This window comes from Oncorhynchus mykiss, chromosome 11, assembly GCF_013265735.2.
Source record: "Oncorhynchus mykiss isolate Arlee chromosome 11, USDA_OmykA_1.1, whole genome shotgun sequence".
NCBI lineage: Eukaryota > Metazoa > Chordata > Actinopteri > Salmoniformes > Salmonidae > Oncorhynchus > Oncorhynchus mykiss.
This window is the reverse complement of record NC_048575.1, coordinates 68,909,075-69,053,253: the sequence shown is the minus strand read 5'-3', so window position 1 is coordinate 69,053,253 and position 144,179 is coordinate 68,909,075. Positions and strand designations below refer to the sequence as shown.

General features: G+C 43.3%; 2 long non-coding RNA genes across 2 annotated transcripts; one reads left to right on the top strand and one right to left on the bottom strand.

The window, feature by feature from the left end:
* The first annotated feature begins 61,512 nt into the window (after window positions 1-61,512).
* Window positions 61,513-119,301, top strand: LOC110536294. Its single transcript, XR_002475398.2, has 5 exons — window positions 61,513-61,671; window positions 64,671-64,754; window positions 97,802-97,916; window positions 118,491-118,577; window positions 118,981-119,301. It is a non-coding gene; the product is annotated as an uncharacterized LOC110536294 (long non-coding RNA).
* A 9,643-nt stretch (window positions 119,302-128,944) lies between these two features.
* Window positions 128,945-132,388, bottom strand: LOC118937380. Its single transcript, XR_005034727.1, has 2 exons — window positions 131,253-132,388; window positions 128,945-130,367 (listed from the first exon to the last, which is right to left on the bottom strand). It is a non-coding gene; the product is annotated as an uncharacterized LOC118937380 (long non-coding RNA).
* Window positions 132,389-144,179: the final 11,791 nt, after the last annotated feature.

Here is a 144,179-nt window from a genome sequence, read left to right as displayed (position 1 = left end):
AGGGTTGAACAGTGATGAACAGGAGTAAACAGTGGAGAACAGTGGAGAACAGTGGTGAACAGAAGTAAACAGTGGAGAACAGTGGAGAACAGTGGTGAACAGTGATGAACAGGAGTAAACAGTGGAGAACAGTGATGAACAGAAGTAAACAGTGGAGAACAGTGGTGAACAGGGTTGAACAGTGATGAACAGAAGTAAACAGTGGAGAACAGTGTTGAACAGTGATGAACAGGAGTAAACAGTGGAGAACAGTGGTGAACAGGGTTGAACAGTGATGAACAGAAGTAAACAGTGGAGAACAGTGGTGAACAGGTTTGAACAGTGATGAACAGAAGTAAACAGTGGAGAACAGTGGTGAACAGTGATGAACAGGAGTAAACAGTGGAGAACAGTGGTGAACAGGGTTGAACAGTGATGAACAGAAGTAAACAGTGGAGAACAGTGGTGAACAGGGTTGAACAGTGATGAACAGGAGTAAACAGTGGAGAACAGTGGTGACCAGTGATGAACAGAAGTAAACAGTGGTGAACAGGGTTGAACAGAAGTAAACAGTGGAGAACAGTGATGAACAGAAGTAAACAGTGGTGAACAGGGTTGAACAGTGATGAACAGAAGTAAACAGTGGAGAACAGTGATGAACAGAAGTAAACAGTGGAGAACAGTGGTGAACAGGGTTGAACAGTGATGAACAGAAGTAAACAGTGGAGAACAGTGGTGAACAGGGTTGAACAGTGATGAACAGTGATGAACAGAAGAGAACAGTGGTGAACAGGGTTGAACAGTGATGAACAGGAGTAAACAGTGGTGAACAGTGATGAACAGAAGTAAACAGTGGAGAACAGTGGTGAACAGGGTTGAACAGTGATGAACAGGAGTAAACAGTGGAGAACAGTGGTGAACAGTGATGAACAGAAGTAAACAGTGGAGAACAGTGGTGAACAGGGTTGAACAGTGATGAACAGAAGTTAACAGTGGAGAACAGTGGTGAACAGTGATGAACAGAAGTAAACAGTGGAGAACAGTGGTGAACAGGGTTGAACAGTGATGAACAGAAGTAAACAGTGGAGAACAGTGGAGAACAGTGGTGAACAGTGATGAACAGTGATGAACAGAAGAGAACAGTGGTGAACAGGGTTGAACAGTGATGAACAGGAGTAAACAGTGGTGAACAGTGATGAACAGAAGTAAACAGTGGAGAACTGTGGTGAACAGTGATGAACAGAAGTGAACAGTGGTGAACAGGGTTGAACCATGATGAACATAAGTAAACAGTGGATAACAGTGATGAATAGAAGTGAACAGTGGAGAACATTGATGAACAGAAGTAAACAGTGGAGAACAGTGATGAACAGAAGTAAACAGTGGATAACAGTGGTGAACAGGGTTGAACAGTGATGAACAGAAGTAAACAGTGGAGAACAGTGGTGAACAGTGATGAACAGAAGTAAACAGTGGTGAACAGTGGTGAACAGGGTTGAACAGAAGTAAACAGTGGAGAACAGTGATGAACAGAAGTAAACAGTGGTGAACAGGGTTGAACAGTGATGAACAGAAGTAAACAGTGGAGAACAGTGATGAACAGAAGTAAACAGTGGAGAACAGTGGTGAACAGGGTTGAACAGTGATGAACAGAAGTAAACAGTGGAGAACAGTGGTGAACAGGGTTGAACAGTGATGAACAGGAGTAAACAGTGATGAACAGTGATGAACAGAATTAAACAGTCGAGAACAGGGTTGAACAGTGATGAACAGAAGTAAACAGTGGAGAAAAGTGGTGAACAGGGTTGAACAGTGATGAACAGAAGTAAACAGTGGAGAACAGTGGTGAACAGGGTTGAACAGTGATGAACAGAAGTAAACAGTGGAGAACAGTGGTGAACAGGGTTGAACAGTGATGAACAGAAGTAAACAGTGGAGAACAGTGGTGAACAGGGTTGAACAGTGATGAACAGGAGTAAACAGTGATGAACAGAATTAAACAGTGGAGAACAGGATTGAACAGTGATGAACAGAAGTAAACAGTGGAGAACAGTGTTGAACAGTGATGAACAGAAGTAAACAGTGGAGAACAGTGTTGAACAGTGATGAACAGAAGTAAACAGTGGAGAACAGTGATGAACAGGAGTAAACAGTGGAGAACAGTGGTGAACAGGGTTGAACAGTGATGAACAGAAGTAAACAGTGGAGAACAGTGGTGAACAGGGTTGAACAGTGATGAACAGAAGTAAACAGTGGAGAACAGTGGTGAACAGGGTTGAACAGTGATGAACAGGAGTAAACAGTGGAGAACAGTGGTGAACAGGGTTGAACAGTGATGAACAGGAGTAAACAGTGGAGAACAGTGGTGAACAGTGATGAACAGAAGTAAACAGTGGAGAACAGTGGTGAACAGGGTTGAACAGTGATGAACAGAAGTTAACAGTGGAGAAAAGTGGTGAACAGTGATGAACAGAAGTAAACAGTGGAGAACAGTGGTGAACAGGGTTGAACAGTGATGAACAGAAGTAAACAGTGGAGAACAGTGGAGAACAGTGGTGAACAGTGATGAACAGTGATGAACAGAAGAGAACAGTGGTGAACAGGGTTGAGCAGTGATGAACAGGAGTAAACAGTGGTGAACAGTGATGAACAGAAGTAAACAGTGGATAACAGTGGTGAACAGGGTTGAACAGTGATGAACAGAAGTAAACAGTGGAGAACAGTGGTGAACAGTGATGAACAGAAGTAAACAGTGGTGAACAGTGGTGAACAGGGTTGAACAGAAGTAAACAGTGGAGAACAGTGATGAACAGAAGTAAACAGTGGTGAACAGGGTTGAACAGTGATGAACAGAAGTAAACAGTGGAGAACAGTGATGAACAGAAGTAAACAGTGGAGAACAGTGGTGAACAGGGTTGAACAGTGATGAACAGAAGTAAACAGTGGAGAACAGTGGTGAACAGGGTTGAACAGTGATGAACAGGAGTAAACAGTGATGAACAGTGATGAACAGAATTAAACAGTCGAGAACAGGGTTGAACAGTGATGAACAGAAGTAAACAGTGGAGAACAGTGGTGAACAGGGTTGAACAGTGATGAACAGAAGTAAACAGTGGAGAACAGTGGTGAACAGGGTTGAACAGTGATGAACAGAAGTAAACAGTGGAGAACAGTGGTGAACAGGGTTGAACAGTGATGAACAGAAGTAAACAGTGGAGAACAGTGGTGAACAGGGTTGAACAGTGATGAACAGGAGTAAACAGTGATGAACAGAATTAAACAGTGGAGAACAGGGTTGAACAGTGATGAACAGAAGTAAACAGTGGAGAACAGTGTTGAACAGTGATGAACAGAAGTAAACAGTGGAGAACAGTGGTGAACAGGGTTGAACAGTGATGAACAGAAGTTAACAGTGGAGAACAGTGGTGAACAGTGATGAACAGAAGTAAACAGTGGAGAACAGTGGTGAACAGGGTTGAACAGTGATGAACAGAAGTAAACAGTGGAGAACAGTGGAGAACAGTGGTGAACAGTGATGAACAGTGATGAACAGAAGAGAACAGTGGTGAACAGGGTTGAACAGTGATGAACAGGAGTAAACAGTGGTGAACAGTGATGAACAGAAGTAAACAGTGGAGAACTGTGGTGAACAGTGATGAACAGAAGTGAACAGTGGTGAACAGGGTTGAACAGTGATGAACAGAAGTAAACAGTGGAGAACAGTGGTGAACAGTGTTGAACAGTGATGAACAGAAGTAAACAGTGGAGTACAGTGGTGAACAGTGATGAACAGGAGTAAACAGTGGAGAACAGTGATGAACAGAAGTAAACAGTGGAGAACAGTGGTGAACAGGGTTGAACAGTGATGAACAGAAGTAAACAGTGGAGAACAGTGTTGAACAGTGATGAACAGGAGTAAACAGTGGAGAACAGTGGTGAACAGGGTTGAACAGTGATGAACAGAAGTAAACAGTGGAGAACAGTGGTGAACAGGTTTGAACAGTGATGAACAGAAGTAAACAGTGGAGAACAGTGGTGAACAGTGATGAACAGGAGTAAACAGTGGAGAACAGTGGTGAACAGGGTTGAACAGTGATGAACATAAGTAAACAGTGGAGAACAGTGGTGAACAGGGTTGAACAGTGATGAACAGGAGTAAACAGTGGAGAACAGTGGTGAACAGGGTTGAACAGTGATGAACAGGAGTAAACAGTGGAGAACATTGGTGAATAGTGGAGAACAGTGGTGACCAGTGATGAACAGAAGTAAACAGTGGAGAACAGTGGTGAACAGGAGTAAACAGTGGAGAACAGTGGTGAACAGGGTTGAACAGTGATGAACAGAAGTAAACAGTGGAGAACAGTGGTGAACAGGGTTGAACAGTGATGAACAGAAGTAAACAGTGGAGAACAGTGGTGAACAGGGTTGAACAGTGATGAACAGGAGTAAACAGTGATGAACAGAATTAAACAGTGGAGAACAGGGTTGAACAGTGATGAACAGAAGTAAACAGTGGAGAACAGTGTTGAACAGTGATGAACAGAAGTAAACAGTGGAGAACAGTGTTGAACAGTGATGAACAGAAGTAAACAGTGGAGAACAGTGATGAACAGGAGTAAACAGTGGAGAACAGTGGTGAACAGGGTTGAACAGTGATGAACAGAAGTAAACAGTGGAGAACAGTGGTGAACAGGGTTGAACAGTGATGAACAGAAGTAAACAGTGGAGAACAGTGGTGAACAGGGTTGAACAGTGATGAACAGGAGTAAACAGTGGAGAACAGTGGTGAACAGGGTTGAACAGTGATGAACAGGAGTAAACAGTGGAGAACAGTGGTGAACAGTGATGAACAGAAGTAAACAGTGGAGAACAGTGGTGAACAGGGTTGAACAGTGATGAACAGAAGTTAACAGTGGTGAACAGTGATGAACAGAAGTAAACAGTGGAGAACAGTGGTGAACAGGGTTGAACAGTGATGAACAGAAGTAAACAGTGGAGAACAGTGGAGAACAGTGGTGAACAGTGATGAACAGTGATGAACAGAAGAGAACAGTGGTGAACAGGGTTGAACAGTGATGAACAGGAGTAAACAGTGGTGAACAGAAGTAAACAGTGGAGAACAGTGGTGAACAGTGTTGAACAGTGATGAACAGAAGTAAACAGTGGAGTACAGTGGTGAACAGTGATGAACAGGAGTAAACAGTGGAGAACAGTGATGAACAGAAGTAAACAGTGGAGAACAGTGGTGAACAGGGTTGAACAGTGATGAACAGAAGTAAACAGTGGAGAACAGTGTTGAACAGTGATGAACAGGAGTAAACAGTGGAGAACAGTGGTGAACAGGGTTGAACAGTGATGAACAGAAGTAAACAGTGGAGAACAGTGGTGAACAGGTTTGAACAGTGATGAACAGAAGTAAACAGTGGAGAACAGTGGTGAACAGTGATGAACAGGAGTAAACAGTGGAGAACAGTGGTGAACAGGGTTGAACAGTGATGAACATAAGTAAACAGTGGAGAACAGTGGTGAACAGGGTTGAACAGTGATGAACAGGAGTAAACAGTGGAGAACAGTGGTGAACAGGGTTGAACAGTGATGAACAGGAGTAAACAGTGGAGAACATTGGTGAATAGTGGAGAACAGTGGTGACCAGTGATGAACAGAAGTAAACAGTGGAGAACAGTGGTGAACAGGAGTAAACAGTGGAGAACAGTGGTGAACAGTGATGAACAGTGGAGAACAGTGGTGACCAGTGATGAACAGAAGTAAACAGTGGTGAACAGTGGTGAACAGGGTTGAACAGAAGTAAACAGTGGAGAACAGTGATGAACAGAAGTAAACAGTGGTGAACAGGGTTGAACAGTGATGAACAGAAGTAAACAGTGGAGAACAGTGATGAACAGAAGTAAACAGCGGAGAACAGTGGTGAACAGGGTTGAACAGTGATGAACAGAAGTAAACAGTGGAGAACAGTGGTGAACAGGGTTGAACAGTGATGAACAGGAGTAAACAGTGATGAACAGTGATGAACAGAATTAAACAGTGGAGAACAGGGTTGAACAGTGATGAACAGAAGTAAACAGTGGAGAACAGTGGTGAACAGGGTTGAACAGTGATGAACAGAAGTAAACAGTGGAGAACAGTGGTGAACAGGGTTGAACAGTGATGAACAGAAGTAAACAGTGGAGAACAGTGGTGAACAGGGTTGAACAGTGATGAACAGAAGTAAACAGTGGAGAACAGTGGTGAACAGGGTTGAACAGTGATGAACAGGAGTAAACAGTGATGAACAGAATTAAACAGTGGAGAACAGGGTTGAACAGTGATGAACAGAAGTAAACAGTGGAGAACAGTGTTGAACAGTGATGAACAGAAGTAAACAGTGGAGAACAGTGTTGAACAGTGATGAACAGAAGTAAACAGTGGAGAACAGTGATGAACAGGAGTAAACAGTGGAGAACAGTGGTGAACAGGGTTGAACAGTGATGAACAGAAGTAAACAGTGGAGAACAGTGGTGAACAGGGTTGAACAGTGATGAACAGAAGTAAACAGTGGAGAACAGTGGTGAACAGGGTTGAACAGTGATGAACAGGAGTAAACAGTGGAGAACAGTGGTGAACAGGGTTGAACAGTGATGAACAGGAGTAAACAGTGGAGAACAGTGGTGAACAGTGATGAACAGAAGTAAACAGTGGAGAACAGTGGTGAACAGGGTTGAACAGTGATGAACAGAAGTTAACAGTGGAGAACAGTGGTGAACAGTGATGAACAGAAGTAAACAGTGGAGAACAGTGGTGAACAGGGTTGAACAGTGATGAACAGAAGTAAACAGTGGAGAACAGTGGAGAACAGTGGTGAACAGTGATGAACAGAAGAGAACAGTGGTGAACAGGGTTGAACAGTGATGAACAGGAGTAAACAGTGGTGAACAGTGATGAACAGAAGTAAACAGTGGAGAACTGTGGTGAACAGTGATGAACAGAAGTGAACAGTGGTGAACAGGGTTGAACAGTGATGAACAGAAGTAAACAGTGGAGAACAGTGGTGAACAGTGATGAACAGAAGTAAACAGTGGAGAACAGTGGTGAACAGTGATGAACAGGAGTAAACAGTGGAGAACAGTGATGAACAGAAGTAAACAGTGGAGAACAGTGGTGAACAGGGTTGAACAGTGATGAACAGAAGTAAACAGTGGAGAACAGTGTTAAACAGTGATGAACAGGAGTAAACAGTGGAGAACAGTGGTGAACAGGGTTGAAAAGTGATGAACAGAAGTAAACAGTGGAGAACAGTGGTGAACAGGTTTGAACAGTGATGAACAGAAGTAAACAGTGGAGAACAGTGGTGAACAGTGATGAACAGGAGTAAACAGTGGAGAACAGTGGTGAACAGGGTTGAACAGTGATGAACATAAGTAAACAGTGGAGAACAGTGGTGAACAGGGTTGAACAGTGATGAACAGGAGTAAACAGTGGAGAACAGTGGTGAACAGGGTTGAACAGTGATGAACAGGAGTAAACAGTGGAGAACATTGGTGAATAGTGGAGAACAGTGGTGACCAGTGATGAACAGAAGTAAACAGTGGAGAACAGTGGTGAACAGGAGTAAACAGTGGAGAACAGTGGTGAACAGTGATGAACAGTGGAGAACAGTGGTGACCAGTGATGAACAGAAGTAAACAGTGGTGAACAGTGGTGAACAGGGTTGAACAGAAGTAAACAGTGGAGAACAGTGATGAACAGAAGTAAACAGTGGTGAACAGGGTTGAACAGTGATGAACAGAAGTAAACAGTGGAGAACAGTGATGAACAGAAGTAAACAGTGGAGAACAGTGGTGAACAGGGTTGAACAGTGATGAACAGAAGTAAACAGTGGAGAACAGTGGTGAACAGGGTTGAACAGTGATGAACAGGAGTAAACAGTGATGAACAGTGATGAACAGAATTAAACAGTGGAGAACAGGGTTGAACAGTGATGAACAGAAGTAAACAGTGGAGAACAGTGGTGAACAGGGTTGAACAGTGATGAACAGAAGTAAACAGTGGAGAACAGTGGTGAACAGGGTTGAACAGTGATGAACAGAAGTAAACAGTGGAGAACAGTGGTGAACAGGGTTGAACAGTGATGAACAGAAGTAAACAGTGGAGAACAGTGGTGAACAGGGTTGAACAGTGATGAACAGGAGTAAACAGTGATGAACAGAATTAAACAGTGGAGAACAGGGTTGAACAGTGATGAACAGAAGTAAACAGTGGAGAACAGTGTTGAACAGTGATGAACAGAAGTAAACAGTGGAGAACAGTGTTGAACAGTGATGAACAGGAGTAAACAGTGGAGAACAGTGGTGAACAGGGTTGAACAGTGATGAACAGAAGTAAACAGTGGAGAACAGTGGTGAACAGGGTTGAACAGTGATGAACAGAAGTAAACAGTGGAGAACAGTGGTGAACAGGGTTGAACAGTGATGAACAGGAGTAAACAGTGGAGAACAGTGGTGAACAGGGTTGAACAGTGATGAACAGGAGTAAACAGTGGAGAACAGTGGTGAACAGTGATGAACAGAAGTAAACAGTGGAGAACAGTGGTGAACAGGGTTGAACAGTGATGAACAGAAGTTAACAGTGGTGAACAGTGATGAACAGAAGTAAACAGTGGAGAACAGTGGTGAACAGGGTTGAACAGTGATGAACAGAAGTAAACAGTGGAGAACAGTGGAGAACAGTGGTGAACAGTGATGAACAGTGATGAACAGAAGAGAACAGTGGTGAACAGGGTTGAACAGTGATGAACAGGAGTAAACAGTGGTGAACAGAAGTAAACAGTGGAGAACAGTGGTGAACAGTGTTGAACAGTGATGAACAGAAGTAAACAGTGGAGTACAGTGGTGAACAGTGATGAACAGGAGTAAACAGTGGAGAACAGTGATGAACAGAAGTAAACAGTGGAGAACAGTGGTGAACAGGGTTGAACAGTGATGAACAGAAGTAAACAGTGGAGAACAGTGTTGAACAGTGATGAACAGGAGTAAACAGTGGAGAACAGTGGTGAACAGGGTTGAACAGTGATGAACAGAAGTAAACAGTGGAGAACAGTGGTGAACAGGTTTGAACAGTGATGAACAGAAGTAAACAGTGGAGAACAGTGGTGAACAGTGATGAACAGGAGTAAACAGTGGAGAACAGTGGTGAACAGGGTTGAACAGTGATGAACATAAGTAAACAGTGGAGAACAGTGGTGAACAGGGTTGAACAGTGATGAACAGGAGTAAACAGTGGAGAACAGTGGTGAACAGGGTTGAACAGTGATGAACAGGAGTAAACAGTGGAGAACATTGGTGAATAGTGGAGAACAGTGGTGACCAGTGATGAACAGAAGTAAACAGTGGAGAACAGTGGTGAACAGGAGTAAACAGTGGAGAACAGTGGTGAACAGTGATGAACAGTGGAGAACAGTGGTGACCAGTGATGAACAGAAGTAAACAGTGGTGAACAGTGGTGAACAGGGTTGAACAGAAGTAAACAGTGGAGAACAGTGATGAACAGAAGTAAACAGTGGAGAACAGTGATGAACAGAAGTAAACAGTGGTGAACAGGGTTGAACAGTGATGAACAGAAGTAAACAGTGGAGAACAGTGATGAACAGAAGTAAACAGTGGAGAACAGTGGTGAACAGGGTTGAACAGTGATGAACAGAAGTAAACAGTGGAGAACAGTGGTGAACAGGGTTGAACAGTGATGAACAGGAGTAAACAGTGATGAACAGTGATGAACAGAATTAAACAGTGGAGAACAGGGTTGAACAGTGATGAACAGAAGTAAACAGTGGAGAACAGTGGTGAACAGGGTTGAACAGTGATGAACAGAAGTAAACAGTGGAGAACAGTGGTGAACAGGGTTGAACAGTGATGAACAGAAGTAAACAGTGGAGAACAGTGGTGAACAGGGTTGAACAGTGATGAACAGAAGTAAACAGTGGAGAACAGTGGTGAACAGGGTTGAACAGTGATGAACAGGAGTAAACAGTGATGAACAGAATTAAACAGTGGAGAACAGGGTTGAACAGTGATGAACAGAAGTAAACAGTGGAGAACAGTGTTGAACAGTGATGAACAGAAGTAAACAGTGGAGAACAGTGTTGAACAGTGATGAACAGAAGTAAACAGTGGAGAACAGTGATGAACAGGAGTAAACAGTGGAGAACAGTGGTGAACAGGGTTGAACAGTGATGAACAGAAGTAAACAGTGGAGAACAGTGGTGAACAGGGTTGAACAGTGATGAACAGAAGTAAACAGTGGAGAACAGTGGTGAACAGGGTTGAACAGTGATGAACAGGAGTAAACAGTGGAGAACAGTGGTGAACAGGGTTGAACAGTGATGAACAGGAGTAAACAGTGGAGAACAGTGGTGAACAGTGATGAACAGAAGTAAACAGTGGAGAACAGTGGTGAACAGGGTTGAACAGTGATGAACAGAAGTTAACAGTGGAGAACAGTGGTGAACAGTGATGAACAGAAGTAAACAGTGGAGAACAGTGGTGAACAGGGTTGAACAGTGATGAACAGAAGTAAACAGTGGAGAACAGTGGAGAACAGTGGTGAACAGTGATGAACAGAAGAGAACAGTGGTGAACAGGGTTGAACAGTGATGAACAGGAGTAAACAGTGGTGAACAGTGATGAACAGAAGTAAACAGTGGAGAACTGTGGTGAACAGTGATGAACAGAAGTGAACAGTGGTGAACAGGGTTGAACAGTGATGAACAGAAGTAAACAGTGGAGAACAGTGGTGAACAGTGATGAACAGAAGTAAACAGTGGAGAACAGTGGTGAACAGTGATGAACAGGAGTAAACAGTGGAGAACAGTGATGAACAGAAGTAAACAGTGGAGAACAGTGGTGAACAGGGTTGAACAGTGATGAACAGAAGTAAACAGTGGAGAACAGTGTTGAACAGTGATGAACAGGAGTAAACAGTGGAGAACAGTGGTGAACAGGGTTGAACAGTGATGAACAGAAGTAAACAGTGGAGAACAGTGGTGAACAGGTTTGAACAGTGATGAACAGAAGTAAACAGTGGAGAACAGTGGTGAACAGTGATGAACAGGAGTAAACAGTGGAGAACAGTGGTGAACAGGGTTGAACAGTGATGAACATAAGTAAACAGTGGAGAACAGTGGTGAACAGGGTTGAACAGTGATGAACAGGAGTAAACAGTGGAGAACAGTGGTGAACAGGGTTGAACAGTGATGAACAGGAGTAAACAGTGGAGAACATTGGTGAATAGTGGAGAACAGTGGTGACCAGTGATGAACAGAAGTAAACAGTGGAGAACAGTGGTGAACAGGAGTAAACAGTGGAGAACAGTGGTGAACAGTGATGAACAGTGGAGAACAGTGGTGACCAGTGATGAACAGAAGTAAACAGTGGTGAACAGTGGTGAACAGGGTTGAACAGAAGTAAACAGTGGAGAACAGTGATGAACAGAAGTAAACAGTGGTGAACAGGGTTGAACAGTGATGAACAGAAGTAACCAGTGGAGAACAGTGATGAACAGAAGTAAACAGTGGAGAACAGTGGTGAACAGGGTTGAACAGTGATGAACAGAAGTAAACAGTGGAGAACAGTGGTGAACAGGGTTGAACAGTGATGAACAGGAGTAAACAGTGATGAACAGTGATGAACAGAATTAAACAGTGGAGAACAGGGTTGAACAGTGATGAACAGAAGTAAACAGTGGAGAACAGTGGTGAACAGGGTTGAACAGTGATGAACAGAAGTAAACAGTGGAGAACAGTGGTGAACAGGGTTGAACAGTGATGAACAGAAGTAAACAGTGGAGAACAGTGGTGAACAGGGTTGAACAGTGATGAACAGAAGTAAACAGTGGAGAACAGTGGTGAACAGGGTTGAACAGTGATGAACAGGAGTAAACAGTGATGAACAGAATTAAACAGTGGAGAACAGGGTTGAACAGTGATGAACAGAAGTAAACAGTGGAGAACAGTGTTGAACAGTGATGAACAGAAGTAAACAGTGGAGAACAGTGATGAACAGGAGTAAACAGTGGAGAACAGTGGTGAACAGGGTTGAACAGTGATGAACAGAAGTATACAGTGGAGAACAGTGGTGAACAGGGTTGAACAGTGATGAACAGAAGTAAACAGTGGAGAACAGTGGTGAACAGGGTTGAACAGTGATGAACAGGAGTAAACAGTGGAGAACAGTGGTGAACAGGGTTGAACAGTGATGGACAGGAGTAAACAGTGGAGAACAGTGGTGAACAGTGATGAACAGAAGTAAACAGTGGAGAACAGTGGTGAACAGGGTTGAACAGTGATGAACAGAAGTTAACAGTGGAGAACAGTGGTGAACAGTAATGAACAGAAGAAAACAGTGGAGAACAGTGGTGAACAGGGTTGAACAGTGATGAACAGAAGTAAACAGTGGAGAACAGTGGAGAACAGTGGTGAACAGTGATGAACAGTGATGAACAGAAGAGAACAGTGGTGAACAGGGTTGAACAGTGATGAACAGGAGTAAACAGTGGTGAACAGTGATGAACAGAAGTAAACAGTGGAGAACTGTGGTGAACAGTGATGAACAGAAGTGAACAGTGGTGAACAGGGTTGAACCATGATGAACATAAGTAAACAGTGGATAACAGTGATGAATAGAAGTGAACAGTGGAGAACATTGATGAACAGAAGTAAACAGTGGAGAACAGTGATGAACAGAAGTAAACAGTGGATAACAGTGGTGAACAGGGTTGAACAGTGATGAACAGAAGTAAACAGTGGAGAACAGTGGTGAACAGTGATGAACAGAAGTAAACAGTGGTGAACAGTGGTGAACAGGGTTGAACAGAAGTAAACAGTGGAGAACAGTGATGAACAGAAGTAAACAGTGGTGAACAGGGTTGAACAGTGATGAACAGAAGTAAACAGTGGAGAACAGTGATGAACAGAAGTAAACAGTGGAGAACAGTGGTGAACAGGGTTGAACAGTGATGAACAGAAGTAAACAGTGGAGAACAGTGGTGAACAGGGTTGAACAGTGATGAACAGGAGTAAACAGTGTTGAACAGTGATGAACAGAATTAAACAGTGGAGAACAGGGTTGAACAGTGATGAACAGAAGTAAACAGTGGAGAACAGTGGTGAACAGGGTTGAACAGTGATGAACAGAAGTAAACAGTGGAGAACAGTGGTGAACAGGGTTGAACAGTGATGAACAGAAGTAAACAGTGGAGAACAGTGGTGAACAGGGTTGAACAGTGATGAACAGAAGTAAACAGTGGAGAACAGTGGTGAACAGGGTTGAACAGTGATGAACAGGAGTAAACAGTGATGAACAGAATTAAACAGTGGAGAACAGGGTTGAACAGTGATGAACAGAAGTAAACAGTGGAGAACAGTGTTGAACAGTGATGAACAGAAGTAAACAGTGGAAAACAGTGTTGAACAGTGATGAACAGAAGTAAACAGTGGAGAACAGTGATGAACAGGAGTAAACAGTGGAGAACAGTGATGAACAGGGTTGAACAGTGATGAACAGAAGTAAACAGTGGAGAACAGTGGTGAACAGGGTTGAACAGTGATGAACAGAAGTAAACAGTGGAGAACAGTGGTGAACAGGGTTGAACAGTGATGAACAGGAGTAAACAGTGGTGAACAGTGATGAACAGAAGTAAACAGTGGAGAACTGTGGTGAACAGTGATGAACAGAAGTGAACAGTGGTGAACAGGGTTGAACCATGATGAACATAAGTAAACAGTGGATAACAGTGATGAATAGAAGTGAACAGTGGAGAACAGTGATGAACAGAAGTAAACAGTGGAGAACAGTGATGAACAGAAGTAAACAGTGGATAACAGTGGAGAAAAGGGTTGAACAGTGATGAACAGAAGTAAACAGTGGAGAACAGTGGTGAACAGTGATGAACAGTGATGAACAGTGATGAACAGGAGTAAACAGTGATGAACAGTGATGAACAGAATTAAACAGTGGAGAACAGGGTTGAACAGTGATGAACAGAAGTAAACAGTGGAGAACAGTGGTGAACAGGGTTGAACAGTGATGAACAGAAGTAAACAGTGGAGAACAGTGATGAACAGAAGTAAACAGTGGAGAACAGTGGTGAACAGGGTTGAACAGTGATGAACAGAAGTAAACAGTGGAGAACAGTGGTGAACAGGGTTGAACAGTGATGAACAGGAGTAAACAGTGATGAACAGTGATGAACAGAATTAAACAGTGGAGAACAGGGTTGAACAGTGATGAACAGAAGTAAACAGTGGAGAACAGTGGTGAACAGGGTTGAACAGTGATGAACAGAAGTAAACAGTGGAGAACAGTGGTGAACAGGGTTGAACAGTGATGAACAGAAGTAAACAGTGGAGAACAGTGGTGAACAGGGTTGAACAGTGATGAACAGAAGTAAACAGTGGAGAACAGTGGTGAACAGGGTTGAACAGTGATGAACAGGAGTAAACAGTGATGAACAGAATTAAACAGTGGAGAACAGGGTTGAACAGTGATGAACAGAAGTAAACAGTGGAGAACAGTGTTGAACAGTGATGAACAGAAGTAAACAGTGGAGAACAGTGTTGAACAGTGATGAACAGAAGTAAACAGTGGAGAACAGTGATGAACAGGAGTAAACAGTGGAGAACAGTGGTGAACAGGGTTGAACAGTGATGAACAGAAGTAAACAGTGGAGAACAGTGGTGAACAGGGTTGAACAGTGATGAACAGAAGTAAACAGTGGAGAACAGTGGTGAACAGGGGTAAACAGTGGAGAACAGTGGTGAACAGGGTTGAACAGTGATGGACAGGAGTAAACAGGGTTGAACAGTGGTGAACAGTGATGTACAGAAGTAAACAGTGGAGAACAGTGGTGAACAGGGTTGAACAGTGATGAACAGAAGTTAACAGTGGAGAACAGTGGTGAACAGTAATGAACAGAAGAAAACAGTGGAGAACAGTGGTGAACAGGGTTGAACAGTGATGAACAGAAGTAAACAGTGGAGAACAGTGGAGAACAGTGGTGAACAGTGATGAACAGTGATGAACAGAAGAGAACAGTGGTGAACAGGGTTGAACAGTGATGAACAGGAGTAAACAGTGGTGAACAGTGATGAACAGAAGTAAACAGTGGAGAACTGTGGTGAACAGTGATGAACAGAAGTGAACAGTGGTGAACAGGGTTGAACCATGATGAACATAAGTAAACAGTGGATAACAGTGATGAATAGAAGTGAACAGTGGAGAACATTGATGAACAGAAGTAAACAGTGGAGAACAGTGATGAACAGAAGTAAACAGTGGATAACAGTGGTGAACAGGGTTGAACAGTGATGAACAGAAGTAAACAGTGGAGAACAGTGGTGAACAGTGATGAACAGAAGTAAACAGTGGTGAACAGTGGTGAACAGGGTTGAACAGAAGTAAACAGTGGAGAACAGTGATGAACAGAAGTAAACAGTGGTGAACAGGGTTGAACAGTGATGAACAGAAGTAAACAGTGGAGAACAGTGATGAACAGAAGTAAACAGTGGAGAACAGTGGTGAACAGGGTTGAACAGTGATGAACAGAAGTAAACAGTGGAGAACAGTGGTGAACAGGGTTGAACAGTGATGAACAGGAGTAAACAGTGTTGAACAGTGATGAACAGAATTAAACAGTGGAGAACAGGGTTGAACAGTGATGAACAGAAGTAAACAGTGGAGAACAGTGGTGAACAGGGTTGAACAGTGATGAACAGAAGTAAACAGTGGAGAACAGTGGTGAACAGGGTTGAACAGTGATGAACAGAAGTAAACAGTGGAGAACAGTGGTGAACAGGGTTGAACAGTGATGAACAGAAGTAAACAGTGGAGAACAGTGGTGAACAGGGTTGAACAGTGATGAACAGGAGTAAACAGTGATGAACAGAATTAAACAGTGGAGAACAGGGTTGAACAGTGATGAACAGAAGTAAACAGTGGAGAACAGTGTTGAACAGTGATGAACAGAAGTAAACAGTGGAAAACAGTGTTGAACAGTGATGAACAGAAGTAAACAGTGGAGAACAGTGATGAACAGGAGTAAACAGTGGAGAACAGTGATGAACAGGGTTGAACAGTGATGAACAGAAGTAAACAGTGGAGAACAGTGGTGAACAGGGTTGAACAGTGATGAACAGAAGTAAACAGTGGAGAACAGTGGTGAACAGGGTTGAACAGTGATGAACAGGAGTAAACAGTGGTGAACAGTGATGAACAGAAGTAAACAGTGGAGAACTGTGGTGAACAGTGATGAACAGAAGTGAACAGTGGTGAACAGGGTTGAACCATGATGAACATAAGTAAACAGTGGATAACAGTGATGAATAGAAGTGAACAGTGGAGAACAGTGATGAACAGAAGTAAACAGTGGAGAACTGTGATGAACAGAAGTAAACAGTGGATAACAGTGGAGAAAAGGGTTGAACAGTGATGAACAGAAGTAAACAGTGGAGAACAGTGGTGAACAGTGATGAACAGTGATGAACAGTGATGAACAGGAGTAAACAGTGATGAACAGTGATGAACAGAATTAAACAGTGGAGAACAGGGTTGAACAGTGATGAACAGAAGTAAACAGTGGAGAACAGTGGTGAACAGGGTTGAACAGTGATGAACAGAAGTAAACAGTGGAGAACAGTGATGAACAGTGATGAACAGGAGTAAACAGTGATGAACAGAAGTAAACAGTGGAGAACAGGGTTGAACAGTGATGAACAGAAGTAAACAGTGGAGAACAGTGATGAACAGTGATGAACAGGAGTAAACAGTGATGAACAGAAGTAAACAGTGGAGAACAGTGATGAACAGAAGTTAACAGTGGTGAACAGGGTTGAACAGTGATGAACAGAAGTAAACAGTGGAGAACAGTGGTGAACAGGGTTGAACAGTGATGAACAGAAGTAAACAGTGGAGAACAGTGGTGAACAGGGTTGAACAGTGATGAACAGAAGTAAACAGTGGAGAACAGTGGTGAACAGGGTTGAACAGTGATGAACAGAAGTAAACAGTGGAGAACAGTGGTGAACAGGGTTGAACAGTGATGAACAGGAGTAAACAGTGATGAACAGAATTAAACAGTGGAGAACAGGGTTGAACAGTGATGAACAGAAGTAAACAGTGGAGAACAGTGTTGAACAGTGATGAACAGAAGTAAACAGTGGAGAACAGTGTTGAACAGTGATGAACAGAAGTAAACAGTGGAGAACAGTGATGAACAGGAGTAAACAGTGGAGAACAGTGGTGAACAGGGTTGAACAGTGATGAACAGAAGTAAACAGTGGAGAACAGTGGTGAACAGGGTTGAACAGTGATGAACAGAAGTAAACAGTGGAGAACAGTGGTGAACAGGGTTGAACAGTGATGAACAGGAGTAAACAGTGGAGAACAGTGGTGAACAGGGTTGAACAGTGATGAACAGGAGTAAACAGTGGAGAACAGTGGTGAACAGTGATGAACAGAAGTAAACAGTGGAGAACAGTGGTGAACAGGGTTGAACAGTGATGAACAGAAGTTAACAGTGGAGAACAGTGGTGAACAGTGATGAACAGAAGTAAACAGTGGAGAACAGTGGTGAACAGGGTTGAACAGTGATGAACAGAAGTAAACAGTGGAGAACAGTGGAGAACAGTGGTGAACAGTGATGAACAGTGATGAACAGAAGAGAACAGTGGTGAACAGGGTTGAACAGTGATGAACAGGAGTAAACAGTGGTGAACAGTGATGAACAGAAGTAAACAGTGGAGAACTGTGGTGAACAGTGATGAACAGAAGTGAACAGTGGTGAACAGGGTTGAACAGTGATGAACAGAAGTAAACAGTGGAGAACAGTGGTGAACAGTGTTGAACAGTGATGAACAGAAGTAAACAGTGGAGAACAGTGGTGAACAGTGATGAACAGGAGTAAACAGTGGAGAACAGTGATGAACAGAAGTAAACAGTGGAGAACAGTGGTGAACAGGGTTGAACAGTGATGAACAGAAGTAAACAGTGGAGAACAGTGTTGAACAGTGATGAACAGGAGTAAACAGTGGAGAACAGTGGTGAACAGGGTTGAACAGTGATGAACAGAAGTAAACAGTGGAGAACAGTGGTGAACAGGTTTGAACAGAAGTAAACAGTGGAGAACAGTGGTGAACAGTGATGAACAGGAGTAAACAGTGGAGAACAGTGGTGAACAGGGTTGAACAGTGATGAACATAAGTAAACAGTGGAGAACAGTGGTGAACAGGGTTGAACAGTGATGAACAGGAGTAAACAGTGGAGAACAGTGGTGAACAGGGTTGAACAGTGATGAACAGGAGTAAACAGTGGAGAACATTGGTGAATAGTGGAGAACAGTGGTGACCAGTGATGAACAGAAGTAAACAGTGGAGAACAGTGGTGAACAGGAGTAAACAGTGGAGAACAGTGGTGAACAGTGATGAACAGTGGAGAACAGTGATGAACAGAAGTAAACAGTGGTGAACAGTGGTGAACAGGGTTGAACAGAAGTAAACAGTGGAGAACAGTGATGAACAGAAGTAAACAGTGGTGAACAGGGTTGAACAGTGATGAACAGAAGTAAACAGTGGAGAACAGTGATGAACAGAAGTAAACAGTGGAGAACAGTGGTGAACAGGGTTGAACAGTGATGAACAGAAGTAAACAGTGGAGAACAGTGGTGAACAGGGTTGAACAGTGATGAACAGGAGTAAACAGTGATGAACAGTGATGAACAGAATTAAACAGTGGAGAACAGGGTTGAACAGTGATGAACAGAAGTAAACAGTGGAGAACAGTGGTGAACAGGGTTGAACAGTGATGAACAGAAGTAAACAGTGGAGAACAGTGGTGAACAGGGTTGAACAGTGATGAACAGAAGTAAACAGTGGAGAACAGTGGTGAACAGGGTTGAACAGTGATGAACAGAAGTAAACAGTGGAGAACAGTGGTGAACAGGGTTGAACAGTGATGAACAGGAGTAAACAGTGATGAACAGAATTAAACAGTGGAGAACAGGGTTGAACAGTGATGAACAGAAGTAAACAGTGGAGAACAGTGTTGAACAGTGATGAACAGAAGTAAACAGTGGAGAACAGTGTTGAACAGTGATGAACAGAAGTAAACAGTGGAGAACAGTGATGAACAGGAGTAAACAGTGGAGAACAGTGGTGAACAGGGTTGAACAGTGATGAACAGAAGTAAACAGTGGAGAACAGTGGTGAACAGGGTTGAACAGTGATGAACAGAAGTAAACAGTGGAGAACAGTGGTGAACAGGGTTGAACAGTGATGAACAGGAGTAAACAGTGGAGAACAGTGGTGAACAGGGTTGAACAGTGATGGACAGGAGTAAACAGTGGAGAACAGTGGTGAACAGTGATGAACAGAAGTAAACAGTGGAGAACAGTGGTGAACAGGGTTGAACAGTGATGAACAGAAGTTAACAGTGGAGAACAGTGGTGAACAGTAATGAACAGAAGAAAACAGTGGAGAACAGTGGTGAACAGGGTTGAACAGTGATGAACAGAAGTAAACAGTGGAGAACAGTGGAGAACAGTGGTGAACAGTGATGAACAGTGATGAACAGAAGAGAACAGTGGTGAACAGGGTTGAACAGTGATGAACAGGAGTAAACAGTGGTGAACAGTGATGAACAGAAGTAAACAGTGGAGAACTGTGGTGAACAGTGATGAACAGAAGTGAACAGTGGTGAACAGGGTTGAACCATGATGAACATAAGTAAACAGTGGATAACAGTGATGAATAGAAGTGAACAGTGGAGAACATTGATGAACAGAAGTAAACAGTGGAGAATAGTGATGAACAGAAGTAAACAGTGGATAACAGTGGTGAACAGGGTTGAACAGTGATGAACAGAAGTAAACAGTGGAGAACAGTGGTGAACAGTGATGAACAGAAGTAAACAGTGGTGAACAGTGGTGAACAGGGTTGAACAGAAGTAAACAGTGGAGAACAGTGATGAACAGAAGTAAACAGTGGTGAACAGGGTTGAACAGTGATGAACAGAAGTAAACAGTGGAGAACAGTGATGAACAGAAGTAAACAGTGGAGAACAGTGGTGAACAGGGTTGAACAGTGATGAACAGAAGTAAACAGTGGAGAACAGTGGTGAACAGGGTTGAACAGTGATGAACAGGAGTAAACAGTGTTGAACAGTGATGAACAGAATTAAACAGTGGAGAACAGGGTTGAACAGTGATGAACAGAAGTAAACAGTGGAGAACAGTGGTGAACAGGGTTGAACAGTGATGAACAGAAGTAAACAGTGGAGAACAGTGGTGAACAGGGTTGAACAGTGATGAACAGAAGTAAACAGTGGAGAACAGTGGTGAACAGGGTTGAACAGTGATGAACAGAAGTAAACAGTGGAGAACAGTGGTGAACAGGGTTGAACAGTGATGAACAGGAGTAAACAGTGATGAACAGAATTAAACAGTGGAGAACAGGGTTGAACAGTGATGAACAGAAGTAAACAGTGGAGAACAGTGTTGAACAGTGATGAACAGAAGTAAACAGTGGAAAACAGTGTTGAACAGTGATGAACAGAAGTAAACAGTGGAGAACAGTGATGAACAGGAGTAAACAGTGGAGAACAGTGATGAACAGGGTTGAACAGTGATGAACAGAAGTAAACAGTGGAGAACAGTGGTGAACAGGGTTGAACAGTGATGAACAGAAGTAAACAGTGGAGAACAGTGGTGAACAGGGTTGAACAGTGATGAACAGAAGTAAACAGTGGAGAACTGTGGTGAACAGTGATGAACAGAAGTGAACAGTGGTGAACAGGGTTGAACCATGATGAACATAAGTAAACAGTGGATAACAGTGATGAATAGAAGTGAACAGTGGAGAACAGTGATGAACAGAAGTAAACAGTGGAGAACAGTGATGAACAGAAGTAAACAGTGGATAACAGTGGTGAACAGGGTTGAACAGTGATGAACAGAAGTAAACAGTGGAGAACAGTGGTGAACAGTGATGAACAGTGATGAACAGTGATGAACAGGAGTAAACAGTGATGAACAGTGATGAACAGAATTAAACAGTGGAGAACAGGGTTGAACAGTGATGAACAGAAGTAAACAGTGGAGAACAGTGGTGAACAGGGTTGAACAGTGATGAACAGAAGTAAACAGTGGAGAACAGTGATGAACAGTGATGAACAGGAGTAAACAGTGATGAACAGAAGTAAACAGTGGAGAACAGGGTTGAACAGTGATGAACAGAAGTAAACAGTGGAGAACAGTGATGAACAGTGATGAACAGTGATGAACAGGAGTAAACAGTGATAAACAGAAGTAAACAGTGGAGAACAGTGTTGAACAGTGATGAACAGAAGTTAACAGTGGTGAACAGGGTTGAACAGTGATGAACAGAAGTAAACAGTGGAGAACAGTGGTGAACAGGGTTGAACAGTGATGAACAGAAGTAAACAGTGGAGAACAGTGTTGAACAGTGATGAACAGAAGTAAACACTGGTGAACAGTGATGAACAGGAGTAAACAGTGGAGAACAGTGGTGAACAGGGTTGAACAGTGATGAACAGAAGTAAACAGTGGAGAACAGTGTTGAACAGTGATGAACAGAAGTAAACACTGGTGAACAGTGATGAACAGGAGTAAACAGTGGAGAACAGTGTTGAACAGTGATGAACAGAAGTAAACAGTGGAGAACAGTGTTGAACAGAAGTAAACAGTGGAGAACAGTGGTGAACAGGGTTGAAAAGTGATGAACAGAAGTAAACAGTGGAGAACAGTGTTGAACAGTGATGAACTGAAGTAAACACTGGTGAACAGTGATGAACAGGAGTAAACAGTGGAGAACAGTGGTGAACAGGGTTGAACAGTGTTGAACAGAAGTAAACAGTGGAGAACAGTGTTGAACAGTGATGAACAGAAGTAAACAGTGGTGAACAGGTTTGAACAGTGATGAACAGAAGTAAACAGTGGAGAATAGGGTTGAACAATGATGAACAGTAGAGAACAGTGGAGAACAGTGATGAAGAGAAGTGAACAGTGGAGAACAGGATTGAACAGTGATGAACAGTGGAGAACAGTGGTGACCAGGAGTCAGCAGTGGAGAACAGTGGTGAACAGTGGAGAACAGTGGAGAACAGTGGTGAACAGTGGTGAACAGTGGAAGTGTATAGAGTCATAGAACGTCTGAATGGAATGCACACGGTCGGCTGCTGTTAATTGAGCAAGGAAAGAGAGTCCCATTAATTTGCTCTTCTGACCCCTCTCCCATTCTTCTGCTTTTCTCTGTGTGAAGAATAGGCTACCTCTCATGCACACACAGCCTCGGCCTCAGTCTCTCAGGGTAGGCTAGAAGGAGAGAATAAGAATGATCTGGAAGGGTTAGGAAAAGTCTGCAGCCATGACAGTGGGTGTGAAAAGAAACATGTATTCTGCAAATTTGACCAATTGTACTGCACATTTCAAAAGGAGTCAAATGATGTCTGTCAAAACTCTCGTGTGTGTGTGTGTGTGTGTGTATTGTACACACTCTACTGTACACTCTTATCAGAACATGTCTATATTCATGCAGGTGATATGTGGTGCAGATATTTTAGTTCTACCAGATGAAAATACCTTAAACAACCCTTTAGGAATAGACAGCTCTGTGTACACACTGCTCAGCAAACTGGATACAGCCTCATCAACACTCTCCACCAATTAGAACCTGCTATCTAATCTCTGAGCCAATCAGAGTTGAGGAAAGTGGAGAAGAACTAACACTGGTTTCTCTGCAACTGGAAACACTTATCTCCCTCACTAGCTTTAAGCACCAGCTGTCAGAGCAGCTCACATATTACTGCACCTGTACATAGCCCATCTATAATTTAGCCCAAACAACTACCACTTCCCCTACCTTATTTATTTATTTGCACCCTATTATTTTTATTTCTACTTTGCACATTCTTCCACTGCAAATCTACCATTCCACTTGCTATATTGTATTTACTTCGCCACCATGGCTTTTTTTTGCCTTTACCTCCCTTATCTCACCTCATTTGCTCACATTGTATATAGACTTATTTTTCTACTGTATTATTGAGTGTATGTTTGTTTTACTCCATGTGTAACTCTGTGTTGTCGAACTGCTTTGCTTTATCTTGGCCAGGTCGCAATTGTAAATGAGAACTTGTTCTCAACTAGCCTACCTGGTTAAATTGACATATTCTAAGTCAGAGCTGTCCAGAATAGTGATGCTGGACAGTCGAGCAGGTGCGGGCAGGGATCGGTTGAATAGCATGCATTTAGTTGTCCCTGCGTTTAAGAGCAGTTGGAGGCCACGGAAGGAGAGTTGTATGGCATTGAAGCTCGTCTGGAGGTTAGTTAACACAGTGTCCAAAGAGGGGCCAAAAGTATACAGAATGGTGCCGTCTGCATAGAGGTGTACCAGAGAATCAACAGCAGCAAGAGCAACATCATTGATGTATACAGAGAAGAGAGTCGGCCCGAGGATTAAACCCTGTGGCACCCCCACAGAGACTGCCAGAGGTCCGGACAACAGGCCCTCCGATTTGACACACTGAGCTCTATCAGAGAAGTAGTTGGTAAACCAGGCGAGGCAATCATTTGAGAAACCAAGGCTGTCGAGTCTGCCAATAAGAATGTGGTGAATGACAGAGTCGAAAGCCTTGGCCAGGTCGATGAATACAGCTGCACAGTAATGTCTCTTATCGATGGCGGTTATGATGTCGTTTAGGACCTTGAGCGTGGCTGAGGTGCACCCATGACCAGCTCTGAAACCAGATTGCATAGTGGAGAAGGTACGGTGGGATTCGAAATGGTCGGTAATCTGTTTCGAAGACCTTAGAAAGACAGGGTAGGATAGATATAAGTCTGTAGCAGTTTGAGTCTAGTGTGTCACCCCCTTTGAAGAGGTGGATGACCGCGGCAGACGATACGAAAGAGAGGTTGAACAGGCTAGTAATATGGGTTGCAACAATTTCGGCAGATCATTTTAGAAAGAGAGGGCCAGATTGTCTAGCCCGGCTGATTTGTAGAGGTCCAGATTTTTCAGAACATCAGCTATCTGGATTTAGGTAAAGGAGAAATGGTGGGTGCTTTGGCGGGTTCCTGTGGAGGGTGCCGGCCAGTTGACCGGGGTAGGGGTAGCCAGGTGGAAAGCATGGCCAGCCATAGAGAAATGCTTATTGAAATTCTCAATTATAGTGGATTTATCAGTGTTTCCTAGCCTCAGTGCAGTGGGCAGCTGGGAGGTGGTGCTCTTATTCTCCATGGACTTTACAGTGTCCCGGAACTTTTTTGAGTTATTATTACAGGATGCAAATTTCTGTTTGAAAAAGATAGCCTTTCGCTTTCCTAACTGCCTGTGTATATTTGTTCCTAACTTCCCTGAAAAGTTGCATATCACGGGGACTGTTGGATGCTAATGCAGAACGTCACAGGATGTTTTGTGCTGGTGTTTTTGTTATTCACCCAATGTTTGTGGGTCTGATGGACCTAAAACATTATTGAGTTTTTAAAACAAGTCAAAAAAATGTTTTCATTTAACTAGGCAAGCCAGTTAAGAACAAATTATTATTTACAATGACGGCCTACCCAGGTCAAACCCGGACAATTATATTTGGCTGATAAAATAACCCACATTAGGATAGTGATATTTTTTAAAGTTTCTCTGGCCTCAGGAGTTCACAGTGGCCGGCCAAAACAAACAGTAAATAACCTTGGTCATGAACTAGTGCTGCAGAACAGCTCCCATTCAGTATATTGTTCTGTAATCTGACCTATATATGTATTTACTGTTAGTCCTACCCATATAATAAACCAATGTAAAAGGTTCCCCTTGTACGACATTTAGGTAGCAAGTAGTTCATAAGTTATTACTGTGTACATTACCATAATTACCAAATGCCACATACATTGTAAATGTCCATGTAATCATCCGTATAAGCAAATGGTAAATAACAAGCATTACTGTGTGCATTCAGATAGAATTCATACAGGGTACACAAATGACATATTATGAACCATTCAGAAGCAGTGGCGTGTCCAGGCAGAAATGATGCTTTTTCATTCAACTCCAAACAAAGTGAACCTATTCTTCAATTCACATCTTTCCAATTCACATCTCTCCACTTTTCTGGAATGAATCTTTTCTTTATAAGTTACGCAATCTGGAAGATCTTCAGACTGAAATAGTAACACACACACACACACACACACACACACACACACACACACACACACACACATGCACAGCATATGTTTTACTATCCTTGTTGGAACCTCAAATGTATTTCCATCAAAATCCTATTTTCCCTAACCCCTTACCCTAACCCTATACTTAACCCCTAACCCTTATTCTAACCCCAACCCTAATTGTATCCCCAACCCTATACCTAACCCTAGGCCTAAAATAGACATTGTCCTCTTGGGGACCTGGGACAAAAGTAGTGCACTATGCAAGGAAAAGGGTGCCATTTGGGACGCGCACTCTAACTACCTCTAATTGCCTCTAACTGGCTCTAACTACCTCTAACTGGCTCTAACTACCTCTAACTACCGCTAACTGTCTCTAACAGCCTCTAACTGGCTCTAACAGCCTCTAACTGGCTCTAACAGCCTCTAACTTCCTCTAACTGCCTCTAACTGCCTCTAACTGCCTCTAACTGGCTCCAACTACCTCTAACTGGCTCTAACTACCTCTAGCTGCCTCGAGCTGCCTCCAACTGCCTCCAACTGCCTCTAACTGCCTCTAACTGCCTCTAACTGGCTCTAACTACCTCTAACTGGCTCTAACTACCTCTAGCTGCCTCGAGCTGCCTCCAACTGCCTCCAAATGACTGTAAAACCAAATGAAAAACATTTTACCTCAAATGTTTCCAACAACTTCATTGGATCTAAAGTTTTGTTTATTTACTAAGCTTTATTTTACTACTTCAGTTGACTGAGAACACATTCACAATTACAGTAATGAACCTGGGTTAGAGATATTTTTAGTTTCTGCAGTCAATAAAAGGTAGAGAATGTGAAACCTGAACATAGGCACTGCAGAGTGGTAGCGTTGTGATCCACATAGCATAGTTTGACCCCCCCCCCCCCCCCCCCCCCCCCCTCCCACACACACACACACACCACAGGATGTTGCTGGCACCTTAATTGGGGAGGACAGGCTCATGGTAATGGCTGGAGTGGAATGGTATCAAATACATGGATTCCATGTGTTTGATACCATTCCATTAGCTCAATTCCAGCCATTCCCCTCAGCAGCCTCCACTGACTCACACACATTTATAAACACATGCCCGCACACATACACACAAACACACACACAGTCGTTATGGCGCCACGTTGTTAGGGCTATGTCCTCCTCCTCTGTAATTATAGGTTGGGTTTGTCCCTACCAATCTTTGATCTCTCGCCAGGATAGTGGAGCTGTGTGTGTGTGTGTGTGTGTGTGTGTGTGTGTGTGTGTGTGTGTGTGTGTGTGTGTGTGCACATACTTCAAAAAGCATCTATCTGTCTGTCTATGCATGCATGCGTTAGTGATTTTCAAGCATTCTTTTTATATATAGTATACTTTATGTTGTTGCTTATGTCTACATTTAAATTTGTGTTTTCTTGTTTGCCCATGTATGTTAATGTATATTCATTCTAACTGTCTTCCCCTGTCTCATCCCCTAAGCCTCCACATGATAATCCTGTCCCAGAGTGTGCTGTTTGGAGAGAGAGAGAGAGAGAGAGAGAGAAAGAAGAGGAGAACTGGGCCTGTCTCTGTGTCCATCTAGTCTATGTCATGAGGTGTCCGACTTGTGGTTTGTTCTGGCTATCGGAGCCCGGGACTGGACTGAGGAGTGGTTTGGTCTGGCAATCGGGGTCCTGGACTGGACTGAGAAGTGGTTTGGTTAGGTCATCCGGGCCCTGGACTGAGGAGTGGTTTGGTTTGGTCATCGGGGCCCTGGACTGAGTAGTGGTTTGGTTTGGTCATCGGGGCCCTGGACTGAGGAGTGCTTTAGTTTGGTCATTGGGGCCCTGGACTGAGGAGTGGTTTGGTTTGGTCATCGGGGCCCTGGACTGAGGAGTGGATCAGTGAGGGCTTCGCCACCTTATTATTATGATTGTTGCTAAGGCAACCTGCAGATCGGTGAGGGATTCGCTACATACTTCGAGGACTAATCTGGGCCAGAACACAGCAGGTATACTGTACTATACAGACCAGATAGAGGAGAGATGAAATAAAGCAGGTTACTAGACAGCATCATCAGACAGTGTTTGATTACTGATGTCTTGGGACAAGGCTTTGAGAGTTTGAGGGTGACATTTTCTTCACACAAAAAAGCACAGCTCCGTAAAACTAATTTCAATCTGGAGCACAATTTAATTTTTTACTTTTCTTCAACGCTGTGCATTATAAAGGGAATCATATTTCACCTGAGTTTTGTAATCTGAATGGTGCAGGCGATGCACAAGATCGAACACAAGTTGAAGAATTATTTGGAATCGGCATAAGATAATGTGCCTTCCCAGTCATTTGAAATATGATGGTTATTTTACTCACAGCTCAGCGCCATTTGCTGGTACAAAATGTTTGCCTGAATGTTGAAGGCATCACCTGAATAGACAAGGGATCACCTGAATAGATAAGGTATCACCTGAATAGATAAGGCATCACCTGAATAGATAAGGCATCACCTGAATAGATAAGGGATCACCTGAATAGATAAGGGATCACCTGAATAGATAAGGGATCATTGTCACTAAACGTTTGGTGCCAACATGAAGTAAAACATTTGATCCCATCATAATGACAGAGGAAAGAAGGAGAAAGTTGATGTTTTTCATGTCTGTACAGATACAATCCTCCCACTCCTTTTCCTTTGCCATCTAGAATTACCCAGAAATGTTCTTCTTTTGTGTGTGCTCTTTAATCACGTCACTTTTATGACATGGTTTTGGCTCGAGAAAAACAGTTAAACTCAGAAATGGGTTGCATCCCAAAAAGCACCCTATTTCCTATATAGTGCACTACTTTTGACCTAGGGCCCTTAAAGGTAGTATAGGGAATAGGATGCCATTTGAAGTAGGTGAACTATAGGGAGGAACAGCAGGAAACTCAACCTGGGCTTACATCGCTCTCAACCCCTCCTCTCCCTCTCCTCTCTCTCTCATCCCCTGCTCTCTCTCTCCCTATCCCCTCGCTCTCATGCCCCTCCTCCCTGTCTCCCCTCTCTCATCCCCTGATCTCTCTCTCTCTCTCTCTCTCTCTCTCTCTCATCCTCTTCTTCTCTCTCTCTCTTTCTCTCTCTCTCTCATCCTCTTCCTCTCTCTCTCTCTCTCTCTCATCCCCTTCCCATCTCACTCGCTCTCTCTCATCCCCTGCTCTCAGTCCAACTACAATACTTAGTAGAGCAGCTGCAGATCTTCTCGTCCGTCTCTCATTGGTTAACACTAGAACCGCCATAGGCCACTGACGTTTGATTTTGTAAATAAAAAACGTATACCCAAAACATAGCTGTGTCCTTCCCTGACTTTTTTGTTTGTATTTTACACTGCTTGTTTTTCAGAATTTTGAAATAACTTTTTTCAAATCTATCCCTAATGTAATCCACCAAGACATTGTGCTATAGGATGACTTGGTATCCAGACAGGCGTTAATTTGTCTCTCTCTCCTCACTGAATGAATGACAAATGGATGAATGGGTGATAATTGTGCACCTTCACAATTGAATTAAAAATAAGCCTAACTGAATGATAAGGAGGGTGAAGAGGTTGATTTATTTAGAAAGACAAAAGTGTAATGATGAGTTGGTATTAGACCTATTAATCAGCAGCAAATCATCTGACAGCGCGCCTGGCGGGTTGATACTATTCTCTTTATGTTTTACTTTGTAAAAAGAAGCTGTTATGGGACTGTTTCCTTTACTAGAACTCCATTACTATAACCCACTGAAGGGTAAAACTGACCTGTCTCACGACGGTCTAATCAGCTCACATTCCCTAATATTCTAAGTTGAAACTAAACATGTTACATGTTGCAGTAGGTCTTTAGAAAAATGCTTCACTCTATCCAGCGATGCAAACGATGCCAGCCCACTGAATGAATGAACATGGATGGAATGGGCGATAATTTAAATCAGGTTTGTTGGTGGTTTGTCTGTAATCTGCCCATTCTCATTTGTCTGTCAGCACAATTGTAAATTCAATCCATGGGTCTGTAGTTGTGGTGTTTGTAGCAATGGTTATTGTCCATTATAAACTGGGTGGTTCGAGCCCTTGATTCTGATATACACACACACACACACACACACACACACACACACACACACACACACTAAGGGAAACTAAAAAAACATTTGAGTCATTAAAATGCAGCTGTGTTAGTCTTTCCACCACACCTGGTAAACACATCAGAGGGAAACAGACACACACACACACACACACACACACACACACACACAAACATCACACACACACAAAAATCTGATGCCTCTGGGATTTATCCAGGGTGGGGGTCAGAGTGTCACCATGGGGATTAAGTCATTCAACTCAGAGGCATGGCATGGGTTAAAAATGGGGGATTTAGAACATGTGGGGCCTTTTTGAGTAGTGTAACTTTCTGTTAACATTCTGTCATAAAGAAACAAACTCTTACAGTCTCACGTTAGATCTTAATCCATGTTTCTCAAACATCACATTTTGAATGTCAAATTTCGAAGTGTTTAAGGTGAATTTGAGTCATTACCCCCAAATTCTTAAAGTTAGGCATTAAGGGTTAAGGTTTAGGATAGGCTTAAAATAAAAATATAAAAAACAACTTTTTATTGCTGGAGATTTCAAAGTGTCACGACTTCTGCCGAAGTCGTTGCCTCTCCTTGTTCGGGCGGTGCTCGGCGTTCGACATCACCGGTCTTCTAGCCATCATTGATCCATTTTCATTTTCCATTGGTTTTGTCTTGTCTTCCCACACCTGTTTTCAATCCCATTCATTACCTGTTGTGTATTTAACCCTCTGTTTCCCCTCATGTCTTTGTCAGAGATTGTTTATTGTCAGTGTAGTGTTGTTTGTATAGGTGCGCGACGGGTCTTCGTACCCATATTTGTTTATATTAATTTTTTCTATTTAGTGTTATGGAGCATGTTACTTTGGACATTTATTAAAAGACTCCATTTTACACTCAGTTTGACTCTCCTGCGCCTGACTTCCCTGCCACCTATACACATATATCTGACAGAATCTCTGACCAATATATATGAAGTCAGCAGGAGAGGACACTACGCTCATGGAGGTGGAGGAACGCGTTCGGGAACAAGCAGAGGAGATTGACTGTTTAAGCTCCGTCATGGATCGCATTGTCCAGAATTTTGATCGCTGGGAGAGACAGGGAGTTTCTCCAGCGCCACCACAACCGGAATCTCCCTTGAACGTTTTTTCCCCTCCGGAACCGAAGATCCATTTATCCCTACCCACGGGATACAACGGAGATACTGCTGGCTGCCAGGGCTTCCTCCTTAAGCTGAACTTGTATCTGGCCACGGTCTCCCCAGTACCATCTGACCGTGAGAAGAGTTACGCCCTCGTCTCATGCCTCACCGGGAAAGCCCTGGAATGGGCCAGCGCTGTGTGTAGAAGGGAGGATGCTGCGTTGGACCATGATGAGGAGTTCACCCGCCAATTCCGGATAGTATTCGACCATCCACCCGAAGGCAAAGCAGCGGGTGAGCTCCTCTATCATCTGAGGCAGGAGACGAGGAGTGCACAGGATTTTGCTTTGGAGTTTAGGACCTTGGCTGCCGGCGCTGGATGGAGCGACAGGGCCCTGATCGACCATTACCGTTGTAGTCTACGCGAGGACGTCCGTCGGGAGCTGGCCTGTAGAGACACCACCCTGACCTTCGACCAGCTGGTGGACATGTCCATCAGGCTGGACAACATGCTGGCTACTCGTGGACGTCTAGATCGGGGTCTGGTTGTTCCATCCTCCCGCACCCTCTCTCCCGAACCTATGGAATTGGGAGGGATGGTGCGCAGGGAGACCGGAGGGGGTTCCCGCTTGAGCACCATTCATGGTCGCAGAGGGCTGGGAATAGAGAAGGCAGGCAGGGCATTCTGGCATCACCCCAGGTGAGTAGGCACCATTCTCATCCAGAGCCCTTTGTTGCACTAATGTTTGTCTCTGTCTCTTTTCCTGATTTTTTTCCCTGCATTCCCAGTATAAGGCGCTAGTAGATTCAGGTGCGGCTGGGAATTTCATTAATTAAAGTTTAGCTCATAGTTTAGGGATCCCTATTGTTCCTGTGGATATGCCTTTCCCTATTCATGCCTTAGATAGTCGACCATTAGGGTCAGGGTTTATCAGGGAGGTAACCGCACCTTTGTGTATGATAACGCAGGAGGGTCACAAGGAGAAGATTAGTCTTTTCCTTATTGATTCTCCTGCGTATTCTGTGGTGCTAGGCCTACCCTGGTTAGCTTGCCATAACCCCACTGTTTCTTGGCCACAGAGGGCTCTCACGGGGTGGTCGCGAGAGTGCTCAGGTAGGTGTTTAGGGGTTTCCGTTGGTGCTACTACGGTGGAAAGTCCAGACCAGGTCTCCACCGTGCGCATTCCCCCCGAATATGCCGATTTGGCTCTCGCCTTCTGTAAAAAGAAGGCGACTCAATTACCACCCCATCGACGGGGGGATTGTGCGATAGATCTCCTGGTAGACGCTGCATATCCCAAGAGTCACTTGTATCCCCTGTCGCAAGCGGAGACAGGCTATGGAGACATATGTCTCTGAATCCCTGCATCAGGGGTTCATTCAGCCATCCATTTCACCCGTCTCTTCGAGTTTCTTTTTTGTGAAAAAAAAGGATGGCGGTTTACGCCCGTGCATTGATTATCGAGGTCTTAATAAAATCACAGTGAAATATAGTTACCCGCTACCGCTGATCAATACGGTTATTGAGTTAATGCACGGGGCACGTTTTTTCACAAAATTGGATCTCAGGAGTGCGTACCATCTGGTGCGTATTAGGAAGGGTGATGAGTGGAAGACGACATTTAGCACCACCTCAGGTCATTATGAGTACCTTGTCATGCCATATGGGTTGATGAATGCTCCATCAGTTTTCCAATCATTTGTAGATGAGATCTTCAGGGACCTGCACGGGCAGGGTGTAGTGGTGTATATCAATGATATTCTGATATACTCCGCTACACGCGCCGAGCATGTGTCCCTGGTGCGCAGGGTGCTTGGTCGCCTGTTGGAGCATGTCAAGGCTGAGAAATGCTTGTTCTTCCAACAATCCATCTCCTTCCTAGGACATCGGATTTCCACTTCAGGAGTGGAGATGGAGAGCGACCGCATTACAGCCGTGCATAATTGGCCGACTCCAACCACGGTAAAGGAGGTGCAGCGTTTTTTGGGTTTTGCCAATTACTACCGGAGGTTTATCCGGGGTTTTGGTCAGGTGGCTGCTCCCATTACCTCACTGCTAAAGGGGGGCCCGGTGCGCTTGCAGTGGTCGGCTGAGGCGAACAGGGCTTTTGGGCACCTGAAGACTCTGTTTACCTCGGTGCCTGTGTTGGCTCATCCGGATCCCTCTTTGCCATTGATAGTGGAGGTGGACGCATCCGAAGCTGGGATAGGAGCAGTGCTCTCTCAGCGTTCGGGTACGCCACTGAAGCTTCGCCCCTGTGCTTTCTTCTCGAAGAAGCTCAGCCCGGCGGAGTGAAACTATGATGTGGGGAACCGAGAGCTGTTAGCTGTCGTAGAAGCCTTGAAGGTGTGGAGGCATTGGCTTGAGGGGGCTAAACACCCTTTTCTCATCTGGACTGACCACCGCAATCTGGAGTACATCCGGCAGGCGAAGAGACTGACTCCTCGCCAGGCAAGGTGGGCCATGTTTTTCACTCGTTTTGTGTTTACTCTTTCTTACAGACCAGGCTCCCAGAACGTTAAGGCAGACGCATTGTCTCGGCTGTATGACACAGAGGAGCGATCCATGGATCCCACTCCCAGCTTCGTGTCTGGTGGCGCCTGTAGTGTGGGAGCTGGACGCGGACATTGAGCGGGCATCACGTGCAGAGCCCTCTCCCCCTGAGTGTCCAGCTGGTCGACTGTACGTTCCGTCTGCTGTCCGCGACCGATTGATCTATTGGGCTCACACGTCACCCTCCTCTGGTCATCCTGGGATAGGTCGGACGATGCGCTGCCTTGATGGGAGGTACTGGTGGCCCACTTTAGCTAAGGACGTGAGGATTTATGTTTCTTCCTGCTCGGTGCGCGCCCAGTGCAAGGCTCCTAGACACCTTCCCAGAGGTAAGCTACAACCTCTACCCGTTCCTCAACGACCGTGGAGCACATGTTCAACTTAATAAAAAACATGTTTTCCCATCTCATCTTTCCCCTGGTGTGGCCACCAGCTGCATTAAGTACTGCCGTGCATCTCATGGACTGCAACAGATTTGCCAGTTCTTGCTGTGAGATGTTACCCCACTCTTCCACCAAGGCACCTGCAAGTTCCCGGACATTTCTGGAGGGAATGGCCCTAGCCCTCGCCCTCCAGTCCAACAGGTCCCAGACGTGCTCAAAGGAATTGAGAGCTGGGCTCTTCGCTGGCCATGGCAGAACACTGACATTCCTGTCTTGCAGAAAGTCACGCACAGAACGAGCAGTATGGCTGGTGGCATTGTCATGCTGTAGGGTCATGTCAGGATGAGCCTGCAGGAAGGGTACCACATGAGGGAGGAGGATGTCTTCTCTGTAACGCACAGCGTTGAGATTGCCTGCAATGACAACAAGCTCAGTCCGATAATACTGTGACACACCGCCGCAGACCATGACGGACCCTCCACCTCCAAATCGATCCCGCTCCAGAGTACAGGCCTCGGTGTCACGTGCATTCCTTTGACAATAAATGTGAATCCAACCATCACCCCTGGTGAGACAAAACCGGGACTCATTAGTGAAGAGCAATTTTTGCCAGTCCTGTCTGGTCCAGCGACGGAGGGTTTGTGCCCACAGGCGATGTTGTTGCCGGTGATGTCTGGTGAGGACATGCCTTACAACAGGCCTACAAGCCCTCAGTCCAGCCTCTCTCAGCCTATTGCGGACAGTCTGAGCACTGATGGAGGGATTGTGCTTTCCTGGTGTAAGTCGGGCAGTTGCTGTTGCCATCCTGTACCAGTCCCGCAGGTGTGATGTTCGGATGTACCGATCCTATGCAAGTGTTGTTACACATGGTCTGCCACTGCGAAGATGATCAGCTGTCCGTCCTGTCTCTGTAGCGCTGTCTTAGGCGTCTCACAGTACGGACATGGCAATTTATTGCCCTTGCAGTCATCATGCCTCCTTGCAGCATGCCTAAGGCATGTTCACGCAGATGAGCAGGGACCCTGGGTATCTTTATTTTGGTGTTTTTCAGAGTCAGTAGAAAGGCCTCTTTAGTGTCTTAAGTTTTCATAAATGTGATCTTAATTGCCTACCGTCTGTAAGCTGTTAGTGTCTTAACGACCGTTCCACAGGTGCATGTTCATTAATTTTTCATGGTTCATTGAACAAGCGTGGGAAACAGTGTTTAAACCGTTAAGACAGAGTTCTGAAAAAGGGATGTTTCTTTTTTTGCTGAGTTTATTTCAGTATCACCGACACATTAAAGAGCAACTGAAGGCAACACACAACTTCTCTGGTAGAAAATGGCTTATGTGTCATCAATATTAGTCAGAAACATTAATTCTAGTATTGACTACAAAGTCTAAATAGGATAATTTCGGTTATAAAGTAATTCTGTCACGACTTCCGCCAAAGTCGGCTCCTCTCCTTGTTCGGCGATCGACGTCACCGGCTTTCTAGCCATCGCCGCTCCATTTCTCATATATCCATTTGTCTTGTCTTGTTTTCATACACACCTGGTTTACATTTCCCCAATCAATCTACTTGTATTTAACCCTCTGTTTCCCATCATGTTTTGTGTGTAATTGTTTTCATGTCAAGTAATGTTCGTTAAGCGCTTTACTTTATTGTTCAGTTTTTTGAGCGCGTTTGTTTTGTTGTGCTCCCGGTTTGGAACTGTAATAAAGTGTGCTTTATTTAATCATACTGCTCTCCTGCAGCTGACTTCGCCTTCATACACACCCTGACAGTCTCGTCCAAATATTTTTTAAATGTCAATATCTTAATAGCTTAAAAACATCAAGCCAACTATAAATTGTAGATATTCATGTGCAAATATTGAAAGCATTTAATGAGACAACTGAAAAACGTGCAACATTAAAGTATTGTCCCATTGTGTAATTTATTGACAGTCCCTTACTAGCCCCAGAGAGGCTAGCCAAAGTCAAACCAACTTAGCCACGGTCGCACACCGGACAGCTAAAGCTAATTGCCCAAAGAAGTTGGCTGGATTGCAAGGTAGTCTAGGCTACTTTCAGACACAAAACTTGAAACAGTCTAACCAGGTAATCTAGAAGGTTGAGTGACTGTAACTGTGTACTGTTTGAGTAAAAGTACAAACACTTCCCACTTTCGAACACACACAAGAGACACCCACATCAAAGCAGGCCTCCAAGACCCAAATCCCTTTCTCAGTCACATTTCCTCATGAGGGAAATTGAATCCGAGGCTAAATCAGAAAGTTCAGACCCACCTTCAATGGTTTCAATGCCTGTCTGCATAATGAGATAACCAACAACAACTTATGTGAGATCGAGTTGACTTGAAGGTGAGGCTTACAGCATTTCTCTTAGAGGTAAAACAGTTTTCCATGTAAAATGGACTTTGAGTTTGCAGTAACACAGTAACACAGTAGCACCTATCTGAGAGAGAATGAGTTGTCCATGGTATTTCGTCACAGGAGGGTGCTTCAAATACGGACCAAATACACACTTGAAGAGATGGGAGACAGACAGTTATTTTTTTTTATTTTGACAGTTTTTGATTAGCTACTGTCACACTTGTCCTATTTGATTCAGTGATGTGTGTACTTTCTCCTTACCTTGAGGTAGTGGACTTGCATGAAGGTTTTCTCAGCGTTGAGGAAATGTTTGACCAGGGATGACCCAGACCTGGCCTTTACTCTCCATGTTGAACCAGCACGCCAGACCGTCAGTCAGACAAACAAACAGTCAGTCAGTCAGTCAGACAGACAGACAACCAGACCGTCAGTCAGACAGACAAACAGACAGTCAGTCAGTCAGACAGACAGACAAACAGTCAGTCACAGACAAACAGACAGTCAGTCAGTCAGTCAGACAGACAAACAAACAGACCGTCAGACAGACAAACAAACAGTCAGTCAGTCAGTCAGACAAACAGTCAGTCAGTCAGACAGACAAACAAACAAACAAACAAACAGACAGTCAGTCAGACAGACAAACAAACAAACAAACAAACAGTCAGTCAGACAGACAGACAGACAGACAACCAGACCGTCAGTCAGACAGACAAACAAACAAACAGACCGTCAGACAGACAAACAAACAAACAAACAAACAGACAGTCAGTCAGTCAGACAGACAACCAGACTGTCAGACAGACAAACAAACAAACAGACAGTCAGTCAGTCAGTCAGTCAGACAGACAACCAGACAGTCAGGCAGACACAGACAGACAATCAGTCAGACAGACAAACAAACAGTCAGTCAGTCAGTCAGACAGACAAACAAACAGACCGTCAGACAGACAAACAAACAGTCAGTCAGTCAGACAGACAGACAAACAAACAGATCGTCAGACAGACAAACAAACAAACAGTCAGTCAGTCAGTCAGTCAGACAAACAAACAAACAAACAGACAGTCAGTCAGACAGACAAACAAACAAACAAACAGACAGTCAGACAGACAAACAAACAAACAAACAAACAGACAGTCAGTCAGACAGACAACCAGACTGTCAGACAGACAAACAAACAAACAAACAGACAGTCAGTCAGACAGACAGACAGACAACCAGACAGTCAGGCAGACAGACAGACAGACAGTCAGGCGGACAGACAGACAGACAGTCAGACAGTCAGTCAGTCAGGCAGGGAACCACTACTTCAAGGTCTCAGAGCAAGTGACGTCACCGATTGAAACACTATTTAGCGCGCACCACCGCTAACTAGTTAGCTATTTCACATCCATTACACTCCTTTTCCAAAAGTTGAGAAAGTTAAAAGGAATAATCCAGCTACAGATGTTATCTCTTAATTTGAGCCAGTTTGCTACAGCAGGACAATAATCCTGCAGCAACAAGAAATGTGAATTATTATGTTGATAATAATAATTAGACATTTTGTAGGTGTTGATAAATTTTTCTTAATAGGAAATTGAGTCTGAAACTTCAAAGTGGAAATTACAAACTTCAGAAGCCTTTTTAAACCCCAAATACACTACACGTTTTAAATGTCCATTGCAGGAAAGATCCTACATCTGTAGAGTCCATTTAGTCAGCAGTGTAACCCCTCTTATTTGTCCTGTGCATTAAACAGGCTGCCATTGTGCTAAAGGTAGGCCACAAATCACATCCAGATTTCTAATGTCATTCTATAGTGTTTATACGAACTCACCATGCTACGCTTTGACTTTACTGCCTATGACTCACTGAGCCCAGCCTTCCCGAGAGAACACACACACACACACACACACACACATACAGATGAAACAAACACACACAGAGACTATACACACACAAAAACAATTAAAACAGTAAAGTAAAAGTGATTCCTATGCTCTGTCTGGCTGTTGATGCGATGATAGTTTCTGTGAAAGTGTATTGATGGTTTAGAAAAGATTAACTCAGGCTGCCATGGGCTTAGCCCTTGAAGGATTTGTCTATACACAGGCAAGACAGGCGCCTGGCTAGCTGATCAATACACTCCTCATGACTGGCCGTTTCTCTTAACTCCCTCTCACTGAGGAAATAGGAGGCAAGGCTACAGACATGGTGAAACACACATTCCACGTGACAACACATACCGGTAGTATATCTCTGCAAATTACAAAAAGGCGAAACACACATACACACACACACACAGCACTCATCATGACAACACTAGGTATCTGAGCAATCTATCTACTGATGATGTTACTCCTCTCAGTCATCCGGCCGATTATTTGTGATTATTTCTGGTTACGTACAGTAGGGCTGGTCGGCTACCTGATCTGACCTCCACCAGCAGCTAATAGAGCATAAACTGTAATAGGGGAAGCATGAAGGAGGAAGAAAGGAGAGGAGATGGAGGGGAAGGGGGTGGGGGGATCAAACTAGAGGAAGTGACACTAGTGTTTTGTCTGCTCAGTGTGGGCTACTGAGGAAAATATACTTCCTGGAGTTTACCGGAAACCTCTTCCTAGGGCACTCTGTATGTGTGTGTTCCTCTCTTTTGGGATTAACTATGTGGAGCTGGTTTCTGAGAAATCAATTTCAGATCCAGCAAATACATGACTCAGGTCTGTTCAGGACAATAACTTTCCTTTACACAATAACCTCTATGAATAACTTCAAGATTACAGTCATTACATTAAGGCAGAATTACATCAAACATAATGACATTGTGATTGCACTACCTGGAACTATGTCTTTGTAAAAGATAACTAAAAATAGCCAAGGTTGGTTTAACCATGAGAGATTTCTCAAAGTCAGAGATAGGGGAGAACTGGGATAGTAGTAACACTCTCAATATCTCCAATCTGGCACAAGATAGAATGCACATGCTCAGTTTAGTCCTCAACTGTAATGTGAAGAAGTAAGACCCTGTGATGGACTCTGCAGAGTAGCAAGCACCATGCTCTACCAACTGAGCTACAGAGAACCATCTCCTGCTTTGTAGTTAGATTCACCAAACTTATATCAGGTTTATAACCAGTGTGTGTAGATATATTTGTTGTACAGTACCAGTCAAAAGTTTGGACACACCTACACATTCCAGGCTTTTTCTTTATTTTTAAAAAGTTCTACATTGTAGAATAATAGTGAAGACATCAAAACTATGAAATAACACATATGGAATCATGTAGTAACCAAAAAAGTGTTAAACAAATCAAAACATAATTTATATTTGCGATTCTTCAAAGTAACCCCCCTATGCCCTGATGACAGCTTTGCACACTCATGGATCTTGTTAGTGTATGAAACGTGATGGACTGACTGGTTTAAGTGTGTATTACGTAAGATGTGTATGTGATCCTTTTAATGGAAGGTGAATGTTCATCCTGGATGGACAATAAAGTTGTTTTCTATACTATTCTATTAGCCTGGTAAACCAAAGTCCCATTAAGATAGTGTTTTAGAAAGTCATAACAACCCTTTAGGTTCAGATCTTATGAGTGTACCAGCAATGACATGACAGTAAACTGTAGATGACGACCCAGTGCAGTCTTCTTTCTCTTATGTCTTTTGATGTGATGTGAGACAGCTCTCTCCTGCTCCCCCTCTCCCTCTCCTTCTCTCTCCTTCTCTCTCCTTCTCTCCCTCTCTCTCTCTCTCTCTCTCCTTCTCTCTCCTTCTCTCTCTCTCTCAACAATATTTTTGGTTATGGAAAAATACATTTAACAGTGGTTTAGATTGTACTACACTAGATTCTCTACACTATGCATTGCTTGTTTTGTCAAGTAAACTGAAATTAGGCATTTTAGATATCAGGAAATGGCACAACGATTTCTGCATATTGCACCCTTAAATTCGCTGCTCTGATTTGCTTGTTTACAGCGGGTCATTTATAGGGAATTGTCGGAGGCGTTCTAGTATTGTTACATCAGCAACATTTGGAGAATTAAGGTGTTGTTGCATTGTTGGTTAAGGGCTTGTAAGTAAGCATTTCACTGTTCTATTTGGCACATGTGACAAATACAATTTCATTTCATTTGATAACATGGCGTCCGTTCTAAAACCTGCCCAACTCTTAATATGGCTCTGCTAGATTATTAACAGTTTAAACAGAGCTCTTATCTGACTGTGTGTGTGTGTGTGTGTGTGTGTGTGTGTGTGTGTGTGTGTGTGTGTGTGTGTGTGTGTGTGTGTGTGTGTGTGTGTGTGAGACTAGGAGGAAATCAGAAGCTATTACCAGAGTAGACAGCACTCTATGTAACACAAAGACGTGTAGCTCCCTGGACTATATCCTTACATCTACAGATTACACAGGTTACACTGTGGAAACCGGATGAGGTACAAAAACACTAGAAACTATGCCCATAAATCAGCAGGAAGAGTCGCCTCTCAGCCTGTCTCTAAATATAACTATTCTGAAAGAGACTTGATAAACTATGGTTCCCTCCTGGGTCTGGCTTTATGCAGGTGTGTGTGTGTGTGTGTGTGTGTGTGTGTGTGTGTGTGTGTGTGTTTTCAACTATGTGTGTTCAAATGTGGGTTTGAGCAGTGACCAAGTGAACTTGAACAAAAACAGCCTTCAGATGAGCTCAAATTGAACATCCTTAAATTAAATAAAAAAGGATATCTATCAGCCCAATGGAGGTGTCAATTACATCTCACATTCCAGTGTTCCAACTTGTAAACAAGGCTGCATGGGATTACTCGTAATGCGACTCTGTGCAGCCAATGGCAATTGTCCGCTTTGGGTATAATGCCAGGAGCCACTTGTGGATTTGACAGCTGTAACACAGTTCCACCTCCGACAACGTCAAAACATCAGCTATGCGGATGTCGGCTAGAGCAGATGTGATTGAATAGATCCCCAAGTGTTTATTTATAAACTCAGCAAAAAATGAATTGTCCTTTTTCAGGACCCTGACTTTCAAAGATAATTAGTAAAAATCAACTTGGCAGATCTTCATTGTAAAGGGTTTAAACACTGTTGACCCATAAACAATTAATGAACATGTACCTGTGGAACGGCCGTTAAGACACTGACAGCTGTCAGACGGTAGGCAATTAAGGTCACAGTTATGAAAACTTAGAGGCAAAGAGGCATTTTTTTCTGACTCTGAAAAACATAAAAAGAAAGATGCCCAGGGTCCCTGCTCATCTGCGTGAACGGGCCTTAGGCATGCTGCAAGGAAGCATGAGAACTGCAGATGTGGCCAGGGCAAAAAATTGCAATGTCCATGCTGTGAGACGCATAAGACAGCGCTACAGGGAGACAGGACAGACAGCTGATCATCTTCGCAGTGGCAGACCATCTGTAACAACACCTGCACAGGATTGGTACAGCCGAACATCACACCTGCGGGACAGGTACAGGATGGCAATAACAACTGCCCTTGTTACACAAGTAACGCACAATCCCTCCATCAGTGCTCAGACTGTCCGCAATAGGCTGAGAGAGGCTGGACTGAGGGCTTGTAGGCCTGTTGTAAGGCAGGTCCTCATCAGACATCACCGGCAACAACGTCGCCTGTGGGCACAAACTCACCGTCTCTGGACCAGACAGGACTGGCAAAAATTGCTCTCCACGGGTGATAATTGGATTCGCGTTTATGGTCAAAGGAATGAGCGTTACACCGAGGCCTGTACTCAGGAGCGGGATCGATTTGGAGGTGGAGGGTCCATCATGGTCTGGGGCGGCGTGTCACAGCATCATCAGACTTAACAGCTGTGCGTTATATGGAAGACATCCTCCTCCCTCATGTGGTACCCTTCCTGCAGGCTCATCCTGGCATGGCCCTACAGCATGACAATGCCACCAGCCATACTGCTCGTTCTGTGCTTGATTTCCTGCAAGACAGGAATGTCAGTTTTCTGCCATGGCCAGCGAAGAGCCCAGATCTCAATTCCTTTGAGCACGTCTGGGACCTGTTGGATTGGAGGGTGAGGGCTAGGGCCATTCCCTCCAGAAATGTCCGGGAACTTGTAGGTGCCTTGGTGGAAGAGTGGGGTAACATCTCATAGCAAGAACTGGAAAATCTGTTGCAGTCCATTAGGAGGAGATGCACGGCAGTACTTAATGCAGCTGGTGTTACTTTTGACTTTTGATTTTGACCCCCCCCCCCCCCCTTGTCCAGGGACACATTATTCAATTAGTCACATGTCTGTGGAACTTGTTCAGCTTATGTCTCAGTTGTTGAATCTTGTTATGTTCATACAGAAGGAGTTCCCAGATATATGCTGAGCACTGTTGGCTGCTTTTCCTGCAACTTCTGGTCTAACTCATCCCAAACCATCTCAATTGGGTTGAGGTCGGGTGATTGTGGAGAGGCCAACACTCTCCTTCTTGGTCAAATAGCCCTTACACAGCCTGAAGGTGTGTTGGGTCATTGTCCTGTTGAAAAACAAATGATAGTCAGCTGTTGGAACCAAAAATCTAAAATTTGGACTCATTAGACCAAAGGACAGATTTCCACTGGTCTAATGTCCATTGCTCGTGTTTCTTGGCCCAAGCAAGTCTCTTCTTCTTATTGGTGTCCTTTAGTAGTGGTTTCTCTGCAGCAATTCAAACATGAAGGCCTGATTCACAAAGTCTTCTCTGAACAGTTGATGTTGAGATGTGTGTGTTTTTTGAACTCTGTGAAGTATTTATTTGGGCTGCAATTTCTGAGGCTGGTAACTCTAATGAACTTATGCTCTGCAGCAGTGGTAACTCTGGGTCTTCCTTTCCTGTGGTGTTCCTCATGAGAGCCAGAATCATCATAGCACTTGATGGTTTTTGTGACTGCATTTGAAGAAATGTTCAACGTTTTTACATTTTCCGCATTGACTGACCTTCACATCTCAAGTAATGATGGGCTGTCATTTCTCTTAGCTTATTTGAGCTGTTCTTGCCATAATACGCACTTGGTCTTTTACCAAATAGGGCAAATATCTTCTGTATACCCCCCCTAGCATGTCACAACACAAGTGATTGGGTCAAACGCATTAAGAAGGAGAAGTTTTAACTTTTAACAAGTCACCTCATGAAGCTAATTGAGAGAATGCCAAGAGTGGTTACTACATGATTCCACATGTGTTATTTCATAGTTTTGATGTATTCACTATTATTCTATAATGTAGAAAATGATCAAAATAAAGTAAAACCTTGGATGAGTTGGTGTGTCCAAACTTTTGACTGGTCCTGTACGTCACGAGCCAAGATGTGTTTGTCCTGCTAGAACCTTATGGCTGTGAGTGATCACACCTTGCTGTGTGCGTGTGGGTGCATGCACCTGTGAGTGTGTGTACGGATGTGTGTGTGTTTGTGCATGTGTTTGTGTCCCTGTGTGCATATGTGGGCTACCACACCTGGACCTTGGTGCCTGCAGTAGAGGACCCGGGGCCCTCTTCATTAATGAATGTTTCATAAACCTGTTCAGACCCTTGGCAGTGACCTAGGTTTACAAGCAGGGGGGTGGGGGGGGGGGGGGGGGGTTCTGCTAAGCCAACATACGGAATTGTTTTAGGATGGTCACACGTGGATCATTTAGCTATTTGGTTTTTCATTTTAAGACCCCCTGTAGGTATAAAAACAAAATATAAAAACATTATTTTATAAAATATTTAATTGGGGCTTTACTACTATATCCCATAGAAATGCATTGAATAAAAAAGTAATAAATGGAAAAACAGACAGTCAACAACAAAATAATCATAAGGAACCATGTTTTGAAGTGTCTGTCCTGTATTTAGGAGATGTAGGAAAGCTCAGGAAGTATTTTTGTTTTTGGCCACCCTTTTTTTGTTGGCACAAAACTACCTACATACTGTTTTAAGGGGATACTTTGGAATTTTGGCAATGAGGCCCTTTATCTCCTTCCCCAGACTCAGATGAAGCCTAGGCCTAGTAAATAATGGTCATACCACTTCAAAAATGTGCTCTTGTAGGCTACCCGTGCACGTTGGTCCACACACAAAATAATTTCAGTGTCCAAACCCTAACAGTGCACTGCACACCCACAGTTTGATGAATTGAAAGAGACATCAGTTACAAAACCCCTACAAGTACTGTAAGGAAATTCTGACAAAGTCATTAGGCCTCCACTTGCAGTCTGAATTTAAGCGTCCACTGTTGTCCACGCGCGCCTCGATATCGGCCACTCATCTCCGCCTTGTCCACTCGTGTCTTGGTAAACAGTAAGTGTTCTCGTTGAACCACAATGCAATTTGAAGCATTTACCACCCGGTTTCCAGTCAATTCACACATTGTTCATGTGGCTGACATACAGTAATGTTAAATAATGGTGTAGTAGCCTACAGTTTTCTTGGCATTTTCAGTTAATTGTGATAGACTCACGTTTTATCGGTACGGCGTATCCCCAGAAGTGTTTTACTTACTTTCATCCCTGCTGCTAACTAGCACTAGCACAATTGCTAACTAGCATTAGCGTAATGACTAGGTGGGTATCTGTTAGCATTGGCTCACGAAACTACCTCTAACTTCCTTCATACTGGACACAGAGACATAATAATTGTATCCACAAGTTCATCTGACAATGGAGAAGTATAAGAAGGGCCTCATTACCAACATTTTGAAAAATCCCTTTAAATCAGTACTGGGTTACCTTCACACGAGGCCCATGACTGTTGTGGGGGTCATGCTGAAAAGCGGAGAGAACACCATCGTGTTGGTGAGAGTGTTATTTTTCCATAGAGTGATATAGCCTGGTCTGACAAACAGCACTGTAGCTCTGCCACTTTCCACTACAGATGTGGAAGGACAACATAGGCGGAAGTGGTGGATTCGCTTCAGCCATTACCACGAGCCTGTCCTCCCCAATTAAGGTGCCACCAACCTTAGATCACAATTCTTACAGTAAAGGGAAACATTGATAGTGTTAACTAAATGGGAAACCTCTAGTTAAGCGAAGTTCAGTCTCTTGCTTCTCTGTGCATGCTGATATTTATTTTGCCTGGTGCGAAGGGTGTAGCTTAGAGGGAACATTGCAACTCACACATGGTTATGGGCAACAACAAAAAACACACCTGTACTATGTCAGATATAGAGTTGAAATGCATTCAATTTTGAGTTTGCATCCCAAGATTACACTTTATATTCATCACAAAAATATTTTATCAATTGTGAAATTATGAAAAATATGAATAACATTGAGGCCAAAGAGGGCACTTTTGGTCATTGACTGCAGGAAAGGACTACGGATTTTAAGAGCACTAATCATTGCGCTTACAGTACACACATACAGTATATACATGCATACTGGTACATACATGCACTGAACTACATGTAATTAATCATTAATGTTTTGGTTCAGGATTTCTTGCTGCTGGAGACCTTTTTTGACACGGAGAGTTAAGTTGATTTGAGAAATGCATAGGGAAATGGACACATAATCAATCCTGTGTACACCTTTTTCCACTGAGGTTTACTGAATGGTGAAAGGAGAAATGCTGTCTTTCTGCTATCTCTTCCTCTCACTCCCTCTCTTTCTCTCCTCTTTATTGTATAATCTCTCTCCTTTCTATTCCATCTTTCTCACCTTGCCTCTTTCCCACTTCAGCATCTGTCCCTCTTGTCTCTGTCCCAATCCCTGCTTGTCTCTATCCACTTCACTCTTTCTATCTTTCTCACTCCCTTTCTCCCCCTCCTCTCTCCTCTCAAAGCAGTGTCTTCTCCCTTCCTGTGTTGTAGCTTGTGTCCAGAGCAGATTGATTTAATTAAAGTGAGAGCTGGAGGGAAAGGTAAGGACGGTCAATATTTGTGTCTGCTGCATCCAACTGTAAACACCATAGACTGAAAGAGGAGGTGTGTGTGTGTGTGTGTGTGTGTGTGTGTGTGTGTGTGTGTGTGTGTGTGTGTGTGTGTGTGCCAGAATTTCCCTTCTCTGCTATTTGAAAGTGTTGCCCAAATTTTTCTTCACATTATAATAACTATTTTCCCAGGATTATGTTTAATCATTGTGTCTTAGGTAATAACAGTGGTTACATTAACAATAACAACTATTCTGAACTAAAATATAAACGCAACATGCAACAATTTCAAATATGTTTTCTGAGTTACAGTTCATTTAAGGAAATCAGTCAATTGAAATACATTCATTAGGCCCTAATCAATGGATTTTGCATGTCTATGAATACAGATATGCATCTGTTGGTCACAGATACCTTAAAAAATAGTTAGGGTCGTGGATCAGATAACCAGTCAGTATCTGGTGTGACCACCATTTGCCTCACACAGCACATCTCCTTCTCATAGTTGATCAGGCTGTTGATTGTGGCCTGTGGAATGTTGTCCTACTCCTCTTCAATGGCTGTGTGAAGTTGCTGGCTATTGAGGGGAACTGGAATACACTGTTGTACACATCGATCCAGAGCATCCCAAACATGCTTAATGGGTGACATGTCTGGTGGGTAAACAGGCCATAAAATAACTGGGATATTTACCGTGTCCAGGAATTGTGTACAGATCCTTGCAACATTGAGCCGTGCATTATCATGCTAAAACATGAGGTGATGGCAGCGGATGAATGGCACGACAATGGGCCTCAGGATCGCATCACGTACAGTATCTCTGTGCATTCAAATTGCCATCGATAAAATGAAATTGTGTTCATTGTCCGTAGCTTATGCCTGCCTATACCATAACAGCACCGCCACCATGGGGCACTCTGTTCACAAAGTTGATTTCAGCAAACCACTCACCATCACAACGCCATACACGTGGTCTGTGGTTGTGAGGCCGGTTGAACGTACTGCCAAATTCTCAAAAACAACATTGAAGGTGGCTTATGGTAGAGAAATAAACATTAAATGATCTGGCAACAGCTTTGGGGGACATTCCTGCAGTCAGCATGCCAATTGCATGCTACCTCAAAACATGAGACATCTGTGACATTGTGTTGTGGGTAAAACTGCACATTTTAGAGTGGCCTTTTGTTGTCCCCAGCTCATGGTGCATCTGTGTAATGATCATTCTGTTGAATCAGCTTCTTGATATACCACACCTGTCAGGTGGATGGATTATCTTGGCCATGCAGAAATGTTCACTAACAGGGATGTAAACAAATTTGTGCACCACATTTGAGAGAAATAAACTTTTTGTGCCTATTGGAACATTTCTGGGATCTTTTATTTCAGCTCCTGAAACCAACACTTTACATGTTGCGTTTAGATATTTGTTCAGTGTATGTTCTGCCATTGTATTCCAGACAAGGCCTCACCATTTAAGCTATTTATGCAGACTGGCTAGATTGACCAGGAAATCCTAAAGTAAGCTGAGTGGGTTGAAACATCTGCAGTAACACAGATCAGAAAAGGCCTGGTATGCTATAGTGTTGAGGTTGAACTCTGGAGTTAGTTCAGTTACATTTTAGTCATTTAGCAGACACTCCTATCCAGGGCGACTTACGGTAGTGAATACATACATTTTTTGACTGGTCCCCCGGGGGAATCAAACCCAAACCCTGTCGCCATGCTCTACCAACTGAGCTACATAGGAACAGTTATTCCTCTTTTGGTTATTTTTTAAAAGTTTTATTTATTAGAAAGGCAGATGGAAACACGAGTCAGACACTAGTGATGTATTTTTCATAACTGTGAAAACATTGTGGTCATGTCTAATACCAATGCAACATTATTGAAAGTGTGATGTACAAGGTTTGAACTTGGGAGCTCTCTCTCTCTCTACATTGCCAAAGCAAGTGAACTAGACAATAAACAAATGTGAAATGTCTATATAGAGTGTTGTAACGATGTACAAATAGTCTCTCTCTCTTTCTTTCTTCTTGGTGTTCAAATAAGTTATTTTCCTCTATCAGCAGTCACATGACTCATCTCTACTGCATTGACATAAGTGGATATGAATGGTGCTATGCTTCTCTTTTCATTAGGAACTCCCAGCGTATAGATATCATTTAAGGTCTGACAGCTCTCTGCTAGTCACAGGTCTCCAACTCTCAGCTCTCTGCTAGTCACAGTGCTCCAACTCTCAGCTCTCTGCTAGTCACAGCGCTCCAACTCTCAGCTCTCTGCTAGTCACAGTGCTCCAACTCTCAGCTCTCTGCTAGTCACAGTGCTCCAACTCTCAGCTCTCTGCTAGTCACAGCGCTCCAACTCTCAGCTCTCTGCTAGTCACAGCGCTCCAACTCTCAGCTCTCTGCTAGTCACAGCACTCCAACTCTCAGCTCTCTGCTAGTCACAGCGCTCCAACTCTCCGCTCTCTGTTAGTCATAGCGCTCCAACTCTCAGCTCTCTGCTAGTCAAAGCTCTCCAACTCTCTGCTAGTCACAAACCTCCAACTCTTAGCTCTCTGCTAGGCACAAACCTCCAACTCTCAGCTCTCTGCTAGTCACAGCCCTCCAACTCTCAGCTCTCTGCTAGTCAAAGCTCTCCAACTCTCTGCTAGTCACATCCCTCCAACTCTTTGCTCTCTGCTAGTCACAAACCTCCAACTCTCAGCTCTCTGCTAGTCACAGCCCTCCAACTCTCAGCTCTCTGCTAGTCAAAGCTCTCCAACTCTCTGCTAGTCACATCCCTCCAACTCTTAGCTCTCTGCTAGTCACAGCCCTCCAACTCTCAGCTCTCTGCTAGTCACAGGTCTCCAACTCTCAGCTCTCTGCTAGTCACAGGTCTCCAACTCTCAGCTCTCTGCTAGGCACAGGTCTCCAACTCTCAGCTCTCTTCTAGTCACAAACCTCCAACTCTCAGCTCTCTGCTTGTCACAGCCCTCCAACTCTCAGCTCTCTGCTAGTCACAGCCCTCCAACGCTCAGCTCTCTGCTAGTCACAAACCTCCAACTCTAAGCTCTCTGCTAGTCACAGGTCTCCAACTCTCAGCTCTCTGCTAGTCACAAACCTCCAACTCTCAGCTCTCTGCTAGTCACAGGTCTCCAACTCCCCCAACCACCTCACAATCAATCTACTCTAATGACTACTCCTAATCACCATGATAACTGATCTTAATTACCTCGTAGTGTTCCTTTGTCTGGCAATCCTTACCTCCAGGAATATTCACTGATAAATTGTCATCATCCCAACCTTGGAATGCGTGACGGTCAGTTGATCGGAGAGTTGTGTTTTCTGACACTCGATTGCCGTGTTTTTTCCGTGTATGATATGTTGGTAACATTGGCAGAATCTGGATCAATCTGAACCTTTTAAATATCGTCTTTCTTCAGTCCTTCACTTGATCCATTACTCTAAGGTTAACAATACATTATCTTGAACATGGTTGGAAATAGAAAATGGCAGGCAACAGTTTGGAGACATAATAATAAACAATGACATCCCCACACATCCCAGAAAGGCCAAATGGAATGGGAACTGAGCTGCTGTCTATTTTTAGATCACTGTTAGTATGAGTAGGCAGCAAGGTTGTTATAGTAAACTGAAGTTCAAATGAAAAACTACTGCTAAATACAGAATTTAGTAAACAAATAGAAATAAAAAGTAATATAAAACACTAACTATATTAACCTTGGTAAGCATGCAGTTTGAGGATGAGTCTAGGGTGGGTCATAACAATTCAATAAGGCCACCCTCCAGAGCCACCAGACAGAGACACCCTCCAGAGTCACCAGACAGAGCCATAAGACAGAGCCACCAGACAGAGACACCCTCCAGAGCCACCAGACAGAGCCACCAGACAGAGCCACCAGACAGAGACACCCTCCAGAGTCACCAGACAGAGCCATAAGACAGAGCCACCCTCCAGAGCCACCCTCCAGAGCCACCAGACAGAACCACCAGACAGAGACACCCTACAGAGCCACCCTCCAGAGCCACCAGACAGAGACACCCTCCAGAGTCACCAGACAGAGCCATAAGACAGAGCCACCAGACAGAGCCACCCTCCAGAGCCACCAGACAGAGCCACCAGACAGAGACACCCTACAGAGCCACCCTCCAGAGCCACCAGACAGAGACACCCTCCAGAGTCACCAGACAGAGCCACCAGACAGAGCCACCCTCCAGAGCCACCAGACAGAGCCACCAGACAGAGCCACCCTACAGAGCCACCAGACAGAACCACCCTCCAGAGCCACCCTCCAGAGCCACCAGACAGAACCACCCTCCAGAGCCACCCTCCAGAGCCACCAGACAGAGCCACCCTCCAGAGCCACCCTCCAGAGCCACCAGACAGAGCCACCAGACAGAGCCACCCTCCAGAGCCACCCTCCAGAGCCACCAGACAGAACCACCCTCCAGAGCCACCAGACAGACCCCATACAGAGCATTGAATGGACAGCTCATATCCAACGCATTGCTTTTACCTGCGTATTTCACCTATGATTAGATGTGAAAGCTGTTAGATGTGTGCTTGTGAAGGGAAAGGGAACTTACCTCATCAAATGTGTATTATTGTGTTTTCCATAAGCTTTAACTGGCTTTCAAATAGCTGAATGCTAACCCCTAGGCCGGTAACTTAGTTGACTTTAACAAATTGGGGATGCATCAAATTACATCAAATTCAATTTTGAAGGGGGAAAAAATTTGGGGGGCAAGCCACCATATATGGATACTTTTACATTACACTGGTTATTTCTGACTTTTGACCATAAGGCTCAATACACATAGCTTTAATGTCTAGTATGCACACAATATATACAAAAGTATGTGATACGCCTTCAAATTAGTGGATTCGGCTATTTCAGCCAAACACGTTGCTGACGTGTATAAAATTGAGCACACTACCATGCAATCTCCATAAACAAACATTGGCAGTAAAATGGCCTTACTCAAGAGGTCAGTGATTTTCAATGTGGCACCGTCATAGGATGCCACCTTTCCAACAAGTCAGCTCGTCAAATTTCTGCCCTGCTAGAGCTTCCCGGTCAACAGTTAGTGCTGTTATTGTAAACTAAAACCGTCTAGGAGCAACAACGGCTCAGCCGCGAAGTGGTAGGCCGCACAAGCTCACAGAATGGGATCGCCGAGTGCTGATGTGCGTAACGCGTGAAATCATCTTTCCTCGGTTGCAACACTCCCTACCGAGTTCCAAACTGCCTCTGGAAGCAACGTCAGCACAATAACTCTTTGTTGGGAGCTTCATGAACTGGGTTTCCATGGCAGAGCAGACGCACACAAGCCTAAGCTCTCCATGTGCAATGCCAAGCGTTGGCTGGAGTGGTGTAAAGCTCACCACTATTGGACTCTGGAGTATTGGAAATGTGTTCTCTAAAGTGATGAATCATGCTTCACCATCTGGCAATTTGACGGACTAATCTGGGTTTGGCAGATGCCAGGAGAACGCTACCTGCCCGAACTCATAGTGCCAACTGTAAAGTTTGGTGGAGGGGGAATAATGGTCTGGCGCTGTTTTTCATGGTTTGGGCTAGGCCTCTTAGTTCCAGTGAAGGGAAATCTTAATGCTACAGCAGACTATTACATTCTAGACGATTCTGTGCTTCCATCTTGGTGGAAACAGTTTGGGGAAGACCCTTTCCTGTTTCAGTATGACAATGACCCGGTGCACAAAAGCGAGGTCCATACAGAAATGGTTTGTCGAGTTTGCTGTGGAAGAACTCGACAGGCCTGCACATAGCCCTGACATCAACCCCATCGAACACATTTGGGATAAATTGGAACATCGACTGCGAGCCAGGACTAATCGCCCAATGTCAGTGTCCTACCTCACTAATACTGGTGTCTGAATAGAAGCATGTCTCCACAGAAATGTTTCAACATCTAGTGGGAATACTACTCAGAAGAGTAGAGGCAGTTATAGCAGCAACAGAGGGACCGACTGCATATCAGTGCCCATGATTTTGCAATGACACGTTTGATGAGCAAGTGTCCACATACAGTGCCTTGCGAAAGTATTCCGCCCCCTTGAACTTTGCGACCTTTTGGCACATTTCAGGCTTCAAACATAAAGATATACAACTGTTTTTTTTTGTGAAGAATCAACAACAAGTGGGACACAATCATGAAGTGGAACGACATTTATTGGATATTTCAAACTTTTTTAACAAATCTGAAAACTGAAAAATTGGGCGTGCAAAATTATTCAGCCCCTTTACTTTCAGTGCAGCAAACTCTCTCCAGAACTTCAGTGAGGATCTCTGAATGATCCAATGTTGACCTAAATGACTAATGATGATAAATACAATCCACCTGTGTGTAATCAAGTCTCCGTATAAATGCACCTGCACTGTGATAGTCTCAGAAGTCCGTTAAAAGCGCAGAGAGCATCATGAAGAACAAGGAACACACCAGGCAGGTCCGAGATACTGTTGTGAATAAGTTTAAAGCCGGATTTGGATACAAAAAGATTTCCCAAGCTTTAAACATCCCAATGAGCACTGTGCAAGCGATAATATTGAAATGGAAGGAGTATCAGACTACTGCAAATCTACCAAGACCTGGCCGTCCCTCTAAACTTTCAGCTCATACAAGGAGAAGACTGATCAGAGATGCAGCCAAGAGGCCCATGATCACTCTGGATGAACTGCAGAGATCTACAGCTGAGGTGGGAGACTCTGTCCATAGGACAACAATCAGTCGTATATTGCACAAATCTGGCCTTTATGGAAGAGTGGCAAGAAGAAAGCCATTTCTTAAAGATATCCATAAAAAGTGTTGGTTAAAGTTTGCCACAAGCCACCTGGGAGACACACCAAACATGTGGAAGAAGGTGCTCTGGTCAGATGAAACCAAAATTGAAATTTTTGGCAACAATGCAAGACGTTATGTTTGGCGTATAAGCAACACAGCTCATTACCCTGAACACACCATCCCCACTGTCAAACATGGTGGTGGCAGCATCATGGTTTGGGCCTGCTTTTCTTCAGCAGGGACAGGGAAGATGGTTAAAATTGATGGGAAAATGGATGGAGCCAAATACAGGACCATTCTGGAAGAAAACCTGATGGAGTCTGCAAAAGACCTGAGACTGGGACGGAGGTTTGTCTTCCAACAAGACAATGATCCAAAACATAAAGCAAAATCTACAATGGAATGGTTCAAAAATAAACATATCCAGGTGTTAGAATGGCCAAGTCAAAGTCCAGACCTGAATCCAATTGAGAATCTGTGGAAAGAACTGAAAACTGCTGTTCACAAATGCTCTCCATCCAACCTCACTGAGCTCGAGCTGTTTTGCAAGGAGGAATGGGAAAAAATGTCAGTCTCTCGATGTGCAAAACTGATAGAGACATACCCCAAGCGACTTACAGCTGTAATCACAGCAAAAGGTGGCGCTACGAAGTATTAACTTAAGGGGGATGAATAATTTTGCACGCCCAATTTTTCAGTTTTTGATTTGTTAAAAAAGTTTGAAATATCCAATAAATGTCGTTCCACTTCATGATTGTGTCCCACTTGTTGTTGATTCTTCACAAAAAAATAGTTTTATATCTTTATGTTTGAAGCCTGAAATGTGGCAAAAGGTCGCAAAGTTCAAGGGGGCCGAATGCTTTCGCAAGGCACTGTACGTTTGGACATGTAGTGTATGTGTGTGTTTGAGCTTGTAGCGTGCATCGCTAGTGTCTTTGAGCACTTGGAGTGTTTTTACAAGTGGGGCCAAGGCTATGAAAGGGTTGTGTGTGTCTCTCTCTCAGGAGTACAAAAGCCTTGCTATGCAGGGAATGGCAGCAGTTATCTAGGCTGTAAAACAGCTATGTGTGGTATCCTCCAACACAATGGTACTTTACTGCCTCAACGCTCACTACATTCTACCCTACCCACTCTCTCACAATCACCATGACAAACACATTAACACACAATACTAGATTCATTCGTACACAAGCACACTGGCAGACAACGTTAGTATTGAAATAGGAATGTTGACATCTTTTGACAGGTCCACAAACAAAGCAGCTCATTTCATTCCAGTGTCTAAAGCATTGACAATATCATTAACAACCTAAGTGGTTACTGTAATAGTGATGTGTCCAGGCCTAAACCCTGATCGGTCTACATTCAAAATACATTTCTCAGATAAAGAGCAAAGTTGTACATTTACCAAGGATTCAAGAATCTTAGCAAGACAAGGACGCCTTGAAATGGGGTGGTAATTAAGATCACAAATATCCCCTCCGACACAAGAGCTGATTTCCATAGTTTTTGGAATATTTCCTGATAACAATTTAAAAAATGGTGCGTTATTGGGCCAACAATAGTGGGCGCTGCAGACTTCAGCAGAACAGGATCCGATTGGTCAGCACCAGTTGATTTCTTGTTGTCAATTACTAGCAAAGCATCCAGGACTTATTTTTCTGTAAATAGTCTTAAAGAAAATCATTGACTATAATTCCTATTATCATTCAGCAAGTTTCCCCTATCAGCATCCAGACCATTATCAAGATAGCCCGCTGAAATAAAATGGTGATTAAATGCATCAATGATGGCATATTTTTCTGTAATGAGGCCATGAGGTCTGCATTAATGTGTTGTGGGAGAGAGGAAGTAGAGCCCTTCAGGGATTAAGTTCAGAATTTAGACGGGTTCCCATTAAAATCCGAACGGTTACATAATAATCAGATTTATCCTTTGTGTTTTGTCTTAAACAATGATTCCTCAGTTGCTTATTAAAAGCTTGCTAGTCCGGGCCTAAGCCTGTGTTGCTGGCCTTGACCCGAAGATCAGCTCTTTTATGAATGACTTCTGATAATTCCGGAGTGCACCAGGCATTCGACTCACCTTTAACCCTTTGGGTTTTTTTTGGGAGCATGATTATCCACAATAGTATTGAAGACATCTGAATAAAGGCTGAATGCCAAGTCAGGTTCAGCTGAAGTACAGTTAAGGTCACTAAAATAAAGATCATCGTGTTCACTGAAGTTATTAAAGTTCCCCTTTCTGATGACATGAGGCTGACAGAAACAACTGTGCAATGGTCACTAATATCTTGGGCGAAGCCACCAGTAGAAACATATTTCACTGATTTATTCTAACGAATACATCAATCTAGAGTTGACTTTGAAGGTTCTGTAGACATGTAGGCTTAGTCACTAGCTGGGTTAAGTTTAGATCATTACACATGTATTTTAGATTGTCTAAAGCCTGCATTTTCTACTCCTATTTTAGGTCACCCAGGATAATAACTTCTGATTTAGTAGAAGATGTTACGCACGCCTCTAGTGAGAGGGAACGCAACGCACTGCCACAACTCAACTCCCCGTGGTGTGAAAGAGGTATGGGACTGTAAGGATGACAAAAGGCAGAGAATTTACCGTTTACTAGGAATTTAGTCCTTCACACGGTAATATGGGGAAAAGGGGCTGGACGGAACCAAAGCAAAGAAAATAAATATCAAAACCCCCTCTCCTATCTTACCTGCCTACCCACTACTTATAACCACATGGTTCACTAACCAAAATACAGGGGGTGGTCCACCCAGGTCTTACCTAGTGTGCATAGACCGAGTATATACACTACAGGTATATGTATGCCCGCGGGCCTGTTGCCTAAGCACTCCCTAGGTGCCTTCCCCCCTGGGAACAAATGAAACTGTTATGACTATGAATATTACAAACAATTTCAATCAAAAACAGTCCTTTTGTCATAGACATACCTTAGTAGGACCGGCTACAACATACTGGCAACAAATGATACCTCTGCGCAACACCGAAAACACAGGACATACGAATCATCTCCCTCTGAGCACAACCAACACAGTATATAACCAACACAGTATATAACCAACACAGTATATGACCAACACAGTATATGACCAACACAGTATATGACCAACACAGTATATGACCAACACAGTATATGACCAACACAGTATATGACCAACAGCCTCCTCTCAGAAATCCTCTCTTTCTGAGAACAACCAACACAGTATATATAGCTTCAGAGGGAGTCGTTAATTGAAGACAGCTGCGTCCTGACGTGGGGGCGGGTTCAGCTCTCCAATCATGAATGGGGCTGACCAATCAGTTGCTTGGGGAGAATTTCAGGAAGCCATTTCCTGCAACTCACTCACAAAGACAACAAACTATACTGAACAAAAATATAAACACAACATATAAAGTGTTGGTCATATTTCATGAACTGAAATAAAATATCCCAGAAATGTTCCATAGGCACAAAAAGCTTATTTCTCTCAAATGTTGTGCACAAATTTGTTTTCATCCATCTTTGTGAGCATTTCTCATTTGCCAAGATAATCCATCCACCTGACAGGTGTGTCATATCATGAAGCTGATTAAACAGCATGATCATTACACAGGTACACCTTGTGCTGGGGACAATAAAAGGCCACTGTAAAATGTGCAGTTTTGTCACACAACACAATGCCACAGGTGTTTCAATGCGTGTAACACAATGTGTGCAATTTCAAAATCAAATCAAATTGTATTTGTCACATGCGACAAATACAACAGATGTAGACCTTACAGTGAAATGCTTACTTACAAGCCCCTAACCAACAATGCAGTTTAAAAAATATGAGTAAGACTAAGAAATAAAAGTAACAAGTAATTAAAGAGCAGCAGTAAAATAACAATAGCGAGACTATACAGGGGGGTACCGGTACAGAGTCAATGTTGGGGGCACCGGTTAATTGAGGTAATATGTACATGTAGGTAGAGTTATTAAAGTGACTAATAACAGAGAGCAGCAGCGGCGTAAAAGGGGGGGGGGGGGGGAAGCAGAGAGAACAGTCTATGACTAGGGTGGCTGGAGTCTTTGACAATTTTTAGGGCCTTCCTCTGACACCGCCTGGTATAGAGGTCCTGGATGGCAGGAAGTTTGGCCCCAGTGATGTACTGGGTCGTACGCACTACCCTCTGTAGTGCCTTGCGGTCGGATGCCGAGCAGTTGCCATAACAGGCAGTGATGCAACCAGTCAGGATGCTCTCGATGGTGCAGATGTAGAACCTTTTGAGGATCTGAGGACCCATTCCAAATCTTTTCAGTCTCCTGAGGGGGAATAGGTTTTGTCGTGCCGTCTTCACGACTGTCTTGGTGTGCTTGGACTATGATAGTTTGTTGGTGATGTGGACACCAAGGAACTTGAAGCTCTCAACCTGCTCCAATATAGCCCTGTCAATGAAAATGGGTGCGTGCTTGGTCCTCCTTTTCCTGTAGTCCACAATCGTCTCCTTTATCTTGATCACGTCAAGGGAGAGGTTGTTGTCCTGGCACCACATGGCCAGGTCTCTGACCTCCTCCCTATAGGCTGTCTCGTCACTGTTGATGATTAGGCTGTAACGGTTTTCCTCCTCTTCTGAGGAGGAGTAGGATGGATCGGACCAATATGCAGCGTGGTAAGTGTTTGTAATTTTATTAAACTGAACTGAACACTACAATATAAAGTAAACCAAAAGAACAACCGAAACAGTTCCGTCTGGTAAGTAATACAAAGACAGAAAACAACTACCCACAAATCATAGTGGGAAAACAGGCTGCCTAAGTATGGTTCTCAATCAGAGACAACGATCGACAGCGGCCTCTGATTGGGAACCATACCAGGCCAAACACAGAAATACAAAAACATGAAACAACACATAGAATGCCCACCCCAACTCACGCCCTGAACAAACTAAAATAGAGACATAAAAAAGGAACTAAGGTCAGGACGTGACATAGGCCTACCACTGTTGTGTCATCGGCAAACTTAATGATGGTGTTGGAGTCGTGCCTGACCGTGCAGTCATGAGTGAACAATCATAGATACATTTTTCCCCAGAAAAAGGCTTAAAGATAATAGCTAAAATTTTGGGGTAAAGGAAATGGATTTCAGTAAACAGACAGAGAAATTATTTTTTATAAGAATGGGCACTCCACCACCTCTACCCTGTCTGTCAGCTCTGAATACATGATTTCCCTCAATATTAATATGAGTCCAGAATGTCCCCAGAGATCCAAATTTGAGTCATTACCAGAATGTCTGGATTCGTCTGCATAGCCTAGATCTTGATGTAATCCAGTTTAGGAAGTAAACTCCTAATGTTCAGATGCATCAACCCAAGTCCTTTACGATTTGTGACCAAGCACCTCTTTTCAGTCTTATGTAGCAACATTTGAAATTGTGTTTTTTTTATACATTGGATAAAGTACAGACTCAGAGCAAGACAATTGTATATCATACACCACAGCTGAGGAACAATGGGAAAGTAATTATACCTTGAAAATCGAAAAACTTGTAACCCCACTTTTGAGAAAATGGCCCTTCAATTGTTTGGTACACCTACTGGAGAGCTCTTCTTTGTCTATACCCATTCAGCATCATTCACACCCTCTTAAGCCTTAGCCCCACCCATCTATTTAAGGATTCACATGTGAGGCCATGTGCTAAACAGAATGAGTAAGGTAGTGTAGTAAACAACCAAAGATTTCAAGACTAAAAGTGGTCAAAATAATAGCCTACAATAAGGAAAAACTCCAGGTAAAATGACACTTTATCTAGTCCTTGGACTAAATCCTAATCTTACTTTTGTGCAGGTCAAGTTGTTCTTCACATTACCATCTCTGGTAAACACACACTACATCAAATACAGTCTGTTTATTTGTCACATTCACAAGATACAGAAGGTGTAAGCAGTATAGAAAAATGGTTACTTGCATATTTGCATCGTAGCAATATCAAAAATAGTGATCCAGGTAAAAAGATGTTATAAATCATTTAGAATTATTAGATTATGTTTACCCAGACATACTTGTCTAAATTGATGGGTCATGTGAAATAAATGCCAACCACCCTCCAGCCACATAAGTGGATGGGTCACTATTGTCTAGATGTACACATGTTCATGAAATACAATAGATGGCCGTAATCACTTGATGGGTCACTTGATAACTTGATGGGTCATGTGAAAGAGAGGTTATAGGCACCCCACAGCCACGTCTAGCTAAGTGGATGGGGCTCTACAGAAGGCGTAAATGGTACAGTGAAATTATTACTTGCATATTTGCTTAGTAGCAATATATAAAATAGAAAGTGTCATTATCATTTTGTTTAAATAACAAAAAGTATCAATGCCCGTAGAGAAAGAACAAAATAATATACCGTAAGTACAAAAACAATATCAGCGATACTGGTGATAGACAAGGTGTAACTTGTGTGAAATAGCTAGCTAGTTAGCGGGGTGTATTTTAAGTAAAATATACTTAAGTACCAAAAGTAAAAGTATAATAATTGCAAATCCCTTATATTAAGCAACCCAGATGGCACCATTTTCTTGTTTTTATTTTTTTACGGAAAGCCAGGGGCACACGCCAACAATTCAATTCAAGGGGCTTTACTGGCATGGGAAACATACGTTAACATTGCCAAAGCAAGTGAAGTAGATAATATACAAAAGTGAAATAAACAATAAAAATGAACAGTAAACATTACACTCACAATTGTTCTAAAATAATAAAGACATTACAAATGTCATATTATGTTTACACTCAGACATCACTTACAAATGAAGCATTTGTGTTTAGTGAGTCCGCCAGATCAGAGGCAGTAGGGATGACCGGGGATGTTCTGTTGATAAGAGCGTGAATTAGACCATTTTCCTGTCCTGCTAAGCATTCAAAATGTAAAGAGTACTTTTGGGTGTCTAGGAAAATGTATGCAGTAAAAATTACACTATTTTCTTAAAACTTCTTTGGGATCAGTGTCTCTTCCACTGGACGGTTGAGCTAACGTAGGCTAATGCGATTAGCATACGGTTGTAAGTAACAAGAACATTTCCCAGGACATAGACATATCTGATATTAGCAGAAAGCTTAAATTCTTGTTAATCTAACTGCACTGTCCAATTTATAGTAGCTATTACAGTGAAATAATACCATGCTATTGTTTGAGGAGAGTGCACAATTTTTGTAACGGTTTTCTTGGTGAGAAGGAGAGTCGGACCAAAATGCAGCGTGTCGATTGCGATTCATGTTTAATGAAAAAACACACTAAACACAAACACTACAAAAACAATAAACGTAACGAAAACCGAAACAGCCTATACTTGTGTAAACTAACACAGAACAAGGACATCAGGACACTAAGGACAATCACCCACGACAAACTCAAAGAATATGGTTGCCTAAATATGGTTCCCAATCAGAGACAACGATAAACACCTGCCTCTGATTGAGAACCACTTCAGACAGCCATAGACTTAGCTAGAACACCCCACTAGCTACAATCCCCATACATACACACCACATACAAAAACCCATGCCACACCCTGGCCTGACCCAATACATGAAGAAAAACACAAAATAATTAGACCAGGGCGTGACAATTTTGAATTAGGCACATTTGGGCAGTCTTGATACAACATGTTGAACATAAATGCAATGGTTCATTGGATCAGTCTAAACCTTTGCACATACACTGATGCCATCTAGTGTCCAAAATCTAAATTAAACCTGGGCTGGAATAATACATTATGGCCTTGCTCTTGCATTTCAAAGATGATGGTACAGAAAAATACAAAAGAATGGTTGTTTTTTTCTTTTAATGATATTTTACCAGATCTATTGTGTTATATTCTACTACATTAATTTCACATTACCATAAACTTCAAAGTGTTTCCTTTCAAATGGTACCAAGAATATGCATATCCTTGCTTCAGGGCCTGAGCTACATGGCAGTTAGATTTGGGTATGTCATTTTAGGCGAAATTTTAAAAAAAAAGGGGCTAACAGGTTTTTAAGGAATCTAGTGAAGTAAAAGTAAAAGTAGTCAAAAATATACATGGTAAAGTAAAATACAGATACCCCCAAAAACGTCTTAAGTAGTACATTAAAGTGTTTTTACTTAAGTACTTTACAGCACTGGTAGTAGGTACCAGGCTCACTGGTTTGAATGTCAAGAACAGCAGCGATGCTGTGTTTTTCACTCTCAACAGTTTGCCATGTTTATCAAAAATAGTCCACCGCCCGATTGACATCCAGCCAACTTGACACAACTGTGGGAGTCAACATGGGCCAGCATCCCTGTGGAACACTTTCGTCACCTTGTAAAGTGTCTTCCCTGACAAATTGAGGCTGTTCTGAGGGCAAAAGTGGGTGCCACTACATTATTAGGAAGGTGTTCCTTGTTTTGTACACTCGGTGTGTTAGTCTCCAGCATTATAAAGTTATGTGAAAAATACATCAACTCACAGTGCAGTAAAACCGGGGTTTAAGTTGTTAGAATGTCAGCTTCTATTGCAGTGACCCACCTTCCTGGACAGGTGAGGTTAAATGGGTATAATGGTTTAAAGTGAGTCCAGGGGTTAAATACCAGGCGTTAAAATGTCAGCGGGAGTACGAGTTGATAAAATCACAAAATGATCGAGGTATACTACAGTGTGTAGTATAGTATTCTACAACAGTGTGTAGTATAGTGATCTACAGTTTACTACATAATTATATAGTAAATACTGCATCATTCTATTGTAAACTGTAGCATTTTTTTATGTGTGTTTGTGAATACCTTGAGTGTGTGTTTGTGAATACCTTGAGTGTGTGTTTGTGGGCGTTAGTGACTTAGTACTATGTGACGCTCTACACACCGCTTTACGTAATGAGGGAATTTTGCCTCTCCTCCATCTCCTCCTCTAATTTCTTCCTTCCTCCCTCCCTTCCTCTTCTTTCTCATTGTTGCTCTCATCCTCTTCTTCCTTCTCCTCCTCTTCTCTCTCATTCCTGTCTCTCCGAAGTCAAGCCGTGAGTTTTTGTCAGAAAGGAACAAGTGATCTAGCTCACTCCTTTCCTCTTTCTCTCTCTCTCCCTCCCCTTCCATATCTCTCACTCTCTCTCCCCCCTCTCTCTCTCTCTCCCTCCCTGTGCTCAACATTCCTCTTTCTCCTGTTCGATCACTCCTCTCTCTCTCTCTCTCTCTCTCTCTCTCTCTCTCTCTCCCTTTCTCTGGTTCACACCCTCCTCTCCTCTCCCGATCAGTCTCTATGTGAAGGGAGTTCCGTATGGTTACAGACTCGTATGGTGGAAGAAGTCAAAGCAAGGTAGGGGAACATACCTCCCCCTCTCTCTTTTCCTCTCTATTTCTTCCCCTATCTCTAGTTCACTCTTTCTTTTCCTCTCTGTCATGTGTCTTTGAGAAACTCAGAGATTAAGTTGTTTCCTCAGCTGTTTGAAAGACATTCTCACACTCTCTCCGCTCAGTTTATTCTCCCTCTCTCTCTCCCTATTGCTATTTCAGCCCTTTTCACTCTCTTTCTCTCTCTCCCACTTGCTCACTCTATCTCTGTCTCTCTTGGTCACCATGCATACATCTGCTGCATGTTATGAGGTGGAGTCTACTGTAGTATATGAGGGGTCAAACCCTGTATTTATTACAAAGTAATTTGTGATTGTGGTTTGGATTAAATAGAGATTGTCTGTGATACAGATAGAAATACTGTGGCGTGTGTATGAAAGAGTGTGTGAGAGACAGAGAGTGGTAGAGAGGAAGATCTGAATTTTTATCTGGTTCTCTTACAGACAGAGCACTCCTTACTGAAGGAAAAACTAAATAACTGTTGAAAAAATGTGTCAGTAGGTGTGTATGTGCGCGTTCTGGCGTGTGTGTGTGCGCATGCACTATGAGATACTGATAGAAATAGCTGGCAGTGTGGTAGTTTTAGGTGCTCTTGTCTAAGGCAGTGTGGTAGTATTTGGGTGCTGTTGTCTAAGGCAGTGTGGTAGTATTTGGGTGCTGTTGTCTAAGGCAGTGTGGTAGTTTTAGGTGCTCTTGTCTAAGGCAGTGTGGAAGTTTTTTGGTGTTCTTGTCTAATGCAGTGTGGTAGTATTTGGGTGCTGTTGTCTAAGGCAGTGTGGTAGTTTTAGGTGCTCTTGTGTAAGGCAGTGTGGTAGTTTTAGGTGCTCTTGTCTAAGGCAGTGTGGACGTTTTTTGGTGTTCTTGTCTAATGCAGTGTGATAGTATTTGGGTGCTGTTGTCTAAGGCAGTGTGGTAGTATTTGGGTGCTGTTGTCTAAGGCAGTGTGGTAGTATTTGGGTGTTCTTGTCTAAGGCAGTGTGGAAGTTTTTTGGTGATCTTGTCTAATGCAGTGTGGTAGTATTTGGGTGCTGTTGTCTAAGGCAGTGTGGTAGTTTTAGGTGCTCTTGTGTAAGGCAGTGTGGTAGTTTTAGGTGCTCTTGTGTAAGGCAGTGTGGTAGTTTTAGGTGCTGTTGTCTAAAGCAGTGTGGTAGTTTTAGGTGCTGTTGTCTAAAGCAGTGTGGTAGTTTTAGGTGCTGTTGTCTAAAGCAGTGTGGTAGTTATAGGTGCTGTTGTCTAAAGCAGTGTGGTAGTTTTAGGTGCTGTTGTCTAAAGCAGTGTGGTAGTTTTAGGTGCTCTTGTGTAAGGCAGTGTGGTAGTTTTAGGTGATCTTGTCTAATGCAGTGTGGTAGTTTGTAGGTGCTGTTGTCTAAGACAGTGTGGTAGTTTTAGGTGCTCTTGTGTAAGGCAGTGTGGTAGTTTTAGGTGCTCTTGTGTAAGGCAGTGTGGTAGTATTTAGGTGCTCTTGTCTATGGCAGTGTGGTAGTATTTGGGTGCTCTTGTCTTAGGCAGTGTGGTAGTTTTAGGTGCTCTTGTCTATGGCAGTGTGGTAGTATTTAGGTGCTCTTGTCTGAAGCAGTGTGGTAGTATTTGGGTGCTGTTGTCTAAGGCAGTGTGGTAGTTTTAGGTGCTCTTGTGTAAGGCAGTGTGGTAGTTTTAGGTGCTCTTGTCTAAGGCAGTGTGGTAGTATTTGGGTGCTCTTGTCTATGGCAGTGTGGTAGTATTTAGGTGCTGTTGTCTAAAGCAGTGTGGTAGTTTTTAAGTGCTGTTGTCTAAGGCAGTGTGGTAGTTTTAGGTGCTCTTGTGTAAGGCAGTGTGGTAGTATTTAGGTGCTGTTGTCTAAGGCAGCTTGGTAGTTTTTAGGTGCAGTTGTCTAAGGCAGTGTGGTAATTGTAGGTGCTCTTGTGTAAGGCAGTGTGGTAATTGTAGGTGCTCTTGTGTAAGGCAGTGTGGTAGTATTTAGGTGCTGTTGTCTAAGGCAGTGTGGTAGTATTTAGGTGCTGTTGTCTAAGGCAGTGTGGTAGTTTTAGGTGCTCTTGTGTAAGGCAGTGTGGTAATTGTAGGTGCTCTTGTGTAAGGCAGTGTGGTAGTTTTAGGTGCTCTTGTGTAAGGCAGTGTGGTAGTATTTAGCTGCTGTTGTCTAAGGCAGTGTGGTAGTATTTAGGTGCTGTTGTCTAAGGCAGTGTGGTAGTTTTAGGTGCTCTTGTCTAAGGCAGTGTGGTAATTGTAGGTGCTCTTGTGTAAGGCAGTGTGGTAGTATTTAGGTCTGTTGTCTAAGGCAGCGTGGTAGTTTTTAGGTGCTGTTGTCTAAGGCAGTGTGGTAATTGTAGGTGCTCTTGTGTAAGGCAGTGTGGTAGTATTTAGGTGCTGTTGTCTAAGGCAGCGTGGTAGTTTTTAGGTGCTGTTGTCTAAGGCAGTGTGGTAATTGTAGGTGCTCTTGTGTAAGGCAGTGTGGTAATTGTAGGTGCTCTTGTGTAAGGCACTGTGGTAGTATTTAGGTGCTCTTCTCTAAGGCAGCGTGGTAGTTTTTAGGTGCTGTTGTCTAAGGCAGTGTGGTAATTGTAGGTGCTCTTGTGTAAGGCAGTGTGGTAATTGTAGGTGCTCTTGTGTAAGGCAGTGTGGTAGTATTTAGGTGCTCTTATCTAAGGCAGTGTGGTAGTATAGCCATGATGTGACCACACTCTGTAGGGACTGATGGGGTTACTTCTGCGGCAAGGCCGTCTCGCTGTGTGGCTATACCTCCACCGCTGACTCGCTGTTGGGGCTTGCGTGTAATCAGCCGTGTAGATGTCTGTGTTTGTGTGTGCGTGCGTGCAAGTCTGTGTGTTTGTGTGTGTGTGTGTGTCTTTCCACTTAAGCAATGGAAAGTGCGTCTAAAATCTGTTTATAGGTACTAACTCATATTAGACGTGTGCTACATTTTCCCCTCCCTCCCTCCCTCCCTCCCTCCCTCCTTTCCCTGGGCAGGTAGTAAAATGGATTGGTGTCAGTCCGAGCGATGGAAAGGGCAGAAAGTGGAAGAGAACAGATCCCAAAGAGAACTTCAAAGAGGTAGGAGCCCCTTTAAATAGACCTCTATCTCAAGCTCTCATAGTCTCAGTGTGTTCTGTCTGTCAGACACACTGCTTCCTAGTGGACTCTCTATCTAAGGCTGTCTGCTCTCTCTCTCTTTCTCTCTCTTTCTCTGTCCCTCTCTCTGTGCATTTGTACATGCGAACATGTGTGCATGTCTTTACCTAATCTGCACTGGGTTTTGGGCCAAGGTCAGGTATCAGGGTCAGGGATTAGAGGTCAGAGATTAGCTGAGGTCAGATTGCGTGGTAATGAGGAATTCCCCAAGGACAACACACACACACCTGCATCACTAATGAGCAAGAACCAATCTATTACCCACCGAGGGTTAGGAACCTTCAGCCTATATTTCCTGCCTGAGATAATGAACCTCATGGGTTAGCTGCTACTGACCATTTTAAATGGAGGCTGTAGCTTGTCACAATATAGTATAAAACAATATAGTTTAAAAACTTGTAGCCAAGGTTGTCCTGAAAAGAAAATGGTAAAACTCTTCATTGTGAGGCTAAATACACTGAGTGTACAAAACATTATGAACACCTGCTCTTTCCATGACAGACTGACCAGGTGAATCCAGATTAAAACTATGATCACTTATTGATGTCACCTATTAAATCCACTTCAATCAGTGTAGATGAAGGGGAGGAGACAGGTTAAAGAATGATTTTTAAGCCTTGAGACAATTGAGACATGGATTGGGTATGTGTGCCATTCAGAGGGTGAATGGACAAGACAAAACATGTGCCTTTGAACGGGGTATGATAGTAGGTACCAGGTGCACCGGTATGAGTGTGTCAAGAACTGCAATGCTGCTGGGTCAATAGTTTCCTGTGTGTGTCAAGAATGTTCCACCACCCAAAGGACATCCAGCCAACTTGACACAACTGTGGGAAGCATTGGAGTCAACATGGGCCAGCATCCCTGTGGAACACTTTTGACACCTTGTAGAGACCATTCCCTGACAAATTGAGGCTGTTCTGAGGGCAAAAGGAAGTGCAACTCAATAGTAGGAAGGTGTTCCTAATGTTTTGTACACTCAGTGTTTGTCAACGTGTGTCAAATTTGTACGTTGTAAGTTAAAGGCACTTTGTGTGTGTAATTAGTTCCACAGCCATTTTTGCAGGTAAAATGCCCAAATAATAATTTCTAGTTGAATGAACATATGAGACAACAAACACATGATTTTCAGTCGATCGAAATTTCTGCCTAGGTTTTCTCATGTTGGAGCTAATGTTGGGGCAACCAAAAATGTTAAATTCAGGTAGCACTGACTGAAAAGTTGAGTAAACAAAAAAGAAGCTGTGGAACCAGTTAATTAATAATATTTACAGTTGAAGACGGAAGTTTACATACACTTAGGTTGTTTTTCAACCACTCCACAAATTTCTAGTTAACAAACTATAGTTTTGGCAAGTCAGTTAGGACATCTACTTTGTGTATGACACAAGTCATTTTTCCAACAATTGAGTTCCTGTATGTTGTTATGATCACACCACGACTTGTTAATAAGTTCATGCGCAAAGTGACTGGTGTGTTTACGGACATATTCAATCAATCCCTATCCCAGTCTGCTGTTCCCACATGCTTCAAGAGGGCCACCATTGTTCCTGTTCCCAAGAAAGCTAAGATACCTGAGCTAAACGACTATCGCCTACTCACTTCCGTCGTTATGAAGTGCTTTGAGAGACTAATCAAGGATCATATCACCTCCACCCTACCTGACACCCTAGACCCACTCCAATTTGCTTACCTCCCCAATAGGTCCACAGACGACACAATCGCAATCACACAGCCCTAACCCATCTGGACAAGAGGAATACCTATGTAAGAATGCTGTTCATCGACTACAGCTCAGCATTTAACACCAAAGTACCCTCCAAACTCGTCATTAAGCCCGAGACTCTGGGTCTTGACTCCCCCCTTTGCAACTGGGTCCTGGACTTTCTGACGGGCCACCCCCAGGTGGTGAGGGTAGGAAATAACATCTCCACCCCGTGTGTGAAAGGAGTGTGCAAGGAGTCCTACAAACCTGACTCAGTTACACCAGCTTTGTCAGGAGGATTGGGCCAAAATTCACCCAACTTATTGTGGGAAGCTTGTGAAAGGCTACGAGAAACATTTGGCCCAAGTTAAACAATTTAAAGGCAATGCTACCAAATACTAATTGAGTGTATGTAAACTTCTGACCCACTGGGAATGCGATGAAAGAAATAAAAGCTGAAATAAATCATTCTCTCTACTATTATTCTGACATTTAGAATTCCATAAAGTGGTGATCCTATCTGATCTAAGAAACATAAATTTTACTAGATGTCAAGAATTGTGAAAAATTAATTAAGTAAATATACTTGGCTAAGGTGTATGTAAACTTCCGACTTCAACTGTAGTTGAAACAACTAGATTTGTATTTTTTACAGTGCACACTGAGGGGCAGCAAAAGGGTCTCTTCCTGTGGGAGGAAGAGTGTGAAAATCAGGCCCCATGAAAGAATAGCCAATTACTGCCTGCTTGGCAATGCACCTCAGCCCACCCCTTTCCACCTCCCTCCTCAGGCCTCTTCCCTGTGGCCCATCATCGCTGCCTCCCTCTCTCTATCTCTTTGTTTCTGTGTACAGAGGGAGCCCCTGGATGGGCCAGGTGTATTTAATATTAGCCCTTCATGTACTTCAAACGCACCTGCCCCCATCCTCCATCCTCTCCTCCCCCCATCTGTCTGTCACAGGTTTATAAATCACCAAGCAGACCGGCTCTGTAAAACAGAGGATGATAGGAGAGACGGAGAGGGGAAGGGGGGGAGAATAAATGTAGAGGAGACAGTAGGAAGTGTAGAGAAGACGGGGGATGAAAGATGGGGAGAGGTGATATTAGAGAGGGTGGTCGGGAGGGAAGAGAAAGGTGAAGGGGCAGAGAAGATAGGAGAGGAGAAGACAGTGGAGAGGAGAGAAGGGGTGAGAGAGATGTGCTTGGATGGTAGTGGAGTAGGAGGAGAAAAGGATGAGAAAATATTTGACTTGAGGATGACGACAAAAGATGAGAGACGAGAATAGAAGAGACAAGATGAGACGAGACAATTGGATGTCTATCCATGTCCTGCTAGAGGCAACAGTGAGCTCTATTACCATCAAGTAGGGTAGGGCTTTGCTAGGGAGTTGTGGACATAGGTTGTAGACAGGGGTGGCGGATGGATGGAATCCCATGACTCCAGATCAGAAGGTTGTGTGTTTGATCCCAGTGGTCTACACTTGTTTTGTATTTTTTGGTTTTAACCCTATTCCAAACCATAACCCTTACCTAAACCATTAAGAATGAGTGCCTAAATGTAATGTTTTAACCATATCCAAAACCATAACCCTTAATTTGGAGCTGCTTCACAATTTGACATTTTTAGAAATGGAATGATACTGAGCAGGAGGAGTCAACTTAGGGAGTCAAAAGACTTTGGAGCAACTTAGAAATTTTACATTTGAAGAAATTTGGAAAAGTGTCTAATTCTGTAGTGGGAGCTTGTTGAATAAGTCATAGATGATTAGTGTATACACACACACACACACACACACACGCACGCACGCACGCACGCACGCACGCACGCACGCACGCACGCACGCACGCACGCACGCACGCACGCACGCACGCACGCACGCACGCACGCACGCACGCACGCACGCACGCCACACACACACACACACACACACACACACACACACACACACACACACACACACACACACACACACACACACACACACACACACACACACACACACACACACACACACACACACACACACACACACACACACACACACACACACACACACACACACACACACACACACACACACACACACACACACACACACACACACACACACACACACACACACAGAGTGTATAGAGAGAGGCCTTAAATGAGGGTTGCTTTAATAGAGCCAGAATGTATTACCTCTTTCCTTGCTTTTATGTGTGTGTGTGTGTGTGTGTGTGTGTGTGTGTGTGTGTGTGTGTGTGTGCATACATGTGTGTGTACTTATATATGTGTTTGTGTGTCTGTTTCTGTCTGTATGTGTGGGTGTGGGTGTGTGTATCAGGGGTCTGCTGAAGGATATTAGTCATGCTCTCATGGTAATGGGCCTCATTTTGTTCTCATTTTCATCTGTGGTTGGTGTAATGAGGGTCTGTCTGCCCCTGCCAACCAGCCCAGGAAGCCCTGTAGGCAAAGGCAGTCTGGGTCCGGCGGGCAGCGGCTTCTTTGGTCGTCATCCCAGTCACAAACATTCTCCAGATGCTGTGCAGGATTTTGTGCTAGGCCAAAACTAAAACACCTGACTCAACTTATAGATGGATAGATTATAATCACCAAGCCGTTGATTAGTGAAATCAGGTGTGTGAGAGCTGGGCTGGAACAAAAGCCTGCATCCCATGATGTTCTGTTTTGCTTGTCTGTGGAGCTTCTCTTTGCTGTACACTGCATGGGGAAAAGGGGAAAAAGGGTGAAATGAGTCTCCAAGCAGCACAATATCATACAATATCACCTGATAACACCAAGGTGACGGCATGTCCTATAACTCACATCACTAATCACAGTTTATAGGTTGCCATAGCAACAGGCACAACGCATATTGGTCCCCTCCCTCGGCTGCCTCCTGAAGTCAAGTCTGCTACTCTCTATTCATCATATATGCACAGTCACTTTAACGATACCTACATGTACAGTGGGGCAAAAAAGTATTTAGTCAGCCACCAATCATAGGTACACTTCAACTATGACAGACAAAATGATTTTAAAAAATCCAGAAAATCACATTGTAGGATTTTTAATACATTTATTTGCAAATTATGGTGGAAAATAAGTATTTGGTCAATAACAAAAGTTAATCTCAATACTTTGTTATAGACCCTTTGTTGGCAATGACAGAGGTCAAACGTTTTCTGTAAGTCTTCACAAGGTTTTCACACACTGTTGCTGGTATTTTGGCCCATTCCTCCATGCAGATCTCCTCTAGAGCAGTGATGTTTTGGGGCTGTTGCTGGGCAACACGGACTTTCAACTCCCTCCAAAGATTTTCTATGGGGTTGAGATCTGGAGACTGGCTAGGCCACTCCAGGACCTTGAAATGCTTCTTACGAAGCCACTCCTTCGTTGCCCGGGCGGTGTGTTTGGGATCATTGTCATGCTGAAAGACCCAGCCACGTTTCATCTTCAATGCCCTTGCTGATGGAAGGAGGTTTTCACTCAAAATCTCACGATACATGGCCCTGTTCATTCTTTCCTTTACACGGATCAGTCGTCCTGGTCCCTTTGCAGAAAAACAGCCCCAAAGCATGATGTTTCCACCCCCATGCTTCACAGTATGGTGTTCTTTGGATGCAACTCAGCATTCTTTGTCCTCCAAACACGACGAGTTGAGTTTTTACCAAAAAGTTATATTTTGCTTTCATCTGACCATATGACATTCTCCCAATCTTCTTCTGGATCATACACATGCTCTCTAGCAAACTTCAGACGGGCCTGGACATGTACTGGCTTAAGCAGGGGGACACGTCTGGCACTGCAGGATTTGAGTCCTTGGCGGCGTAGTGTGTTACTGATGGTAGGCTTTGTTACTTTGGTCCCAGCTCTCTGCAGGTAATTCTCTAGGTCCCCCCGTGTGGTTCTGGGATTTTTGCTCACCGTTCTTGTGATCATTTTGACCCCACGGGGTGAAATCTTGCGTGGAGCCCCAGATCGAGGGAGATTATCAGTGGTCTTGTATGTCTTCCATTTCCTAATATTTGCTCCCACAGTTGATTTATTCAAACCAAGCTGCTTACCTATTGCAGATTCAGTCTTCCCAGCCTGGTGCAGGTCTACAATTTTGTTTCTGGTGTCCTTTGACAGCTCTTTGGTCTTGGCCACAGTGGAGTTTGGAGTGTGACTGTTTGAGGTTGTGGACAGGTGTCTTTTATACTGATAACAAGTTCAAACAGGTGCCATTAATACAGGTAACGAGTGGAGGACAGAGGAGCCTCTTAAAGAAGAAGTTACAGGTCTGTGAGAGCCAGAAATCTTGCTTGTTTGTAGGTGACCAAATACTTATTTTCCACCATAATTTGCAAAATAAATCCATTAAAAATCCTACAATGTGAATTTCTGACTGAGGACTGAGCTGACTGAGGAGGCTACTGCAATGACTTGTGGGGGAAGAACAGCTGCTTTAGGAAATATCATAATGTAAGCGTTAGCACTACTAGCTACAGTAGCTTGCTAGCTAGCTATTGTTGGAAGATTCAACATTGTGTGCAGCACTAAGTAGGTAGCTGGTTGGTTAGCAGAATCGTTTCAGTCAAAATGCTTTCAGTGACTGGCTCAATATTCAGCACATTTATGCTAGCTTTCGTGCCCGTAATCAAACTTCAGAAATACAGCTAATTGAAGCACAATAATCCTTAGCTAGATGTAAAATGGGGCGACTAAGATTTACTCATCAAAAAACATACATTGTTTTAGCTTAGATTAATTCAGACGGTTTTGAAGCGGAAATTGACGATTTCACTTAGGGAATATTTTCAGAATGCTACAGCAGCGCATTGTAGCCTGACAACTTTTAAACTATCCCATGGCTATTTGGGAGATACGAGACAGATTAGTGCTGGTGGAATCGAGTCAATAAGTCAATATTACTGCATATACTGTATCTTGTAGAGGGAAGGTCAAACATCTATGTGTATGTCTGAAAGACAAAGACTAAATCTATTACTAGACATGTTGACCTCTGCATTACCAGACACTGGATTATCAGACTGGTCTCTGATGGCGTGAGGTAAAGAATTAAAGAATTACAACTTCAGTGGCATGAGGTACGTCCTAACCTTGTCCTTGGTTGATAGACAGGTTGTGGTATGTGGCATGTTGCGTGCCTGCCTCTGTGATCGCATGTTGCGTTTCCATGTACACACAGTAGTCTCCAGACTGCACCGTGACACACATGACCAGAGCATGTGAAGTGTTACGGTTAAAGTCATGAGAATTATATTATACGCATGCACACACACACACACACACACACACACACACACACACACACACACACACACACACACACACACACACACACACACACACACACACACACACACACACACACACACACACACACACACACACACCCTTGCACACACAACCACAAAAGAGTGGATTATCACATTCCACAAAACACTCCAGAGGGAAAGATTCCTCTCAGCTTAGATTCATGAGGTACAGAGCGAGAGAGAAACAAAGAAAGAGAGAATACTTTATTTCTTGCCATTGCAAGTAAAGTGGAATACACCCACCTTATTAAACATATCAACTCGTCTTTCAGCTCCTCTAAACACAGAGCTTTATGGAAACAGATGTCTGTCTTGCCTCTCCTTTTAGTTGTCTCTTTCCAATGTAGCAGTGGCCAAAACACTGGCCCATTCACTAAAGAAAACTGTTTGAGACTGTATGAGAAAACTGTATGAGAAAGAGGGACGGACGTGTTTCCCTAATGTTTAAACAACGTCTGTTTCACTCACCTCTCATATATATAATACTGCTAACCAATAAGTATCTGTTGATTTGACAAAACAATTGATTCCCATTCAAAATCCTATTTTCACTAAACCCTAACCTTCACCTTAACCTTAACCCTAACCCTAACCTTTACCCCTAACCCTAACCCGAATTCTAACCCTAACCTTAATTCTAACCCTAACCCTCAACCTAACCCCTAAGCCTAAAATAGCCTTTTTTATTGTAGGGACCAGTGAATTTGTCAGAATTGTCCCTGTTTTACTAGGCTTGTGAGATATTCTGGTCCCCACAAGGATAGTAAAACCAAAAACACAAACGTACACACACAAACTGTATTCAAACTGTGTAGACGTATGCTTTATGTGAGCTGGTACTTGGCACCACACTTTCCTCGTCATCACACTTCAGTTTTACTGTAAAGTTATTTTAAGGAAGATCATGAGAGTAAAAGACATAGTATAACTGTATGGGAAGGAACGGTTCAGGATTTTATAGTAGGACAGACAGTGAGAAGAAAGTAGGATGTAGACACAGATTTGAAGAGACCCAGAAAGAGAAAGAGAAAGAGGGACATGGAGAGAGTGAGATGGATAGAGAGAGAGATAGAAATAGAGATATAGACAGAGAGAGCTAGAGCTAGACAGAGAGAGATAGATATAGAGCAAATCATGAGAAAACAAAAAGCAAATCATGAGAAAACAAAAAGAAAATTACTTGACACATTGGAAATAATTTTTTAAAAACAGAGCAAACTAGAATGCTATTTGGCCCTAAACAGAGCGTACACAGTGGCAGAATACCTGACCACTGTGACTGACCCAAACTTAAGGAAAGCTTTGACTATGTACAGACTCAGTGAGCATAGCCTTGCTATTGAGAAAGGCCACCGTAGGCAGACATGGCTCTCAAGAGAAGACAGGCTATGTGCACACTGCCCACAAAATGAGGTGGAAACTGAGCTGCACTTCTTAACCTCCTGCCCAATGTATGACCATATTAGAGACACAACCCTAACCCTCAGATTACACAGATCCACAAAGAATTCGAAAACAAACCCAATTTTGATAAACTCCCATATCTACTAGGTGAAATTCCACAGTGTGCCATCACAGCAGCAATATTTGTGACCTGTTGCCACAAGAAAAGGGCAACCAGTGAAGAACAAACACCATTGTAAATACAACCCATATTTATGCTTATTTATTTTCCCTTATGTATTTTAACCATTTGTACATTGTTACAACACTGTAAATATACATAACATGACATTTGTAATGTCTTTATTGTTTTGAAACTTCTGTATGTGTAATGTTTACTGTTAATTTTTATTGTTTATTTCACTTTTGTCAGGCCTACAAACCTGACTCAGTTACACCAGCTCTGTCAGGAGGAATGGGCCAAAATTCACCCAACTTATTGTGGGAAGCTTGTGGAAGGCTACGCGAAATGTTTGACCTAAGTTAAACAATTTAAAGGCAATGCTACCAAATACTAATTGAGTGTATGTAAACGTCTGACCCACTGGGAATGTGATGAAAGAAAGAAAAGCTGAAATAAATAATTCTCTCTACTATTATTCTGACATTTCACAATCTTAAAATAAAATGGTGATCTTTACTGACCTAAGACAGATAATTTTTTACTAGGATTAAATGTCAGGAATTGTGAAACTGAGTTTAAATGTATTTGCTTGAGGTGTATGTAAACTTCTGACTTCAACTGTAGGTAGCTACCTATCTGTGGTGTATTTGTCTCATTCATCACTCTTCTGTAGGTCTGTTTCCAGGGTAATTTGTTACTACCTGTCTCATCACTGTGTGTGTGTGTGTGTGTGTGTGTGTGTGTGTGTGTGTGTGTGTGTGTGTGTGTGTGTGTGTGTGTGTGTGTGTGTGTGTGTGTGTGTCTATGGGACTCCCTGTAGTGATGTGTGCCCATCCTGACGAGTCATTTAACGGAGTTGCTCAGTAAAGTGCCACTTTGTGCTTTACGACTCTCTAAGGACAACACACACACACACACACACACACACACACACACACACACACACACACACACACACACACACACACACAGAGAGAGCGAGAGCAAGAGAAAATGCAGAAACATTTCACTGTCATTAAAATGCAGCTGTGTTAGTCTTTCCACCACACCTGGAAAACACATCAGAGGGAAACACACACACACACACACACACACACACACACACACACACACACACACACACACACACACACACACACTGAGGTAACATGTGGGTCTATCCAACAGCTCACTCACAAGAATTCATACCAAACACCAACTGACAAATACGCCATTGTACTGTATATAGGACAGAGAGTGGTTGGGTAAATAACGTGGTGTGTTTTGATAGAGTGGTTGGGTAAATAACGTGGTGTGTTTTGATAGAATGGTTGGGTAAATAACGTGGTGTGTTTTGATAGAGTGGTTGGGTAAATGACGTGGTGTGTTTTGATAGAGTAGTTGAGTAAATTACGTGGTGTGTTTTGATAGAGTGGTTGGGTAAATAACGTGGTGTGTTTTGATAGAGTGGTTGGGTAAATGACGTGGTGTGTTTTGATAGAGTGGTTGAGTAAATGATGTGGTGTGTTTTGATAGAGTGGTTGGGTAAATAACGTGGTGTGTTTTGATAGAGTGGTTGGGTAAATGACGTGGTGTGTTTTGATAGAGTGGTTGGGTAAATGACGTGGTGTGTTTTGATAGAGTGGTTGAGTAAATGATGTGGTGTGTTTTGATAGAATGGTTGGGTAAATGACGTGGTGTGTTTTGATAGAGTGGATAGGTAAATAACGTGGTGTGTTTTGATAGAGTGGTTGGGTAAATAACGTGGTGTGTTTCGATAGAGTGGTTGGGTAAATAACGTGGTGTGTTTTGATAGAGTGGTTGGGTAAATTATGTGGTGTGTTTTGATAGAGTGGTTAGGTAAATAATGTGGTGTGTTTTGATAGAGTGGTTGGGTAAATAACGTGGTGTGTTTTGATAGAGTGGTTGGGTAAATAACGTGGTGTGTTTTGATAGAGTGGTTGGGTAAATAACGTGGTGTGTTTTGATAGAGTGGTTGGGTAAATTACGTGGTGTGTTTTGATAGAATGGTTGGGTAAATAACGTGGTGTGTTTTGATAGAGTGGTTGGGTAAATGACGTTGTGTGTTTTGATAGAGTGGTTGAGTAAATGATGTGGTGTGTTTTGATAGAGTGGTTGGGTAAATAACATGGTGTGTTTTGATAGAGTGGTTGGGGAAATGACGTGGTGTGTTTTGATAGATTGGTTAGGTAAATGACGTGGTGTGTTTTGATAGAGTGGTTAGGTAAATGACGTGGTGCGTTTTGATAGAGTGGTTCGGTAAATGACGTGGTGTGTTTTGATAGAGTGGTTGGGTAAATGACGTGGTGTGTTTTGATAGAGTGGATAGGTAAATGACGTGGCGTGTTTTGATAGAGTGGTTAGGTAAATGACGTGGTGTGTTTTGATGGAGTGGTTGGGTAAATTACGTGGATTGTTTTGAGTCAAACATGACGGAGAGTAAGACAGGGGAACAGATTTCAAAACGGAAACGTGACTCTTCTACAGACACAGACGATTTAATATTTTCACCACAGGGAATGGTAAAGGTCGAAACCGATATGTTAAAATCAATAAATGACAAACTATACTTGAATTAGTCAATAAGGATATAAAAGAGTTGAAGGCAAGCCTTGAGATGAGTGATGAAAAAGCTGCGACATTGGAGAAGGAAACACACAAGCTAAAAGGGATAGTCAATAAGATTGAACCCAAAATGAATTAAATTAAAAAGGAGAACACCGTTCTGAGGGAAGCCTTACTGGACATACAAACTAGATCAATGAGAGAGAATCTGGTACTTACAGGTATCCAGGAGAAAGAAGGAGAAGTTCCTGAATCTGTAGTTAGAGTGTTCCTCCTTACAGCGCTTCAGATCCCACGCGAAGTTATCGACAAAATCCAACTTACACGTGTACACCGCTTCGGACAGAGAGGCCAAAGGTATGACCGCCCAATCGTTGCCAAATTTGCTTCATTTAATGATAAAATAATGGCTAAAACCCTGGGTAAAAGACTTGCTGGGACCAGAATTGGCATGAATGATCAGTTTGCAGAACGACGCAAAGTTCTGTATCCAATTTTCAAAGAAAATAGATTAAAAGCGAAATGAGTAGCTCTAGTCGTTGATAAACTATATATTGACAACCAGTTGTTCAGAGACACAAAGACTACGCCATGGTTATTTTAAAAATTACTAAGTTCTCATAGATGAGGAAAATAAACACAATTCTAGCCCGGTTATGGATTGTAACAATAAAATAAAAAATATAGCTTCTCTATATATCTTCACATATAACTAATTGAACAGACAAGCACTAATTCAACATAGTGAAGATAAAAACTAAGTCAACAGAAAACACAGTATGTGTGGTGTGTGTTTATTTTTATTTGTTTTGAAAGTTGAGAGTAATGAAATGGTTGCATATCCCAGGGCCAATGTATTGCTGTGGGCTGGGGTATGAGAGGGCTTTCAATGTTGTGCAGATGATGGATATACAGTGGGGCAAAAAAGTATTTAGTCAGTCACCAATTGTGCAAGTTCTCCCACTTAAAAAGCTGAGAGAGGCCTGTAATATTCATCATAGGTACACTTCAACTATGACAGACAAAAAGAGAAAAAAAAATCCAGAAAATCACATTGTAGGATTTTTTATGATTTTTTTTGCAAATTATGGTGGAAAATAAGTATTTGGTCAATAACAAAAGTTTATCTCAATACTTTGTTGCATACCCTTTGTTGGCAATGACAGAGGTATAATAATTATTTTAGCAAAAATGTTTATTTTTAATTTACAATCTGTAGAAGCTATGAGAATAGGAATGTTCAATTATTTTGTGAAGCATCACAGCACAGTTGAAAAATATATGGCAAATAGAAATCCGAAATGGATGATGTTGAGAGATAGATGGGAGGGGTTGAATGGAGCTGAAGGGTGGGACTAATAACAAGATAACCAATGTAAAGCATACAGGGTCTTTAAAATGTATACATGCTCAGAACTTTTGTGAAATAGCAGAGTTACAAATAGAAATCAAACTGGATGGACATCAGAAATAGAGGAAGGACTAAGAACAAACAAGAGAGAACTATTGTAAAGTAGACTGTGTCTGTAAAATGTGTATAAGATGTATAAATTGAAGGTAAAAGCAGAAGTGTTTATTAGTTTACTCGAATTGGGGGATCGGTGGTAGGGTTTGCGGGGAATATTAAAAAAGGTATATTATTTTTTAAAAGTATGTATGTCTATATAGGTATGTGTATGTATATATGTGTATGTGTATGCATGTGTGTATGGATATATATATTTACCCCAAAAATATGGGTGATTGTAAATGATGCAGACAATTACATTGGAAGCAACATTCTTTCTGCAATATTAAGCTGATCTACCCCGTAGAAATAAAAGGACCCAGTGTTCTGTGGGAAATTGAGTCAAAACTTTCACATAAAACCTAAAGTGGTGATTCAGGCATCACTTCATTCATAGGCTTTCACGGGCACAGTACTGTGTGTGTGTGTGTGTGTGTGTGTGTGTGTGTGTGTGTGTGTGTGAATGGGGTGGACTAAGTGCTAAAACATCTGTCTGTGCTGGTAATGATCGAGGAGCCGACGGGACCTTCAGACCGCCCGACGCAATTAGCCTCCTCAACACACACACACACACACACACACACACACACACACACACACACACACACACACACACACACACACACACACACACACACACACACACGAGAGCTTTATGTTACTGGGCCCATAGACGCCAGGGATTATGGAAGCGCCCGCACATGAATCCAGAAACTATACTTCTCTGAGATGTATCTTTGTGTTTGTGCTGGCGGTTTAACTCATTGATGATGTCTTTGTTAGTTGGACTAGTTTGGACGGACCATTAGGTGGTGGGAGGGGGTTCGGGGGGGGGGGGGGGGGGGGGGGGATTTCATTTTCTCTCCTTTTGAATGGTAGGTTTAAACATTAAGAACACCTGCTCTTTCCATAACATAGAATTACCAGATGAATCCAGGTGAAGCTATGATCCCTTATTGATGTCAATCAGAGTAGATGAAGGGGAGGAGACAGGTTAAAGAAGGATTTTTAAGCCTTGAGATATTTGAGATATGGATTGTGTATGTGTGCCATTCAGAAGGTGATTGAGCAAGACAAAACACTTTGAAAGGGGAATAGTTGTAGACACACCGGTTTGTGTCAAGAACTCCAAGGCCGCTGGGTTTTCCACGCTCAACAGTTTCCTGTGGGTTTAAGAATGGCCCACCACCCAAAGGACATCCAGCCAACTTGATACAACTGTGGGAAGCATTGGAGTCAATATGTGCCAGCATCCCTGTGGAACTCCCTCCCACTCACTCACTCACTCACTCATTCACTCACTCACTCACTCACTCACTCACTCACACGGGTACACACACACACATTCCAGACCATGACCCAGTTTGCCAGACATGCCACAGAATCCAAGTCTGTACTGAACGCCAGGCTGTTTTGAATATCATGTGTTATTTTCCTCTGTTAAATTGGCTGTGGTTGCATTATGATGTTATACTATGAGAAACTTCGGTATGGATCGCTTCACTAATGAGCTGCATTCCTCATTTCGAAGTAAACAAGTGTCTTTCACTTACTCAGATTAACAGGCACACATATCACTCTACCAGATAGACTCTGGTAACGTGTACCCATCCACCCTCAAACATGATGTGTACCCATCCACCCTCAAACATGACGTGTACTCATCCACCCTCAAACATGACGTGTACCCATCCACCCTCAAACATGATGTGTACCCATCCACCCTCAAACATGATGACCCATCCACCCTCAAACATGACGTGTACCCATCCACCCTCAAACATGACGTGTACCCATCCACCCTCAAACATGACGTGTACCCATCCACCCTCAAACATGACGTGTACCCATCCACCCTCAAGCATGATGATCCATCCACCCTCAAACATGACGTGTACCCATCCACCCTCAAACATGATGTGTACCCATCCACCCTCAAACATGACATGTACCCATCCACCTTCAAACATGATGACCCATCCACCCTCAAACATGATGACCCATCCACCCTCAAACATGACATGTACCCATCCACCCTCAAACATGATGACCCATCCACCCTCAAACATGATGACCAATCCACCCTCAAACATGACGTGTACCCATCCACCCTCAAACATGACATGTACCCATCCACCCTCAAACATGATGTGTACCCATCCACCCTCAAACATGATGACCCATCCACCCTCAAACATGATGACCCATCCACCCTCAAACATGATGTGTACACATCCACCCTCAAACATGATGAGCCATCCACCCTCAAACATGACGTGTACCCATCCACCCTCAAACATGACGTGTACCCATCCACCCTCAAACATGACGTGTACCCATCCACCCTCAAACATGACGTGTACCCATCCACCCTCAAACATGACGTGTACCCATCCACCCTCAAACATGATGTGTACCCATCCACCCTCAAACATGATGACCCATCCACCCTCAAACATGATGACCCATCCACCCTCAAACATGATGACCCATCCACCCTCAAACATGATGACCCATCCACCCTCAAACATGACGTGTACCCATCCACCCTCAAACATGATGACCCATCCACCCTCAAACATGATGACCCATCCACCCTCAAACATGATGACCCATCCACCCTCAAACATGATGACCCATCCACCCTCAAACATGATGACCCATCCACCCTCAAACATGATGACCCATCCACCCTCAAACATGATGTGTACCCATCCACCCTCAAACATGATGTGTACCCATCCACCCTCAAACATGATGACCCATCCACCCTCAAACATGATGTGTACCCATCCACCCTCAAACATGATGTGTACCCATCCACCCTCAAACATGATGTGTACCCATCCACCCTCAAACATGATGTGTACCCATCCACCCTCAAACATGATGACCCATCCACCCTCAAACATGATGACCCATCCACCAGACGGCATCCCAATAACCTCACAGACGTGTGAAAGAGTGAATGAAAAGATATTTCTGCTAGAATTGCCTCTGTTTTGTTTATAATGTACCTGATATCAGGGTTGATCATTCTAAAGGACGTTTTTAATGGTGCGGGCAGTCAGACAGACAACTTCGGGATTACACAATTGTTTTTCTCCCGCTGATTTTATAAATTCAAATTCATTGTTTATTCATTCCTCTCCTCTCCCAATTTGGGCCATGCGTGTGTTTGTGCTGTGCCGAATGCAGGCTGCATGGGGCTGCAATGGGGAGTGTGAGGCGAGCTGATGAATAATAATGTTTTTAACTATAAATAAATAATAAAGGAATTTCAACTTGTTTTCGTTTAAAATTAGATTTTTTGGAGTCCAAGTGAATTTTTGCACAGCCCTACAAAAGCAACAAAGGCAAATACCTAGATATACAGTATGTTGTTTATATAATGTAGCAAACCTACGCCTATACATTTGCTGCATGCAAATAAAGACAAATGTACCTTTATTTTAATTTAACCAGGTAGTTCCCCTTTATTCAACTAGATGGGCCTAATTGATATGAAAATTGAATAGATGGAGCAAAACATCTAATATCATGCAAGCAACCTATAATCTACAGAAATGAATGAAAGGGGTGATTTTCGCCGTACACCGGCTACAAACACACCTGCTCTTGTTTCATTTAGCTATGTTGGTTCTTTCCATGATATTGTGAAATGTTGTTTGTTAAAACAGTACAAAACAATTCATCTCAAACAACATATCATATCATGGCACGCAGGCTACAAACACCCGTAGTAGTGATTACGTCTTGTCCATATGCTTTTAATGATAGCAACATTTTTGACCCCCAAATTGCGTCTTCTTAAGATGCTGGAGGAAACTGCACATGAGGAAGTTAATTAGGCAACCAAAGAGCTCATTATGACTTTGGGCCTTGAGGGTGGAGCCCACTGATGAAGAGCCAGGACCCTCACAGCCAAATAGACCAATGGTCAGTTCTCCGACTGGAGCAGAAAACATTACGCCCGAGTCAAGACAACTATAAAACAAAGTAAAAGACTATATGTCAGTCAAACTCGATCCCAGTCTAACAACCAGACTTGGCACTGTTTTGTTTTTGTGGCAGGCACAGAGATTTCACCCGATGCTCAGCAACCTTGCCCACCAAGGCTTCTAGTGCCCCCTCCGAGCGGGCGTTGGTGTGTGTGTGAGAGACTCAAAACAACCTCATTCTCCACGGGCATTTAAAGTGATGGATAAAAGGCCTATAGCCTAATTCACTGTGTTTGTTTCATTAAGAAGTGCCTTTGTGTTTAGCTCTGTTAGGCATGAGATGTTTTGTTCAGTTTTAACAAACATAGTTTTGATATGTGACCTTTATTTAACTAGGCAAGTCAGTTAAGAACAAATTATTATTTACAATGACGGCCTACCCCGGCCAAACCCTAACCCAGATCCAGACAACACTGGGCCAATTGTGCGCCACCCTATGGGACTTCCAATCACGGCCAGTTGTAATACAGCCTGGAATCGAACCAGGGTCTGTAGTCATGCCTCTAGCACTGAAATGCAGGGCCTTAGACTGCTGCGCCACTCGGGAGCCAGAAGAAAGAACTTAGACCCATGCCAACCCACCACAACCGGACCGCAGATACGCCACCACCCCCGCCCCGCCGATACACACACTAGCCACTAATACCACCACCTAGATGCATCATAGCCATTGTACACTAATGCAGTACTATTTTCAGAGTGCTACAGAACACATACACACTGTTAGAAGACTTCTACAGAACACACACACACTCTTAGAAGAGTTCTACAGAACACACACACACACCGTTAGAAGACTTCTACAGAACACACACACACTGTTAGAAGACTTCTACAAAACACACACACTGTTAGAAGACTTCCACAGAACACACACACACTGTTAGAAGAGTTCTACAGAACACACACACACTGTTAGAAGAGTTCTACAGAACACACACACTGTTAGAAGACTTCTACAAAACACACACACTGTTAGAAGACTTCCACAGAACACACACACACTGTTAGAAGAGTTCTACAGAACACACACACACTGTCAGAAGACTTCCACAAAACAAACACTGTTAGAAGACTTCTACAGAACACACACACACTGTTAGAAGACTTCTACAGAACACACACACACTGTTAGAAGAGTTCTACAGAACACACACACACTGTTAGAAGAGTTCTACAGAACACACACACACTGTCAGAAGACTTCCACAGAACAAACACTGTTAGAAGACTTCCACAGAACAAACACTGTTAGAAGACTTCTACAGAACACACACACACACTGTTAGAAGAGTTCTACAGAACACACACACACTGTTAGAAGACTTCTACAGAACACACACACACTGTTAGAAGACTTCTACAGAACACACACACACTGTTAGAAGAGTTCTACAGAACACACACACACTGTTAGAAGACTTCTACAGAACACACACATACTGTTAGAAGACTTCTACAGAACACACACACTGTTAGAAGACTTCTACAAAACACACACACTGTTAGAAGACTTCTACAGAACACACACACACTGTTAGAAGACTTCTACAGAACACACACACACTGTTAGAAGAGTTCTACAGAACACACACACACTGTTAGAAGAGTTCTACAGAACACACACACACTGTCAGAAGACTTCCACAAAACAAACACTGTTAGAAGACTTCTACAGAACACACACACACTGTTAGAAGACTTCTACAGAACACACACACTGTTAGAAGACTTCTACAGAACACACACACACTGTTAGAAGACTTCTACAGAACAAACACTGTTAGAAGACTTCTACAGAACACACACACACTGTTAGAAGACTTCTACAGAACACACACAAACACTGTTAGAAGACTTCTACAGAACACACACACACTGTTAGAAGACTTCTACAGAACACATACTGAATCATCATGATTGAACAACTTCCCATTATCTGAAGCTTAGAATAAAACACAGAAGGTATAAATAATAGCTAGAAAACTCACTGAGACATAAAACACTGGCTGGTTGCTTCTCAGGGGGGGGGGGGGGGGGGGGGGCTGGCTGGCTTCACTCTGTCAAAGTAGTAGACAGCACAACAATAGACAGCACAGTGAACCAGGAAAAAGAGACCCCATGCATTTGGGAGTAAAGAGAATGTTAAGTAATCAAATTCTACCTTATTGGAGGAGCAGTTCTCAGCATCTCACTTTTTTCTAGCTTAGCGCAAAGGATCACAGTTGTTTTAGCTACAGATTATAAATATAGGAACATAGTGGAGAGAACAGCTTTCTAGTCAGGCTGAATCATCATTAATTTAAATAATAAAGACTCACTAAAGTAAGTAGTAGGGCTCAAACAAAAGTTAACCTGTTAAATTTAATGTAAATACACAGGATTACCAGGCCTTGTTCTCCGAGCATGCGCTGTCCAACTGGCAAGTGTCTATCACTGACATTTCCAACCTGTCCCTGGTCGAGTCTGTAATACCAACATGTTTCAAGCAGACCACCAAAGCAGACCACCTTGGTCCCTGTGGCCAAGAAGACCAAGGTAACCTGCCAAATGACTACCGTTCCGTAGCACTCATGTCTGTGGTCATGAAGTGTTTTGAAAGGCTGGTCATGGCTCACATCAACACCATGATCCCAGAAACCCTAGCCTCACTCCAATTTGCATACCGCCCCAACAGATCCAGAGATGACACAATCTCTATTGCACTCCACGCTGTCCTTTCCCACCTGGACAAAAGGAACACCTACGTGAGAATATTATTCATTGACTACAGCTCAGCGTTCAACACGCCCTCAAAGCTCATCAATAAGCTAAGGACCCTGGGACTAAACACCTCCCTCTGCAACTGGATCCTGTACTTCCTGACAGGCCTCCCCCAGGTGGTAAGGGCAGGCAGAAATACATCTGCCAAACTGATCCTCAACACGGGGGCCCCTCAGGGGTGCGAGGTTAGCCCCTCCTGTACTCTCTGTTCACTCATGACTGCGTGGCCAAGCATGACTCCAACGCCATCATTTAGTTTGCCGACAACCCAAAGGTGGTAGGCCTGATCACCGACAACGATGAGACAGCCTATAGGGAGGAGGTCAGAGACATGGAAGTCTGGTGCCATGACAACAACCTTTCCCTCAACGTGATCAAGACAAAGGAGATGATCGTGGACTACAGGAAAAGGAGGGCAGAGCACACCCCCATTCTCATCGATGGGGCTGTAGTGGAGCAGGATGAAAGCTTCGAGTTCCTTGGTGTTCACATCACCAACAAACTATCATGGTCCAAACACACCAAGGCAGTCGTGATGAGGGCACGACAACGCCTATTGCCCCTCAGGAGACTGAAAATTTGTCATGGGTCCTCAGATCCTCAAAAAATTCTACAGCCTTACCAATCGAGAGCATCCTGACTGCTTGCATCAGTCCCTGGTATGGCAACTGCTCGGCCTCCGACCGCAAGGCACTACAGAGGGTAGTGTGGACGGCCTAGTACATCACTGGGGCTAAGCTTCCTGCCATCCAGGATCTCTATACCAGATGGTGTCAGAGGAAGGCCCTAAAAATTGTCAAAGACTCCAGCCACCCTAGTCATAGACTGTTCTCTCTGCTACCGCACGGCAAGCGGTACCAGAGCCCCAAGTCTAGGTCCAAAAGGATTCTTAACAGCTTCTACCCCCAAGCCATGAGACTGTTGAACAGTTAATCAAATGACTACCCGGACTATTTATATTGACCCCCCCTCTTTTTTTTTTACTATTCTGCTTCTCGCTTTTTATTATCTATTATATATGCATAGTCACTTTACCCCTACCTACATGTACATATTACCTCAATGACCTGGACTAACCTGTACCCCCGCACATTGACTCTATACTGGTACCCCATGTATATAGTCTCATTATTATTATTTTATTGCTACTTTTTATTTTATTTTTTACTTCAGTTTATTTTGTAAATATTTTAATTTTCTTAAAATTGCATTGTTGGTTAAGGGTTTGTAAGTAAGCATTTACACCTGTTGTATTTGGCGCATGTGACAAATACAATTTGATTTGATTTGTAAATGTATATTTCTGCCTCAATAGACATAACCAAAGTAAGAGGGGGGCCATAAACAATAACTAGTAATGATGCATACTCCATGAAAGATGAAAATCTCACCATTCTGTTGAAAATGTTAAGAAATTGCTGAGGTATACTCACTTTTGAGGAAGAAAAGTAGAGCCGCACACTCTAGGAGCTCAGATGCAATATTTGAATAACCAACGTTTGGACAGACAAGCTGTCTTCATCAGGGTACAATGACAAACACTGCGGGTCACTAGTTTATATAGTGTCACACACAGTTGTGTTGGCTGTGTGTGGCTTGATGTCATTGGTTAATTTACAGAATAGAACACATAAAAACATGAATGGACAGCATATGATCATAGATGCATTTTGGCTACATAAGCCTACAAACATTTACAATGAATAGAAAAATCACAATAATCACAAGAATGGCTTCAGATCAAAGTCTACGTTGAGACCGTAGGGAGCAAAGGGTCTTTAAATGAAAGATCCAGGCAGTCTCTCGTTTTAACAATAAATTGTCGAGGTCACCCCCTCTCCTAGGGAGGGTGAGGTGTTCGATGCCGATATAACTGGGTATGTTGAATTTTTGCACCTAATGATGCTCGGAGATTCGTACTTTTAATTCACACTTAACTAGCCAGCACCTCACCTAAACAGGTGTTCTACTCCGCTAGCCAGCATCTCACCTAAACAGGTGTTCTACTCCGCTAGCCAACACCTCTCCTAAACAGGTGTTCTACTCCGCTAGCCAGCACCTCACCTAAACAGGTGTTCTACTCCGCTAGCCAACACCTCTCCTAAACAGGTGTTCTACTCCACTAGCCAGCACCTCATCTAAACAGGTGTTCTACTCCGCTAGCCAGCACCTCATCTAAACAGGTGTTCTACTAGGCTAGCCAACACCTCTCCTAAACAGGTGTTCTACTCCGCTAGCCAGCACCTCACCTAAACAGGTGTTCTACTCCGCTAGCCAGCACCTCATCTAAACAGGTGTTCTACTCCGCTAGCCAGCACCTCACCTAAACAGGTGTTCTACTCCGCTAGCCAGCACCTCACCTAAACAGGTGTTCTACTCCACTAGCCAGCACCTCACCTAAACAGGTGTGTGTTTCTTTCGCCTCCAGAATACTCACTTTTGAGGACACAAACTCAAGTACATAATAAAAATACAATGAAAATATGGAAATATGAAATATCCTATATGATGTAGTTCCTATGAGATCAAGAGTGGCAATTGTCTGTCTCTCTCCATGACCCTGTATGCATAAACAAATCATCATCACAGTGTCCAATGTGTGTAGAGAGGACCAGTAAAGCAGTACCAGAACAGTGATGATGAAAGGTTATGTGCTATAGCTGTACAGGGTCATGGAGAGACAGACGTCTTCCATATGGCATCATACTAGTTAGAATTGCAGAACCACTGGAGTGCAGTGCCAGTACAGTAGACTGCAGTAACCAGTATTCTTTGGTTCTGCTATAAGTATTGAACTATTCACACTATTTGTTCTCTTTAGCTAACCTAATATACTGTCACTACTGTTCTATGCTATTGTATTATTTTGCAATAATACATGCTGTTGCATTAGTGTCGATACGCATGTAAAATGAAACAGTCAGTCCTCAAGTGTTTGCGGTTAGAGCGTTGGGCCAGTAACCGAAAATCTCCTGTTTTGAATACCCGAGTCGACAAGGTTAAAATCTGCTGACATGTCCTTGAGCAAGGCACTTAATGCTAATTTGCTCCAGGGGTGCCATACTTCTATGGCTGACCCTGTAAAACAATACATTTCACTGCACCTATCCGGTGCATGTTTTTTGTTATAGTGGAAGATTTGTATTTGTCCTCCATTGTTTTACTATTGATAGATATGTCCTCTAAGTGATGAGCCAACATGGGCAGGGCCAGTCCTGAACATTTAGAACTTAATGAATTTCAACCAGAATGAATCAGACTTTCACAGGTCATGCAGCCTGAGGTGTTAGACGTGTTCAATAGTTCCACCATGACCTAGGATTTGACCAGAATAGAAAGGTTGTGGCTCCATGTATAGAATCGACTTGTCACTTTTTTCAATACTTCTATGAAAAATGTATAAAAAAATAAAAAATAAAAATATATATATTTTATTTGACACATTCAGGCATTCACACAATCGCACGTTTAACAAGGTGTTAGTAAAGGCGTCTGCATGCTTCCCATTCGAAACAGTTCAGAACACTGTGCATATATTACGATTACATTTTGTGACGTTTTGGTCTTCGGCAAGGGGGATTCTTCAGTTAAGTGTTTGTTGTCATTCAACAAGAGACGACTCGTTTTCTTGCACATTTTTTCTGCACCAAAGATCTTTATATGATGTAAAATCACGCTACTAAGACTTCTGCAAAAACATCCATATTAAAGACAGTTTTATTGAGACTATTTTGGGGAAGTGTATACTGGCTACGGCATCTAAATATGGAGAAACAGTACTATTACTGATTTTTTTCTCATTTTTCAAGCGAAGATCTTATAAGGGAGAATGCGAGCACATTCGCTTGAGTTCGGCTAGGCGCCATACAAAGTGAAGCATGCTGACACTTTAAGTCATGTGTTGGTATGGTGTGATATACAGTATATGGAATGGATTGACAGTTTATAGTTCATGTTGTGAATGTCCCATTTACTGAGAGCAGTCATCTATCTGCTAGTCACTCATTGTCTGTCCCTCCATTCAAAATAAATCAAGAAGCATTGTCTGTGGATGAGACTGTGTGTGTGTCTCGAAATCAGGCTTAGCATACCTTGTAATCAAGATGAACATTTTACACACACACAAACAAAAGGACATCTTGCTGAGAAGGGCCAGATAAATAAGAGGGTGGGGAGGTACGGAGGGACGAGAATGACATACATTAAAGAGGGAAATGGAAAGAGAGCGCGCGATAGAGAGTGTAACCCTAGTACCTGTAGCAGGGGCTGAGGCGTTTAGCTGGTGGTGCCAGAGAGCTTTTACCAGTCTGTGGTCAGACAGAAATTAAAGGCAATGGAGCGATTGAATGGTCAGTCACACACACACACACACACACACACACACACACACACACACACACACACACACACACACACACACACACAAACACAAACACACACACACACACACACACACACACAGACACAAACACACACACACACACAGTTGAATGGACTTTGAGAAATCACTGTTAGATGTTATAATGTCACAGTGATTCCACGTCTCCATCACCCATAATGCAGAGTGACTGAACGAGCATTCTGACACACACACACACTCACACCGCTGGAAAGAAGGAAAGGAGGGAGGGAGGGATGGAGGGAGGGAAGGAGGGAGGGAGGGAGGGAGGGGGAGAGAAACACATAGCTCATTAAAATACAGATGTGACTTACAGTGAGGGAAAAAAGTATTTGATCCCCTGCTGATTTTGTACGTTTGCCCACTGACAAAGACATTATCAGTCTATAATTTTAATGGTAGGTTTATTTGAGCAGTGAGAGACAGAATAACAACAAAACAATCCAGAAAAACGCATGTCAAAAATGTTATAAATTGATTAGCATTTTAATGAGGGAAATAAGTATTTGACCCCTCTGCAAAACATGACTGAGCACTTGGTGGCAAAACCCTTGTTGGCAATCAGAGGTCAGATGTTTCTTGTAGTTGGCCACTAGGTTTGCACACATGTCAGGAGGGATTTTGTCCCACTCCTCTTGGCAGATCTTCTCCAAGTCATTAAGGTTTCGAGGCTGACGTTTGGCAACTCCACAGATTTTCTATGGGATTAAGGTCTGGAGACTGGATGGGCCACTCCAGGACTTTAATGTGCTTCTTCTTGAGCCACTCCTTTGTTGCCTTGGCCGTGTGTTTTGGGTCATTGTCATGCTGGAATACCCATCCACAACCCATTTTCAATGCCCTGGCTGAGGGAAGGAGGTTCTCACCCAAGATTTGACGGTACATGGCCCCGTCCATCGTCCCTTTGATGCGGTGAAGTTGTCTTATCCCCATAGCAGAAAAACAACCCCAAAGCATAATGTTTCCATCTCCATGTTTGACGGTGTGGATGGTGTTCTTGGGGTCATAGGCAGCACTCCTCCTCCTCCTCCAAACACTGCGAGTTGAGTTGATTCCAAAGAGCTCCATTTTGGTCTCATCTGACCACAACACTTTCACCCAGTTGTCCTCTGAATCATTCAGATGTTCATTGGCAAACTTCAGAAGGGCATGTATATGTGCTTTCTTGAGCAGGGGGACCTTGCGGGCCCAACAGGATATCAGTCCTTCATGGAGTAGTGTGTTACCTCTTGGTGACTATGGTCCCAGCTGCCTTGAGATCATTGACAAGATCCCCCCGTGTAGTTCTGGGCTGATTCCTTACCGTTCTCATGATCATTGCAACTCCGCGAGATGAGATCTTGCATGGAGTCCCAGGCCAAGGGAGATTGACAGTTATTTTTCTTCCATTTGCGAATAATCGCACCAACTGTTGTCACCTTCTCACCAAGCTGCTTGGCGATGGTCTTGTAGCCCATTCCATCCTTGTGTAGGTCTACAATCTTGTCCCTGACATCCTTGGAGAGCTCTTTGGTCTTGGCCATGGTGGAGAGTTTGGAATCTGATTGATTGATTGCTTCTGTGGACAGGTGTCTTTTATACACTAACAAACTAATCTCAGTTTGTTACCTGTATAAAAGACACCTGGGAGCCAGAAATCTTTCTGATTGAGAGGGGGTCAAATACTTATTTCCCTCATTAAAGTGCAAATCAATTTATAACATTTTTGACATGTGTTTTTCTGGATTTTTTTGTTGTTATTCTGTCTCTCACTGTTCAAAGAAACCTACCATTAAAATTATAGACTGAGCATTTCTTTGTCAGTGGGCAAACGTACAAAATCAGCAGGGGATCAAATACTTTTTTCCCTCACTGTATACCTATACAGATATTTTGGGAGGTGTTTGAAGCAAAAGCATTGATAACAACCACATCAGTCAACATTACACTTCAGATGGATACCATGATAGCAGTGATTAGTAGAAGGTAGGGTTTACTGTAAATCTCTCTCAATTAGCATTTTTTGGGGGGGAAAGAAAGATTGAGAGAGGGGTGGAGAGAGAGAGAGAGAACAGGTCAAAGATAAAGAAGCTCTCACTGTCTGTCTGTCTTTCTCGCTCTCTGTCTCTGTTTATCTTCTGTCATTTCTATAGTGAAATAACAGGCAGGTCACCCGTGATACAAGGCAGTTTTCGACGTCCATCCATGTCTGAGAGTGTCGGAGATTACGTGGAAATTGACCACTATGGGCAACAGTGAGCACTACCACCTTCAAGTAGTCTTCAGTTCGGTTTTGCAAGGGATTTGGGTGTGGGGATGGTGGATGTATGTAAGCATCTGTCTCTGAGTCAAATGGTTGCATGTTCAAATCTGGTGATGAAAAGTAGCATTTTGAGATTTTTGTTTTAAAAGTTCATCCATGTTTCTCAAATGTCAAATTTCAAAGTTGTTCCGAACATCAATTTTCAAATAGTTTAAGGCATCGTTTCCTAATCTCAGTCCTTGGGACCCCAAGGGGAGCACTTTTGTTTTTGCCGTAACACTACACGGCTGATTCAAATGATCAAACGTTGATGATTAGTTGATTACTTGAATCATCTGTGTAATGCTAGGGTAAAAAAAAAAAACATGCACCCCTTGGGGTCCCGAGGAACGAGTTTGGGAAACCCTGGTATAAGGTCTAAGATGAAGTTTGAATCCAACGATAGAAAGTCAGAATTAGACGTTCATCCATGTTTCTCAAATTTCAAAGTTGTTCCAAACGTCAAATTTGGCGTTAACTCCAAATTGTTAAGGTTAGGGTTAAGTTTAGGCATTATATAAAATATCAGAAACAACTTTCTATTGCTGGATAGGAACTTGCAAACTTTGGAATCAGAGGAACACGCTTACGCCCATCCCCCGTCCACAACTCCCTAGCAAAACCGAAGCCGACTTGAAGGTAACAGCTCTCACTGTTACACACACACACACACACACACATACACACACACACACACACACACACACACATACACACACACACACACACACACACATACACACACACACACACACACACACACACACACATACACACACACACACACACACACATACACACACACACACACACAAGGAGAGACTGAGACATAGGATGCACTGTATATGTTAGGGAAGCTACATTAATTTCCTGTGTTTGCTAAACATGTCATAAGCTTCCTTTGGTATTGTGCTGTTAGCTGTCCCTTGATGACGTGTGTGTCTGTGTCTGTGTGTCTGTGTGTGTGTGTCTGTGGGAGGAGCATTCAATAGATCATGGTAATGTAAAAGTATAACTCACAATTGTATCAGGGTTGCTGGATTTTTCTTATTTCACCAGCATATTTCCCTAAGATCCTCTGAAGCAGTCGCTTTCAAACTTTTCTTGCCCAGGGATCCTGATATGATAGCAAAAACGTTTTAAAATCACTTATTGTCTTATCATCAGGTGAATGATAATGGCAAGTAGAAATAATCCACATTTAAAATGAATTGATATTTGTATACAGTTTCATGGTTTCATTATTTTGCCCTCCCCACAGTTCATTTGAAGAGGAGGTATAAAACCCTAACATAGTCTGTTAACTAGACAGGTCAAGATTTCTTGGCACATTTTTACATTGAGCTAAGAGAAAATATTGGTTAGTTCTCAAATATGCTATTATTTAAAGATATAGTTGAATACACTCAGCTACTGTTTTATTATTGTTTTATTACTACTTATTACTTATTACCCTAGTTATTAGTGTATTAGGGCAGTCTCATCTGTCATGGTGCCTTCTTATTCTGGGATTTCACTGTGCCCCTGTGTGTGGAGACACCAATCTGCATGTTTGATATCAGTGGATATTAAATCATGTTTCACTAATATCCCAAACACCAAATCACACTACAAAATGAATGATGATGGTTCCCCTAGTCCAGCTGTTTTGAGCTGATGAGGCTGAAACCCAATTTTAGACAAGGCTAGAGGGCTACACGATGGGACTAACTAACCACTTTAGAGGGGGACATAAACAGGAAAATTAAGATATTTGGGGGGGGGGGGGGGGGGGGGGTTCATACCAAGTGTTTATTTGTGTTCATTTTGGAGAAGGAGTTGTGGAGTGTTGAGAGATGTAGGATATATGGAATGGAAGGATGGATGAAATGTCTCTTTCATTTGGAGGAGTTGAAGCAGACCACAAAGACCAACAGATCATGGTGCTAAGTGGCTCTGCAACACTCAAACGTACACACAGAACACACACACACACACACGCAGTGTTTGATCTCATCCCTCGGTCAGGGCTGAGACTAACAATAGCCTCAATAGTCTTGTGTTGAAAGCATTTCCCCACTAGAGTGGGAAACCTATCCCCTGTCTTGGCCCTACACATAAGCTCACGTGAACCACTCACACATATTGTGTGTGTGTTCGTGCGTATGCTTGACTTTGTGTGCTCGTGCATGTGAGAGTGAGAGAGAGAGTGAGAGAGAGAGTGTGTGAGAGAGAGTGAGAGAGTGAGAGTTAGAGTGTGAGAGAGAGTGTGAGAGAGTGTGTGAGAGAGAGAGAGAGAGAGAGAGAGAGAGAGAGAGAGACAGAGAGAGAGAGAGAGAGAGATATTAGGGGTTTTATGACCAGATTCCTCTGGCTTTTCAAAGGTTCCCTGGCAGAGAAGAGGATAATGGGTGGGCCTCTCAGAGACCTTTAAATATGGAGGGACTTAACAGTCACCTCTCACAAAATGGAGGGACCTAACAGTCAGTTCTCACAAAATGGAGGAGTGGTGAGGTGAGGAGAGCAAGACAGAAAAACAGACAGACAGAGATGTCAAATTGTCTTTTTACCAAATGACTGTGCAACAGACCATGTATTCACCCTGCACCCCCCAATTAACAAATAAACAAACCAAAACAAAGTATTTTGATGTTTATTTGACGTCAAAAAAGCTTTTGATTAAATTTGTCATGAGGGTCTGCTAAACAAATTGATGGAATGTGGTGTTGGGGGAAAAACATACAACATTATAAAATCCATGTACACAAAAGTGTGTGGTTAAAACACACATATTTCTTTCCACAGGGCCATTGTGTGAGACAGGGATGCAGCGTAAGCCCCACCCACCCTGCTAGTATCTGAAGTCAAATTTCTACTGTTTTCTGATGATCTGACACTTCTGTCCCCAGCCAAGGAGGGCCTACAGCAGCACCTAGATCTTCTGCACAGATTCTGTCAGTCCTGGGCCCTGACAGTAAATCTCAGTGAAAATAAAATAATGGTGTTGCATAAAATGTCCAATTGCCAAGACCAAAAATACAAATTCCATCTAGACACCGTTGCCCTAGAGCACACAAAAACCATACATACCTCGGCCTAAACGTCAGCGCCACAGGTAACTTCCACAAAGCTGTGGAAAATCTGAGAGACAAGGCAAGAAGGGCCTTCTATGCCATCGAAAGGAATATAACATTTGACTAAACAATTAGGATCTGGCAAAAAATACTTGAATCAGTTATAGAACCCATTATGGGAAGCCCTTTATGGTTGTGAGGTCTGGGGTCCGCTCACCAACCAAAATGAGACAAACACCAAGTTGAGACTCTGCATGCAGAATTCTGCAAAAATATCCTCTGTGTACAACGTAAAATATAATTAATAATTAATGCAGAAAATAATTAGGCCGATACACTGTAATTAGCAAAATCCAGAAAAGAAGAGTTAAATTCTACAATCACCTATAAGAAAGCGATTCCCAAACCTTCCATAGCAAAGCCATTACCTACAGAGAGATGAACTTGGAGAAGAGTCCCCTAAGCAAGTTGGTCCTGGGGCTCTGTTCATAAACACAAACAGACCCCACAGAGCCCCAGGACACCAACACAATTAGATCCAACCAAATCATGAGAAAACAGAAAGATAATTACTTGACACATTGGAAAGAATTAACAAAAAAACAGAGCAAACTAGAATGCTATTTGGCCCTAAACAGAGAGTACACAGTGGCAGACTACCTGACCACTGTGACTGACCCAAAATTAAGTAAAGCTTTGACTATGTACAGACTCATTGAGCATTTCCTTGCTGTTGAGAAAAGTTGCCATAGACAGACCTGGCTCTCAAGAGAAGACAGGCTATGTGCACACTGCCCACACAATTATTTGGAAACTGAGCTGCACTTCCTAGCCTCCTGCCAAATGTATGGCCATATTAGAGACACACATTTCCCCTAGATTACACAGACCCACAAAGAATTGATTTTTAAATTTTTTTATCAACTCCTATATTTATTGGGTAAAATAACAGTGTCCAATCACAGCAGCAAGATTTGCGACCTGTTGCTACAAGAAAAGGGCAACCATTGAATAACAAACACCATTGTAAATACAATCCATATGTTTATTTATTTCCCCTTTCATACTTTAACTATTTGCACATCATTACAACACAATATATAGACATACTATGACATTTGAAATGTCTTTATTATTTTGTAACTTTTGTAAGTGTAATGTTTACTGTAAATTTGTTATTGTTTATTTCAATTTTGTTTATTATCTATTTCACTTGCTTTGGCAAAATTATGGAAAAGATTCCCATGCTAATAAAGCCCTTGAATTGAAATTGAATTGAGAGATCTATGTGCAGACTATCCACAATATATTACTGTCAGTGTGTAGGCCTGGGATCTCCAACCTTTTCAAGCACGAGAGCTACTTAAAAAAAGAAAACATGTCCTGAGCTGCACATTTTTGTCTAGCTTTCAAATAGGCACATTCTTCTCTTATCCTCTTCCCTTGTCCTTAGTGTACCAGAGAAAGTAGTACACTGTTTTCTGTCAATGTACTTGGTAAAATGATGATTAATTAGTAACTCAAAGGAGAGCTCTATAAAAATATTTGTTTTTCCCCACAAATTCTATTTGATATTTTGCCAAATTAGGTTTTTTATATTTTTCCTGGTTTTATGTTTGTTTCGTTTTTCACTTGCAAAGAATTACAGAGAAACAACGAAATGGGATGTTTTGAGGCAGGGGTCTCCAAAAAATGAGTAGCTCGTGACATGTTGTATTTATCTCTCATGCTAGAAAAGTTTGGAGATCCCTGTTCTGAGGCCATGTCCATGCATAAATCAGATCAGAAGACCATTTTTTTTATGTCTGAAAGAAAACTAACACATTTAAATTTTTTTGTGTAATTCCTCTTTAATAGTGCATCTGACCTTTTAATTGTGAATCTAGTGAGTGAGGAATGTGCCTTCTAACGTGCTGGTTTAGCGATGGTTCTGTACTGCTGCTGTTGCTCATTTCATGGCAATGTGAACAAATACCAAATAATATATACAAATTCTATACTTACTCATGATATACTTCTGCCAGGTAAACCTACCTTTCAGTTAACTGGGAAGATTTTGAGGAAATAATTTCTGTCAACCCACAAGGTAGTTTTCACATCAACTGGCTAAACATGGAGTGATAGACAAACACACGCACCACACAGACAGAGGCAATATTGCTGGAAATTAATTGGCAGATATTGTATTAGGTTTGGCGTTTGAAGCCAATAGTGGCTAACCAGGGGTGGGATAACGTCAATGTTACGTTGATTAGATAATAGCTGGGAACTTGCGGTGTCTGATACTTGTGAGATTTGTTTATGGCAGTTTGCAGTGGAACAAGTGAAAAATGCATGTACGTTCAGAATTGTTAGGCGAGCTACTCATAGGTGGGCTACGAGCTACTGATAACTCTCGACCTGATGGGGAACCCTGGTGTAGGCTATACTGTATTTGTTTGACTTGAGGTTTTGCCAGCCTCTGGTTGTGGATACCATGGTTGGAGGAGTGAAAAATATGAACAGGAGAGGAGAAATGTATTAGAAAAGTTGCATATCTAGGTGTGTGTGTGTATACAAATACACACACACAGACACAGATCAATTTTCATACCTGTCTCTATGGAGCCTATTTGAGAGAACAAGAGCTGGGAAATATGTGTTTGGTCTATCCCAGGGAGAGACAGGCAAGGCTGGGCACAGCTCACAGCACCGTGGGGGCGTCACTCTGGAGGCCCTTTCTGTATATTATCACAGAATACCACATCTCATCATAACACATCATTAATCAACACTACAACAGTGCAAACTTAGAACTGAACATATCTAACATATTCTTCCTTTAATCGTCTCTTTCCTATCTTTCCTATCTTCCTCTGTTCTAGAACTTATTTAGTAATGAATGGAAACCTGCTCTCTTTTTCCATTGAATAATATTTCATGGTCCTAAAGTTTTGGGCATGAGCAGAGAATAACTTTAATCAAAGATGTTCCTTCTTTCACTTGTGGCTGTGTGCTGTTGATAGATTTAGAAGACTCATCATCTCCCCAACGTGTGGTGTTTTAATAAGAGCTGTTTTCACTGTCTCTTTCACTCAGTCTACGGAATAACTCCTCCGCCTTCCTCAATCACCGCTCGGCTTCAAAATATAACATTCCCCCAACGTTTCCCTAACATTCCCTCAACGTTTCCCTGACATTCCCTCAATGTTTCCCTAACACTCCACCAACCTTTCCCTAACACTCCCCCAACCTTTCCCTAACATTCCGCCAATGTTTACCTCTAGTATTTTAATAGCGTTCTAGCTGGACCCGAAGACTTTCAGTCTTTGTGCTAAGCTAGTTAGCATTGGGTCATGAAACTACATCTAACTTCCTTCACACTAGACGCAGATAAAAACTGCATATCCAAATGGTATCCAAGTTCATCTGACTCTGGGGAAGTAGATAAAGGGCGTTGCCAAAATCCATAATCAATGTTTTTATAAAATACCCCTCAAACCAAATTAAATGTCTCCCGATACGGATATTGTACTGGAATTGTAGTACTGTATGTTGTGGAGGTTGACTTGATCTGTATGGCACATTTTCCTGTGAATACTGTAGTCGGGATGATGATTATTACAGGTGTTTGTTAGCTGTACACTTAATGCTTCCCTGTGTGTGTGTGTGTGTGTGTGTGTGTGTGTGTGTGTGTGTGTGTGTGTGTGTGTGTGTGTGTGTGTGTGTGTGTGTGTGTGTGTGTGTGTGTGTGCGAGTGCATGTGGTCATGTAAATCATACTGATGTTGTTGATCATTTTGAGACCCACAAATAACTCTTCCCTTCTATTTACATTGCCTAGGTGACGTCGGAGAAGCTGGTGTTGGTATTGGAGCTTCTGCTGACGGATGGAGCTCAGTGTGACGTCATTGCATACTATCCAGAGAACCTATGATGTACAGAACAAGGACGCTGAGGTAAGACACACACACACACACACACACTTTCATTTGTTCTCACCTCCCATGCAGTGTTTGGTGCTGTGTTATGTTACGTGCAGTATACTATCCAGTATCTACATGATCAATTACATTTTAGTTGAACTGAAGTGAGCATCTTTTGTAGTGATCAATGTAAAAAGACAAAACATCTTAAAGCAGGAATGGAATACATTTGTATCATAGGATGAGTAAGTGCACTCTGCTCATAATATAACTTCCTATACTGACAATGTACTTCACTTCTAAGAATAAAAGACCGTAAAGGATGCGATTGTATTGACCCAGTCTGGCCTTCAGTGGTTCAGCACGAGAATTTCTTTGCAAAGGCCTGTATAGCCTGCCTGGAGGTAGCAGACAAACAGAGAAACTGCAAAATGACAGTGCAAGGACAAATTGGAGTCTCAATTCAATGGCTCAGACACAAGACACATGTGGGAGGAACTCCCGACAATCACGGATTATAAAGGGGAAAGCCAGCCACATCGAGGACACCGACGCCACGCTTCTGGAGAAGCTAGACTGGGTGCTCTCGATCTCTGTGGCCGACGTGAGTAAGATATTCAAGTATGTTATTTCTCGCAAAGGCTGTCGGCCCAGACAACATTTCAAGCCGAAGCCTCAGAGCTTGTGCAGACCAGCTGGCTGGTGTGTTTAGGGACATTTTCAATCTCTCCCTATCCCAGTCTGTTGTCCCCACTTGCTTCAAGATGTCCACAATTTTTCCTGTACCCAAGAAAGCGAAGGTAACTGAACAAAATGAGTATTGCCCCGTAGCATTCACTTCTGTCATCATGAAGTGCTTTGAGAAACTAGTTAAGGATCATATCACCTCCACCTTACCCGACACCCTCTGCGCAATACAATTTGCATACCGCCAAAGATCCACGGATGACGCAATCGACATTACATTGCACACTGCCCTATCCCACCTGAACAAGAAGAATACATACTGTATGTAAGAATGCTGTTCATCAACTACAGCTCAGCCTTCAACACCATAGTCGCCCTCCAAGCTTATCACTAAGCTCAGGGACCTGGGTCTGAACCCATCCCTGTGCAACTGTGTCCTAGACTTCCTGATGGGCTGGCCCTAGGTGGTGAAGTTGGGCAAAATACCTCTGCGGCACTGATCGTCAACAAGGGGGCCCCACAGGGGTGCATGCTCAGCCCCTTCCTTTATTCCCTGTTCACCTATGATTGTGTGACCATAATGTATCCAACTCAATCATTAAGTTTGCTGACGACACAACAGTGGTAGGCCTGATTACTAACAACGACAAGACAGACTACACGGAGCCCTGGTGGAGTGGTGCAGGAAAAATCTCCCTAAACGTCAACAAAAAGAAGGAGCTGATCATGGACTAAAGAAGGCTGAAGAAATTTGTCTTGGCCCCTAAGATCCTCACAAACTTCTGTAGATGCACAATTGAGAGCATTTTGTCAGACTGTATCACCACCTTGTACATCAACTGCACCACCCACCCCCCAGGACATCTGCATGCCCTCCAGGACATCTACAGCAGTTGGTGTCTTAGAAAGTCATCACTAGCCGGCCTCCGCCCAGTACCCTGCCCTGAACCTTAGACACTGTCACTAGCCTGCGACTACCAGTACTCTAACCTGCTGCTACTGTATGTACAGACCGCTGCTACTGTATGTACATTGTCATTGAACACTGGTCACTTTAATAATGTTTATATACAGTTTTACCCATTTTATATGTATATAATGTATCCTAGTCATGGCTCATCCTATATAACTACTGCTGTACACACCACGCTTGTCAAATCAAACTGTATTTGTTGCGTGTTTCGTAAACAACAGGTGTAGACTAACAGTGAAATGCTTAATTACGGACCTTTCCCAACCAACCAATGTTATGATTAGTGCTCTGTCCTTCCATGTAAGTGTTGTAGAATGTGTGTGAGATATGTGTGAGCAGTTAATGTGGTGTGAAGGATAGTGTGTGAGAGCACTGGTTTAACTTCTTATGGCTGCAGGGGCAGTATTGAGTAGCTTGGATGAAAAGGTGCCCATTGTAAATGGCCAGCTCCTCAGTCTCAGTTGCTAATATATGCATATTATTATTAGTATTGGATAGAAAACACTCTAAAGTCTAAAATATTGTCTGTGAGTATAACAGAACTGATATTGCAGGCGAAACCCTGAGGAAACTCAAACCAGGAAGTGGCTTCTATTTTGAAAACTCCAGGTTCCATAGCCTCGCTCTGCTCCATTTAAAGGGATATCAACCAGATTCCTTTTCCCATCGCTTCCTCAAGGTGTCAACAGTCTTCAGACATAGTTTCAGGCTTTTATTTTGAAAAATCAGCCAGAAAGATAACATCGCGTCAAGTGGTCGCATGAGTTTTGCTCGCGCAACAGAGTTTGGACAACCATTGCTTTTCCCTCTCCTACTGATAAAGACATTTGCAGTTGATATATTATCGATTCTATGTTTTAAAAACAACCTGAGGATTGATTATAAAATTATCCCGTTAACAGGATTGCTGCCATAACACGTTAAACGCATGCGTGTGTGATTATGTTTGAGGTGTGTGAGTGATCATGATCATGTGTGTGTGAATGCATGTGGAAGTATATGTCTGTGCCTACGAATGAGTGTGTTTGCATGTACTGAGAGTGAATGCGTGACTGTGGCTAGCTTCCTTTCATGTGGGTCTCATGTGATAGGGTGTGTATGTGTGTGTTTGTAACGGCCATCTGTCGGTCAAGCACACAGGGCACATTGTACCACAGAAGGGCTTGAAGCCCATGCTAGGTTGAAGGGTCCAGAGAGGAAATAAGTATGTTACACCATACCACACCAAGGACACTCCTCATGTGTAGGAGGAGAGGAGAAGAGAGACCTGCAGGGTCGTTTTATAATCAAATCAAATTTTATTTGTCACGTGCGCTGAAATACAACAGCTGTAGACCTTACAGTGAAATGCTTGCTTACAAGCCCCTAACCAACGAAACAGTTCAAGAAATAGAGTTAAGATGTTTACTAAATAAACTAAAGTCAAAAATAAAATTAAAACATTTAAAAAGTTACAATAAAATAACAACAATGAGGCTATACATAGGGGGTACCAGTACCGAGCCAATGTGCGGGGGTACAGGTTAGTCAAAGTAATTTGTATATGTTATTAGGGGTCACTGGGGGAGGTCAATAGTCTGGGTGGCCATTTGATTAATTGTTCACCAGCCTTATTGCTTTGGCGTAGAAGCTGTTAAGGAGCTTTTTGGTCCTAGACCTGGCGCTCCGGTACTGCTTGCTGTGCGGTGGCAGAGAGAACAGTCTATGACTTGGGTGACTGGAGTCTTTGACAATTTTTGGGGCCTTCCTCTAACACGCCTAGTATGGATGGCAGGAAGCTTGGCCCCAGTGATGTAACTGGCCGTACACACTACCCTCTGTAGTGCCTTACAGTCAGATGCCAAGCAGTTGCAATACCAGGCTGTGATGCAACCGGTCAGGATGCTCTCGATGGTTCAGCTGTAGAACTTTTTGAGGATCAGGGGACCAATGACGAATCTTTTCAGTCTCCTGAGAGGGAAAAGTTGTTGTCGTGCCCTCTTCACAACTGTCTTGGTGTGTTTGGAGCATGATAGTTTGTTGGTGATGTGGACACCAAGGAACTTGAAACTCTCGACCTGCTCCACTACAGCCCTGTCGATGATAATGGAGGCCTGTTCAGCCCGGCTTTTCCTGTAGTCCACGATCATCTCCTTTGTCTTGCTCACATTGAGGGAGAGGTTGTTGTCCTGGCACCACACTGCCAGGTCTCTGACCTCCTCCCTACAGGCTGTCTCGTCGTTGTTGATGATCAGGCCTAACACTGTTGTGTCGTCAACAAATTGAATGGTGGTGTTGGAGTCGTGTTTGGCCACGCAGTTGTGGGTGAACAGGGATTACAGGAGGGGACTAACCACGGACCCCAGAGGGACCCCAGTGTTGTGGATCAGCATGGCAGATGTGTTGTTGCCTACCCTTATCACCTGGTGGTGGCCAATCAGGAAGTCCAGGATCCAGTTGAAGAGTGAGGTGTTTAAGTCCCAGGGTCCTTAGTTTAGTGATGAGCTTTGTGGGCACCATTGTGTTGAACACTGAGCAGTAGTCAATAAACAGCATTCTCACATAGGTGTTCATTTTGTCCAGGTTTGGAAAGGATAGTGTGGAGTGAGATTGAAGTTGCTTCATCTGTGGATCTGTTGGGGAGGTTTGTGAGTGGGTCTAGGGTTTCTGGGAGTGGGTCTAGGGTTTCTGGGACGATGGTGTTGATGTGAGCCATGACCAGCCTTTCAAAGCAATTCATGGCTACCGACATAGAAGGATGTAGAGTACTGTGCAGTCAGGTCACATGTGTTACAAGTTACAAGTTAAAAGTCCATGTCTTAGGATGTCGGGAGATGACATGGAAACCAGCCACTAGGGGGAAAAGTGAGCGCTGTTACCTAAATCTTAAGGCCTCTGGTGCCAAAGGTTGCATGTTTGAATCCTGCCATAGAAAGCTGTTTTTGATATTTTTGTTTTAAGCCTATCCCAAACCTTAACCCTTAGATTAACCATTCAGCGTTAATGCCCTTACCTTAACATTTCTGAGTTAATGCCTAAATTTAACCTTAAACACTTTGAAATTTGACGTCTGACAAACATGGATGAATGGCTAATGCAGACGTGAGACAGCAATAGATTGTTTCACTGTGACCTTTACCAGTTTAAGCTAGGAAAAGAACATGTTCAGCATTTTTTGTCGAGTTCAGACCAACAGTTATTGTATTTAGGGGTACTTGTCTGTGTATCTGTTTGCATGCCATCCAGGCCACCCTGCTCTGATGCCCTGAGTAACCCCGGCAGTAACTCCATGTGCTGGGTTGCATTCCTGGGGAGAGCCCTGGAGCTCCCCCTTACCCCTTTTTTACCCCCCCCCCCCATCAGGCCTACAGGTGTGTGTGTTCATGCCAATGTGAGTGCATGTGTGTATTGAAAGCGAGGTAAAAAAGATCAAGGAAAATGAGAAATATATAGAACTGAAATGGCATGTTAGTAAGTGATGTGGTATTACACCAGGTTGGTAAGATAGACAGACTCCTGTTATAAGGGTTGTGGTATTACACCTGGTTGCTAAGACAGATAGACTCCTGTTATAAGTTATGTTTATTTTGGTTGCTAAAGGGCACTTTTCGGCATTTGCTGTATGATCGATGAGTTACTCCATATTGCAAATGTACGGACCTTACTAGACGTCCGCAAATTTTTGTAAAATTTGCCGACGGCGGAGGGCCGTGCACCGGGGCCAGATCTTCCGGGAAGTCATCGACGAAGTCTCTCGGACATTCGGTTTCCGTTTTATAACATTTTCACATTTTGGTCATTTTTCCGCTGTCCCGGTAAATTCCACCAGATGGCGAATGGAATCTCATTGCAAATGTACAAAACATCACCAATCACGTCATGGCCATTTCTCCTAAACGGAAAAGACTTTGAAGACGAAACTTGGTGAGCATAGGTTTGGACTAATGGGCTGCTAGCCCCGAAAAAGATGGTGTCTAGGCCTCAACGTTTTTTTAGTTAAGGACATTTTTCTGGGATTAAAGGTCAAAAATGAAAATAGAGCGCTAATTTGACTGCTTCATGTCAAAGTACATGAACCTACGGTGTCAGGAAAAAAAGAACCAGCCATTTATATATAGTAATTTAAGATAAACTGTACAATGTACAATTGGTGATGCTCCAAAAAATACAAATAATAAAAAAAAAGTTACAGATCCAGTTGTGGCATGTTCAGATGAATCCATTAAGGTAGATTTCGGAGCTCTGCGAGATTTCTGTGATTTTCTGTGATTTTCTGAAATCACACACACTCATTCAACCCTTTGTATCAGTCAGTTCTTAACGTAAAGACTTAAAACTCAAAATTCTGTAAGAGCCTACGCCAAAGAGGATATGTGTTCACTTTCAGCTTTCTGTGTCAACCGGAAGTGCCTTAAATTGGGGTCATAGGTGCTGTTTTGAATGGTTAAAAAAGGTCAGATCTTTTCAAAACTTCATACGTGTGATTAGGCAACCCTCAGGAACTGTAAATCAGTAATTTATTCCATCAGATTTCCAAGAAAAACTCACACACACACACACAGCAAGGATGGAGTGACACAGTGTGGGGCTTAGAGACACACAAAGCCTGCAATAGTTACCTTAGTTCGAACTATCAAAGAACAGTCAGACCTAGAGCTGTGAACTTTAGAAACCTGTTCTAGAGCTCAAGCTGATAGTGCACGGTGAGTTATGTGGCTCTAGAAGGTTCTCAGACCGAGAAACAGCCACATACATTTACAATAACTTCAATTCATTTTGACCATCATGAAAATGACGACATTTAGAAAAGTCCTAAGACTAGGTGCACTGAAACCACCTCGACCCATAGAGACAGACACCAACGTTTCTGTCCGATAGCTCATAGCCTGGAAAAAGTGGATTGTCAGCAACAATCAAGGTCGTTGCTCGGGCATCGAATGACCTATCGAGCCGAAACTCGGGATTCCAGGTCGCCTCATAGGCCTACACAATCTTGTTGATGCCAGGGGTCCCCCTCAGCTCAAACCGTGGCGCATGGAACGCAAAAATATTCTTAGAAATATTTAACCTCCACACATTAACAAGTCCAATAGCTCAAATGAAAGATAAACACCTTGTTCATCTACCCAGCATGTCAGATTTTTTAAATGTTTTACGGCGAAAACACACCACATATTTATATTAGACCACCACCGAAACCAAGACAAGAGGCAGCCATTTTGTCCCAGAAAATATAAAATTATAAAAGCAGGATTAAAAATAAATCATTCACTAACCTTTTGAAAATCTTCATCAGATGACAGTAATAGGACATGTTACACAGTACATTTTTTTTTCAATAATATGCCATTTATATCCATAAATGTCCATTTACATTGAATTCATGTTCAGAAAATACTCAAAAATGTCCGCAGAAAATGTAGGTAGCGCCGCAAGATAACGTAAATAGACATCATAAACTTTGACTAAATATACATGTTCTACATATAGTTAGAAAGATACACTGCTTCTTAATGCAATCACTTTGTTACATTTATTTTTAACGTTACAGAAATCACCCACTATTCAATATTCTGAGACGGCGCTCAGATATAAGCTATATTTCTCCGCTATGTTGGAGTCAACAGAAACACAGATTTCAGCATAAATATTCCCTTACCTTTTGATGGTCTTCGTTCAGAATGTACTGGAAGGGTTCATACTTACCCAATACATCGTTTGGTTTCAAGTCTTGCGTCTTTGCATTAGCTACTGCTAATAACATCAGCTGAAATGCACCCAAAATGTCCTCTGGTCCTGAAAAGTTGGCAATCAAAACTTCAAAATGACATATTATATGTCGACTAAACAGGTCAAACTAAGTGCAGAACCAAGCTTTAGGATGTTATAGACATACAAAACAATTTTCAATTCAACCGGTCATTGTTTGTCCTTCTTCTGAGTGCTGGAACAAAGGAATGGCTGGGACCAATTCGCGCCCTAACGCACAGGTTTTTTCTCGCGGCACTTACACAATTCACTCCCATTGGGCCAATTCTCGCGGGATTTGAACGATTAAACGCTCTACAGAATGAGGACATCTAGTGGAAGACATAGAAAGTGTCCCCAGATCCATAGCTGGTTGGGAAGGGTGGGGGCGATGACGTCAAAGTTGCCCCAACTTTCATGACCACAAAACTAGTTTGGAAGAATGCCTGCCCTGTGAGTTCTGCTATACTTACAGACATAATTCCAACGGTTTTAGAAGCTTTAGAGTGTTTTCTATCCAATAATAATTATTATATGCATATATTAGCAATTTTTGACAGATTTTTTTTCAGTTTACTATGGGCACGCAATTTCTCCAAAGGGGGCAGTAGTCAGCCAGAATGATATCTAATTGACTGATGGACGGTGACTTGCTGGCTGACTTTTGTCCATTTGCAATATGTTTAAACAGTGATGAACCATCACCAAAATGACAGACTGAAATCAACACTAAAAATGGCATTCCCATAGTCTCTTGGCCGTGCCGAGTTCAACGAGATGCCCCGCTTGACCGTAGCTCGCTCTGAGCGCAGTGCCCGTGTAAAAAAGAAGTCCCAAAATGAATCCTTTCCCTAAATTTCAGGTGCTTTTGGGGGACAGTGGTGGAACCGTTAGGGGTAGAAGGACAATTCAACCACAGGAATGTTCTTAAGGTCCTCTCAATCTGTGCAAGCCTAACCTTGACCGTGTGGCATTGACCATTAACAGTGAAAACAGGGTTTTTTCATCTCACAGATTACAATGACACCTCTTCCCATAGGAATACATTGCCTGCTCCCCTAAATTCAATCTGAAGCCGATGTGGGTTATGAATGCCTTATGAACCTGTTTTTGATGACAATTCATCAAGCCACTATGAGGTCTACCTGTGTTGATTCTAAGCTTCCTGGATCAACCAGAAGTGATTAAATTCACCCTAAATGTGTTTTGATATACCAAATCTGCAGTTTGTGAAACTCACTGCATTCAACCCTGTGTAGATCAGTCAATTCTTAACGTAAAGACTTTGAACTCGGGATTCTGTAAGAGGACACCCCAATCAGGATATATATTTTCTTTTAGCTTCCTGTGTCAACCAGAAGTGCCTTAAATTGGGGTCAGAGTGGCAGTTTCGAAGGGTTAAAAAGGTCAGATGTTTCCAAAACTTCATATGTGTTTAGGCAACTCTCATGAACTGTAAATCAGTCATTTCTCCCAACAGATGTCAAAGAAAAAACTCTCTCTCACACACACACACAGCAAGGATGGAGTGACACAGTGCGGGGCTTAAAGACACACAAAGCCTGCAATGGCATTGCCATAATCTCTTGGGATTCGGAACATGGGATTCGGGGTTGCCTCAGCTAGGCCTACACATAATGTTAGAACTGGACCGGCAGCTAGAACGTAACTATGTGTTTTATGTTTTTATTATGGTTTAGACGCTGTGAATTTTGGGCCTGCTCTGAAATATGTGATAGTTGGCTTCTAAACGAGTTGGAAAAAGTGGGTGTGGTGTCATCTTTATCAGTTTGGTGTCAGAATGATATCTAATTGACTGATGGACGGTGACTTGCTGGCTGACTTTTGTCCATTTGCCATATGTTTAAACAGTGATAGACCATCACCAAATTGACATTCTGAAATCAACACCAAAGAGCGATGGAGAGGAACCAGAATCACTGCCCGGCCATCCCGAGTTCATCGGGCCAGTCAATTTCGCATTCCTGCAGTTTTTTTGAGCATGTCAAATTCGTGATGGTAAATGCCCATTGAAAAATATTGCAAATGGACAGCCGGGCGCCTGGTGATTGGAACGGGTTACCAGGAGCACATTTTAACCTCTTTATCCTTCCCCCTCCTTTTTCGAACATTCTGTTAAAAATCGCGCAACTTTTCAGCGTCCTGCTACTCATGCCAGGAATATAGTATATGCATATGATTAGTATGTGTGGATAGAAAACACTCTGAAGTTTCTAAAACTGGTTAAATCACGGCTGTGACTATAACAGAGCGTGTGTTTCATCGAAAAGCGCAAGAAAAACTGGTCACTGAAATCTGAAAAAAGTATCCATGCGCCCCTTTCATGGATCATTTAAAGGAAACCAAATTTAATATGGAGACGGATGCAATTCCTACAGCTTCCACACGATGTCGCCAAAAATTTTCATTGACAAAAATCCATTGAGACATTATCAATAGATCCGTGATTCCATCCAGCCTACCTCAATCGATTTTGGAAGATTGTTTTCTTTTGTAGCTGCTATTGAATACAGATCGCCCAGTGATCAATTTGATCGCTTATTAACGTTTACAAATACCTAAAGTTGGGTTATAAAAGTAGGTTGAAGTGTTTTGTCAAAGAATATAGGCAACTTATATAATTTTTAAACATGACGTTGCGTGTTGGAAGAGAGCTTTTTTCGTGATGCAGACAGGCTATACAAATGGATATTTTGGGCATTCATGGACGGATTTAATCGGGAAAAAGACCAATTTGTGATGTTTATGGGACATATAGGCGTGCCAACAAAGAATATCATCAAAGGTAATGAATGTTTTATATTTTATTTCTGCGTTTTTGTGTAGCGCCGGATACGCTAATTATTTTGTTTACGTCGCCTTCAGGCATTTTGGGGTGTTGCATGCTATCAGATAATAGCTTCTCATGCTTTCTCCAAAAAGCATTTTAAAAATCTGACTTGTTGGCTAGATTCACAATGAGTGTAGCTTTAATTCAATACCCTACATGTATATTTTAATGAATGTTTGAGTTTTAACGAGTACATTTAGCATTTAGCGTAGCGCATTTGCATTTCCAGGTGCAAGAAGTTAAAAAACGTTTTTGAATGCCTTTAGGGGGGTGCAAAGGGTCCACAGTTGGGTAGGGAGAACCCCCCCACCCATGGAGAGGAACCACTATCACTGCCCGGCCATCCCGAGTTCATCGGGCCAGTCAATTTTGAGCATGTCAAATTCGTGATGGAAAATGCCTATTGAAACATATTGCAAATGGACAGTACATTTGCAATAAGATTCAACAGTGAAAAAACATTACCAAATGGACATGATGAAATCCACACAACGAGCAATGGAGAGGAACCACTATCACTGCCTGGCCATCCCGAGTTCATCGGGCCAGTCAATTTTGCATTTCTGCATTATTTTTGAGCATGTCAAATTTGTGATGGTAAATGCCCACAGCCGTGCACCTGGTGATTGGAATGGGTTACCAGGAGCACATTTGAAAAATTATTTTTTATGCCTTTAGGGGGGTGCAAGGGGTCTACGTTTGGGTAGGGAGCATACCCCACCCGTGTCCATCCAATAGGCAGCGCCCCTGGTCATTTTGGACGTTTAAAAACAAATCTTTAAAAACAACAGAGTCCCACTTCTCCCTCATCATACATGACAAATAGACCATCTAGGTTGATTCATGGCTTAACATAGTGCTATATATCATTTGTGCAGTATAAATGCCATTTGGACATGGTTCACTGACTTTTGGGTTTGGAATCCGACGTCCTATGGCGTGTACATGGCAAATGGACATAACATCCTGATTTGGCACTTTCAATACTTTCATTTTGCATTTGGACATTTCTTATGGCATTTGGCTATGGTTCACTGACTTTTGACTTTTACTTTTGACTTCCTATGAAATCATATTGCAAATGGACAAAACATATGCCTTATAGACAATTAAAAAAAATATGACAATAAAATATGACAAAAGTATGTTCATACAGTTCTTATACATATATAATTAACAAAAAAAATCGAAATCTTTTTGAAAGACGGTCCAGAAAGCACTTTTTTAAGGGGGTGCTATGTTTTTGAAAAAAAAATCACATGTTCAAAACTTGACTTGCTGTGCATTTGCAATATGAACATTTACCGTGGAGCGCGCTCGCCATCTATTGGAATTTTGCTGTGTGACACTTGGCATTTGCAATAAGATTTGAATGAAATGACGTCCATTTGAGTGGTATTGTACATTGTGTATATGTTTCGTACGGTGCCAATAAGTTTCCATTCCTTTTTGTCAATTTCAGGAGGGGGTATTCCCTTACTGTTATAAGGGATGTGGTTTTACACCTGGTTGATAAGATAGATAGACTCCTGTTATAAGGGATGTGGTATTACACCTGCTTGCTAAAATAGATAGCTTCCTTTTAAAATTGATGTGGCATTACTCCTGGTTGCTAAGATAGATAGCTTCCTTTTAAAATTGATGTGGCATTACGCCTGGTTGCTAAGATAGATAGCTTCCTTTTCAAATTGATGTGGCATTACACCTGGTTATTTTTAATTTCACCTTTATTTAACCAGGTAGGCTAGTTGAGAACAAGTTCTCATTTACAACTGCGAACTGGCCACAATCAACAACACAGAGTTACACATGGGAATCAACAAACATACAGTCGATAACACAATAGAAAAGTATATATACAGTATGTGCAAATGATAAGGGAGGTAAGGCAGTAAATAGGCCATAGTGGCAAATTAATTACAATTTGGCAATTAAACCCTGGAGTGATAGATGTGCAGAAGATGAATGTGCAAGTAGAGATACTGGGGTGCAAAGGACCATTTACATTTTATTTTTATTTTTATAAATAACAGTATGGGGATGAGGTAGTTGGATTGGCTATTTACAGATGGGCTCTGTACATGTGCCGTGATCTGTGAGCTGCTCTGTCAGCTGATGCTTAAAGTTAGTGAGGGAGATATGAGTCTCCAGCTTCAGTGATTCTTGAAATTTGTTCCAGTCAATGGCAGCAGTGAACTGGAAGGAAAGGCGGCCAAAGGAAGAATTGACTTTGGGGGTGACCAGTGAAATATACCTGCTGGATCGGGTGCTACGGGTGGGTGCTGCTATTTATTTTTTATTTTATTTTTATTTCACCTTTATTTAACCAGGTAGGCAAGTTGAGAACAAGTTCTCATTTACAATTGCGACCTGGCCAAGATAAAGCAAAGCAGTTCGACACATACAACGACACAGAGTTACACATGGAGTAAAACAAACATATAGTCAATAATACAGTATAAACAAGTCTATATACGATGTGAGCAAATGAGGTGAGATAAGGGAGGTAAAGGCAAAAAGGCCATGGTGGCAAAGTAAATACAATATAGCAAGTAAAACACTGGAATGGTAGATTTGCAATGGGAGAATGTGCAATGTAGAAATAAAAATAATGGGGTGCAAAGGAGCAAAATAAATAAATAAATGAAATACAGTAGGGAAAGAGGTAGTTGTTTGGGCTAAATTATAGGTGGACTATGTATAGGTGCAGTAATCTGTGAGCTGCTCTGACAGTTGGTGCTTAAAGCTAGTGAGGGAGATAAGTGTTTCCAGTTTCAGAGATTTTTGTAGTTCGTTCCAGTCATTGGCAGCAGAGAACTGGAAGGAGAGGCGGCCAAAGAAAGAATTGGTTTTGGGGGTGACTAGAGAGATATACCTGCTGGAGCGTGTGCTGCAGGTGGGAGATGCAATGGTGACCAGCGAGCTGAGATAAGGGGGGATTTTACCTAGCAGGTTCTTGTAGATGACATGGAGCCAGTGGGTTTGGCGACGAGTATGAAGCGAGGGCCAGCCAACGAGAGCGTACAGGTCGCAATGGTGGGTAGTATATGGGGCTTTGGTGACAAAACGGATTGCACTGTGATAGACTGCATCCAATTTGTTGAGTAGGTATTGGAGGCTATTTTGTAAATGACATCGCCAAAGTCGAGGATTGGTAGGATGGTCAGTTTTACAAGGGTATGTTTGGCAGCATGATTGAAGGATGCTTTGTTGCGAAATAGGAAGCCAATTCTAGATTTAACTTTGGATTGGAGATGTTTGATATGGGTCTGGAAGGAGAGTTTACAGTCTAACCAGACACCTAAGTATTTGTAGTTGTCCACGTATTCTAAGTCAGAGCCGTCCAGAGTAGTAATGTTGGACAGGCGGGTAGGTACAGGTAGCGATCGGTTGAAGAGCATGCATTTAGTTTTACTTGTATTTAAGAGCAATTGGAGGCCACGGAAGGAGAGTTGTATGGCATTGAAGCTTGCCTGGAGGGTTGTTAACACAGTGTCCAAAGAAGGGCCAGAAGTATACAGAATGGTGTTGTCTGCGTAGAGGTGGATCAGAGACTCACCAGCAGCAAGAGCGACCTCATTGATGTATACAGAGAAGAGAGTCGGTCCAAGAATTGAACCCTGTGGCACCCCCATAGAGACTGCCAGAGGTCCGGACAGCAGACCCTCCGATTTGACACACTGAACTCTATCAGAGAAGTAGTTGGTGAACCAGGCGAGGCAATCATTTGAGAAACCAAGGCTGTCGAGTCTGCCGATGAGGATGTGGTGATTGACAGAGTCGAAAGCCTTGGCCAGATCAATGAATACGGCTGCACAGTAATGTTTCTTATCGATGGCGGTTAAGATATCATTTAGGACCTTGAGGTGAGGTGCACCCATGACCAGCTCTGAAACCAGATTGCATAGCAGAGAAGGTATGGTGAGATTCGAAATGGTCGGTAATCTGTTTGTTGACTTGGCTTTCGAAGACCTTAGAAAGGCATGGTAGGATAGATATAGGTCTGTAGCAGTTTGGGTCAAGAGTGTCACCCCCTTTGAAGAGGGGGATGACCGCAGCTGCTTTCCAATGTTTGGGAATCTCAGACGACACAAAAGAGAGGTTGAACAGGCTAGTAATATGGGTGGCAACAATTTTGGCAGATAATTTTAGAAAGAAAGGGTCCAGATTGTCTAGCCCGGCTGATTTGTAGGGGTCCAGATTTTGCAGCTCATTCAGAACATCAGCTGAGCAGATTTGGGAGAAGGAGAAATGGGGAAGGCTTGGGCGAGTTGTTGTGGGGGGTGCAGTGCTGTTGACAGGGGTAGGAGTAGCCAGGTGGAAAGCATGGCCAGCCGTAGAAAAATGCTTATTGAAATTCTCAATTATGGTGGATTTATCAGTGATGACAGTGTTTCCTATCTTCAGTGCAGTGGGCAGCTGGGAGGAGGTGTTCTTATTCTCCATGGACTTTACAGTGTCCCAGAACTTGTTTGAGTTAGTGTTGCAGGAAGCAAATTTCTGCTTGAAAAAGCTAGCCTTGGCTTTTCTAACTGCCTGTGTATAATGGTTTCTAGCTTCCCTGAACAGCTGCATATCACGGGGGCTAATGCTAGATGCTAATGCAGAACGCCATAGGATGTTTTTGTGTTGGTTAAGGGCAGTCAGGTCTGGGGAGAACCAAGGGCTATATCTGTTCCTGGTTCTAAATTTCTTGAATGGGGCATGTTTATTTAAGATGGTTAGGAAGGAATTTTAAAAAAATATCCAGGCATCCTCTACTGACGGGATGAGATCAATATCCTTCCAGGATACCCCGGCCAGGTCGATTAGAAAGGCCTGCTCGCTGAAGTGTTTCAGGGAGCGTTTTACAGTGATGAGTGGAGGTCGTTTGACCGCTTACCCATTACGGATGCAGGCAATGAGGCAGTGATCGCTGAGATCTTGGTTGAAAACAGCAGAGGTGTATTTAGAGGGCAAGTTGGTTAGGATGATATCTATGAGGGTGCCCGTGTTTAAGGCTTTGGGGAGGTACCTGGTAGGTTCATTGATAATTTGTGTGAGGTTGAGGGCATCAAGTTTAGATTGTAGGATGGCTGGGGTGTTAAGCATGTTCCAGTTTAGGTCGCCTAGCAGCACAAGCTCTGAAGAAAGATGGGGGGCAATCAGTTCACATATGGTGTCCAGAGCACAGCTGGGGGCAGAGGGTGGTCTATAGCAGGCGGCAACGGTGAGAGACTTGTTTTTAGAGAGGTGGATTTTTAAAAGTAGAAGTTCAAATTGTTTGGGTACAGACCTGGATAGTAGGACAGAACTCTGCAGGCTATCTTTGCAGTAGGTTGCAACACCGCCCCCTTTGGCAGTTCTATCTTGTCTGAAAATGTTGTAGTTTGGAATTAAAATGTCTGAATTTTTGGTGGTCTTCCTAAGCCAGGATTCAGACACAGCTAGAACATCCGGGTTGGCAGAGTGTGCTAAAGCAGTGAATAGAACAAACTTAGGGAGGAGGCTTCTAATGTTAACATGCATGAAACCAAGGCTATTACGGTTACAGAAGTCGTCAAAAGAGAGCGCCTGGGGAATAGGAGTGGAGCTAGGCACTGCAGGGCCTGGATTCACCTCTACATCGCCAGATGAACAGAGTAGGAGTAGAATAAGGGTGCGGCTAAAAGCAATAAGAATTGGTCGTTTAGATCGTCTGGAACAGAGAGTAAAAGGAGGTTTCTGGGGTCGATAAAATAGCATCAAGGTATAATGTACAGACAAAGGTAAGGTAGGATGTGAATACAGTGGAGGTAAACCTAGGTATTGAGTGATGAAGAGAGAGATATTGTCTCTAGAAACATCATTGAAACCAGGAGATGTCATTGCATGTGTGGGTGGTGGAACTAATAGGTTGGATAAGGTATAATGAGCAGGACTAGAGGCTCTACAGTGAAATAAGCCAATAAACACTAACCAGAACAGCAATGGACAAGGCATATTGACATTAAGGAGAGGCATGCTCAGTCGAGTGATCAAAAGAGTCCAGTGAGTGGAGAGGTCGTTTGGGGGTCACGGCGATTCAGACAGCCAAATCGGTAGCAAGCTAGCATAGGAGCAAGCTAGCATAGGATGGAGGTCTGTTATTAGCCAACTCCTGCATTCCGTCAGTAGATTAGTGGGCTTCCGTGTGGTAGAGGGGATCAATCCAAATCACACAACAACAACAAAAATAAAAACAATAGATATAGTTATAGTTATATAGTTATAGAAAAATAAATAAATAAATAAAAGTAAAATAAAATAAAATAAAAATTGTCCGATTGTCTATTCAGATAGCAGCCGATAAGATAGCCAACGGCTAGCAGGCCGCAGATGGGCGCCCAGGCAACGTCGCGCCGGAGGAGCCAGCCGGACAACTCCCTCGGGTAGACGACGTCGGCAGTCCAGCCGTGAAGGCCCGGTGGGGCTCCGCGTAGGCAGCAAAATGGGTCCGGATAGGTGACTGCAGCCCAGGAGTGATTGATGGAACTCCTCAGCTGGCTAGCTCCGGAACAATTGATGCTAGCTCCGGAATCGACGAAAGCCGACAGTCACACGGATAGCAGCTAGCTAGCTGCGAGATCCAGGCATGGACGTCCAGAGCCAGCGGCCGAAATCCAGGGACATGGAGAGAAAAATTGGTCCGATATGTTCCGCTCCGAGCCGCGCTGCGCTGCAACGCGCCGTACAAAACTGGCGATAGATTCTCGAGCCAAAGGACAGCCGATGACCACAAACCGTGGTCAGCTGAGTACCAACGATTAGCCAGTAAATAAGCTAACTAGCTTCTGAACTAGCCCCTGAACCAGCTTCAGAGTAGCTTCTGGACCAGCTTCTGGCTAGCTCCCGGCTAGCTTCTGGCTAATTTCTGTCTAGCCTCTCGGAGGATCACAGATCTGAGGTAAATAATACTTTTTTATATAAATATAAATTGGTGAAGCGGATTGCAGGAGAGTGTTCTGAAGATGAGTTTTTGGAAAATTAAAAATGTATGTGAAAAAAAAAAGTTGTAAATATATATATATACGGGACACGACAGGACGAGGACAAAAATAAGTCTGAACTGCTATGCCATCTTGGGGAGAAAAATAAATTTAAAAAAGGGCACAGCTGGCAGAAGGTGGTCTGTAGCAAGCGGCAATGGTGAGGGACTTGTTTCTGGAAAGGTGGATTTTTAAAAGTAGAAGCTAAAATTGTTTGGGCACAGACCTGGATAGTAAGACAGAACTCTGCAGGTTATCTCTGCAGTAGATTGCAACTCCGCCCTCTTTGGCAGTTCTATCTTGTCGGAAAAGTTATAGTTAGGGATGGAAATGTCAGGGTTTTTGGTGGCATTCGTAAGCCAGGATTCAGACACGGCTACAGAGTGTGCTAAAGCAGTAAATAAAACAAACTTTAGGAGGAGGCTTCTAATGTTAACATGCAAGAAACCAAGGCTTTTACGGTTACAGAAGTCAGCAAATGAGAGTGCATGAGGAATGGGAGTGGAGCTAGGCACTGCAGGGCCTGGATTAACCTCTACATCACCAGAGGAACAGGGGAGGAGTAGGATAAGAGTACGGCTAAAGGCTATAAGAATTAGTCATCTAGTAAGTTCAAAACAGAGAGTAAAAGGAGCAGGTTTATGGGCATGGTAGAATAGATTCAAGGCATAATGTACAGACAAAGGTATGGTAGGATGAGAGTACAATGTAGGTAAACCTATGATGAGAGAGGTATCGTCTCTAGAGACACCATTTAAACCAGGAGAGGTCACCTGTGTGGGAGGTGGAACAAAATGATTAGCTAAGGCATATTGAGCAGGGCTGCAGTGAAATAAGACAATAATCACTAACCAAAACAGCAATGAACAAGGCATATTGACATTAGGGAGAGGCATGCATAGCCGAGTGATCATAGGGTCCAGTGAGTAGCTAGGCAGGCTGCAGACATGGCGATTCAGACAGCTAGTGAGCCGGGGCTAGCAGGCTAGCAGAAGAGCCTTAGAGGGACGTCGTGACGGATGAAGTCTGTTGTAGCCCCCCCGTGCAGTAATGTCGGCAGACCAGTCGTGATGGATCAGCAGGGCTCCGTGTAGTAAAAGGATCCAGCCCAATTAGCAAAATATATATATAGTAGCCCAAGAAATTGGCTGATGGACCTCTTCAGCTAACAGTCCGGTATGCTCTAGACAGCTAGTGGGCCCCAGCTAGCAGGCTAGCAGATGGGCATTCAGGGGACGTCGCGACGGAGGAGCCTGTTGAAAAACCCCCTTGGGCGGATTACGTCGGTAGTCCAGTCGTGATGAACGGGGCTCCGTATCGGTTGTAAAAGGGGTCCAGGCCAATTGGCAAAATAGGTATTGTAGACCGTGGCTGATGGACCTATTCAGATAGCTGGGAGATGGGCCTAGCATAGGTTAGCTCCAGGCTATTTGGTGCTTTTTTTGGGACAGAGACGTTAGCCAGGAGTAGCCACTCGGATAGCAGCTAGCTAGACTGTCAGGAGATGTCCGGGCTAAAGGTTAGCTGATGACCGCTAGCAGTGGCTAGCCTGACTACTAGCTAGTAGCTAGTTAGCTGGCTAGCTTCTGTTGGGGGTTCCGGTTCTAAAGTAAAGATAATTGCAGATCCATACCACATTGGGTGAGGCGGATTGCAGGAGAGTATGTTGAAGTTGAGGTTAAGAATTGAAAAAAATATATATATGCAAAGAAGAAACGACATGAAAAGATATATACACGGGACAGGACAAGACGAAGACAAAGACGCCTGACTGCTACACCATCTTGGATAAGTAATGTAGCATCACTCCTGGTTGCTAAGATAGATAGCCTCTTGTTATAAGTGATGTAGCATTACACCTGGTTGCTAGTGTGCTAATAAAGTTTCTGAGGTGTACTGTAGAACTAATGATAAATAGAAATGGAAAGAGAAGGTAGAGAATTGGGAAATAAAGAAGAGCGGAAAGATAGTGAATGAATGGTGGCGGGATGTTGACAGACAGAGCGAAAGTGAAGGAAATAAGAAGGGAGAGGGGTTAATGACAGAGGGAAGAGGGAAAAGAGTTAAGCGATAGAGAAGAAGGAGAGTGAAGAGAGAGATAGGCCATCTGAGGCCTAATTAAGCTCATGTTTATTTACGAGGCTCCAGAGGTAAAGGGTGCTTTCAGAGACACTGCTATCAATGGAGTGTGGCCCAGCTCTGTTTCTCACTGTTTCTCACGCCCCCAAACACAGGTGGAAGGGAAAACAGTGTGTGTGAGCGTGTGTGTGTGTGTGTGTGTGTGTGTGTGAGCGTGTGCGTGTGTTTGCACTCGTTTGTCTGTGCATACATCTGTGTGGGCGTGTGTGGAACATCAATCAAGACATGAGAAGGAAAATAATCCTCCTCAGTATTGCTGCTTCCATCAAGGAGAATGTATCATCTAGGAGAGAAAAAAATACCCTCTCATCATTTAACTCACAGATCACTCCCATCACACACGCACACACACACACACGCACGCACGCACGCACACACACACACACACACACACACACACACACACACACACACACAGACACAGACACACACACAGACATACGCACGCACACATGCGCGCGCACGCACACACACACACACACACACACACAGACACAGACACACACACAGACATACGCACGCACACATCCGCGCGCACGCACACACACACACACACACACAGACACACACACGCATACACACACACACACACAGACGCACGCACGCACAGACACACACACACAGACACACAGACACACAGACACACACACACACACACACACACACACACACACACACGCACACGCACGCACAAACAAGATCTCACTGTTTGACTTCAGTATTCGACGTTTGTCCAGGGGAGCTGAACACTGGGAGCCGAAGTTTACGCCCATCCTCCATCTTCGTCTACAACACCCTAGCAAGCCTTCTTGATGACAATATCGCTCACCATTGCACCTAGTGGCCTGTTTTGAAAGCATCTCCCGACGTGTTGGGGACCTGGATGAACATTGAATATCGCCTTGGGTCTGGAGTGACCTGGCTGCACACACACACACAGGGTCACACATAGAGAGGATGAGGAGGGATGATGAGGGAGGCGGGGACAGGGACAGTCTCTGAGCTCTCTGGTGACTGTGGCAACAGAGCTGCCATTGATCCTCTGGGAAAAAGGCCAGGCCTTTTCTTACAGACACACACACACACACACACACACACGGACGGACGGACGACACAGAGAGAGAGAAAGATTGTTGGTCTAAAATGTTATATATTTTATTGTTCTTAGTAAATGATTCTCCGTGTCAGACTACGACCCTCATGAGCTCTTCCATGTATCTGCATGCCTGTTGTTTTTCTTTCAGGTGAGGCATTGCTGGTGTGAGCTGCTGGTCAAACACAAATACTCTCAGGGTTATGGAGATGTGGAGCACTTCCTCATTCACCACTAGGTAACACACACACACACACACACACACACACGCACACGCACGCGCACACACACTCACTTACATAACATGTAACGCTGACCCTTGTGCAAAAACATGTTGTGTGTGTTTCTGTATGTTCTGTATGAATACTGTACATGTGTGTGTGTTTCTGTATGTTCTGTTTGTATACTGTACATGTTGTGTGTGTTTCTGTATGTTCTGTATGTATACTGTACATGTGTGTGTGTTTCTGTATGTTCTGTATGTATACTGTACATGTTGTGTGTGTTTCTGTATGTTATGCATGTATACTGTACATGTGTGTGTGTTTCTGTATGTTCTGCACGGATACTGTACATGTGTGTGTGTTTCTGTATGTCCTGTATGTATACTGTACATGTGTGTGTGCGTGTGTTTTCTCCAGGCCATGGGTGTTTATCTGTATGGGGAGCTGATGGTTCAAGAGGACTCTGGGCAGCAGGCTCTGGCCAGGCGCTATCTCTCATTGGTCCAGAATGAGAAGGACCAATCAGCTCGCAGAGTGGTGGAGGAGATGGTCGTATGAGCTGGCACTCAACTGGTACTGACCCGCCCAGCTGAGCCTTCTCATAACTATTGGTACTATATGTTTCTGAACATTCTTATGTACCAAGTGATTCTGGTACCTTTTCTATTATGTAAAGAACAGGCTGATATTCCTTTGAAACTATTCTGTATGATCTCGTCAATACAGTAGATGGGCTGACATGTACTGCCTCTTCATTGCCAAGTTTTCTCCAGTTCCTCTGCCGTGTTTAGATGTTTGTAATGGGTCTTGTTTCGTCATTTTGCTCTGAGAGTGATACTGTAAAAAAGTATTTGTGTTGGGTGTATTTCGCCCAGCCTGAAGTGACTTGGCCATCTCTCTCTCACACATTCCTCATCAAGCTCTGTTAGTGTGTACGTACACTACCGTTCAGAAGTTTTGGGTCACTTAGAAATGTCCTTGTTTTTTAAAGAAAAGCACATTTTCGGTCCATTAAAATAACATCAAATTGATCAGAAATACAGTATACACATTGTTAATGTTGTAAATGACTATTGTAGCTGAAAACAGCAGATTTTTAATGGAACACAACGTGCCATTGGAGCACAAGAGTGATGGTTGCTGATAAATGTCCTCTGTATGCCTATGTAGATATTCCATTACAAATCGGTTGTATACAGCTACAATAGTCATTTACAACATTAACAATGTCTACACTGTATTTCTGATCAATTTGATGTCATTTTAATAGACAAGAAATGTGCTTTTCTTTTAAAATCAAGTACATTTCTACTTGACCCAAAACTTTTGAACGGTTGTGTATGTGTGTGTGTGTGTGTGTTTGTGTGTGTGTGTGTGTGTGTGTGTGTGTGTGTGTGTGTGTGTGTGTGTGTGTGTGTGTGTTCGGAACGCTGCCTTTTCCGTGGTTTCACAGGAGCGCTGTCAGTATGTGTTTGTCAGGGCAGGAATTTGGGAATGTGTTCCTCAAACAAACTGACAGCAGACGAGGAGAGGAGGAGAGAGAGTGAGCGTTTTCAGAGAGGGGAAATGAGATGACCTAGTCTGCGGTTAGCCCTGTGCGGCTTTTTACTGTGTTTACTCTGAAATTCCTGTGTATGTGTGTTGCGTTTGTGTGTGTTGTATGTATAACTGCACTGTCCCCCACTTGGAGGGACGGTGGTCTCAGGCTTCTCATAACAGCAAGGGGTTTATTTGTTACCTCCCTCCCAGCGAGGGGAAGAGAACAAAAATGTATGATTCAGAGAGAGAGAGAGAGGGAGGGAGGGAGGGAGGGAGGGAGGGAGAGAGAGAGAGAGAGAGAGAGAGGACTCTGAACGAGTAGATATTTTCATAGTGTGGGCAATAACAGGGACACTAGAGCTTTTCCTAGGAAAGAGGGCCATTCAGACTATCTAGAGAGGTCTGAGGACGTCGGGAGATTATGTGGAAACCGGCCACTAGGGGCAACAGTGAGCGCTGTTAGATAGAAGAAGTTTCGGTTTTGATTGGGTGTTGTGGATGGGGATGGCTGTACCTATCTGTCTCTGGTGTCTAAGGTTGCATGGTTCAATCCAGTGTCGTGTCTTTACTATCACTAAATTGAATACTTAGTTTTGATCAAATATTCTCTGTAATTAGTATTACGTGATCAAACTGATTAATCATGTAACTGTAATAAAACTAGGATGTCGGGGCACCAAGGAAAATATTCAGATTACAAAGTTATAATTTCCCAATATAACCTTTCAGATAGTTTAATATCTGATCAATAGTCTTCTGATTAATGAATTATTTATTTTACCTCACATTAGTCTCATTCCAAACGTCTGCACGAACCCAGTCTTCACTGTGAGTCATCCATACATCAATTGTCTTAAATCATTTATTTATTAACTAACTAAACAATCACAGAAGTGCACACACAAACACAGTAAATATGGTTACAAGAAATGATAGGAGAATGTGCCCTAGTGGGCTAAACCAGCATGGCGGCTTGTTAGACAAAAGGGAAGTGGGGGTCGACTAAGAAGTCACTACAGAGTTAATAATTATAACAATTTAAATGCTAATCCTTTGCACATGAACGCTCACTCATTTGGGAACAATTGCAAACAATATATATATTGTCGTCTTGATCGCTGTTGAAAAGTTAGTTTCTGTTGGAGTTTTCGTCCTCTCTCTCTTTCTCTCTCTCTCTCTCTGTGGTTTGGATGAATCGTTCAGAGTGACATTCATTTGTTTGGTTATAGAATGAATGTTTCGGCGGTTGTCATTCTTCGCGTTCAATGATACCGAATTCCTAGCTGCAGATTAGTAATTAATATCAAAGACTTGTTCTTATTCTGTCGGTATCAATAGTCTAAGAGTTTAACCACGTGGTATGGTTAAAAGATTCAGCAATGGTCTGCAACCTTTGTCCTCCCGTGATTGAGAGAAACATGGTCTACTGAGAATTTCTCAAAGTTGGGTTTTATTCGGAATAGCAGAAAAGGGGCTGTCCCAGGATGCCTGACCCTAACTGGGCTCATGGGCCGTCCTCTGATTTAGTTAAACTCAAAAGGGAACTGGAGTGTCCTTCATTAAACAGTCCAAAAATCACATTACACAATTTTACAAACAGTTTCATCCTCACTCATTCACCTTATACAACAATTAGATGTAAACCTCATATCTGAGGCTATTATATAAACATTGTTAAGGTAATGTGGCCACACAAGCTTCTCCCATGAGCTTCCCCAAGTTGTAACAAACGGACCAGTTTGTAGCTGGATTCTTCACCGATATTTTATACCTTCTCCAGAACATAAATGTTGTTCGGACCTCAAGTTAGGTGAGGTGGAAGAAATTCCTTTGTTCTCTATCTCTATACTGTGTGGCCATGAGGCAGGGTCTTCCCTAGGAATTTACGACCTCACTCTGACCACAGCAGTCTGGTTGGGGATGGTGCTTGCTGTACCCAAAGAGGGCAACGTCATGACACCAGCGATAGAAAGTTGTTTTTGAGATTTTTGTTTTAAGCATATCCAAAACCTTAACCCTTACCTTAACCATTCTAAGTTTATGCTTAACCTTAAGATGTCAGAGTTAATGCTTAATTTTTAACTTAGCCCTAACATTAAAAAATCTGAGTTAATGCCTAAACTTAACCTTCCACACTTGTAGATTTGACCTTTGGAACAACTTCGAAATGAACTTTTTGAGAAATATGGATGAACGTCTCATTTTGGTGTGAGACTGAGGTTTATTCACTGTTCTTGTTCTGGATATCTACATGTTCTGCATGGTGTAATACCCACAGTCATGTCAAACCCTAGCCATTGCATACACACTGAACAAAAATATAAACACGACATTCAACAATTTCAAGATTTTACTGAGTTACAGTTCATATAAGGAAATCAGTCAATTAAAACAAATGCAATAAGCTTTAATCTATGGATTTCACATGACTGTGAATACAGATATGCATCTATTGGTCACAGATGCCTTTTATTTTTTTAAAGGTAGGGGCGTGGATCAAAAACCAGTCAGAATCTGGTGTGACCACCCTTTGCCTCATGCAGCGTGACACATCTCTTTCACATAGAGTTCATCAGGCTGTTTATTGTGGCCTGTGGAATGTTGTCCCACTCCTCTTCAGTGATTGTGAGAAGGTACTGATTAATGGCTGGAACTGGAACACGCTGTCATACACGTCAATCCAGAGCATCCCAAACTTGCTCAATGGGTAACATGTCTGGTGAGTATGCAGGCCATGGATGAACTGGGACATTTTCAGCTTCCAGGAATTGCTTAGAGATCCTTGCGACATGGGGCCATGCATTATTATGCTGAAACATGAGGTGATAGCGGTGGATGAATGACACAACAATGGGCCTCAGGATCTTGTCACGGTATCTCTGTGCATTCAAATTGCCATCGATAAAATGCAATTGTGTTCATTGTCTAGCTTATGCCTGCCCATACCATAACCCCACCGCCACCATGGGGCACTCTGTTCACAATGTTGACATCGCTCACATGATGCCTTACACGATGTCTGCCATCTGCCCGGTACAGTTGAAACTGGGATTGGCCATCGAAGCTGAGCATTTGCCCACTGAAGTTGGTTACGACGCTGAATTGCAGTCAGGTCAAGACCCTGGTGAGGATGATGAGCATGCAGATGAGCTTCCCTGAGACGGTTTCTGACAGTTTGTGCAGCAATTCTTCGGTTATGAAAACCCACAGTTTCAGTCAGCACAACTTTCCAAACTTGAGACATCTGTGGCATTGTGATGTGTAACAAGACGGGACATTTTAGAGTGGCCTTTTCTTGTCCCCAGCACAAGGTGCACCTGTGTAATGATTATGCTGTTTAATCATCTTCTTGATATGCCACATCTGCCAGGTAGATGGATTATATTGGCAAAGGAGACATGCTCACTAACAGGGATATAAACAAATGTGTACGCAAAATTTGAGAGAAATATGCTTTTTGTGCGTATAGAACAATTCTGGGATCATTTCAGCACATGAAACATGGGACCAACACTTTACATGTTGTGTTTATATTTGTGTTCACTACAATATCAGTTAGTCAACTGGATATCTATATTCATGTCTGTCAGATCTATCTCTACATCTGTGGTTAAATATGTCGTATGGCTGTTACCATTTGGGACACATTATGGTCTTATAACCGGAGGTGCTGCTAAGTACTTGTCCAGATGATGCAGAGACATACAGATACATCCTTCATCAGGCGGTGGCCAAGCAAGACGAGAAGGGTGCTTTCATCCACACACACACTCACACACACACACACACACACACACACACACACACACACACACACACACACACACACACACACACACACACACACACACACACACACACACACACACACACACACACACACACACACACACACACAGGGCAGCGTTGTGTGTGCAGAGGGGTGGAGAAAGGTTTTCCAGGCGAGTGCTCTGTCTGTCTCTACTCAGATAAATCACTTTACACGCACACTCATCTGGGGCCACAAGCCGTTGGCCCTTCCTGTCACTGTGGCTCTGTCTCTGTCCACTACTGTCTGGCCATCATCACTCACTTTCCTCAGTACGAATCCACATATAATTCCAGCTTCAGTACAGGCCTAGAATAGAATATAGTAGAATAGAATAGAGTCTGCTGCAGTTCTCACAAACTCCAAACCTGGGGTCACAGAACCATTCGTTTTGACTTAATCCATTTCTTTGTATTGACTTGTTCATGTCTCTGACTAAAAGGAAACACACTACACCAAAGAAGAAGGAAGAGACTAGGGCTACAATAACATGCCTGTCTGCCTGTATGCTTGTCTGTCTGTCTGCCTGTCTGTCAGACTGCCAGTCCAAGATAACTTTTCCTCCACTTTGTTTTTAAAACATGGGGGTAGAGATGAACTCACCCCCTCTTTCCTCCCCTCCCCTCCCTCTCTGTCTCTTTTCTTCCCCCTGTACATGCCTGTGGAATCCCTCCTGATCCACTTAATGAGGGGCATATCATCGGTGTGGTGGAGCATAGCAAATGGGAGAGGAGGAGAGGAGGAGAGGGGGAGAGAAAGTGGGAGAGAAAGATAGAGAGGGAGAGAGAGATCCACAGGTTTGGCCTTTCATGTATCGCCTTTAATGTCAGGATTCCTGGTACGCTGAGTTAGGGATAGAGAGGAAAAGAGAGAGAGAGAATAAGAGAGAGAAAGAGGAAAAGAAAAAAAGAGGGAGAGAAAGAGAAGAGAGGAAAAGAGAGTCTCCTGGTCTTTCATGTCTGCTCTGGGAGGGTTCCTGGCGTGCTGATTTGTGCCTTAAGATAAAATCACATTGCCAGGGATTACCACCCAGACCAGACCCTGCCGGTTGCCATGACAACTAGAGGCTCCACCACTCAGCCGCCCACAATAATAAAGTCAAATAAGACATGATGATCTGGGAGGGTGTGTGGTGTGCATGACGAGGATCAGAGGCCCCACACAGGGGAGAGGGGCAGGGGTGGAAACTTTTTGAGCACATGTCTCTATGTGGCGGTCTATGTTCAGCCCACCTTCATGAAAATGTACTGTACTACTGAATTACTCCCCATCACTACACAAGATCTACACAAAACCTACTGGTTTTACTACTTGATTGCTATTGAGATGTGTAGTAAACCAGTATTGATTTACGTAGTAATTTAAGTAGTAATGAGGGAGAAATTGGGATGTTTCACTACTATTTCCTACTCATATCACTACATAATTCTCCCTTAATGATGAGCTTTTAGGTATCTACTACTTAAAACCTACACAATTCAAACACGTTCACTATTGAATTACTACGTACTACTGCTGTATGCCTACTCAATCCCTATTGAATTACTACATACTACTGCTGTATGCCTACTCAATCCCTATTGAATTACTATGTACTACTGCTGTATGCCTACTCAATCCCTATTGAATTACTACATACTACTGCTGTATGCCTACTCAATCCCTATTGAATTACTACTGCCATTTGTGTGTGTAGTATTGTGTCACTGCGGAATTGCGCCTGATCCTTCTTAATTTCCTACATAAACACTTTTAAATTACTATTGAAACATTTACTACAGTTTGCCTTTTCAAAATCACCATTGACAAGGTCTAGTCTTCTTATGCCGAGGGCTAAACACAATACCGTTTTGGCTAGCAATCTTTTTAATCTGGTGTGTGTATCTATCTGCCAGACAGGCAGTGACCTCTCTCCCACCAGGTACAGAGCTTAGCTGATTGGTGAACAGTGATTGATCTCCTCTTTGTTCACAGTGGCTAAGTTCTGCACCTGAGGAGAGCATGACAGCTAGAACCAGACAAAGAGATAAAGGGAGAGAGAGGTGGAATGAGAGGATGCGCTGACACCATTTCCCTCCCCCCCACACGTCTAAACCATATGAACAGCTTCGCATGCAAGATAAATTCCTCTCTCCTGTCTCTGCATGTCTGAAGAGACCCTACCTACACTGGAGTGGAGATGTACAGTAGGAATTTAGACGTATGTGTGTGTGTGTGTGTGTGTGTATGTGTGTGTGTGTGTGTGTGTGTGTGTGTGTGTGCATGCTCCATGGGAATTCGAACTTGGAGTCTCCTTCATAAGTTTGATGTGCTGCACAATTACTAATGAGCCTTGCGTTATGCTCTCCTGCCCATTCTCTGTTTCTCCCTCTCTCTTCTCTCTCACCACACCTCTCTTTCTCTATTCTCTTTCTCCTCCCGTGTCTCTATGATCTCTCTCTCTCTCTCTCTGGGCAGACTGATGGAGATAGGGATAGGGAGGGCTGGGGACACAGGAGACAGTGTTAATGAGAAATTAGGAGACGGGCTCTGCTAATGCTGCTGCTCAGTGAGCCACTATGACATGGACCCGGGAGGACCATCTTCCTCCTCCTCCACTTCCTTATCCTCATCTTCCTCCTCCTCTTCCTTGTCCTCTATTTTTTGAACTAGAAAAAGATTTAATCAGCAGCACTAACAAATAGGGATGGGATTCAAATTGATACTATAGGATTTTGGCAATGAGGTCCTTTATCTACTTCCCCAGAGTCAAATGAATTTGTGGGTACCACAAAGTACACCTTTAAAGATTTTGGGCACTGGCCCACAGGGATAGTAGAACACAATTTCTGCTAGCCCGGGTCCAAAGTCTGTGCTCTGCGATATTTGAAAAGACATTCCACTAGTCAGCGGGCTAGTTGGGCATATTTTCTACTGCCTTTAAGTACTAGCCTCTGGCTAGCTTAATTTCCATCCCGGCTAACAAATATGTTCAAGTCCTATTCGTTAAAGCAATATCTATGGTCGATCTTTGCCATTACTACTACCTGATTGCACAATGCCATCTCTTATTTGAGTGTGCGATCCGGTACAGAGCATTGTACACAAACGAAAACTGTCGATGTTGAACTATTGAGCTCAGACAGTAACTAGCCTAATCAATGGCCCGGGATTCAATCAGAGTCGTGTTGTCGTAAAGAGCATTGCACTTGACTTTTAAAGGTAACTATGCTTGCGCCAAAATCCACAGAATATCTGGGAAATTGCCTTTAATAGCCAGATTTTCGCAAATGCAGTGTGCTGCTCTATAACGTGTTTTTGATTGAATCCCAACCAATGGATCAGAGTGAACGCACTGAGCTGGAAAGGCAAATGTGGTGGTGGTGCGGTCAGTGGAAGGACGGGAAGAGGTAGGTGGAGAGCTGTCGTCTTTTCTTCCTGAAACAAAATGGCGGTTGTAAGCGAGGACAGATGTGTGAATTAGAAATGAAGGCCATGTGGAGTCTGCCTGGAAAGGACTATATTTAGGGCCTGTTAAAAGAGTAATGACTATCAAAGGCCTGTAAAAGAGAGGAATTACCATCGGTGACAATATCTTAAGCTTGATTTATTACAGCCTAATGGGAGGGAAGTGGGGCACATCAAAGCACAATGAAAACCTTATAGAAAGGAGAAACCCAACTTTTTTCACTCTATTGCCAGAAGTCAAACTAACTTTGCTCACTTTAATATCCTAGGTTAACCTCACTTTGTTATCTTATTATAAGCCTATTGTGAGGTGCCATATTCCTGGTGTGGGACTGTCTAACTCTTTCCCCAGCCAGACTCCAGCACCTCTGACTTGTTATTGGTGTTGTTAATATGGAGCTGAATGCATGAATGGAACTGAGAGAAATCAGAGCCATGTTATGTTAGACTTTCTGTTCTTACTTAACCACTTTCAGTGAGACATACAGTACTGTTGCATTGTTGTTGATGATAGGTTCTCAATTCATATTTCGAACAGCGTGAAAGAGACTTGCCTCCCAGAGATGCAGGTGCGTCTCAGCAAGAAAGACAACATTTCATGACAAAATATTGAGAAGAAGGAGAAGGGGAAGAAGAAGGAAGAAGGAGAAAGAGGAAGAGAGCACTATAGAGGACTGTGCCTCCTGTGCCTACTGAGCTGATAACAGTACTACTGGATGACTGGCTCAGTTCAGCAGGAACAGGAGTCCAGCCCACACCAACACCAGATAGACATACAAACAGTCAGACAGACAGACAGGCATCAGAATCATCCTCCAGCCTCGAAGAGCTACACAAAAACATCAACACACCTGACTGATACCGTCAGGGGATGCATCCCAAATTACACTGTATTCCCAATATGTGACCGACCGGCTCAATTCGCTTATGTAGCAAAATTAGAAATTGTGTTTTTTACATTGGATAAAAGTAGAGACTAGGAGCCAGAAAATGGTATATCATACACTACATTTGAGGAACAATGGGAAAGTAATTCTGCTTTGAAAGTTGATAAACTTGTAACCTCGATTTAGAAAAAATGGCACTTAAAAATTTTGCTACTGTACCTACAGGAGAACTCTTCTTTGTCTACACACATTCAGGATCGTTCACACCCTCTTAAGCTTCAGCCCCACCAATCTCTTTAAGAATTCACATGTGAGGCTATGTACTAAACAACCAAAGATGTCAAGACTAAAGGCGGTTTTATAGTACGGGTGTGTTTGTAATTTGAATCTGGAGTGCCAGAGTGTGCTCTGGGCGTTCGTAAACTCAGAGCATTTTCAGATTGTCTGTTCGTAAATTCAGAGCGTTTTGATCTCGGAGGAGTAGGGTTGATTTGACTGTTCTGACCTAACATCAGCAGTCAAGCACCCATGCTAACTGGCTAACATTGACTAGCTACTTCCAGACACAAATGAGAGAACAGCTCACTCTGACCATTTTACTCACCCTAGCAGAGCTGGTTAGGCTGTTTTTATGTTATCCAGAGCGTTGGTGACTGCAACTGTGCTGCTGCAAAAAATGTGAGTACGCTTTTTTGGCCAAGTTTACTGACACCGGCCATATTCAAAGGGTGTTGAGCGTTTGTACATTTTGTCAGATATTCTGCTCTCTAGCACACTCAGATGAGAGTGTTCTGAAATCGGAGTAGTTAGCCAGAGCGAATTTACCAGCTACGTCTATCGACAGTTGTCGCTGTGACATCAAAAACATTCTATTGAAATAGTTACTTGCATAGTGGAGTCTTTTGTTTAGACATGTAGCTAGCTAGCTAAAGAATGAACCCTAATCCCAACTCATAACGTTACTACCCTGAATGAATCTGCACGTAGCTAACATTAGGCTATAACTAGCAATGCAAATGGCTCTGAAATGCAAATAATATCACTACACAGATCATACACATAACATTAGCTAGCTAGCCAGCCAGTTAATGTTAGCTAGCTCGCTAACAGTACACTTTAACTTGAAATGAAAATTACTTTCTGGCAAAATTAGAAACGTTTGTTTGTCACCCTATTCTCTGTAGGAAAAGCCCAGGAAGCTGGCCGTTTCTGAGATACTGGAACCGGCGCACCTGGCACCGACGATCATACCATGCTCAAAGTTGCATAGGTCACTCGTTTTGCCCATTTTAACATTCAATCAAACAGTAACTGAATGCCTTGATGTCTGCTTTATATAGCAAGCCACAGCCACATGACTCAACTGTCTGTAGGAGGGCAAAACATTTTTGTGAACAGGGTAGTGCACATAATAAACTGTCCACTGAGTGTATAGTACATTATATTGGGATGCCCACAGCTATGTAGTGAGAACCTATCCACTTCTTTTCTCCATGGGTGCTCCTAATAGTGAGGTATTTTGGGACACAGATTGGTCGTTCCACGAAATGAGTCCCTTTTGGGTAGTGTACTCACATCATTTTAACATTCTGTCATAAGGAGCACATGTTCAACTTAATAAAAAATATGTTTTCCATCACAAGAGTTTCAATGAAAAAAAATACAATAGTATGTACCTATTAAGTGCAAAATAAGGTAACAGGGTTGACCGTAACAGGGTTGACCGTAACAGGGTTGACCGTAACAGGGTTGACGATTTCAATATTAAATCAGCCATAAATCCCCTTCTGAAAGGAGGAATGGAAGCTTTTTTTAAAAAATACCCTTAAAAATGAATTGCTAATCACATGAAATAAATAATCTCCAGAAATGACTTCTTCAAAACAACAAAATAACTAGGGCCGCATTCACATGCTCGTCAGAACTTCCTATTTCCTAGTTGTGATGTCAACTTTGTTTCATTCATGTGCTTTTTTGTCAGAACAAATTCTTCAACCAATATGACTTTAGCTAGCTTGATACTGTTATTAATTATAAGGTTAGCTAGCTTGATACTGTTATTAATTATAAGGTTAGCTAGCTTGATACTGTTATTAATTATAAGGTTAGCTAGCTTGCTTAACCTGTTAGAGCTCTAGGGGCGCTATTTCATTTTTGGATAAAAAACGTTCCCGTTTTAAGCGCGATATTTTGTCACGAAAAGATGCTCGACTATGCATATTCTTGACAGTTTTGGAAAGAAAACACTCTGAAGTTTCAGAATCTGCAAAGATTTTGTCTGTAAGTGCCCCAGAACTCTACAGGCGAAACCAAGATGATGCATCACCCAGGAATTAGCAGAATTTCTGAAGCTCTGTTTTCCATTCTCTCCTTATATGGCTGTGATTGCGCAACGAATGAGCCTACTACTATGGTTGAGAAGCATATTTTGAAAATCTGAGATGACAGTGTTGTTTACAAAAGGCTAAGCTTGAGAGATGGCATATTTATTTCATTTCATTTGCGATTTTCATAAATAGTTAACGTTGTGTTATGCTAATGAGCTTGCTGATAGATTTACACAATCCTGGATACAGGGGTTTTTTCATAGCTAAACGTGACGCAGAAAACGGAGCGATTTGTCCTAAACAAATAATCTTTCAGGAAAAACTGAACATTTGCTATCTGAGAGTCTCCTCATTGAAAACATCTGAAGTTCTTCAAAGGTAAATGATTTTATTTGAATGCTTTTCTGTTTTTTTGTGTAAATGTTGCCAGCTGAATGCTAATGCTAAATGCTACGTTAGCCATCAATACTGTTACACAAATGCTTGTTTTGCAATGGTTGAGAAGCATATTTTGAAAATCTGAGATGACAGTGTTGTTAACAAAAGGCTAAGCTTGAGAGCTAGCATATTTATTTCATTTCATTTGCGATTTTCATGAATAGTTAACGTTGCGTTATGGTAATGAGCTTGAGTCTGTATTCACGATCCCGGATCCGGGATGGGGAGATCAGAAAGGTTAACATTGATGATATGGTCAAATTAGCTAAATGATCCATATTTTTAAGGTTGCAATCTTTTGGTTGAAAAGGTAAGTGGTGAAACGTCACAACTCGGCAACTATATTTTTTCAGGCGGAACTAGGATTTTCCGATAACTCCGATTTCACGTGAATGCGAGCTTTTCAATGATGGTGAAAACGTGGAGGAACTTTGGGGTTAAGCGGGTTACAATATTCAACTCCACAGAGGAACATGCCAGAATTCAGCATTTTGTCACTTTAGCAAACTAAAAAAACAGATTTATTTCAGTTGACATGTGGTCTATATTAAAGGGTACTTCATTTAATATAACTTGCTTTTAAAATTCTAAATTGGTGCACAATTTCTACTTAAAATGTCAAAGGGATGCAAAAGGGAATACTTTTGTGGATTGACCCAGATAGTACAGGGAGAAAGACAAACCAGAGTGTGTAAAGCCAGACCATCATGGTAAATTCCCTTAGTGTGTTTAGTCTGTGGCTGGGATCTGCTCTAAGAGTTTACACTGGAAATACCACCAGGAAACAGGTTTTCATACTATTAACATTACCTCGCTAACTCTAACTCTGTAATCAAGGGTTCTCAAAAATATAGGAATCAAAGAGAAATCGTATTCTTCTGGAATTTGTAAACATGAAATGTGGTCTTTTTAATAAAGTGCTGGCTAGGTTGACAAGACATTTATTTTCCTCAGGAAATTAGACAGGAAATATTTTCTACACTTGATCATGGGGACGGACCAGTGGATCTGTCAATAAAAAACATTGTAAAACAATGCACATCTTTTTTAAATGAAATTATAGACGATAATGTATTTCAGTGTACACCACAGTTATACAATATACACACATATACTTATTGTTTTAACATATCATTTAATTGTTTTGCCCAAAAGGGATGTTACGGAACTGTATAATTTCAGCCAGTAGTTTTGAGTGGTACTCACATAGGCAAAACGGCACACATTTTCTTGTGTACTACGTTATCCAATTGTGTACTATGTTATCCATTTTGTATGATATGTTACCTCTTGCAACAACATCTTTTGGGGCAATTCGTACGATACATTGCCTTTGAAAGTATTCAGACCAAATTACTTTTTCCACATTTTGTTACGGTACAGCCTTATTCTAAAATGGATCAAATAAATACAAATCCTCAGCCATCTACACACAATACCCCATAATGACAAAGCAAAAACAGGTTTTTAGAAACCTTTGCAGATATATAAAAAATACAACTTAAATACCTTATATTCAGACACTTTGCTATGAGACTCGATATTGAGCTCAGGTGCGTCCTGTTTCCATTGATCGTCCTTGAGATGTTTCTACAACTTGAATGGAGTCCACCTGTGGTAAATTTAATTGACTGGACATGATTTGGAAAGGCACACATCTGTCAATTCAAGGTCCCACAGTTCACAGTGCATGTCAGAGTGAAAACCAAGCCATGAGGTCGAAGGAATTGTCCGTAGAGCTCAGAGACAGGATTGTGGCGAGGCACAGAGCTGGGGAAGGGTACCAAAAAATGTATGCAGCATTGAAGGTCCCCAAGAACACAGTGGCCACCATCATTCTTAAATGGAAGAAGTTTGGAACAACCTAGACTCTTCCTAGAGCTGGCGACCCGGCCAAATTGAGAAATTGGGGGAGAAGTGTATTGGTCAGGGAGGTGACCAAGAACCCGATGGTCACTCTGACAGAGCTCTAGATTTCCTCTGTGGAGATGGGAGAACCTTCCAGAAGGACAACCATCTCTGCAGCACTCCACCAATCAGGCCTTTATGGTAGTGTGGCCAGACGGAAGCAAGTCTCAGTAAAAGGCAAATGCCAGCCTGCTTGGAGTTTGTCAAAGGGCACCTAAAGACTCTCAGACAATGAGAAGCAAGATTCTCTGGTCTGATGAAACCAAGATTCAACTCTTTGGCCTGAATGCCAAGCGTCACGTCGGGAGGAAACCTGGCACCATCCCTACGGTGAAGCATGATGGTGGCAGCATTATGCTGTGGGGATGTTTATCAGTGGCAGGGACTGGGAGACTAGTCAGGATCAAGCAAAATATGAACGGAGCAAAGTACAGAGAGATCCTTGATGAAAACCTGCTTCAGAGCGCTCAGGTCCTCAGACTTGGGTGAAGGTTCACCTTCCAACAGGGAAATGACACTAAGCACACAGCCAAGACAAGGCAGGAGTGGCTTCGGAACAAGTCTCTGAATGTCCTTGAGTGGTCCATCCAGGGCCCGGACTTGAACCAGATCCAACATCTCTGGAGAGACCTGTGTAGCAACGCTCCCCATCCAACCTAACAGAGCTTGAGAGGAACTGCAGAGAAGAATGGGAGAAAGTTTGTAGCATCAAACCCAAGAAGACTTGAGACTGTAATCGCTGCCAAAGGTGCTTCAACAAAGTACTGAGTAAAGGGTCTGAATACTTATGTAAATGTAATATTTCTGTTTGTTATTTGTAAACAGTTTTTGCTTTGTCATTATGGGGTATTGTGTGTAGATTGCTGAGTATTTTATTTTAAATCAATTTTAGAACAAGGCTGCACTGTAACAAAATGTGGAAAATGTCAACGGGTCGGAATACTTTCCAAAGGCTCTGTATGTTACAAATCCAATTTGTACAATATGTTAAGATATTTGTTGTGCTCAAGATCCCGGACTGCATCTTTAAGTCAGCCAATGTACAGAATCTAACAACCACAATGATCAGTTTACAGACCATTACTCAGATTGTATTAACACATTTGAAATATGTACATATTCATAATCAGAGTTGAAGGGTTATCATGGTTTGTATTCAATACCATCCAGTATAGTTGGTGTAGAGACATTCTGTCAGTAAACATTGAGTCCATAACAAGTGTTCCATGTCATTCTCTTCAACACACAAATGATGCTTCTCCATGTGTGTATAATGTGAGGAATGTGTTGTGAGACAGTTATATGGGTGGAAAGGTTAGGACACGTTTTATGACTTGTTGCCCTTGCGTGGCTAAAAGTGTGTCTTGGTCAATGTTCCCGCTAAGCTGCGTGCCAGCCTGGCCACGCAGCTCCTGGAGAAGTTACGTGCAGAAACACACAAGATTGAACTTCACTAAAATGTACACTATCTTTCCTGGCTTAAAACAGATAATATTTTCACTCTACTGTGTTCATTGGGATTGAATCAACATAATTACAGTCCCTTTCAATGAATCAAACCAAATCTAACTTCAAGCCAGAGTTGGTGATTTTGTTGTAGTCTGAGGAGCGCATCAGAGTAGCCTTGTTCTATTTCACAGGCATGAGCTGTTTTTCCATCAGCCATGGTCGGAGTGTAGCCTAGATCAGAGTAGCCACTGGTTTTGCCTCAGGACCCAAACAGGTTCTCTCAGTTACCACCCAATATTCGCATTGTGAAAAATCATCTCCAAAATACAATCTGGAAAACTATTTATAATGCTATATTGATATTAAATGTCGCAATTATATGACAACAGAACAACATTCCCATCTCTTGCATTGTCAATAATAAAAAATGTCCCACATTGTTGATGTGCCTTATTATTATTCGACCATGCTGGTCATTTATGAATATTTGAACATCTTGACCATGTTTTGTTATAATCTCCACCCGGCACAGCCAGAAGAGGACTGGCCACCCCACATAGCCTGGTTCCTCTCTAGGTTTATTCCTAGGTTTTGGCCTTTCTAGGGAGTTTTTCCTAGCCACCGTGCTTCTACACCTGCATTGCTTGCTGTTTGGGGTTTTAGGCTGGGTTTCTGTACAGCACTTTGAGATATCAGCTGATGTACGAAGGGCTATATAAATACATTTGATTTGATTTGATGATTTGATGAAGAGTTGTTATAAACTCACTGGTTTGAGACCACAAAATCAAACCAACTTGGAGCTGCTAATAGTTCGATATAGAAATTAGCAATGTGTGCACATTTGTTGATATTCTTTGCTAGTTAGTGAGTTACTAGGCCAGTTATAGCAAATTTGGGTCAGCAATAGGAGAGTGATTCTTTCCTACAAAATCACAAAACTTTGACATATCTATCTGTCCCTGAAAAGCGAGTCAATAGAGCTTTTTTGTCTTAAAGGGGCAGTGTCCTATTTTGAGACAGGCTTGAATATGCAAATAAGCCAATACGCAGAGGGTAGAATACATTTTTGTATGATTCTCTATATGGTAATAATAATGCTAACAATTAATACAACATTTTTTAAAGTGGTTTCTTGCTTCTTGTATTATATAACACAATGTACCCTCCGCCGAGTCACCAAAAAATGGATGTTCAGGTTTTCATGGGACATGGAAAGAAAGCCTGTGATGTGACTTCCTCTTTGGGACGATAACAAGACGACGCTCCATATTAACTCCTCCCCCTCCACATTTCCTGGATTGGAGTTATTTTTCTTCCCGTCAAGACCAGTATGTAGTAGGGGATCTAGTTCCAGGCCTTCCTTTTTTGCGACTGCTACGTTAGGTTAAACACATCAGCTATTTGGCCAATTGTATTACATATTTCTAAACGGATTTGAGCTTTCGGGAAAACATAATTCCTAAAATGGCTCATGTCAAGCCATGCATAATATTTTGTTAAAGTTGGATGGAATGTAGGTCTACATTGAACACCACATATTGACTATTGTAGGAAATATCATAGAAGTTAACAGCTATATGTATGGGGAAATATGATGATATTTGCTCCACTGGTTTTGTTGATAGGTCACTCTGACAGGACTACATTATGCTCAAATAGCCACAATAGCATATTGGACACTGTCTGAAATTGTAACTTAAAACGGGAACGGCCTCAGTGTTTACAGTTAATGCACGCCGTGAAAACAGTTACAACTCTTGTCAGAGTCATAGTGTCTGGTTGGTGGAGCAGCCTAGCACAGCTGTGTGTGCATCCTATCGCTGTATAGCGGCTGTGAGTGTGTGTGTGTGTGTCGTGTGGAACCATTTGTGTGAGAGTGTCTGTGTCGTACCATGTGTGTGAGTGGGTGTCGTGTTGTACCGTGTGTGTGAGTGTGTGTGTGTTGTGTTGTACCGTGTGTAAGTGTGTGTGTGTCACGTTGTACAATGTCTGTGAGTGTGTCTGTGTCGTGTTGTACCATGTGTGTATGTGTTGTATCGTGTGTGAGTGTGTCGTACCATGTGTGTGTTTTGTATTGTACCATGTGTGTGAGTGTGTGTGTATCGTGTTGTACCATGTGTGTGAGTTGTGTTATACCATGTGTGTGAGTTTTTCCTGAAGAACCATGGTCATTGGATGAACTCTGTCAGTGAGGCTGGAGGAAGATCTCACTCTGTTTAGTCTGAGCTCAACCATTGTGAAGACACTGCTTCACGGACCAGCACTACCTGAAACACACACATCAGCGTTAAGGTATATAATACAAGGCAGAAAATGTGTTCACATATAGGTGATGCCATCATGTGTATAGAGGGATAGAGAGAAAAAACAGGTGTTTTGTAGTGTATGTCTGTGTATGTGTGTGTTCCTGAAGGAAGAACTCTCCCTGTAGACTATCTCCCTTGCACCACTGTGGGAGAAAACTGCAAAGTCTACCAGGAGGCTGACGATCAATAGCTAGGCCAGAGGCGGCTACTGGTAGCAGGCTGACATCAGCTCGGCCAATGACTGCAGTCAGTCAGCAGGAAGGGGAGGAGCTGAGAACAGGAAGGCTGACCTGAGGTGATCCCAGACTTCTCTGGCTGCCACCTGGAGAAAGAAAGAAAGTAAACTACCTTCTGCCGGAAACTAGAGTAGAAAAAAATAAGCAAAGTTAACAACACTGCAGATTCATTCTCATCATACAAGTCTTGTAGTTTTTCAAGACGAGGGATGGATGGGAGGGGAAAAAATGGCCTCAGAGTCTCTCTCTCTCTCTCTCTCTTCATCCCTCCCTGCCTGGGTTTCATCTCTCCCTCCCTGCCTGGGTTTCATCCCTCCCTACCTGGGTTTCATTCCTCCCTGAAAGATGAAACCCAGGCAGGGAGGGATGAAACCCAGGCAGGGAGGGATGAAACCCAGGCAGGGAGGGAGAGATGAAACCCAGGCAGGGAGGGATGAAACCCAGGCAGGGAGGGAGAGATGAAACCCAGGCAGGGAGGGAGAGATGAAACCCAGGCACGGAGGGAGAGATGAAACCCAGACAGGGAGGGAGAGATGAAACCCAGGCAGGGAGGGAGAGATGAAACCCAGGCAGGGAGGGAGGGATGAAACCCAGGCAGGGAGGGATAGATGAAACCCAGGCAGGGAGGGAGAGATGAAACCCAGGCAGGGAGGGAGAGATGAAACCCAGGCAGGGAGGGAGAGATGAAACCCAGGCAGGGAGGGAGAGATGAAACCCAGGCAGGGAGGGAGGGATGAAACCCAGGCAGGGAGGGAGAGATGAAACCCAGGCAGGGAGGGATGAAACCCAGGCAGGGAGAGATGAAACCCAGGCAGGGAGGGAGAGATGAAACCCAGGCAGAAAGGGATGAACCCCAGGATGGGAGGGATAGATGATACCCAGGAAGGAAGGGATGAAACACAAACACCCTCAGAGTGGGATCAATACCGTATCAGTCTCCTTCACCTCCTTCACTTAACCACCAAGCCATACCTTCTTCACATGTTCTCACATGGGTTTAACAATGGTAGAAACTCCTGCCAGCCAATGCTCACACCAATCATATGCTTTCAAATCCATGACAGGGAGTGTGTAAGTGCACACTGTGTGGAGCATGGGGACGCACTGAACGTCTCTATCCAGCCAGCCAGTACACAGCAACTGCTGTGTCCTGTGGTGTCCCCTGTTGGCTGGTGGTAGAAGGTTAAGAGCCACAGCAGAGGGCCACAGTCCTGGGTTCTGGCTGAGACCAGTAGCTCGCTGGCCACCTCCACCCAGTCAGCACACTGCACCAACAGGAACCAGGCCTCAAACACCCCACACTGACCCCTGGAGGACGGGAGGACAACGCTTACACACACACACACACACACACACACAACTAATTAAACTAGCACCCAACTTTTATCTGAGAGATAGAGAGAAGGCAGGAAGAGAAAAGGCATGGTTGAGAAAAGGGAAAGACACTTTTAGAGAGAGATGACAGAGGAAGATATGGAAAAAGATAAGTAAGACAATGCGAGAATGAAAGGGGAGAGAGAGTAGATTGTAAAATAGAGGGAAACAGAGAGAGAGGGGAGAGAAAGGGAGGTGCGGTTAGAAAGAGATTGGTAAGACACTAGAGTTCAGACAGCTGCACTAGACAGAGTTTTAGATAAGAGTCAGGACAATAATCTCTCTCAAATGTCCTTAATTCCATCATTAGATTCCCTCTCTTCCTGCCTTCCGCTTCATAACTTTTAAACACACCCCTCAGAAGCCCCTGGCAGCTGTGTCTCTGTTCCGAAAACTCTTTCCCACCGCTGGCTGGGAACGGCTGGGAATTCCGCATGGCGTTCCAGAATGGAGCGGTCTGGATAAGGGGTGTAGTTTGAAGCCACAGCTGGTGGGCAGCAAGTCAGCCGTTCCAATCCCCAGACTGGATTACCATCTCTCTATTCTCAGTGCTGCCTCTCTTTCTTCCTTTCTCTCTCCGCTACTGCTTTCTATCAATCCATTGGCTAGGCCACTCTCTCTCTCTCTCTCTCTCTCTCTCTCTCTCTCTCTCTCTCTCTCTCTCTCTCTCTCTCCTCCCTCTCTTTCTCACAGCAATATTCTCCCTCTCTGCTACCTAGCTAACAGGCTTTACTAATCCTGTGAAACCAAACCACACACCAAGCGTAGTGTGTTCTGACTCAGTTGGGAAAATATCCTGCAAACCAACATGTTAGCAGCAGACTAAAGAAAACAGAGCTGAGGTGCTGAAGACAACATGCACAACTGAGCAAGAAGACAAGTACATTAGAGTGTCTAGTTTGAGAAACAGACGCCTCACAAGTCCTCAACTGGCAGCTTCATTAAATAGCACCCGCAAAACACCAGTCTCAACGTCAACAGTGAAGAGGCGACTCCGGGATGCTGGCCTTCTAAGCAGAGTTCCTCTGTCCAGTTCTCCAGATACTCAACTAGTCTAAAGATGTTTTATTGCTTCTTTATTGCTTCTTCTTTTTTTTCTGCTGTGCTAACACAATTGCAAAATGTTTTTTTTAATGATCAATTAGCCTTTTAAAATGATAAACTTGAATTAGCTAACACAACATGCCATTGGAACACAAGAGTGATGGTTGCTGATAATGGGCCTCTATATGCCTATGTAGATATTCCATAAAAAAATCTGCCGTTTCCAGCTACAATAGTCATTTACAACATTAACCCTGTCTACACTGTATTTCTGATCAATTTGATGTTATTTTAATAGACAAGAAATGTGGTTTTCTTTTAAAAACAAGGACATTTCTAAGTGACCCCAAACTTTTGAATGGTGGTGTACACAGTGTACAAAACAATAGGAACACTTTTGCCCTCAGAACAGCCTCAAGTTATTAGGGCATGGACTCTGCAAGGTATCGAATGCGTTCCACAGGGATGCTGGCCCATGTTGACTCCAATGCTTCCTACAGTAGTGTCAAGTTGGCTGGTAGTGGATCTCTACTCTGAACAGCTCGTTCCATCTCATCCCACAGATGATCAATTGGATTGAGATCTGGTGACTGGGCAGGCCACTGCAGTAAGCTGAATTCACTGTCATGTTTGTGGAACCATTCCTGGACAATCCTAGCCTTGTGGCATGGGGCATTATACTACTGAAAAAAATTTATTTGCAGACGGATACACTGCTGCCATGAAGGGATGCACCTGATTGGCGATGATGTTCAGATATCCTGTGGCATTCAAACGTTGCTCCACTTTTATCAGGGACCCAATGTATGCCCTGAAAACACACCCCATTTTGTGATAAAAGCAGATATATTGAGTACTATAAAGGGTAACCAAGGATAAAGCTCAGTTACTGATGATCTTGTGATTATTGTTGATGATAGTCAGGAATTAGTAACTACTTCACCTTTTTCAATCATCACATATTGATTATAATGCAGCTGTGACACACATATGTTATACATAACAGTTATTTATTGGGTCTCCCGAGTGGCACAGCTGTCTAAGGTACTGCATCTCAGTGCTAAAGGCATCACTACAGACCCGGGTTTGATTCCAGGCTGTTACACAACCAGCTGTAATTGGGAGTCCCATAGTGCGGTGCCCAATTGGTCCAGCATCATCCAGGTTAGGGTTTGGCCGGTGTAGGCCGTCATTGTAAATAAGAATTTGTTCTTAACTGACTTGCCTGGTTAAATAAAGGATAAATAAAATTAATGAGACACAGAAAGCCATTAATTCACTCTGAGGTTAAGATTATTTACACATAAGAAATCACACACACAGGATGGGTCATTAGTAAGCTCTGGGATGTGTGTTTGAAAGATCTTCAAAGGACACACACTCATGAAACAACACATACATACACACATGATGTGGATTTTGATTCAGGAAGCCCCCCGCACCTCTCTGATTCAGAGGAGTTGGGTTAAATGTGGATGACACATTTGGGCTGAATTAATTCAGCAACTGATTAGGTATCTTCTTTCCTTCCAGTTGAGGCAACAGAAAAGCAAGCCTAACATATACAGAATGTGTTACAGTGCCCTCTAGTGGAGTTGGTAACACATCTCAAAATCACATCTGTACACTCCAACCGGAACACAGGCATCTGATTCCCAGCCCTGTTCCCACTGCTAGAGAACTAACTACCACTGTGGACAGTATTGATGGAGGTCCCTTATAACTGGAGGTGTGGCTGTACAGTTCTACCTCATGATCTGTAGACGATAAGGGTAAGGGATTTAGTGTGTGTGTGAGCGTGCGTCTTCTGCTGGATGAGGCTACCTGTAAGTGTTGTATCTTCCTATGCACCCATGAGTTTCCCAGTCCAATTGGAGTTTCCATGGCTATTCTATTGATTCTGCTTCTATGATTACTGTACCTGAGAATGCAGAGCAGAGCAGGACAGAGCAGGAAAGAGCAGGACAGGTCAAAGCAGAGCAGGACAGAGCAGAGCAGGACAGAGCAGAGCAGGACAGGACAGAGCAGAGCAGGACAGGACGGGACAGAGCAGAGCAGAGCAGAGCAGAACAGAGCAGAGCAGAGCAGGACAGGACAGAGCAGAGCAGAGCAGGACAGAGCAGAGCAGAACAGAGCAGAGCAGAGCAGAGCAGGAAAGGACAGAGCAGAGCAGAGCAGGAAAGGACAGAGCAGAGCAGAGCAGAGCAGGACAGGACAGGACAGAGCAGAGCAGAGCAGGACAGAGCAGAGCAGAACAGAGCAGAGCAGAGCAGGAAAGGACAGAGCAGAGCAGAACAGAGCAGAGCAGAACAAAACAAGACAGAGAAGAACAGGACAGAGCAGAGCAGGAAAGGACAGAGCAGAGCAGAACAGAACAGAGCAGAAAGGAGCAGGAAAGGACAGAGCAGAGCAGGACAGAGCAGAGCAGAACAAAACAAGACAGAGAAGAACAGGACAGAGTAGAGCAGGACAGAGCAGGACAGAGCTGAGCAGAGCAGGACAGAGCAGAGCAGAGCAAAACAAGACAGAGAAGAACAGGACAGAGCAGAGCAGAGCAGGACAGGACAGAGCAGAGCAGAGCAGGAAAGAACAGAGCAGAGCAGGACAGAGCAGATTAGCACAGAGCAGGACAGAGCAGATTAGCACAGAGCAGGACAGAGCAGGAAAAAGCAGAGCAGAGCAGGAAAGCAGGACAGAGTAGAACACGACAGAGCAGAGCAGAACAGGAGAGAGCAGAGAAGAGCAGGAGAGAGCAGAGCAGGACAGAGCAGGACAGAGCAGATTAGCACAGAGCAGGACAGAGCAGAGCAGGACAGAGCGGGACAGAGCAGGACAGGGCAGAGCATGACAGTTGCCTGCGGAAGCAAAGGGTGAAGATGTGGACAAAAACATATCTGCACCTCCAACATCTTCAAGCGGCTTGGGACCTACACAGAGCAGAGCATAGCAGGACAGAGCAGATCAGAACAGGACAGAGCAGAGCAGGACAGAGAAGAGCAGAGCAGAGCAGGACAGAGCAGAGCCGAACAGATCAGAGCAGGACAGAGCAGGTCAGAGCAGAACAGAACAGGACAGAGCAGAACAGGACAGAGCAGGACAGACCAGAGCATGACAAAGCAGATTAGCACAGGGCAGGACAGAGCAGAGCAGGACAGAGCAGGACAGAGCGGAACAGAGCGGAAAAGAGCAGGACACAGCAGGACAGATCAGAGCAGGTCAGAGCAGAACAGAGCAGAGCAGAGCAGGACAGGACAGAGCAGAACAGAGCAGATTATCACAGAGCAGGATATAGCAGGACAGAACAGAGCAGAGCCGGACAGATCAGAGCAGGACAGAGAAGAGTAGAGCAGAACAGGACAGAGAAGAGCAGGACAGAGCAGAGCAGGACAGAGCAGGACCGAGCAGAGCAGAGCAGGACAGAGCAGAGCAGGACAGAGCAGAGCAGGACAGAGCAGATCAGAGCAGGACAGAGCAGAGCAGAGCAGGACAGAGCAGGACAGAGCAGAGCAGAGCAGGACAGAGCAGGACAGGACAGGACAGAGAAGTGCAGGAAAAAGCAGAGCAGGACAGAGCAGGACTGAGCAGAGCAGGACTGAGCAGAGAAGGACTGAGCAGAGCAGGACATAGCAGAGCAGGACAGAACAGAGCAGGACAGAACAGAGCAGGACAGAGCAGAACAGGAGAGAGCAGAGTAGAGCAGGACAGAGCAGAGCAGGACAGAGCAGAGCAGAGCAGGACAGTGCAGAGCAGGACAGAGCAGAGCAGGACAGAGCAGAGCAGAGGAAGACAGAACAGAGCAGGACAGAGCAGAACAGGACAGAGCAGAGCAGAGCAGGACAGAGCAGAGCAGAGCAGGACAGAGCAGAGCAGGACAGAGCAGAGCAGAGCAGGACAGAGCAGAGCAGGACAGGACAGAGAAGTGCAGGAAAAAGCAGAGCAGGACAGAGCAGGACTGAGCAGAGCAGGACTGAGCAGAGAAGGACTGAGCAGAGCAGGACATAGCAGAGCAGGACAGAACAGAGCAGGACAGAGCAGAGCAGGACAGAGCAGAGCAGAGCAGGACAGAGCAGAGCAGGACAGAGCTGAGCAGGACAGGACAGAGAAGTGCAGGAAAAAGCAGAGCAGGACAGAGCAGGACTGAGCAGATCAGGACTGAGCAGAGAAGGACAGAGCAGAACAGGACAGAGCAGAACAGGACAGAGCAGAGCAGAGCAGGACAGAGCAGAGCAGAGCAGAGCAGGACAGAGCAGAGCAGAGCAGGGCAGAGCAGAGCATGACAGAGCAGAGCAGGACAGAGCTGAGCAGGACAGGACAGAGAAGTGCAGGAAAAAGCAGAGCAGGACAGAGCAGGACTGAGCAGAGCAGGACTGCGCAGAGAAGGACTGAGCAGAGCAGGACATAGCAGAGCAGGACAGAACAGAGCAGGACAGAGCAGAGCAGGACAGAGCAGAGCAGAGCAGGACAGAGCAGAGCAGGACAGAGCTGAGCAGGACAGGACAGAGAAGTGCAGGAAAAAGCAGAGCAGGACAGAGCAGGACTGAGCAGATCAGGACTGAGCAGAGAAGGACAGAGCAGAACAGGACAGAGCAGAACAGGACAGAGCAGAGCAGAGCAGGACAGAGCAGAGCAGAGCAGAGCAGGACAGAGCAGAGCAGAGCAGGGCAGAGCAGAGCATGACAGAGCAGAGCAGGACAGAGCTGAGCAGGACAGGACAGAGAAGTGCAGGAAAAAGCAGAGCAGGACAGAGCAGGACTGAGCAGAGCAGGACTGCGCAGAGAAGGACTGAGCAGAGCAGGACATAGCAGAGCAGGACAGAACAGAGCAGGACAGAGCAGAGCAGGACAGAGCAG